We start from the raw sequence: 143,389 nt of genomic DNA, 5'->3' as shown, positions 1-143,389 counted from the left end.
TTCTCACAGAAGTTGCAGAGATGGTGAGAAGACAAAACTCCTTTCTGGGATTTTAGTAAAAGCCGATCTCACAAAGGAACTAGAAGGAAAAGAAAACAGACCTTACATTAACGTGAGCTCCCGGAATAGTTATTTACCACTTCAAAGGACCATTTCTTGTCATCATCACAAGGATTTACATTATTTCCACAAAAAGGGGAAATGGATGCTACAAGTTTCAAATAAATTTGAAATAAATTAGATGTTCTAGCTGCATTCAGAGAGAACAACATTAAGCACATCCCCCCTCAACGCCTGGCTCCCGGGTTTTGAATGCTGTAGGTATTCACGACTGCAGACACCCCTCAGTCTGCACTGAAAACACCACACATGCTGGCTCAATTTTTAAACAGAAATTAAAAGAACCAAATGCTTACAGCCCTTACAGTGAGGTAACGTCAGGTGGAACGCTGCGCGGAATAGCTCTGGCATTTTCACATAAAGCATTATCTTTGGTACAAATACACCAAGCTGGACATGTTGTCTTCCCTGTCTTGCTCCCTCCAGTCAGCAACAGTACAGAGAAAAAGCATAGGAAAGAAGCAGTTCTTCTAAAGGGTTTGCTGGCATTTCCCATTCTTTTGATCCACTCTGGTTCCAGCCAGTTGAAAGAATGATATCCCAAAACATGAACAGGGTTTTCCCCCCGCACCTTTTTATTCAGCCGTTGAATGTCTTTCTTGTTAAGACACAGCAATATATTTCTCTCTCTCTCTCTTTCTCCAGCTCTTTTCTGTCTCTTTCCCTCTGAATGTTTCCTCTCTCTCTCTCTTTCTCTTTTTGTAGCTGGAAAACCTGCAGCTGAGCTGTATGTTTCTTTCTATTCACTCAAGCAGCGTAGCGCTCTCAGAGAGGGAACCTGCGAGGTGCTGTGAAGGCAGGGAGGAGGAAAATCCAACCAGCTGTAGAAGCAGAAGAGGGCTTGCATCACCGCAAAGAAACACTGAGCACAACACAGCTTTAGGTTGCAAAGTGACGCAACTGAGAAAATACACGGCACTCTCCCTTTCTCTCTCGTCTGAGGGGAGGCCCTCTTCTTGTTACCAAAAATAGCACAACATTATGCTTTGCTGGTGGGTGGGTGCGTGGGCGTGAGGTGGATTGTGTGTGTGTGAGTGTGTGTGGTGGGGAGATCGGTCATCATCTTTGACTGGATCCCTCCACCTGTGTAAAAATGTCCTTTGGGAATTGGGGCTCCCTTCCCTCGTTTCTGCTTTGCATATGCCAAGTGACAGCAAAAAGAGGAAATTGAGTGACACGGTCCAAAGCCATCACAGCAAGAGGAACAGTTGTCTTATGGGTTTGCTTTTCTCGCACAAGCTCGGGTCACAGCTAGACAAACAGGCACACATGGAGCCTATTACCAAGAATGCCTACAACTGTCATTTGAGAAAGAAAATGCTCTTTTGCTCTCAGACAAAATCCTTTTTTAAACCTCCCTGGCATCTTTGTCTTGCTAATGTACAGCAGCCAGCCTTTGAAGCAAACCAATTTGCATATTATTTTGAAAACTTGTTTATTTGCTGCGGTAGGCTGTGTCATCCTTAGAAAGAGGCAAAGGAGTGGGGCTTAATCTACGTAAAGTCGCTGCCTCAGCATCTGTTTCTGAAGCCAAGGCTTCGCCCTAGCCTAGGACATCTGAATATATGCCAGTGCCCCTGAGCATGTTGGGTGTGCATTTGCCCAACCACTGAAGAAGGAGCCTTCAGCACTGGGGGTTGGAGAGGTTTCTCAAGGATGTTTTATCCAAGGCTTGAGCCCTTGTCTTACTTTTACTGGGAATTAAGCACTGTGACGTTGGCTGCTTAAAACTTACATTTGCTACATCACAGTTTAAGAAAAGGCAATGTCCACCCCCACCCCCCAATTAGGACTAAGTTCTTATCTTCACCATTATCCTATCATTGCTCTTATAAGTAGAAGATATTTAAAGCACTATTGGACTTTAGAACATTCTATGTGCAAGGAGCTGCAGATCAATAATAAATGTACTTAAACTTAACATCCCTTAATTTAAAATTCAAAACCAAAAAAGCAGAACATCAGTCCTTTGGAGATGGTTCTTTCCCTGGGCACTGCATCATTCATTAGAAGTATTTTTGATCTTTTGACACAGGGATCATTTTTACAGATTAGGCAAGTGGAGCATAGCTAACCTGCTGGCCAGGTGACAGAATCTGATGAACTGAGTACTGCATAAAATGAAGCTGTCACTGGGACTAGTAGAGTCTTCTCTGTCAGAGAAAGGGACAAATGATATGTGTTGTACAGTTCCATGATTCTTCCTACTGATAGTGGGTTTTAAAAATAATAATAAAAAAAAAATTACAAGCAGCCATGAAAGGCTAAAAATCAAAAGTGGAGCATCAGAGAGAGTAAGGTAGGGTGCTTAACCCTTTCCTTTCCCTGTATTCCCCCCCCCCCGCAAAGTGAAAAGATCATGATTTTGAGCAGACAATTGCTGCTGCTCCTCTGCTCCTGATTTCAGCCACCTACAGCTGCACTTCTTTAAGAAAAACAGGCTGGGAGAAACAATTACGAAATTGCCCACCATTTGCCATTTGGTCCAGTGGAACAGCTGCTGCTGTAACTAAGCCTGTAACCAAGCCAAAGCACATGCAACTCAAATAATTGCACAGTATTTGCCCCAGCCTATCCTTTTGCTCTGTTGTTTCACCTGTGCCAATTTTTAGACTGTAAGCTCTTTGGGGCAGGGACCTGTCCCCTTGCATACTCTAAAGCATTGTGCACACTTATGGGTGATGATGATGAGGATGATGAGGATGATATTGAAAGCACTTAAATAATCCTCTTGTCAGTCCGAACTTCAGGTGCATAATAACGACAAGAGAAAATGAATGGATCAATTTTGCCTTTAGTATAACTCCATTATTTCAGGTGCTAAGGGAAAATATTGGTTCATAGAATACCATAGCCGGTAAGCAGGCATCAATATAATTATTTTCCTTTTTAAGAATAAAGTATATGGTTATGATTAGAAGTGTTGTAGAGGCACAAAATTTGAGAGGAATGTACATCACCAACAGAGAATGGTACATGAAGTGCTATTATCAAGCTGAACATCTAGTATCTGTAGGCCTGTATTAAGTGGATCTCATGCTGATGAACCTCATTTCCCCTCTTGAGATTGAGGCTAGGGGGTAGTCCTATGTAGAAAAGGGCCAAAACACCTTTTGTAGCGTGTTGATCCAAAGGTGAACTGTTCTGGGAGCTTTGCTAACACCATCTTGGTAGTCAAGACAATCCCACAATTAATTGGTAGTTGTTGTAGCAATGAGCTCATATATGCTTATATTCACTTGCTTTGATATAAGCTGATTGGCTTGCTTTGATGTTATCCTTATCAGTGGGCTTTGGGTGCTGGGCTCTGAGCCCAGAAAGGGGAACTAGCTGGAAGAGTTGGGTATTTGCCACCCATGCCCTCATCTGGGCAGGTGGAGCGATGGGAAACCCTAGGCCATGTTACGTATGCTGTTTAGTGGATGACGAACATAGGCACTTCTGCTTGGGTATGGACAAGCCATCTCCTAGCTGTGGTGTCCATCCTGGGTTCAGTGAGGAGAGCTGTCAGGCTGTAAGTCTACACCTTTTTTAAATAAGGCACTAGAACGGATCACTCTGGTATTTTTGGCCTCCTCCTTTGGGATCTCTGCACCCAACTACTCCCATGAGCCCTCTGCTGGGGCTGTGGTTCAGAACACACAGACATCCCATGTATCACTACGGGGTTGTTAAGCAGTGGTTGCACAATCCATTGACTTGAGTACAACAACACATGATGGAAGCAAGTCCAACACTATGGCAGGTAGGTAGTCAGGCTCTTGCCATCTTTTTTGGAGGTTGGGACTTGTATAGAATTGAGGTGCTGAAAGTGAACCTGTCAGTCATTCATGGCCAAGGGCAGGCAAGTTCCTTTAGGAAGACAGTGAGGTAGCAAGCAACTAGTAGTTGAGCAGAGAGAAATGACCAGGATATAAATAATCTCCCACTGTAGAATGTTGCCCAGAGAAAGCGTGCAACCATTCTGGAAACTCAGTAACAGGAAGTGGCCCAGGAATGGCCTTCTGCTGTCACTGGATCTGCCAAACTACCTGAAGTCCACTAAACTGACCAACAGTCATTTCTGATGCAAGGAACAGAGTAATAAGTGCAGTGCTCAAATTATTGCTGAGGGGCTTTAACGAAACACCACCCCCTGACAATGCTGAGCTCCCCTTTACTGCAAACACTGATCCATGGGACTCCCTGCTTGATTACTTTAGTGCCTGACATGTAAATGCATCAGCCAATGTCTGTTTTCAAACTGAAAATGTGTCTCTAATGAAAATAAGAGCCAGGACAATAGATTTGTCGTGGTACTAATGGCCTATTTTTAAAAACTGCAAACTCTGCTCAGCTCCCAGTGGCTCTGGATTCCCTTTAAGTCTGTTGTCTGAGTCTTAGGACAATGAGATGCTGCAACTTTTCCTCATTTAACCCCTGCCCCACGTGTCCAGCTTCTGCACACATCTCCCTATACCCATGCATTATGCAGTAGAACGCAATGCCTTTGTTCATATTTTCCAGCCCAGCACCACAAAGCCCAAAAGATTACTTCTCACAATCTGGTTTAACCACAAGTCTAAACATTGCAATGGTTTATTTTTATTACAGGGCAATAAAAAATGAACTTATATTCCCATTCCTGCCAAGCCGGGTATCTGCTTTGTATTCTCATCAATCTGTTTATAAGATTATGTGGGTTGTATGGATATTTTTTTTTAATGGCTCACTCAAGCTTCAGCTGTGGAAATCTGGTTTCCCAATTGTCAGTTCAATCACTGTGACCTCTCCAAATCTTTGGGGGAAGACAACCTTTCTGTTGAGGCCCATGTCAAGATGCCTGGTTGATTTCCTCCTAGATTTCCTCTCCTTTCCTCTTTCTGCTGGAGAAACAGGTATGGATTGGATTGAATGGGCCTAGGCACAGGTCACACTGGCAGCAGTTTACACAGGAATCCCTTGTGAGTGCTAAGGATCTACTGCCAGGCTCACTGTCATAGAGGGTCGCCACCTGCTCAGCTGGACAGTTCAGGAATTACAGCTTTGTATCCATTTTGGTCTAATGTACATATTTTTTGCAAAGAACATTTCACCTAATATAACACAGTGGTGTGTGTTATTTTCACCAATATATGCTTTTTTATGCACCCTTTACCTGGTTTATGCAGGGGGTTTTGCACACATTGCTTGCCTGAAGAATCGCATTGCAAAATTTGGAGAATTGCGAATTTCAAAGGATGGCTGTTTTGCAGCTCCCACAATGTTTCAGAAATGTGTATTAGGTGCATTTGTCTTTGAATGTGAACTGAATCAAATTTCCCCTGAACATCCCCACCAGTGGTGAGTCAAGTGTGGTAGAGGAGGGAAGCTTCACCTGGATGGAAGGTGATGGACAAGAGGGGCCAGGTGAACATATGGAGCTCCAGGCAACTGTTGCCAGGGAGACTGGAATCTCGAGGACAGGAGAGTAGCAGATAAACAGTAGCGGAGGTACAAAGCTGAACAGGGAATGTTGCTTTATTCCTTTAGAGTGGATTTATTTGGGGATGGGCAGAATGTGGTCAGAGGCTCGCAGCAGGGCTTGGCCTAGAGACAGGGATGGGGAACCTGATGCCCTTTAGAGCAGCCCTAGAGCAACATGGCCAATAGTGAAGGCGTTGGCTTCTAAAGGCCACAACACTGGCTAGGCGTGGACTGAGAGGTACAGCTTCACCTACAAAGGACCAGAATGGCTATGAGGAGAAAAGGGAACCAGCAGCTGGGCATGCATCATTGCAGGACCGTTGCATCACTGTGGAACCCTGCCAGCACCAAGCATCACTCCATTAATACAGAAACCCAAAGTTCCAGCATACGGAAGAGTAAAATGCATCAAGGGTTCTGAAAATTGTCCTGTGTTTATGCTGAATGGAACTTCAGACCATACCTTGGCCGCAAAGGATGGAGGAACAGAAAGGAAAGCAGCACCCAGATCTATTCAGTCCCAGCCCCAGTGGTGCCTGTTTCTCCTCTAGGACTGGTTGAAGAAATATAACATGAGACCTGCTGGATCAGACAAAGGGGCTGTTTGACAGGCCAGCATTTGGCTTGCAACACTAGCTGTCAAGATGACTATGGGAAGCTCACAAGCAGGTAGGCATTCAGCTGCCTTTCTGGGTTGTTTGTCCTCTCCTGAATCTGGTAGCGAGGGGTCAGACTCACCCAGCTTCCCTTTGCTGTTGATTTCCATGCCTGATGACAGGTCAGGAAAAGAAGGATGCTTCCTGCGTGGACCATTCCTTGCACACATTTTCAGTAAACCAGTATGATCCCGTTCTAATTTCTACAGCTTGTGTAAGTACCTGTTCCCTTTAATACCTTTTCGTGGGGTGGGTGGGTGGGTGTGTCAGATATAACAGCAACAGCTCAAAAAAGGTGCTTGCACAGAGGTTCCTCATAGCCTGGACTTTATCTTGCTCCATCATCATTTCAAGCTGATAGCAATCCATGGAGCAGGGCCAGGTTCTGGCAAATTCTAGGGTTGATTAGGGACGATCTCTTCAGCACTTTGGAAAGCAGTGGCTTTTTCTTTTGTGGAACAGCATACCGACAGCCAGGATTTTCACCAAACTGAAATGAGCCCTGCTTATTCTCCAGGCCAGTCTGATATTTTCATCCTCCAGTCCATTCTGATATTGTAGGTGGAGTTCAGCCAATGCATTAAATCAAGACCCCTTAAACCCAGGCTAAGAATAATGGTAGTGCACCTGAGCTTCTGGAGTGCAATCCCCTTGAAAAAGCCACTCATCACTGTATTTCCTCAATTTGAATTTTACTGTATTCATTTTGCCTTCTGCTGCTCTTATTGTAATAGCTAGGTGGCTACTGTAGCCTGGCAACAAGAAGAATGCCGTCATGTACATTCTGCAAAACCTATTAAGACTTAAGATTCCACCTCTCATCATGAATTTGAGCGTTTGCCATACAGCCTCTTTGATGTACAAATCCTGACGAGGCATACCTTGGTTACTTCTTGCAGCAGGGTGGTCTGAAACAGCCATTAGAAACAAAAGAAGGTGGAGTGATGCCAGGCGACTCCTTGGAGACGTTAGCTCGCTCCTTTCAGTATTCCAATTCACCTCTTTGCCCGGAAGAAAGGAAAGATTTCCTCCCGCCCACCCAAAAGCAATCCTGTAAACTAGTAATTTCCGGGCCCAAGGCAAGTTCCCAAATAGGTAAGTTTCCAAATGTATAAAATAGCAATTATCCCAGAACAGTTCCACTTGCGAAATGATTGGTAAAATCTGGGCTAAGCCCAAAACGAATGTATTCCTTTATGGGCAGTAAGTACTGCTGCTGAAATTCTAAACTGACACAGCACAGATAGACTGCTCCTGATATGTGGTGCTCTACAGTGAGTCAGCTCAGAAGCTGTGTTGCTGCTACCTAATCAGCAGTAGCTAGACAGAATCACATGCCTTCAATTCATTCCTCCTGGCCAGCAGAACTCAAGGGACGAATATGCTTTTAGGCAGAAAGCAAAGATCCTGTTGCCTTCACTATGCTTCCCAGCAAGCTGGCATACGGCTTTTCATTTACCACCTTGAGTACATACAATTGCTCAAAACTGAAAAGATCCTATATAACGTGAGACCCATTTCATGTCCCAATATAGCTTGCTTCAAGTTATGTGCCCTCTTCACTATTCCCTCTTTATACTACGGTGTAAGAGATGGACTGTTACATTTGCATTATTTTAAATGGTTTTACTTTATTCGTACTTGTCTGGCATGTCTTAAATTAAAATAATGATGAATAGTATCCAGAAGACATTAGAAGATTCTGATTGGCCAAACCTGTCACACAGTATTATTGGCTATCCCAGTGCTGTTTGGAATTAGGTGTTACGTGCATCTGAGAGTTAATATAATTGCTTTTGGCAACTGCTCTGCCAGATGAACTATTTACAACACTAATGGAGGAATAAACACATCAAAGCAAGAAACCCAGCCAAACCTTCCTCTTTGTATATAAGAACGTTTCAATTCACTTTGTTAGGGGTATTTTCTAGGTGTTCGAACTTATTTTAAAAGTGCTGTTGTGGATTCATCTGTCTTTTAACCAATTAACTGATTGGCTAACACTATATACATAAATTTGCATAGTATCAAAAATTTGACAGAAGGGCATTGGGTCATTTTTGAGATAGGAAAAAAAGTGTGAGATAACTTAGAATTAGAAATAAAAGCTACCACCCATTAGTAGGAGGAAAGGTGATATTTAATATCTTGCTTTTTCCATGTTCCATCACGGTATAATAACAGAACAAAATAGCCTTGGAAAATAAATTGGCATGTCCTTAAATTGCACTCAAATTGTATCCTCAGAGATTAAAATTGCCCACCATTGATTAATCTGCCGATTAAACTGGTGCTAATGAAGCTAATGCCTATTTTCTCAGATGAAGTGAGTGCCATTCAGCAAAAGTGCCTGTGGCTGTAAATGTGACAGTCCAAGCGTAGGCAACATGGTGCTCTCTAGATATTGTGGACTAGGACTTCCATCAGGGCAGCCATCATGGCTGGTGGTGTGCAATTAAGGGAGTTGTGGTCCAAAACACCTGGAGGGTGCCATATTGGCTACCTCATGATAGTCTTTAAGGTGCCACAGAGTTGCTTTTGCGAAAATCAAGGCACATGCCTAGTGTTTCAATCTACCATCCTGAGTGCACAGAGAGCAGAATGGCTCCTAGAGTCCTTCAGTATCATGGCGAGCTCCCAACCTGAAACCTGTATCACAGCCCTTTGGTGGTCTACCTCCCCCAACAAGGCTCCTCTTTGTCATGGACTAGCCAGATGCCAAGGAGTGGGAGGAGGCACCAGCTGGGGAACCTCCAAGGGAACCCCCAGACGAAGAAGGCTCAGAGCCTGGCGATAGGTGGTGTGACGACAATGAATGCTCAGAAGGTAGAAGAGGAGGCACACTGGGAGGAGAAGGTGTCGGAAGCTGAAGAGGAAACAGGGTTTAGTGAGCAAGAAGAGACTATGGCAGAGAGCAGTCCAGACTCAGAGGCAGGAGAGGAGTGGGGACAGGAGACAGTGATAAGGAAGGTGGCTGAAGAATCTAGGGAGTCTCCCCCTGCTGCTGTGACAAGATCCTCTCCCCCCCCCCGGTTTCCCAAAACATGTAGAGAAATGAAGAGGGCAAGGCAACAAGAGGCAAGATGTGGAAGCCTTAGGCTACTGGGGAAGGAACCAGGGATGGAGCCTTAGAGAGTGGTGGAAAAATGGGGACCTTCAGTCCTCACAACTGCTTCACTGGGGCAAGACCTACTGGGAAGGGTTGCTGCGACCACTAGGACTGCACTGTTTTGTTTCTTTGAATAAAGAGTTAATGTCACTGACATTGGGTGCTTTAATGTTTTATCGCTGGCTCCAGCTCCTGACACCCTCCATCAGCAAGTCCCTATGAATTTTCCTGGAGGTGGCAGAACTCCAAAGTAGGGCCAGGCTGCAGAGCTAGGCTTCCTTTAAATGCCATGCAATGGCCCAGCTGTACTGTTGCCCCAGGGCACTGGGGGAAATTCATAGGATGGCTAGACTGCCTGGCATTCCAGGTCTGAAAACAAGAGCTAAAGAGTGGCCAAAGGTAAGCATCAGCAGTGGACTTTGTTGGGGCGCTCACAACTGTCTGAGGGTGCTATGCGCTGGTGCCAACCCTCACCAGTGCAACTTTCTCCCCAGCTTCTGCATGCCAAGGACCCAGGTAAAACCAGCTGCTGGAACATTTGAAGGAAAAGCATGGAGAGATTCTGCTGAACCTGATCGTTCTACCTGAGCCTCAGGGTTCACATGGAATAACAATGCTGCACCATGCGTCAAGGCTACTGGTGAGGGAAGGGGTGAGTTAAACTGGGCCCTGTGGGAACTGCTTCACAGTGTTCAGCACTGAGGCCTTAGATGTTTCAACTCAGAAGCTGATTGCCATTGCTAGGCTGTAAAAACCGTTACACAGCAAAGATTTTTGAGATCAGAAATTCTCCCTGTGAACCTCTGCTGGAATTCTGAGTTTACATTCCTAGTGATGCTCTTGTGAAGTGTTCTGTTGCAAATGCCAAATTCAGACCAACTGAGGCTCTGTTTTACCTCAGCCACAATAAACAAAATAAACCCTTTTGAAAGGGATTACCCTTCCTACTGGCGCAACCACTAAGATCCACTGCCAGAAGAACATTTCGACTTCTTGCCAGATTAATTGGGGAGGCGAGGGGAACATAGCCTGGAGCTCTCCTGAGGCTTAACATCCATTAGGGTGGTGCAGGTCACATCTAATGTTTAAATTAGACATTTGTACTATGGATGATCCTCACTGGCTATTTGATGTGAATTGTTCAAATTCCCGGGTATTAGAAATCTATCTTTGCTGTGACACATGTTGTTGTTTAGTCGTTTAGTCGTGTCCGACTCTTCGTGACCCCATGGACCAGAGCACGCCAGGCACTTCTGTCCTCCACTGCCTCCCGCAGTTTGATCAAACTCAAGCTAGTAGCTTCAAGAACACCATCCAACCATCTCATTCTCTGTCGTCCCCTTCTCCTTGTGCCCTCCATCTTTCCCAACATCAGGGTCTTTTCCAGGGAGTCCTCTCTTCTCATGAGGTGGCCAAAGTATTGGAGCCTCAGTTTCACGATCTGTCCTTCCAGTGAGCACTCAGGGCTGATTTCCTTCAGAATGGAGAGGTTTGATCTTCTTGCAGTCCATGGGACTCTCAAGAGTCTTCTCCAGCACCATAATTCAAAAGCATCAATTCTTCGGCGATCAGCCTTCTTTATGGTCCAGCTCTCACTTCCATACATCACTACTGGGAAAACCATGGCTTTTACTATACGGACCTTTGTTGGCAAGGTGATGTCTCTGCTTTTTAAGATGTTGTCTAGGTTTGCCATCGCCTTTCTCCCAAGGAGCAGGCGTCTTTTAATTTCGTGACTGCTGTCACCATCTGCACTGATCATGGAGCCCAAGAAAGTAAAATCTCTCACTGCCTCCATTTCTTCCCCATCTATTTGCCAGGAGGTGATGGGCCCAGTGGCCATGATCTTCGTTTTTTTGATGTTGAGCTTCAGACCATATTTTGCGCTCTCCTCTTTCACCCTCATTAAAAGGTTCTTTAATTCCTCTTCACTTTCTGCCATCAAGGTTGTGTCATCTGCATATCTGAGGTTGTTGATATTTCTTCCGGCAATCTTAATTCCGGCTTGGGATTCATCCAGCCCAGCCTTTCGCATGATGAATTCTGCATATAAGTTAAATAAGCAGGGAGACAATATACAGCCTTGCCGTACTCCTTTCCCAATTTGGAACCAGTCAGTTGTTCCATATCCAGTTCTAACTGTAGCTTCTTGTCCCACATAGAGATTTCGCAGGAGACAGATGAGGTGATCAGGCACTCCCATTTCTTTAAGAACTTGCCATAGTTTGCTGTGGTCAACACAGTCAAAGGCTTTTGCATAGTCAATGAAGCAGAAGTAGATGTCTTTCTGGAACTCTCTAGCTTTCTCCATAATCCAGCGCATGTTTGCAATTTGGTCTCTGGTTCCTCTGCCTCTTCTAAATCCAGCTTGCACTTCTGGGAGTTCTCGGTCCACATACTGCTTGAGCCTTCCTTGTAGAATTTTAAGCATAACCTTGCTAGCATGTGAAATGAGTGAAATTGTGCGGTAGTTGGAGCATTCTTTGGCACTGCCTTTCTTTGGGATTGGAATGTAGACTGATCTTCTCCAGTCCTCTGGCCACTGCTGAGTTTTCCAAACTTGCTGGCATATTGAGTGTAGCACCTTAACAGCATCATCTTTTAAAATTTTAAACAGTTCAGCTGGAATACCATCACTTCCACTGGCCTTGTTATTTGCAGTGCTTTCTAAGGCCCATTTGACTTCACTCTCCAGGATGTCTGGCTCAAGGTCAGCAACCACACTACCTGGGGTGTACGAGACATCCATATCTTTCTGGTATAATTCCTCTGTGTATTCTTGCCACCTCTTCTTGATGTCTTCTGCTTCAGTTAGATCTTTACCATTTTTGTCCTTTATTATGGTAATCTTTGTACGAAATGTTCCTTTCATATTTCCGATTTTCTTGAACAGATCTCTGGTTCTTCCCATTCTGTTGCTTTCCTCTATTTCTTTGCATTGCTCGTTTAAGAAGGCCTTCTTGTCTCTCCTTGCTGTTCTTTGGAAATCTGCATTCAATTTCCTGTATCTTTCACTATCTCCCTCGCATTTTGCTTGCCTTCTCTCCCCCGCTATTTGTAAGGCCTCGTTGGACAGCCACTTTGCTTTCTTGCATTTCTTTTTCATTGGGATGGTTTTAGTTGCTGCCTCCTGTATAATGTTGCGAGCCTCCATCCATAGTTCTTCAGGCACTCTGTCCAGCAAATCTAAATCCTTAAACCTGTTCCTCACTTCCACTGTGTATTCATAAGGGATTTGACTTAGATTGTATCTTACCTGTCCAGTGGTTTTTCCTACTTTCTTCAGTTTAAGCTTGAATTTTGCTATAAGGAGCTGATGATCTGAGCCACAGTCGGCTCCAGGTCTTGTTTTTGCTGACTGTATAGAGCTTCTCCATCTTTGGCTGCAGAGAATATAATCAATCTGATTTCGATGTTGCCCATCTGGGGATGTCCATGTGTAGAGTCGTCTCTTGTGTTGTTGGAAAAGCGTGTTTGTGATGACCAGCTTGTTCTCTTGACAGAACTCTATTAGCCTTTGCCCTGCTTCGTTTTGATCTCCAAGGCCAAATTTGCCAGTTGTTCCTTTTATCTCTTGATTCCCTACTTTAGCATTCCAATCCCCTATAATGAGCAGAACATCCTTCTTTGGTGTCACTTCGATAAGGTTTTGTAAGTCTTCATAGAACTGGTCAATTTCAGTTTCTTCAGCACCAGTAGTTGGTGCATAAACTTGGATTACTGTGATGTTAAAAGGTCTGCCTTGGATTCGTATCGAGATCATTCTATCATTTTTGAGACTGCATCCCAGTACAGCTTTCGCCACTCTTTTGTTGACTATGAGGGCCACTCCATTTCTCTTACGGGTTTCTTGCCCACAGTAGTAGATATGGTAGTCATCCGAACTGAATTCGCCCATTCCCGTCCATTTTAGCTCACTGATGCCCAGGATGTCAATATTTATTCTTGCCATCTCATTTTTGACCACATCCAACTTACCCAGGTTCATGGTTCTTACATTCCAGGTTCCTATGCAATATTTTTCTTTACAGCATTGGACTTTCCTTTCGCTTCCATGCATATCCACAACTGAGCGTCCTTTCGGCTTTGGCCCAGCCGCTTCATCAGCTCTGGATCTACTTGTACTTGTCCTCCGCTCTTCCCCAGTAGCATGTTGGACACCTCCCGACCTGAGGGGCTCATCTTCCAGTGTCATAACTTTTATATGCCTGTTGTCTTTGTCCATGGAGTTTTCTTGGCAGGGATACTGGAGTGGCTTGCCGATTCCTACTCCAGGTGGATCACGTTTGGTCAAAACTCTCCACTATGACCTGTTCATCTTGGGTGCCCTGCTCGGCGTAGTTCATAGCTTCTCTGAGTTCTTCAAGCCCCTTCGCCACGGCAAGGCAGTGATCCATGAAGGGGGCTGTGACACATACTTAATGCCAACTATGGAACAACTAAATCTTCTGTAATTTTTTTGTATCTTTCTCACTTGCAGGAAAAACAGGCTGTGGCAAGCTGACTTGACATGATCTTTGGATAAAAGATACGACATATTGGAGCAGGGAATATACAGTGGTGCCTCGCAAGACGAAATTAATTCGTTCCGCGAGTCTTTTCGTCTTGCGATGTTTTTTGTCTTGCGAAGCACGGTCCATCGCAACTGCGCCTCTTCAGGCGGCTTTAAGAAAAAAGCACAAGACGTTTTCGTCTTGCGAAGCAAGCCCATAGGGAAATTCGTCTAGCGAAGCAACGCAAAACCGAAAAACCCTTTCGTCTAGCGAGTTTTTCGTCTTGCGAGGCATTCGTCTTGCGGGGCACCACTGTATATCCAAACAGTGGCCTTTCCTTTGATATTCCCAAGCAGTGATTTTTTTCCTTAGAGAAAAGGGTGCTGGAATGCAAAAGACCCACCACAGAGCCCAACGAGGATCTCTTTGAGCTGAGGGGGGTAGTTCCCTTGCCAGCCAGAGGCTTTTTGAGGCTGCACTGCAGCTGATCAGCCTAGCAACCTCCCCCCATTCCTATGCCTTGTGTGAGCCAGAGCATGGGGCATGGAGAAGCTTCCGTGCCTCAGCACAGCAGCTTAAGGAGCCCCCACCCCAGGCCTCTCTGGCTCCGGAGCAGCTGGGGGCTTGCTCAGCTGAGGCACAGCTTTCTCATGTGTCAGCTATTAGCCGGGAGGCTGAAACGCCTCAGCAAAGGCTCACTGTGCCTCTGGCTCACAAAAAGCTCACAGAGGATGTCCCCTTCAGGCTCTGGGGAGGGTCTCCTCGTGAGCTGGAAGCACAGCGAGGCTTTGCTGAGGCTGGTCAATCTCTCCTCAAACTTCCAAGGTCAGCTCAGAGGTGCTGGAATGCCGTTCTGGAGAGTTCCAGCTGAAAAAAAGCCCTGGACCCAAGGAAGGATAAAACCCATGAAGACTTATTTTTGGAACAGATTGGTCTAGAGATGGGCAAACACAACACTGTCAATCTGGGGCCACAGACCATCTTTAATATAAAACAAAACAACAGAAAATTCTTTTGCACATTCTTAAGTCACAGATTCATGAATGACTTTTTTTTTAAGGAAACAGAAGACAATATTTCAGCATTTTGTTTATGCTGGTTGTTTTCAAATTAACTTCTTGAAAAATAACAAAATTGTAACATAGTCCCTCTATAACTGAATAACCTAAGAAATCTAGGATCTATTCAACCATTTGTCTCACCTATTATGAGTGTATTGTTTGCAGGACATGTGCATCACCTTACTGATGAAAGTGTAAAAAATGGAGCCACTGAAAACACAATACAAAGCTCAAATATGATTTCCCAATAAAATTCAATAAATTGAAGATGTCAGAACATTCCAGAGGAACAACACAAAAACAATGCCATAAGTAATCTAATATTGCAGTTAGTATAATTAAAGTGTCTGATATGATACTGTGCTTTTTGGGTGGTGGCCCCATGATTGTGGAGTATTAACCTATACAATATTAGGCAGGCCCCATTCCTGGATATTTCCAAACAGAACCTTTAAAAGATCCTTGCTAGTTAACTGAAATCTTTTCTTTCAAAGTGCCATGGGGTCTCTGGTATCTCCTTTAGGACTTTTATTTCACCTAGAAATGAGGTAGATCATCAGGTGCCATTTGAAGTGTCTGGGGTGTGTGATGTGATTTTTAAATCCTGGAGAACCAACAGTTGGAACTTACAGGGCCATGGTAACTGGCTGTTGATCACCTGTGCCATCACTATCTTATTTCACCAGAATCCAGCAGCTTTGTTTGCAGAATCTTTGCTCAAGGTCGTACCTGTACTGGAAAAAGTTCAAGAAAGAGACAACTTAGGAACAAAAATCAATAGCAGAATATAGTGTTCTCTATTTTGGTTCTATGGAAATATTTTGCTGAAGTCATTCTAAGACACATTTAGATTAGAATAAGAAGAACCATCCAGACCCATGACTTTTGGACACGGGATTTGGATGTAAGATTCATGGCCATTGAGGCTGTCCTACATGCAGATTTAAGACCAATCGATGGGGATGTTAGTTGTTAAAGCTCGCCTTAGTGAAAGATACAAGGAACAACTGTTGAGACAGAGATGAACATTCACTATCTCCACTCAGCTATTTCCAGAAGGGTAGCTATGTTAGTCTCTTGCAGCAGAAAACAGGGAGTCTTGCGGCACCTTAAAGACTAACAAGTTTATTAAATGTGTTATCTTTTAAGTTGCCACAAGACTCTTTGGGGTTTCCAACTACCTGTTTTATCAGCAGTATGTGGGAAATGCACTGCCTTTAAAGGGAATAGATATGAGACAGCACCCTGGGCATGCTTGCATTTTCCTGAAAAGTGACTCATCAACCTCTTCTTCATGGAAATCTTGGGACCAGTTTTAATTTATAGATATCTGAGATCACAGAGTATAAACAAGAAAATAAAAAGGAAACCCTAAATGGTTCTCCGTTACCAGTCCGATAGATAGCATACCTTATTATTTATCCAGCACTACTGGCTTTTTAAACATGGTTTTCACAAACACACACACAAAAATCTTATTTCTCAGCAGCTGAAATTGTCACTGTCTAGAATTTCACTATCTTGGAAGTTACCTCTTGCCTACATATGTCTTGTATAACAAGTATAATGAAGAATTATAAATCTTCTCTCCTTTTACGTGCACAAAATGTGATTATGTTGGCCCAGTTGCTAGACTTATATCAAGATTCATTCATACAAAAATAGACTTTTAGTTCCTTGGGAGTGGGATGACAAAAGAGGGGAGGGAGGGACTGGCTTTTATCGCCTGGTATGTATAAATTATTTATTTTGAGTTATTTGAATAATTCACGTGATGCCACTTTTGCAAGCACTAAGTTGAGTTCCTTTAAAGGAAAATCACATCCATTATATAGTGGAATATATATTAGGGGTGTGCATTAGCTGTGTGTATACCCAAATAACAAGGCACATCAGGGTGATTCAGGGTAGTCTTTCATGTTACTGAGTTGGGTTACACCAAAGCAAGAGATCTCAAGGTGGATTAGGGAATTCCCAACCTTCCAAGTAGCTTTTCAACAAACACACAGCCTTTTCCTCCTCCCCTTTGCTGAGAAATGAAATCAAGATGTCTGGGAAAACACCCAGAGCTTGAGAGGAGAAAGAAGTGGAATTGTGCCCCCTTCCCTGTCCCCATTTTGACAGAGAGGGGGAAGGATGTGGATTGTCATTCCCCTTTGAGTTTTGGCTATGACAGCAGGGCATGAGACAGAGGTAAGAGACTGAGGTAGCCTGCTTCTTTCTCACATAGCTGTTTCCATAAAAAACATAGCGCTCTCCTTTTTTCATGGAGGATGCTTCCAGGAAGGGCGGGGGAGCAGTGAGAAAAAATCATTCTCCCAGTTGTTGCTTTTTAAGATATAATGAAGGTAACATCATCCAGTCTGCACCTATTTGTCTGAAATTTGACAGGTTTTCTACCCAGGGGCACCTCCCTCATGTCTACAGTTTCCAAAGGGGAATGCACACCCGAAAATAGCAAAGCTTTTCATTTCAGAACAACCAATGCACCTTTATTTCTGAAATTCGACAGACTTCATCCCTTTAGTATGCTGGACCATGCCTAAAATGTGCATCCAATTCTGGCAGATAACATTTTTTTACAAAAAATTGTAAAAGTTCCCTGAATGGGTATGCATGGAACTTGGCAAGCTCCATCCAAGTCAAAGGGGCTCATTTGCCTGCAAATTCCACCCACTTAGGTAAAAAAAGGGGGGGAACATGACCACCATCTTTAGGTTCCCCATTATAGTCAAAGGGAGCAAAACAGAGATTTGGATGAACAGAAATGAACCTGAATTGAACTGGAATGACAGAGCAGATCCAAAACAGATCAGGCTGCTTCGAAAAACTACAGATACAGACACAAGGCAAATATTGTGGTTGCAGCACACCCTTAATATATATAAACATACAGAATTATTTCATTAAGAGACGTCTATGATCCATCCTTGAAAACATTCCATTTACTTGAGAATATACTTTAACAAGACTATAGCTGAATAAAATGTGGCTTCTGTGTGTCTGGCCTTTTTTGGATCACAAGTTTTTGAAACATTTAGAATTGTTTACTGCTGAATGGGAACAAACATCGATCGGGTTTTCTGCAGGATGTCTGTTCCAATTCAGCAGTAAACAGCCGGTTTTCCAGGGTAAGTGGAAAAACCTGTTCGCAACAGGAGTGGGAAACCTGTTTGTTGTTGTTTTTTAATTGTGTTGAATTAAAGTAATTTGGTTTGATTGGCAATAATTTGGAAAACTAATAAAAATAATTTGAAAGAAAAACCTCTCAGGCCTAGAAATCACGGGACAAACAGAAGTGGTGGGCGAGCCCTTAAAACTTGCATCGAATTCAGTGAAATTTCCCCTTACTCCTCAAGGTGTTCAGGGGTTCTTCACTACCTTAACTGCGAATATGAGGGAATCCATAATGAGCAGAAATTCATTATTATTTTTTCTGCCTAATCTTATTTTTTTTTGTAATATTTTTTATTGCTTTTTTCCAGGTACAAGTGTATAATCAAATATACGTCAAAAGCATTTTTACAGAAGGAAAGAAAGAAGATTAAAGAAAGAAATTTTCCATTTTTCTGTCCCAATTTTCAAAAACCATCGGACTTCCCCACATCCTCCGAACCCTGCATTCTTTACAATAAAAATAACAGCAAATTGTTACCTTGTTTCATGTGTTTTTTGTATCTTCCACTAACCATGTTTTCAGTTTAGAGTACCTATTATTAAATCGATTTAATACCATATACTGAGTCCAAAAATTACTCTAAACTTTAATACTTTCATAGTTTTACCTAGTTTCCTTCAAACATTTTTACTGAAGCTAATTTTCTCCAAAGCTTAGCAAATTCTCAACATTCATATAGCTTATAGTATTTTTGTAAATAGTCCTTAAATTTTCTCCAGTCCTCTTCTGTTGTCTCTTCTCCCCGGTCACGGATTCTGCCAATCATTTCCGCCAACATGTAGTCCATCAATTGCGTATGCCATTCTTCCAGCGTGGGTAAATCTTGTGTCTTCTTTTTCTGCCTAACCTCAGAAGGGGCGATGCTTATGATCATGAAGTGTCTGCCCTTCGCTAATGACCACCGCCACACCTGGGGGGGGGGGCGCCTGATGCCACGCATGGCGCCTTCTCGCAGGGCCGCAAGGGAGGCGCTGTGCTCGGCGAGAAGGCGGCCGCCCCCCCCCCCTCAGCTGGGGCGGGCGGAGATTTGCAGGCCTGTCCTTCTGCTCGGAGAGGGAGCGAAGACAGCCGCCCGCCGACGACTCCCAAGCCAGGGGGGGGGGGCAGCGAGCGAGCAAGGATCCGGCCCCGCAGAGTCGCCGCCCAGCGCGGCCCGAGCTTTCTCCGCCCGGCCCCCCTGGGGCTGCGGGCGCGGTTCCCGACGGGGCCTTTCTCTCCGAGGGACTCCTCCGCGGGGGGAGGAGGAGGAGGAGAGGCCTAAGCGCCGCGCTTCTCCCTCCCAGGCAAAGCGAGCGGGCTGGGAGCCGGGGCGGCCGCCGGAGATGGATCTCTCGAGTGCGGTGAGTCGGAGCCCCTGGCCCCCGGGGGGAGGGAGGAGGAAAGGGAGGGCCGGAGCCCGTCGCCTCAGTGCCCGGCTGGGAAGGGCAGCAAAAATGAAAATAAGGATAATGGTCCCGAAGACTCTCCTGGGGGTTCGGGGAGAGGAGGCAGGAGGGGATCGCATCTCTCAAGGCAGTTCCGACCCCGAAGCTTGCATGCAGACGCCCACGGACTCCCCGCATTTAAAGTTTGAAGGCAGGAGGCTTAGCACTTAAACGGTTTTTTTGTTGTTGTTTTTTAACGCGGTTTATATATAGGGGGTAAATTCTGCACTGGCTAGCAATGGATGTGGTGTGGGTTGATGGGCACAGGGTCGCACTTGGACCGAGGAGGCCTGAAGTTTGATTCCGTGGGAAAGCAACTTATTTCTCATCAGTCTTATCTCACGAAGTTTAATTTGGGAATAAAGTCGTGGGTGCCTCCCAGCCAGCTTCTTGAAAGAAGGGCAAAATGCAAATGCAAAAAAATAAATAAAAAAATCTGGCTTTATTTTAAAATGGCTCTAATCCTGTTTTCTGTACTGATTCAGCAACATTTGCGGTGCAATGTTTTGCTGCTGCTGACAGATGAGGTCACGCACAGGGAAATGGCACAGCGGAGAGGGAGAACCGAATGGACCCTCCAGATGTTGTAAAATGTGGCTCCCCCCATCCCTGGCTTTTGGGCATCCTGGCTCTGGCTGATGGGAGTCCAAGAACAGCCAGGGTGCCACCGGCTTTCCACCCCTAATGTCTAGGATTGCAACCTCAGCCTTGTGTTTATCAGCCTCACTAATTATCATAAGTGTTATGTAAACATGCTTGCTTTTGGGTTGTTTTTTTAAAGATTATTTACATACTGCTCTTTATCTAGTGATCCCAGGCCAGTCAAAAAACACACATGTATGATGAAACGTTTGTACTCCATTTTAATCCTAAATAACTATTTTCCTCTCAGTATTCACAACTGCTACTGCAGATTAGAAGAACTGTTTCATCCATATACATATTTTGAAAGGATGGGAAAACATTCTTTTTTTGCCACTTTGAAACACTATGCTAAACACATTGTCACTGAAAAATGTTAAAGGGTGCCTTATTGCATACCTACTCTAGTCTTTTTACAATTTGTATATATTTTGTATATATACAAATAGAATATTTGTGTATATATGTATTTATATATTTGCTTTCGTAGATTTTCACGGGTACAGGAATGCAGGTTTTGGTGTCTTCGGGTGTCTTCCCGTGTAAGAGTCGGGGTGTCTGTGCGACGTTTCGACGAGGTCTCACTCGTCATCTTGAAGATGACGAGTGAGACCTCGTCGAAACGTCGCACAGACACCCCGACTCTTACACGGGAAGACACCCGAAGACACCAAAACCTGTATTTATATATTGTATATACAGTCACACCTTGAGTTGAATGTGCTTCAGGTTGAGCGCTTTCGGAGTGCATTACTTCCGGGTTTCGCCACTCGCGTATGCGCAGACGCTCAAAATGATGTCACGCGCATGCGTGGAAACGGCCGTCGCGTCTTACGTTCCATTCAGGATGCGAACGGGGCTCCAGAACGGATCCCATTTGCATCCCGAGGTACCACTGTATACTGTAGAAACACATGCAGTTGTTTTTAAGAATAATCTGCACTAAACTGCAAGAACATGTTAATTCCTAGAGCTGCAGATAAAGAATGACAACAGAAATAAGCTGTCACTGCCAGAGGTTTTATTTATTTATTTATTACTGCATTTATAACCCACCTTTCCTCCAAGGAGTTCAAGGTGGAGTACATGCCTCTCTTGCTTTCAGTTTAACATCATAACAACCCTGTGGCCCAAGGTCACACAGTGGGCTTCATACCAGAGTAGGGATTTGAACTCTGGCCTCTCAGAGCAGAAAGGTATTTCCAGGTAGTTACTCTCATAACAATGAATGCTGTGGGGCTACTTCATAGTAAGTGTCTGTCCTAGTTACTCTGGTGATGCCACGTACATAAGATGGCACTCTTGCATGCCATACTTTTTCATGCAGAATAATTATCACACCTTGATTTTGCGCTGTCTCACTATTACAGATTAGAATCCCTCCTTTTTACTCATAAGCCAAAATGAAAGTTGGGGATCATTATATCCTTTTACTGCTCTTTGATCAGTGTATGACATTTTCTAAACCAGACATGCAATTTAGATATTAGAGAGTGACTTACTGAAAGGGGAAAAGTTCACTTTCTCCTAAATTGAGACCGAATGCTGGTGTGCATTGTGTGTAAGGAAGAAGTATTATGCAACCTTTAAAAGGACATTATGGATCCATCCTACTTAATAAATTCCAGATTTTCATGCTGACATATTTTTTCCCTGTAAATTTATAATCATGGACATATGCTTCACTGGAGAGCCACTATTGCTGATTGTGTGAAGAGAAAAACTGGAAATAGGACTCTGTGAACCAGTCCTAGATGCTTCAGTGCCTGGGTTATGGTGTTGCCTTGTTCCATCATCTCTGAATCATTTCCTAGATAAGACAGAAGTAGAATCTAGTTCATTGTAGAGTTTACGTGGAGGACTTGGTTGAAAAGGTGTTAGGACCTGTCAGTCAGGGCATGAGTAGCCAATTATGTACCTTCCAGAGACTTTTGGATTCCACTCTAAAACCATAGCATAGCCAGTAGTCAGGAATGATGGGAGTTGTAGTCCAGCAGCCTCTGGAAGTCACCATGTTAGCAACTCCTGGTTTTTCCATGGTGCTGGCAGGGTGTTGTGCAAAGACCTGAGAAAGTCAGAGATGGGCTAGCCACTGAAAGATGGGCAATAACCTGTAGATGATACTAGGATCTTATATGTGTGCAGAGAGCCTCTTTACATCTTCTGCTCCTAGGTGAGAGGTAAGTTGGAGCTTTCCCACATCACCTCTTATGTGCTCCTGCAGTGAAACTTCATTGGAAGAGACATGCAATGATGTGTGGCTGCTGCTGTTGTGACAGTCCTCTTCAGTAGTCTCTGGAGTCAGAGGCAATTGATGAAGTGCTGTTCTTATGGGGTGTGGTTTTCTAAGCAGAGGGGGCATGCAGAAATCTGTTTACTTCCTCTCATCTTCTCTCTGCTTATGAAGCCAATAAGTAGTTTGGATCATCTATCAAAACATGCTTCTTGTTCCTTTAAACTTAGTGGGAAATGATGGCAATTCTATTTTAAATCAGTGTCTTGTGATCCTTAAATTTACTAGATTCTTTGTCTTGAAATTCCTCTCCCAGATCCTTGGCCATGGAGGATATGACTCTGATTTTAGTGATGATGAAACAGGAGAGAAATCGGACCAGCAGAAAAATAGGTAATGCTTTTTACTAGTAGTATTATAAGGTCCTTCCTAGGAGTGTAAACAACAGACTCCTTCATCTTCTTTCTCTCAGGCTTGACAGAGAGTGCTGTCTCCAATGAGGAGCGGGGTAGGGGAGAACTGCTGTCCTCATCTAGTGTCTCTGTGCCATCTCATTTCTTGCAGTTCTGCGCTTCATCTCTACAAGAACAGCACTGAGGCCTAGTTGGTCCTTTAGTTTGATTTTCCCTCTGCCACATCTCAGCAGGATTAATCAAGCTACTGAATGAGAGATCAAAGCAGTCAAAGCCAGGTGGCAGCAGGCTATGAAAGAATAAGACACCTGCTGGAAGGGAATGGAGTGCTCTTGCTGCTTGATTATTATATCCTATTATTCGTTTTTGTGGCAACTAAGGGTGCAGTCCTATGCACACTTACCTGGGAGTAAATCCCTAAACATGCCTAAATAATTTATTTATGTGGATTATTTATTAACCTAATGGTTAGTTGCCTTTCCTGTGCTGAAGACAGCATTCAAGAGCAAAAACAACAACACCAAAACCAGCTGGGGCTGTCTGCTTAACTTCAGGAGAGTAGATCAAAGAATATAACTTCCTTGCCCCAGCCTTGGCTGAATGTCAGTTCTAGTGCAACATTTTCTACACACTGGGCTGGCCTAACTGTAGATGACACCAGTGCATTGCATAGAGTGCCAGACTTCCTGTCTCAGCTGTATAAATGTCTTGGAGAAAGAACTAGAGCTTCCCTGTTTAGAAGACATGCACAAAGGCAGCTAAGCAATTCATTGGGTTGCATTCCAGGGATAGATCTTTCATCTCTATCAGCTGCTCAAAGCATCAGAAGAGTTGTAAACATGTAGATGTAAAGAAGTGACAGACATTAAACTTGAAAATAAGAAAGTAGTTTCCTAGTTAACTCTTGTAATGTTGCTCAGATGTCAAGAGAGGGATGCAATTTGATTTGCAGAAAAGAAACCTTAGTGAGCTTTCTTTGCATGGTAGTCCTTTAGGAGCGATTCCTATGGAGAACTAACACTCAGTGCTAAATATCTAGAGATATGCTGGAGTTTAAACCCATATGAAAGCTGCATGTTCCAATCTGTAAGCCCCTGTTCCTGATCCCAGATGTCCGAGTACTACTTATTGTTATTTAGGAATGAGGACTTTGGGGTTTTTCTCATGGGCCAACACAGCTTCCTTTACCCAATAAGTTAGAGATCAGTGCCTGGAAAATCCAGGGTCAAGTCTGACTCCTGAGGATGATCCATTGGCCTTCCAATTGCTAATCCAGAAGCAAGAGAGGGGTGTAGAGGAAGCTCATGCTGTAGCAGTGGGAGTTGCTGGCCCTGCTCTATGCCGTGGGGGGTGGGGGGCGAATGAGTGGTGGTGGAGATCAACCTCCTACTTCCCATCCCTTCTCCAAGTGGTCCAACTAATTATTGACAGGGGGTAAGCTTTTCTTTTAACACTAAGTTGCTGCTCTGTTTATATGTATTTTCATCTAATAACCAATTCTGTGTGTTTCCCCTCCTGCATGATAAGGAATGAAGATGCATTACTCAAAAAGCCCTTCCAGAAAGAAAAACAGAGCAAGGTGGCCCACAGACAGGTGGTGACAGATGAATGGGACAGGTACATTGCCATACTTGTGGAATGTTTTCAGAACAGCATTAAGCACATGGCTTGTAGACAACTAGAATAACATTGTTGTTTTTACCAGGGAAGAAGCAAGAAATCAAAGATTTCATTTCCTAGCATTGGATGCTGTATCCTTTAAATTTGCGTTGATGAAGAAACAGTTCATCTATATTTTGAGAAGAGGAGGAAACTTCATGAAAGAGACCTTTGTTTGAGAGGTTGCTTCCTTAGGGATAGGGTATAGGATTTCATTTCTCATGATCTAAGAGAGGAATTTTTGCTGAGCATAATTAAGTACCAGCCATTAAATTTGCCACATATATAATCTTGGTTATATGTAAGTTTTTCTAGGGAGCGCTCTTGTGGCACAGTGTGGATCTCATTGCTACAGCCTGCCAATCAGGGCCCTTGCCTATACCACCTGCTAGAACAATTCCTTCCTTCTGAACTCCCAACAGAAACACCAACTTGACTTGTCACAACACAGTATGATCTGGAGCAGAACTGACAATATGATGACCTGAGAGGGAGTCATTGAGTGAGATTGAGCTCTTTAGTAATAGGTGTGCTGCTTTTCTTCCCCAGGAAGGTGCCTGAAGGCTGTCGGAAAGAACAAAAGAGGAGGCAAATGGATTGCAGCTCCTTCTAGTGAGCCTCAGTGCCCTTTTCTTGTTACAAGGAGAATTCAGCAGGTGTAGCTACTGCAGCAGGTTGAACAGTACCAGTTGCAGTCAGTAGGGCAGGTGGGGTAGCATCGCTCACCTGGCTTCTAAACAGTGAGCATCTCTGCCAGTTGCCAGGAGGAGAGCTCAGTGTGGGCACAGTGGTGGAGCCACTCTGATGCCATTATGCCCACAGCCACACTTTGCATTGGGGAACCAGGTGAGCAGTGCCACTACACCACCACCAAAAGTGCTATTGAGTATGACATAACGCCTTCCTCAATTGATTAGAAGAACTAACTTGGACACTCCTATTTCTGTTCTTGCTGTCTTTTAAGACAACAAACGTGTGGGTGGAAGAGAGGTATGACTCCAAAGGTGGATTCTAGTCAATAATATACAGGCAGTGACCACTTCACTCCTGATACCTCTTCAATGAAATGCAGTGTTAATAGTTGAATAGTTTGTGTCCTTTCTCGGAAGGATATTCCATTGTTTTGCTTTACCTCTTTTTTTTTTGGATAGCATTCCTTGTCTGTCATGAATCCAGCTGATGGGTGGATTGCTTTCTCTATTTACATGGTGTCCTTAGTTCAGCTTCATATATATTAGGCCTGTGTCAGCAATAGTGTACAAAGTTCAACTGTCTATGCCTTGTCTTGTAATATTTAGTGCTATATCCTAGGGGCAGAGCTCTCTGTCTATATTTGTATACGTGCTGTGTAAGTTAGAAGCTTGATAAACGATTTATGATACCATGATAGCATGGCTGAAAGCCTGTTGCTTTATTGACAAAGGAAGCAACACTTCTAGGCGGCTTTTATGTAACCAGTTCTGGGGCAATTCTAAAATAACTAAATATTCTGCCCCCACCCCTGCAGTTACTTGCCTGTATTTATTGTGTTGTCCTTGGTTAAAAATAACCAGCACAGAAGTAGCCTGTGTCAAAAAAAATTGTAAGACATTATATCGGGAATTACCATATTATGAGTATTTTCCTTGTTCAGTGTTTTCATCAGATAACTACATCATGTGGTCATAGTGCTAATTTTGCCAATTGCACTGTGGTTGGCACTTGTATGAAATGGCCCAAATTGGAACCTTCCAGTGTAGATTTTATTTTGGAATGGTAAAATTTTGTCACTAGATTTGCCAGTCTCCCCAACTTCTCTCTTGCAGAAATCTTTGTCTTGTTCCTTGAGTGGTCCTTCATATGCTGTGTGAGCCATTTCCAAATTTGCTAGGTGTAGGCAGAGTTCTTTCAGCAAAGGAACAATAGATTTCCAGTTATCTTATTTCTTTTTTGGAAAGCAGGAAAATGCTGTCAGCAAATTCCTTAATTTTTGTCAGTATGCAAGACATAAGAAAATGGTCAATGACTATATTTTGTACTACGGTGGCAAGAAAGAAGATTTCAAACGTTCAGGGTGAGTACAAAATAATTACAGAAGTCTGTCTGCTTTCAGCAGTTACTAAGTCTGTAATCTTATGCATAAATAATAGAGAGCAAGTTAAAGTGAAATCACTGAGGGCGTACTTTTGAGTAAATAGGAGTGGGCCGTGCGGAAGTAAACTCCGGATAATTCAGAAGTGCTTCACATGTTACAATTTACTTTCATCCAGACCATGTTGTTGTTTGTGTTGGGGAAAAGCAACACAGTGATACAGTGCAGAGTGGGGGGGGGGGTCCCATCCCACAGCCATGTAAGATGAAGGGCAGAACATCTCATTTGGTCTTGAAGAGACCAGTGAGCCCTGTACAGAAGAGTGGCAGGATGGATGGGTTCCATGTTTTCCCCAACTCAGTTGGGAGGCAGACTTAAGGCATTTTACAGCCAGCCAAACCTCCCTCCCCATTGGCTCAGGCGCAGAAGTTTCTTATGTCTTTCCTGCCTCCATCTCCTCCTTGCTGAATTGCAAAGTGTTCCACCCTTTCAAATGCTGCATAAGGGCAGGGACAAACATTGCTCATTGTGTATTTTGTATGCATTATGTGCCACTTTGGAAACCGATTTTTCCGGAAAAGTGAGCTGTAAAATGAAACTGAATGTGTTAGAGATTCTGAAAGGAAATGCAACAAATGAATAGAGGTAATCTTTTTTTAAAAAAAATAATCATTTGATATCTGATTGATTTTTATTGATTTTTTTAACAGAGAAAATGACAAGACTGACCTTGACATTATAAGAGAAAACCACAGATTCTTGTGGAGAGAGGAAGATGAAGCTGACATGAACTGGTAACTTGGGCTGGGATTGATCTCATTTATTTCTCTCTTGTATAAATACGTTAATTCATACATATTCTTTTTATGTAAAATGGCTTGATAAACTTAAGGAGTCTAATTGTACACCATTGTGGCTAATAGACTCATGATGCGAGTGAGTGGGAATTATTGTTGTGCATTGCCAGTTAAAAGCAATCTAGTGATTTGTTTTTAATGCTACAAAACAAGGCATTTTCAAAGCTGTTTCTCAGCTGTGTGTTAGGCTGCAATTCTATACACCAGATGTGCAAAACTTGTGGCTCTCTAGATGTTGTTGGGCTGTAGCTTCTCTCATTCTTTACCATTGGCTATCCCTTATCATGCTAGCCAGGACTGATGGGAGTTGTCCAACTGGCCCACCAATTCTCTTCACCTCTATATTCACTATCCCCATTTAAACACAGGGTGGTTTCTGCATAAATGCATAGGATGTATTTAAAGAAAAGGCCATTGAATTGTGCTTTTTCTTTAATTTTCTGTGACAGCTGTACATTTATAAAACTACCTTGCTAATATTCCTGCCTTTTTAATATAAGATAAAAAGATAGAAAAAAACTTCTGTCTTTTGCCCTTATTTGCGTTATCTAACCAACTAACCCATAATAATACCTCCATCTTTCAGGGAGAAGAGGCTCAGCAAGAAATACTACGATAAATTATTCAAGGAGTACTGCATAGCAGATCTGACTAAATACAAAGAGAACAAGGTACATGCTGGACAGATTTTGTAACTCGGGGGCTGTCTATGTTCATCCAAGTGAATGTAATCTCTCTTAAGGCAATGTATTCTATTGCAGAGACTATAGGTAGAAACATAGCCAGTATCTTAACACCTGTGGCCAATAATAGGTACTGTAGAGAGAATGTCTTGGTTTGCATGTAATCATAAGCCAAAGTATAGCCTAGTGTGAACACACAAGAATGCAGGTCTCATGGAGGTGACTGTGGCTGTTTTATAGTATTAGAACTCATGGACATCCTATGAAGCTGAATGTTGCAAGATTCAGAACAGACAGAAGAAATTACGTATAGTGATACCTCTGGTTAAGAACTCAATTCGTTCTGGAGGTCTGTTCTTAATCTGAAACTGTTCTTAACCTGAGGTACCAATTTAGCTAATGGGGCCTCCTGCTGCCGGAGCACGATTTCGGTTCTCATCCTGAAGCAAAGTTCTTAACCCGAGGTACTATTTCTGGGTTAGCGGAGTCTGTAACCTGAAGTGTCTGTAACCTGAAGCATCTGTAACCGGAAGTACCACTGTACTTCTTCACACAGTGCAGGGAGACACAATGGAATTCACTCTTAGAAGCTGTAGTGATAGCCAACAAATTGGATGGCTTTAAAACAGGAATAGATAAATTCATGTGGAATAATGCTATCAGTGGCTACTACCCACAATGGCTCTTGCTGTGGGTTACAATTTTTACCTGCTTGCACCTTGCTGAAAATGCAGAGGCTGAACAGGACTTTGGCACAGACATATGCATAACACTTTGGCACAGACTGTTATACATAACAGTGCTTTGTCTATTCCTTGTCATTTGATGATAAAAAGGGAGTATAGCTAAGTGGCCAGTATGTTGGATCTAGATCAGCCAATTGGAACTACCAACTTTTCTGTACAGTGTTATTTGCAGTCTTTTTTTTTCAAAGCAGGGTTTTTTGGAGAGGGAATGCCCTTGAATGAAAGTACACATCGTAGTCTTATTCATTACACAGCTTTTTAAATGGGGTATTGTGAGAGGGGATGGCAGGGCGAAGAGGTGGTTGACCCCAGGAATGTATATATCCTGTATTGCTTCCCCAGAGTGCTCTTTTCACCTCTCTGTCCCCTACCTGCACAGACAATTTATACCATCTATATTTGTTACTGTCTGTTTTGCTGGTTCTGGAGAGGCTTGCAGGTACAGATCTGACATGGCTACCCATACAAAGGAGCCTGGGGTTCCTGTAGGAGTTGGAGGCTCTCAGATAGGCCTTGATCCCAGCAGTCACCTTCACAGGTTTCCCCTGCTCCCAGTTAGTGTCATGCATCTAGCTGGGTATTTCACTGGCACCCCTGAAGCTCATGATCACCTCATTACCTGCTCTTCTCCTGGGACCATGAACAAGTTGTTGACCTCTGAGACAAGACATTCTGAAAAAGTTGGAATGGACAGTGTCTCCTGAACAAATAAAAGGTTATCCTGCAACTAGCAGCAAGATTTAAATGGTACAGAGGAAGTACGGAAAGTTGGATTAAAGTAAACACTTTGAACTTATAAAGTGGAGGAAGAGCAACCTATAGTGACACCAGAAGCAATTCCAGGCGAGGGTGGATCTTACCAATTCATATTTTAATCATTCCTATTTCTTGCCTACTAGCAGTTATCAGAGTCTATGAAATGCATTCTTTCCATTGTCTGTGGAACACGTAGCTCAATATAATAATTCAGTGATAGTGATCTAGAAAAATAAAATTGCAATACCTGAGGCATAAGAGAAATATCGCAGTTGCACTGGATGCACTGAATCTGTAAGTGCAAAATACTTACTGCATGTCTTTTATTCTTCTAACAGTTTGGATTTAGATGGAGACATGAGAAAGAGGTTGTGTCAGGAAAAGGCAAGTTGTTTTTTTTCTTTTTCTTATTGTGGTTTGAATTGTAACTTCTATGAGCAAAGTTCTGTTCAGAGAATAGGGCTTCCCGCTGCAGCCCCTGCCCCCAATTGTTGTTTGCCAGCTGATAAACCTTTTGTAACATTATGAGACTTAGTGTGGAAGGGTGCAGCTAGGAGGGGATTCTCCCTTGTTCTTTATGCTCACATAGGAAACTTTGAGATCTAAGCCTTTTTGATGAATGTTTTTACTTGCTCTCTCTTATTACATTGTCACATAATGACTATTTTTTTCAAGATACACACAATAACATGAAATTAGCTTATATCGTACTGTCAGTTACTATCTCTAGAGTGCTTTAATGATCTGGGTGGAGAATAGCTGAGAAACAAGCTTAATTTCATTTACAGTGGTACCTCAGGTTAAGAACTTAATTCGTTTCGGAGGTCTGAAATTGTTCTTAACCTGAAGCACCACTTTAGCTAATGGGCCCTCCTGCTGCTGGAGCACGATTTCTGTTCTCATCCTGAAGCAAAGTTCTTAACCTGAAGCAATATTTCTGGGTTAGCGGAGTCTGTAACCTGAAGCGTATGTAACCTGAGGTACCACTGTAGTATGTATTGTTTCCAGAAGCATTTGCTAATGCAACCATAGGTAGTAAAGTAGACAGGGCAAGAGGACTGTTGATACCAACATGACTTTTTTTGTATGTCTCACTCCTTGGCAGTCCATTCAATCTTTTCTCATGCCTGCCTATTGATGCAGGCTTTGGCTGGTAGAGTTTCCCTTTCCTGCTGCAGCTCCCTGTGCCCCCACCACTAAATTGGGCCATCCTCTGGAGCTGTGTAGGTGGTGGCATTGGAGCTGCAGGGGTGAGGAGAGATTGGTAGAAGCCGCGAATGCAATTTTCACCAGTGGGAGCTTCTGCTGGCTTGGAACCATAGATACTTCGTAATTTATAGAAAGTTTGAAGATATAAATATATCTGATCAAGTTCCAATAAACAATGTATAGGAAGCACAGCTGTGCTATGGCTAGCTTCTTGTGACAGTTTCTTGTTCTAGCAATGCAGTAGTCCGCTAATATATATTCTGCATTTATTTATTGTTTCTCAATTATTATTTCTGAAACCGCAGGCTGTCTTCACAAAGACAGCTGCAGTTACCGGCAGCTATTAGCATAGATCAATAATATAGTTCACCACTAAGGGGCGCAAGCATTCAGCAGTTTTGTAAACATTTCTAGATGCAGTTGTGTAATCTGTTTTGCAGAACCTACTCTTGCAAAACATGTTTTGTATATTATTTTATTAGCATTCTCAAATCAAACATTCTTCTGATTTTGCATACATCTCAGCATGGCAATAGAAGCTGCTTAAAGCTTCTCCCAGCCCAGTATGTAAGAAAAACAAGCAGCAGTGACATTAATTTTAAAATGACATTTTCTTCTGAATTCTGGTTTGGCTTCCTAGCTATCATTTAACGAAACAAGTTGTGTTTTCCTTCCATAACCAGGTTGAGGTTCATATCAAACATTTTCATTGTAGTTATTTTGATGCCAGACTTTCTTGGAGGAAACTGATTTTGCAGATCCATTTCAATCAGGGTCTAGGTCTGCTTTTGGCACAGAAAGAGCTTTGGTCACCCTGTATGATGAACTCTGTTGGGAGAAAGACCGTTTTCCTTGACCTCTCAGTGGCTTTCAATACCATTGACCATCCTTCTACCATGGCTGTCGAAGTTAGGGTGGTGGCACTCCTTTATGGTGATTCCCTTCCTACTTGGGTGGTCGTTTCCAGAGGGTGACGCTTGGGAAGTACCAAGACCCATCTTCAGACCCAGGGAGCCTTCAATATGGGGTTCCTTCAGGGTTCGTTTTTATCCTCCATGCTGTTTAATATTTACATAAAGCTGCTGAGTAGGGCTATCTGGAGGTTTGGAGTATGTTGTGAGCAAAGAGCTGACGACACACAGCACTCCTCCTCCTTTCTATCTGCAGGTGTGGCAGTGGATGTGCTGGACCACTGCCTTACATCAGTAATGGACTGGATTAGAGCCAACAAACTGAAGCTCAATCCAGATAAGACTGAGGCATTGTTATGGGAGGTTCCGAGATGGATGGGAGGTTGCCTGCTCTTGATGGGGTTATACTCCCTCTGAAGGAACAGGTACACAGCATGGGGCTACTTCTGGATCCTTTGAGGCTCAGGTGGCCTCGGTGGCGCAGAGTGCCTTCCATCAGCTACAGCTGGTGGTTCAGCTACGCCCCAGATAACTACTATTGCCTATGCTCTGGTATCCTCTAGGTTAGATTACTGCAGCACGTTATACGTAGGGCTGCCTCTGAAGATGGTTTGGAAACTTTGGCTGGTGCAGAATTCAGCACCCAGGTTGCTCACCAGGGCAAAGCAGTTTGAGCATATTACACTGATCCGGGCCCAACTGCACTGGCTGCCAATTCAAAGTGATGTTTTCTACCGATAATCCTTAAACAGCTCAGGACCACATTATTTCAAGGACCACCTCTCCCCAAATGAATACCCAGACCCTGCAATCGTCATCCAAGGCCCTTATTCCTGTGCCTCCTCCGTGAGAGGTCTGGAGGGCAGCAACACAAGGAAGAGCCTTTCCTGTAGTAGCTGCCTGTTTGTGCAATGCTCACCCCAGGGAGGCTCGCCTGGCGCCTTCATTACTTATCCTTAGGCACCAGATGAAAACACTTCTCTGTAACCAGGCCTTTGGCTGATTAAACATTATATGGCCTTTAAATGTGTTTGTGGGAGGGGGATTATTGGTTTGTTTTTGTTTTATTATGTAATTTGTTTTTGCATTTCACATTTTTATGTTGTGAAACACCCTGTGATCTTCAGATGAAGGGTGGCATACAGATTTAATAAATAAATAGTTATACCAACCACAAACAGGAAATATTGCGCCAAACCACTAGGACGTAGATAGAGCGCAATGACTCCAGCAAGTGAGTTAAGAGATACAGTACGGCTGAGGGTGAAGCATCCAGAGATACTTGCCAATCAGCTGTCAGAGAAGATTCCTCCATACCACTAAACAAAGTGATCAGCCTAACCCTTAAGTGACTTAAATCCCCTCTTCCAAGGTTCCCCAACGGCTGTTTTGTGCCACAGCAGCTCAAGCCTTTGAGGGTCCTTAAATATATTTTGATTCCTCCCCTCTTAGATTAAGAGCTCTGTTGTGTCTAAAAATCAGCCTATTAATCAGGCACATCCTTTGTCTCCTTTGTGCATATGTCTTGAAGCATGGGCTACAATCCCAACCCATCACCATCAGCCAGAGTTTTAATGCTGGCATCAGATTGCTGTAAGTGTAAATTAAAACAAAATACACCGTATTGATTAAACAAACAAACAAACAAACCCTGATGCTTCCCGTTTGTGTGTTTTGTATAAATATTCAAATGTTCTTTTAACCAGGGTTGACTGCGTGTCTCTTAATTCATTTGTAGAAGTAAATGAGCAGCAGCATTCTGTGCTCTTTGGTTCCTGCTTTAGCATTACGGTTGGTTTTGCACAGCAGAAGTGAAGTATCTGAGGACACTGTCAATCCATTGGTTAGCAGCTTAGGCAGAACATTCTGAGGTTAATCTTTCAAAAACAGTTCTGGAGGTGAGCCTATTAATACAGATAGTTACCACTCGCTAGGCAAGGGGATGTCTCATTTTCCGAGAGGCTGTATGTCGCTGGTACTACACACGGGGTTAGGAACACAACAGAGCCAGTGAAATCAAACGAGATGTTGGGCTTTCATTCGTGGGACATGCCGAAACAAGGCTGCCACATGCTGTGCCCGTTTTGTTACTGAAGTTCAGCATCCTAAGAAAGACGTGCACAGTACAGAGTCCAGCTATGCATCCCTATCAGGGGTTTTAAATGGTTTGTTCTGAATTGCAGCACAACCTTCACTCCAACACAACACTCCCCTTCATTGGAGGTTTTTAAGCAGAGGCTGTTTTAATGGCCAGCTGTCATGGGCGCCTTAGCTGAGATTCCGCTAGGTGACTCTCGGGTGTGCCTTGCAGTTCTATGATTCTGTGGCGACCTGCTTTTGGAAAACCTGGGGAAGTTTCAACAGGTTAAAACGTGGCATAAAGTGGGGTTGGAGAGGTGGGAAGAATTAACAAAGATAATTTAAAACACACAAAGGAGTCACCAGGATCAGGAACATCAGTGCCAGTACCCAGGGGAGGTCTGGGATGAGTTGGCACACTGCTGTTACCCCCGTGGTGCCGAGAAGGGCATGTGGGTCTGCAAGGGGCTTCCCCTCAAGGAAAAGCCCTTGCAAATCCTCCCCACCCTGCTGGGTGAGAGGTGAAGCATTCTGTTCAGCTGGGCCACCCACCCTTCTCCACTCCTAGGGGTGGGGGAGACCAGCGGCAAAGCTGGACAGCAGAACGTGGTTCCGCCATGGCCCCACCAAAGCCTCCCTTGCCTGGGGTGCTTCTCTGGTGGCAGTGGGGTGGACTGGGTGACTGTGGGAACACCCCCTGGGGTAGCTGCTTCACCCCGCCTCATCAGTGGGCTGGCTCTGCCAGTATCCATCCCAGTAATAAGCGGCATGGAGAAGCTAGAGTGGAAGCTCTCCCAGAAGTGGGTTTAGGGCAACACAACTGGTTCAGTTGCACTGGGCATGGAGCCTCGGGGCCGCTGCAACCATGGTTTAGAATGCAGGATGAAAAACAGGGTGTTGCACAGGACGCCACTGAAATTTGAGACCCCACAGTCCACTACTGCTCCAGCTACCACCACGTCTGAAGCTGCACTGGCTCACACTGGCCCGAGCAGAAGGTGGGAGGGCAGGTTCCCTTTCTTTTTGTTATTCTTCCCCTGGGGTTAGGCCCCCTGGGGATCCACCTCCCTATGCTTTATAATGTTCCAGTTTGGGGTTTGTCACTGGTGGGAACTTGACTCCTTCCTAGGCATAGCAAGGGCTTCTGTCATGGGGCAGCCCCCCCCCCCACACGGGGCAGAGTTCTTTTCTAACACCCCTCCAGCCATTGAAATAGGCATGCTGGTTTAGGATTGTGCACTAATGGAATGATTTCAATATATTACTCATATTTCTCAATGTCTTAGATTTTGGACCATAGAACTGTATGGGTATGGCATTCCAGGACCATCAAATAATTATGTAGAACCAAGGAAACAGTGTTATTGCACTTGCTTGCTCTTGCAATATATTATTTTTCTTCCCTTGCCTATGCAAAGTGCTGGAGAGTGTATCTGATTTACACTAACCTAATCTTTGTTGTAAATACCGCATGATGTTATAATAATAATAACATTTCCCCAGCCACTCTGGGCGGCTTACAGCATATATCGAAACATATTGAAACCTTAAACATTAAAAACTTCCTGATACAGGGCTGCCTTCAGATGTCTTCTAAAAGTCAGATAGTTGTTTATTTCCTTGACATCTGAAGGGAGAGTGTTCCACAGGGAGGGTGCCACTACTGAGAAGGCCCTCTTGTTAAATAAACCTAGTAGTAGTATCCTTAACAGTTAACTTAATTGTTAGCAACTTACCTGGGGAGAGATAAATTTAGTGCTGTTTTCTGTTTTGCCTGCTTTCTAGGTCAGTTTTCCTGTGGAAGTAAGCACTGTGATGAGAAAGAAGGCTTGAAGAGTTGGGAAGTGAATTTTGGTTACGTTGAGCATGGCGAAAAGAAAAACGCACTTGTTAAATTAAGTGAGTTCTAACAGTGAGCTTTGATTTTTATTTTTATTTAACAATACACTGCTTACTTTTAAGAAAACTTCAAAGTGGTTTAGTCGGCTAATTATAAATGGATCTGGCCAGCTGAATTATTACTGTTGATGCTCACTCGGGCTAGAAAATTACATTAAGACTTTTATAAACCCCATTACAGGATTTTTTAAAGTACAGAGTTCACAAAAGGGGAGTGCAGTCTGGATCCATTCCAAACCAGCTGATTTCTGTAGAATGTGGGTTGTTTGGCTTTGCTGAAAACCACCTTCTGCGGCAAAAGAGGTGAGCAGGGAGCAAATGAGCCCAACCCTTTGCTCAGGCTCATCCCTCTAGTGGTTAAATTATGTCTTAGTGTTGTGTTCCAAGGCCACCAAAGATTTCTTTGGTTGAACAACAGGGTAGTCCAACACATATCTACTCAAAAGTAAGTCCCATTGAGTTTGGTTATGCTTACCCCAGCGTAGCACTAAGTGGGGCATTCACACAAGGAACAAGGTCTGCTCTTTCTATGAGACTTTCCCACTCTCTCCTCCCCCTGTGCGACTCCCCCGTGTGCCCTAAACCTGTCCTGGGGGTCCCAGCAACGCTCCAGAGGACATTTGGGCAGTGCGGATGGCAGGAGAGTGAGAAAATTCCTTCTGTGCGGGCAGACCTCATTCCACACGCACACACAACAACTTAGTTGAAAACCACCATGAGTGTTTTTTAATAATGCTTTTCCGATTTATTTATTAAAAGGCAGAATTAGTGCTGACGGTTTTGATTAGTGTGCAGCATGTGTGACATGCTAGACATGGCAATCTTACAAAAACTGAGGATATGGGTATAATTGATGTTAGATGTAAAATTTATGGGGATAATTTAATTCCTCTACATTTAATTCTTCTTTTTCCCCTCTTTTTTAAGGGCTTTGTCCCGAATGCTCTTACAAATTAAACTTTCACCACAGGTAACGAAAGTACAGTCTTTGTATATATATATATATATGGGTATACTGAGTTGTATGCACAATGCTATGTCGGTGGGGTTATGTTTCGTCTCCTCCCCTTGGTGTATTTGCAACATTGCAGGGGATCGAACTTGATGACCTTTGGGGTCACGCCCAATTTTACAATTCTATGATTCCATGATCTGCTCCAGTGAGTTCCCCAACAGATGTTTGCCACAACCTGAAATTATCTTCCTCTCCCAAGCAACTGTTTCCAGCTTTTCCAAAACTGAAATCTCAGCTGTTGGATTGGGGAGCAGAGCCTTGAAGCACCTCTTTGCTAGTCCAGCTAGGAATATACACATATGGAAATCTGCTTGTGTATGCGTAAAGTCCCCTCATGCCCTATGCCGTCTAGGACCCACATACCTACGGGACTGCCTCTCCTGGTATGCCCTGCGGAGGACCTTAAGGTCCACAAATGACAACATTTTGGAGGTCCCGAGCCGCAAGGTGGTTAGATTGGTCTCAACTAGGGCCAGGGCCTTTTCAGTACTGGCCCCGACTTGGTGGAATGCTCTGTCACAACTAGGGCCCTGCGGGACTTGACATCTTTCCGCAAGGTCTGCAAAACAGAGCTGTTCCGCCTGGCCTTTGGTTTGGACTCAGTCTGACCATTATGTTTCCCTCCCCTTATGGTCTTGATTTATCGTCTACTTTTAAAATGAGGCTGCATTTTAAATTGCATTTTAACCTGCATTTTAAATTGCCCCCCCCCCCCCGATTATGTTTTTACTGTGATTTTATTGGTGTTATCCGCCCTGAGCCCAGATCTGGCCAGGGAGGGCGGGGCATAAATTATTATTATTATTATTATTATTATTATTATTATTATTATTATTATTAGGGCGGGGCATAAATTATTATTATTATTATTATTATTATTATTATTATTATTATTATTAGATTGGGGAAATGTGTATGCATGTTTATTGACACTTCTTCTACTTTCCTGATTCAAGAACTGATTGATAGCATTACACAGTTCTGGGGTTAAGCTTTGATTCAGGTTACACTCTGCACCTTTATGTTCAACTAAGATGTGGCCCTTTTTTGGAAGCAGCTGAGTTAGCTCAAACCTTTTCTCTTTTATTAGAGCATACAGGAAACATCTTTTCTTACACAAAAAACATCCATGCTATGTTCAAATTGATCAGTTTCAAAACATCAAATTTACTGATTTTTTCAGGGTTGGCTGTTCAGGAATTATAAAGAGCCCTTCCCCACCCACTATATATTTCTGTAATATTTTTGTTGCTGGATAAACACATTGACAGAACTTTTAACACCCACTCCCTTTTATAAAGGAGGAAGGAAGTCACACCAACGAAAAAGAGAGCAAGCACAGAACAAAGCTCCAAAGCTTCAAAGAAAACAAGATTATCTTCACCTCACAGACACAAGCCAAAGAAAAGAAAGAGCCATGAAGGTAAAAGAAACCTTTATGCTTAAAGCAAGGTTGTTTTAAAATGTTAACATTCATAGTTGAATGTTTGACTCTACATGTACATTTCGTGGTTTGGAAAACCGCTAGCCGATTCGACTCAGGAGGATTTGTGTGCCTGTGGGATTGCAGATCACATCCGGTTGTGAGAGGAAAGGACAAATGTGGGAGGAAGAGGGGAACTGGGAAAATGCCTGGTCTATTTCCTACAGGTGGGAAGGTTTCCCAAGTAGGTTTGAAAGCAAATCTCTCTGTCCTGGGGTGCTTCTAACCTGACATTTCAAGCCAAACCTTGGTTTCAGGTGCTAAATTAAGATTATCTGTGTTTCATGTGGTTTGCAAATTACGGCTGAGGGTAGAAGGAGAATTTGTGCACAGGAGGCCTGGTGGAAGAAGCAGCCTGTTGTCCGATGAACTAGCCTTTATGTCGTCCTGGGTCACTATGTTTATGTTGGACATTTAGCAACATTTCATGGTAAACTCATTTGCTGAAAACTGACATTTAGGTATTAACCAAAAGCATTTGTTATATATTTGAGACTTACTAGTTAAAAACCATAATTATTATTTTTTAGCATTTCTCTCTGGCCTTATCAAATGCCAGGAATTGCTAGGTAGATGTTGAGTTTCTAACATGATATTTGTACGTGAATTTTAATAACCAGACGTGTAACTAACATAAAATTCTAAAAATGTCTCTTTTCAGATCAGGCATTCTTAGAAGAATCAGACGATTCTGACAAAGGTAACTAAATTGCAGGTGAAATCTTGATTTTTGGTTTAAAGGAGTGGTGGGCCCATTACTGCAGCCATATTCCTGTTGAGCATGTCAGTCACAGTGGAGGAGAGGCAGGCAGGTCCCTGGGCCAGCCTGGAGTCTGGCCTCCTAAACGCTTGTGACCCAGATAGACACATGTTGCCCGTTCTGTAAAATGCCGGCAAGAAGCTCATGTTACCAGGAGATTTTCTACCCCAAGTAAGCATTAAGTGCCGTGCTCCAAATTCTTTTCTTTTTTTAAAAAAAGTACTTAGGTGCTGCCAGATGTACAAAGATGTGGATTGGGGGCTGCATTTTGAATACACATTCAAATGTCCATTCCACTGAACGCAATGCAGAGTTGATAGGTGGCAAGAAAGTACATTCTGATGCTAATGTAGAAGTGCAGAAAATTACAGTTTGTAATCCAGCAGCCGATAGGCTGTTGGGACCCAAACCACATTGGCTATTTAGTTGCATTGCATCTTTTGCCTTGTTTAAAAAAGATACTTTCTTTGGGATTAGGAAAAGAGGTGATAAACACAAGTCATTTAAACCTGCAACAATATTTGTTCCTCTCATGCCTTCATGCAGTTGGGCTGTAGCGCACAAAATCACATGCCAAAATTACCTGTTTAGGAAGAAAAGCACACCATGATTACAAAGGGATGGATTTTAAAGAGGAAAGGCTTGGTCAGTCTTTTTCACAATGTTGATATTGGAATATAAGCTAGCTAAATATAGTTGCAGCTTATCCATAAGCCTGTTGTTCCTAATTCTTCTCCTGTTTTAATATTTACAAAAAATAGATTGAGAATGTTACCTTCATTGGATTGTGAAAGACTTGTTATTAAAGAAAATGCTTTGAGATTATTTTTGTTGTTGTTGTTGTTGTTGTTGTTGTTGTTGTTGTTGTTGTTGTTGTTGTTATATTTACACCCCACCCATCTGGCTGGGTTTCCCCAGCCACTTTGGGCAGCTTACAAACATAGTTTAAAATGTGACATTCCTAAAATCATTTTAAATACTACTCTTTCATTCACAGATTCTGTCAATAATGACGAGCAAGATGGTCCCTCAGATGCTGATTTTTGGAAGGGTCCACCACAAGAAACTGAAGAGAAAACACGGTCAGTTTTTTGATGAGTAGCTGTTTGTTTTAAAACAATGGTGCTTATTTAAAATAAATATAATTACGTCATTTTTCCTCAAATTTGTAACAATTACAGTTAACCTTTATGGGCAGATGTCCTCCTTCAGTAAACGAAACAGAGAAGAGAACTCCTCTCTGTAAATTGCAGACTTATTTGGAGACTTTGTAAAATAAAATTTGCTCTGCCTCTAAAAGAGGGAAAGTGGCGGGCAAATCGCGTAGTCAATCTATCAGCCAGGGCCAATCATACAACAGAGTGAAGACAGACAGCACCAGCCTTAGAAGGAAGGTAACAATTGGTGTCTGGGAGGTTCAGGAAGACATTTTACATGTGGGCGAGGATGCAGTTTGGGCCTCACTGCAGGCAGCACCATCCTTTGGGAACATTCCCCTTCGATTTCAATCTTCCCATAGGTTTCTCAGTTTTGTTTCAGCCATTTCACACATTTGAATGATCTAACAACCCTGGCATTACTGTTTGCGCACGTGTTATCTATTTGCAAGATTGGTACAGCACCTCTGCCATGCCACCGTAAGTTGTAAGCATTTTTGTAAGCATATGTTTGCTTAACAATATGCCCCAATAGTGCAATGTTTTTGTCAGCACAGACCCTGCCAGCACACCTAAAATGTGTACCACACCTTAGACTGAAAAATGTCCTTGTGAGTAAATGAAAATGACTGCATGCATGTCGTCGTCGTCCCGTCCCCCCCCCCCCCGAGCTTCTTAATACCATTTGCTATTGTTTTACAGGGAAGAAGAATTTGATGAGTATTTTCAAGACTTATTTCTCTGAAATGTAATGTGGAAATCTGGAACTTCGTGGATCATCAAAATCCGTAAATAAACATCAAGCTTCCAATTTCATACCTGACTTTTCTTTAAATATGGTTTTAATTGCATAAGAATTATCCAGCACAACATTTCTCCACAGGCTCACTTAGATATCTGGCATAAGATTGTGGTTTTTTTGCAGTAGTTTAAGAGATTATTTCCATGTGATATACTACATTCAAAAACTATGATAAGAGTCAGCATTCTCTGATGAACAGAGCAGCTGATTAATGTTCACTTTTTAAAAACAAACAAACACCAAACGAATATGCAGAGGCAATTTTGGGGCCTTTTATTGCTTTGTAGTTCTGCATTCCTCAGAACTTACCCAGCGTCACTGATACCTTCCTCTTCTTCCTCAGCGCTTCTGTTTTGACTCCAATCTTATTAGCAGTCAGTTTGCTATTAAAGTTTGCTGTTAGAGGGAATGCTTAGGTTTGGTGATCAAAGGTGAGACTAGCATGAGTGCTTGTATGGCTAGCTATTTCTGAATGATAGATACGTAAGACTGGGAACTAAGTTAACTGTCACATTTTGTTTTAATGAACGAGGGAGATAGCTTGCCTTGGGCAAAGGTACATGCGGCTTAAGCATTATCCATGATTTCTGATCCCCTTAGCAGTGCACGAACAGTAATCTTCCTTTAGAATGTAATCCTGAGCATACAGCAAGACGAGAACACACAACCTTTCAGCCTGGTTCTTTCTCCCCTGTTCAAAGTACAACATATCTTAAATCCATTTTACCATATGCTTCTAATAAATAATATGCTCGAAAATAACTATCTTGTTTGGTCCCTGAGCAATGTGAAAAAAGGTTTAAAAAGAAATTAGCATATTTTTGCATGACATTTACATTTAATTTTTGAGGGGGTGCGTGGAACAATTATATTTAAAGTAGTGTGCTTATCATTTTGACAGTAGACAATTAAATATGCCAGGTAATAAAAGACCAGAGGTTTTTAAAAAAATAACGCTAATTGAACATATTCACAATATATTCATGAACATGTTTTTACCCTGGTGTACAGCTTGAGTGAATATTGGAACATCTCTACACACATTTAATGTTATTTCATTATATTTTTCAGCATTCATGCACACAGAAGGAAGATAAATCATTAAGGGTGTCCTTGAATAGCAAAGAAAGGTAGCTGTCTGTGTGTGAAGGCTTCTTTAGGTAAGAAGGTGGATTTAAAGGTTAAATCTTTGCCTTCTTGTAAGTTTGGTTGGGAGCCAAATCCAATAAGCAACAATCAGCTTGCATCTGTGTAACATGTCTCTCAGGGCTTTGGAAGAGTCCACTACGATATCTGCTGCTTCAAACACTATAAAGTGTCCATTGTCGAGGTCCAGTTTTTCTTGTAGGTCTTTCCAGTGCAGTTATAAAAAATGGTCAGTACATATTTAATATGCTGTTTTTTGTTTTAATACAAAGTATATGATCAACAGCAACCTTAGTATCTCTTTCTTGTATCTATATTTAATACAGAAAAATAATATAGTTATATATTTTTATGGCATTGTAAAAGTCCGCATAAAATATTTGGCCCAGTAATCAATAATCAAACAAATGATAAATTTTAATGAAGCACTGTATCATTGGGTTACTCTTGTATTTTGTATATCTTTGACCCTTTTCGGAAACATTTTTGTAGCATGTTTAGAAGTTTATAGAAGCAGGTGCTGCACAGCTGTATTTGCATTTCTGCCCCTAAGGTATTTGCCACTATTTGGACGTATAAAAACAAAATGGCTGGCTTAGCGAAACATCTGATACTAAAATGATTTGAGGATCATAGTCATAGCACATTTGAAAAAATTGTTGCAGTTGTGTTTTAATTTCAGTAACCTAGTGCACAGCAGATAAAGATTTATCAATGAAAGATACTTCCTTTGTCCATAGTGATCAAGCATACTCTGAAAAGATAAATAGATGTGGCCTGGATGCTCAATGCTATGTAATGGCCAGAGTTTTCCATATACAACATCTGTATATGCACATGGAGTTAAAACTGTTAGCTTAACTTGCATGGTGGTTGAAGCTTTTCAGAAAGAAATGCTGGCGACAGGGAAAACTCCAAAACAAATGCCTGTGAGCTGCATTCAGGCTTTTTGGCCAAAGTATTTACAACTGGGTTGAGAAGGGTTTTGCATTGCTTACTGAGTGAGAATTAGTGCCTATTCAAGGACTGAACTTGGGTTTTGGTGGGGGGTTGCTTTCAAGACAGATGTCCATTTATAAACTACCCTTGCTGATTTGAACAAAAGAGGCTTGGCAAATCAGGCAAAGGCCCATCTAGTCTAACAGCCTGGTCTCACAGTAGCCAACCAGATGCCTGTAAGAAGCCCACAAGCAGGTCCAGCCACTGGTATACAGAGGCATAATGGCTCCAACAGGGGAGGCAGAACATAGACATCTCGGCTAATAGCCATTGATAGCCTTATCCTCCAGCTAAGTGGATGGTCATCATACATTGTGGGGAAATGAATTCCATATGCACTAAGTGAAAAAGTACTTTCTCTTGTCTATCTTGAATCTCTCAACATTCAGCATCACTGAATGGCCCCAAGTTCTAGTGTCATGACCAGTAAAATTGCTGTGTTTGTGTGATTTGTTAACAGATAGCCTGGCTTCTCACATACTTTTTACCGCACGATTCATTTTGTACCACAAAGCTATCATGGGAAGTGCCAAGTTATGTGGGAAGGGTATGGAAATGAGAATACGAGAATACAGCACGGGTTCCACCAACGTGGTCTCAGGTTTCAGACTGTATCTTTTCAGTGTGGGAAAGAGCCACACTACAGTAGCTCCCACACTGCAGAGGTGATTAGCAGAACACAAGAGTTTGTGTGTACATGAACCTTCCATTCATTTCAGTGGATCCAACAGATCCACATATGCAAAATAATGGGCAAAGATTTACTACCTTCTTTTAAGAATAGGGCAGCTTTTGTGGATGGGATTTCTCCCTGTCTGCTCTGGAGTGGGCTGAAGGCTGGTTGTGATCTCTGGGAAATTGGCAAGGTTGTCTGATTCTCAGATAACTGATAGCAGTAACTAACAGGCTCCCCCCCTCTGCAACACCTAAGTTAAGCTTCTGAAGCAAAGCCTGGGTGGGAGACCAAGAGTGAACAGAGGTGCCTTGTCATTATTTCTGAGCACTCGTCCTCCCTCTTGAACCACTATTTTGCATCTGGCTCTGGTTGGTGAACCTTGGCATGCTAGTAAAAAAAGCAAAGTCGATCCTGCGGGCCTTAAGACTGCTCACCTCTGCACTACAGCTCCTGCACCCATTGAAACTCTCTGGATCAAGGTGTATATATGCATGTGCAATAGGTCTGTTTATAGGCACAAATCTGATGCTGGAATTACAGCTACTAACATGACATCTGCTGCAACTTTATTTGTAACAGTACAGGGAAAAGAAGATAAATAATTCCAGATGAAAGGGCTAAACATAATATAAAACCTATTGTTCTCCATTACTAATTATGGGATTACAAGGTGTGCAATGTAGAGATGCTTATATGAAATTGACAGAAAATAGTGTAAAAATCCTGACAGTTCGCAGCTTTAATTCATTTAATAAAAAACATTCTGTATAAATTGAGGATGACAGCAACCCAAGAAATGAACCCATAATCCACTTGTACAAATTAATCTCTGATTATATTTCATCCATTCGTCATGATTTTTTTTCAGTTTCCTCCCAATGCTGTCACTGTTGATTCCACTGGAAATGGCAGACAAGTAAGGACTGGACTGTATGCTACTTTATGTTTCAGAGAAATCCCCAGGCTCACTGAAGATCTTCCTAGATTTCTTCCACTGTAGCAGAAATATTGTCCTTGATGTTTTTTTAGTGCCATTGAAGTCAGTTATAAAATTGTACATGTTTTTGATTTGCCCTCTTCTCCTCCACCTCCTCCTCCACCACCGCCGCCGCCGCCGCCGCCTCCTGCTGCTGCTGCTTCAGCTAATAAAAAGCAGAAAGCAAAGGGTTATTGAGGTGATGTGTGTGTGTTTTAATAGTGTTCATTAGATATTTTACAGGTGTTTACTTTGTGGCATGAAAAGCACGTGTGTTTGGCCATTTTAAAGCTCAACACATTATCAGCAATTGTGCCATTTGATGAATAACCATTTAGCAACTTGATGACTAATAACCAAATATTATTCACCTAAGGTATGGCACAAAATATGAAAACTTTTCAAAGGACAAACACACACTGAACCACTCTTCCTGGAAAGTTTCAGCAACTAGGTATACTTAACTGCATTGACAAAACTGTAGCGGATGAAAGGTCTTCGGACAGAAAATTAAATCATAGGTCGATATAATCCTCCAAACTCTTTGGGAGGAAAAAATGTGGACTTTTTTATCCTAAATACAGATGACATGGGGGGGGGGACCCAAGAACTTTTATTGAATCTCAAAATCAAACCCTAAAACTACTTTTTCTATTGCTTCCAACGTCTTTCAAATGATTCCACAGGTTTTAATTTTTCATAGTTTTTCTCTTTGTAGTAAAGCAAATTGTTGCTTTCTGGTTCATGTAAATTAACATAGCAACATTAGAATGAAAACTTACATTTGAAAGCTGTGGATCACCATGCTACTAGGTTATTTTCGACCCTTTCCACCTGCATTGAAACACGTCACATGATCAGTGGCCTAGCCTCTAGAATGTTTACCTATAATTAACAGCATGATATTCAAAATATTGATCTTAATTTTTGTAATATCTCATATCATCCTGTTTATTTTCTGTTCTGAACTTTCCACTGTAGTGGTTCAGCAAATAAAATTTGTTTTTATTTTGAAAGGCAAGCATTCAATGCAGCATCACAACCAGGTGGTCCAAAGATATGAGTGTAATCCAAATCATATACAGTGGTACCTCGGGTTACATATGCTTCAGGTTACATATGCTTCAGGTTACACACTCCGCTAACCCAGAAATAGTGCTTCAGGTTAAGAACTTTGCTTCAGGATAAGAACAGAAATCGGGCTCCGGAGGCGCGGCGGCAGCAGGAGGCCCCATTAGCTAAAGTGGTGCTTCAGGTTAAGAACATTTTCAGGTTAAGAACGGACCTCCAGAACGAATTAAGTACTTAACCTGAGGTACCACTGTATTGAACTCCGATAGTAAGCCTACCTAATGTTTCAGGATTGCACTGTTGTATCAGTGAAGTATCTGAATGGTCCTTACATGCCTATATACAAAACTGAAGGGTTTCTACTACTCTATAATTTTTAGACCATTGATCTCTTTCTATAAACACCCTGATTTTGTGAGCTTACTGTTTCACTGTAACACTGTAATGACTAATAATAATCCTTGAATATTGTACAGAGTATTTTAAATACATCCTGCCAAAAATAATATTTTCATAGCTTTTAGAGGAGCAATCTTTCCATGTTATCTTGTCTTCACCTACTTTTAAAAGATGCTTTTTAAAGGCAGTTTTTCTTTTTGAAATTAAAATTAGCAGACCAGAGGACCAAAGCCCCAAAGCACTTTCCCAAACACACCCACATTTTTCACAGGAAGAGAAAAGGCAAAAGCATCTCATCATTTAAAAGAAAAAATGAATTGTGTAGGGTGCCAATTTCTATGTTCTTACAAACCAGCTTAGCTGTTGGCCCTGATGTAGCCCTAGCTGTGTATCCACAAGGTATTACCACATACCTTGTTGCATGAGAATATGGACATGCACAATGGAATGCACTTTGGAATATGCATCTTATTCAAGGCAGTCAAGTACAGATGAATAGACTTTTTTACTTGCACCTCATCCTATACTCTTAGTTCCAAATCTAGTAAGTGGTAAGCCTGTTTATTTATGCAGATCTCCTTAGCAGGATTGGGCTGACTGCGTTTTTCTGAGTCTTGCTAATAACTTGGGAAATATCAAGTCCAGAAGGCAAACATGAACGTGAACTTGTCGTTGCAGCTGGAGTAACAGATACAACAGCATTTTCTATTGTTTTTGGCAAGGATACTATTTGTTTTGGACTCAGGTTTGTGCAAGGAACAGCATGAAAATAAAGTATTGTATCCTCATAGGGAACAAGGCATTTGGAAAAAAGTTATGAAAGCATCACAAGATGAAGTCGATTCAGTTGCTCATGCCATTTTCCTTTTCCTTCTGCCAAGACTCACTTCTTAAACTTAGGCTAGAAATAGATGTCTAGTTCAACAGATAACAACACCAGTTGATTTCTCTAGTGTGTAAAGGGAGATTTTGCTAAGGATTTTCAAACTGGCAATTAATGCTACTGTGACTCTTCCACTTTCCCCACTGACAGCTCAGTCATGTACATATCCGCTCGGAGAGGTAAGTTCCACTGAGTTCAGTGGGGCTTCCTCTGAGGTAAGTGGATATCAGATTGCAGCCTATACAGCAGCTGATGACCTGGTAGGGCAGAGGCACTTAGGCAACCTCTGAGCAGGTAAAATAGATTGACCACACACACACACACACACACACACACACACACACCGTACCTTGGACAATTCTCTTCCTTCTCCACGCAGGTGCTTTTTTCTCTGCTGAAAGGCTTGGGGGAACTCATGGTGGGAGGGAGAGTGTACTACCTTTGCCCCTGCACTGCGGGCTTTCTCTGCTGGCTTCCTCCTGCACACTACATTTGACAGGACTGGTCCGGTATACTCTCTCTACAACAGAGTGCTCATCTAGCATTTGCAGTGGCACCACAGTTTCCAGTGACCTCCATTCTCAGGAAATCAAACCTGAGGTTTGCCTGGCACTCCTGAAATCTCTTACCACTCAGAGACTGGGGCACATGTAACACAGGTGTTTGACTTGCGATTGTGCTTCCTGGAAGACGAACTCTGAGCAAAAGGTGTACTGAGCTAAGATGGTAAGAGTAAGCACCAGACAACTTGGTGTTCCAGCAGCAAAACCAGAGGTTTCTTCTATTCACAGAAGGGTTAGGGTCCCACTAATGGCTGCTGCTCATGAAAGCTGCAGAGGAGATGACTTTCAACCAAGTCTACCTTCCTTCTGCCACCTTCCATGGTGTTCCAGAGCCCCCAACGCACTCTGGAACACATTTTGTAGGGTGGAAGGAGGGGTAGCAAGCAGAAAGGGGAACCATTGAAAATTGCCTCTCTCCCCTTCTGTGAGTCAAAGGTTTCATTTGCAGAGCTCAGCTCATGGAATCTCTTAATCCAGCCCATTCCATCCCTACTTACCACTAAGTGCTGATCAGCAGACTTTAGCCTTGAATGCCAAATCCAGGCAAAGTTACCCAAATTGCACAAGCATGTGCATGCATGTAGGAACACATTTTTATATGCCTAACCTTTCTTGGCAGCTTCTTCCTCCTGCCTTTTCTTTTCTTCCTCAATCTTCTTCATCTTTTCTTCATACACGTCAGCTCGCGACTTCCATTCCACCCGGTTGTTTTGAAGACCATCAAACATAGGCGTAATTTCCTTGTGGAACCTCGAGAATTCCTAAGTAAATAGTGCAGAACTGTAAACTGACCTTTCATGGTGAAATGGTGCATCTACAGTGGTAACAGACATTTCTGTCATGTGCATACTAAAGATGGCCATTAGCTGGCAAGCTGCGGTGACAAACATATTTATCAAAGGGCAGAAGTAAGTTGGCTAGCAGGGAGGTTTCTGATGCGCAATGCCAGGATAAGGTAACATTTGTCAAAAATAAGTGGGTGATGGGCAGAAGGGGTTTAATTCCCCCAGCCTGGCTTAGAAACTTGATTTCCCAGTCAAATGAGGGAAAGTGTTGGGTTCTCCCCTGTAAATGCCCCAAGAGGCAAATTTGTGATTAGAAATCATGCACTTGCTGATGAAAATCTAATTCTGTCCTTAGTGTATGTATACGATAAAAATGGTGCTATTTACATTGAAAGGAAACTTTTAAAAGTAGGGAGGATCAGACATCCTGATATGAAAAGCTCTGAGTAATACCAGTAGGAGATGTTTTAGGAGACTCAACAGTTCAAAACATGCACAGTTGTAACCATTTAACATACATATTTGACTCTTATAATTCCTTATGTCTCAAAATTTAGGTATACATTGTAAAAACGGAATAATCTGACACTCAAATTATTCGTCTTACCTTGTATACAAAAGTACACACAAAATCAATGAAACCAACTTGAAGCTTGGGCAGTTCTTCACCTTTGTTCCTGTCCATCATAGGCTAAAAAAATGAATGAAGCAGATATAGTCAGTTGAAATACTTGGAAGTCTTTGTTTTTAAAACAAAACAATATAATAGATAATATAATTACAATGAAACACTTACAATTGGCTGTTGCTGTAGGACAGTTCGTTCAAGATCACCTTGCTCCCAGAATTCATTTGCAACCATGATGGCAACCTAGGAATGAATAATGGCTTCTATTGAAAGATCCAAGATTAAACAGCAATTGTAACCTAAAACAGTATTCAACCTGTTCCACAGAAAAAGTAGCAGAAGAATGTGTTTTTGCCATCATAGTCATAACTCTTTAAAAATGACCAATAAGATATATTTGCCACACATTCTGATCGTTTTGGAATACCACAAACATGTCCTGAATCCAACTCTGAATTGAAATGTATCACAGCGAAGAAGGTGGGAATGCATTCTACAAGTATTTAATATGTTACTCCAGTATCTATAGCTGGAAATGAATGGTATGTTGTCTACTCACTGCCCTCTGGAACTCACTAACAGATGGCATTCACGGCTGCAAGAGATGGTTATGGCCAATGGTTTAGATGGCTTTAAAATATGATCAAACCTGAATGATTGGCCTTAGCTCTTAGCTCAGAGCCAGAGCCTACATCTGTCTGAACACCAGTTGCTTGGGATCGCAAAGACCATCTGCTTGAGGGCTTTGCAGAGTGCTTGGGCCAGACGGACCCTTGGTCTGATCAGCAGGATCTGCTCTTCAAAACTTCTTAAAGCTGTTGAATTCCTGTTTTATTATTGTTATGGTAAGCTCGTTTTGGAAAAAGAATAGGGAACAAATCTGGAAATCAATAAACATCTTCACATGCTTCAGCATCAAACGTATATCTAGATATTACTGAAATAAAAGCCTTGTGTATTTTCTCTCAATAAGAATTACGTCAAACTTGATTCTGAAGATGCTCACCTTACTTTGCACCTCCCAAGGTTTAGTGATAGCAGACAAGTCACAGCCAGTCATCATCATCGCCCTTTAAATAAAGATAATAGATTTATAGCAGGAGGAAAAACAGTACTAGCTTTAGTGGAGGAAGGGTAAAATGAAATTGACCTACATTATTACTTCCTTTTTGGTCGGGTCCATAGATATATATTTAATTGCTTCCTCTTCTTTTTCCATCTTTTCAATTGCATCCACAATCTTTTGAAACATAGTCCTTTTCCTGTGGAAATATGGTGACTTTTACAATGCATGCATGGTCCCTTTTACAGCCTACTTGGGAATTTTACTGTCCTGGAGCCCAACATGGGCCTCTGAAATGGAATTATGAGGCCCAACAGCAAGAAACCCTGATGGATATTAGGCACTAAAGTTAATTACGTTGGGTTTGTAATTGCAGTAATGACCTAATGGACTAACCCTGTCAAGTAAACCTTTGCTAAGATTAACAATGGAATCACATTATCATCACTTTTCAGGTATCCTTTAGTTTAAATATGCACCAACATGTACACAGTGTACTGTACAGGGTATCTGACTAGTTTTTTTTTCACATGATGAGACACAGACAAAAAATCATTCCATACATAAATGCATGTAATTTGGACATTGTTTATGTTTTTCCTTTTATGTTAAAGTAATACTTAAATACTTAACAGGGACCGCGGGTGGCGCTGTGGGTAAAACCACGGAGCCTAGGACTTGCTGATAGGAAGGTCAGCGGTTCGAATCCCTGCAACGGGGTGTGCTCCCGTTGTTCGGTCCCAGCTCCTGTCAACCTAGCAGTTCAAAAGCACCTCGAGTGCGAGTAGATAAATAGGGACCGCTCTCCGGCGGGAAGGTAAACGGCGTTTCCGTGTGCTGCTCTGGTCTGCCAGAAGCGGCTTAGTCACGCTGGCCACATGACCTGGAAGCTGTACGCCAATAAAGCGAGATGAGCGCCGCAACCCCAGAGTCAGTCACGACTGCACCTGATGGTCAGGGTACCTTTACCTTTAATACTTAAAAACATTTTTAGTCTAGTAGGCTCAAAACATAAAAAACTACCCAGAAAAAAAGTTTTTAAAAATTATAAAATGGCCACAGTAGCTGCATTTTAAATTATTTCCCTAAGAAGGAAGCATTATAGTAGAAAAGAATTTAGCACTTACTTGAAATATAAAGCCAAGTCAGTTGCTATGATTGCAACTTCAAATAAATGTAGAACAGTTTCATACTGGCGCTTATTTAGGTTCTGGAAGATGTTTAAACTCTGCAAGATTGAGATTTTGGCAAATCAATACAGCTTACAAAATTATTCCATGTGTATATGCTACTATATAATAATGCATCTACTTAAAGTAAACTGTCTTAGTATTTCCTAGTCATCCAAAATAAAAACAAAAACTAGGGATAGCAGTAGTGTTGTGTATAAAAGTTCTGGGCAAAATAAGTACAAATAAATAACCTGAACACAGACACAGACCTCATCTTGTAGCAAGGTTTTACTGTACTCTAGATGGTGTCTTTCTAAAATGGAAGAGCCATGAAGTCTTGCCAGTGGAGATGCTGACCTGATGAAACACAATTATATAGTTTAAAATAATCCACAGGGTGTATTTCTGAACCATGAACTTACATACTGTAGAGCTTATCCACACTAATTTGCTTTTAATTAATAGGAAACTCTTCTCATTCATAGAGTACCAACATCATGTCTTCCTGCTGGTCCATCCTGTTGTAATATAGTTATTGACCTCAACTTCCGTGCATGAAAGAGATAAGCTGAGCCCAGAGTTCAGCTGTCCCTCCTTGACTGATCTAGCTGACCACCATGAAGTGGCAGACAACTAACTGTGTAGATCAGGGGTCAGCAAACCTTTTCAGCAGGGGGCTGGTCCACTGTCCCTCAGACCTTGTGGGGGGCCGGACTACATTTTGAAAAATAAAAATAAAAAAATGAACGAATTCCTATGCCCCACAAATAACCCAGAGATGCATTTTAAATAAATGGACACGTTCTACTCATGTAAAAACACGCTGATTCCCGGGCCGGATTTAGAAGGCGATTGGGCCACATCCAGTCCACAGGCCTTAGGTTGCCTACCCATGTTGTAGATATAAAGGAGGAATAGAAGTGTGGGTGGCGGGTTCTTTGGGTTGTGTTTTGTTTTTGCAATAAGTGGCTATCTGAACAAGAGGACCAATAAATGATGCATGTTGCTCCCACTACAGCAAATTTATCCACTACATAAGAACGTGCCTGGTTGGCCACTGCAGAAAAGAGGATTCTAGCCTAGATGCATATATGGTCTGATCCATTAGGCACTAAGTTGAACTGGCTGCTTTAGATAATTGCAATTTCTTTTCACCACCATCCAATCACGTTCCCTACTTTTAAGACAGTTGTTCCAGATGTATATGTCAACAGACACCACTTACTTCATTTGATACAAGTTGTTGGTCCCTCTGTGATCAATGTCATGGCAAAAAGCTGCAGATACCATAGCAAAGGCTTCTAGGTCCGTATAATATTTCTTTATTCTACCTGTCTATAGAAAGAGAAGGGTTTTTTAAAAATAAATAAATAAATAACGCATCTCTGCAGGTGTGTTACAAATGAAAAACAAATTTAGGCATAGATCCAGAGAAGCAAAAGATACCATCAAAAGGGTGAACATGGTCTGCCCAACGTTGAATCCATGCCGCCAGTTGTGGTAAGTGATATCGCGATAGCCTTTTCTCACAGTGTACATCCACCTTGTAAGCACCTGTGGCAAATTAAACACACTTGATTCTCTGTACTTTTAAGTCTTGTAAACAAAATACGAAGCTATTTTGCCACAGCTATAAAATTGGTTGTACTATAATAAAGTTGAGATTAATCCTGATTTTGTGTCAGCGTAGCGTTAACAGAATACTAGACTACATACCCTCCAACATTTCTCCAATGAAAATAGGGACGTCCCATGCCATAGTGATAATTTATACCCCACGCATGGTTGCCCCAGCCATTCTGGGCAGCTTCCAACATATATAATAACATAATAAAACATTACACATTTTTTAAAAAGCTTCCCTATACAGGATTGCCTTCAGATGGCTCAGGGGTCAGATAATTCCATACCCTCCAACATTTCTCCAATGAAAACAGGGACATCCTAAGGAAAAGTGGGACATTCCAGGATCAAATCAGAAACTGGTACGGCATCTCTAAATCAGGGACACCCCTGGAAAATAGGGGCACTTGGAGGGTCTGGGACTGTGACCTGGGAGACCAAGGGTCAAATCCCCTCTCAGCTCATCTTGGCCTGCAAGACCATTTTGGGTAATCCGCCTCAACCCACCCTACGCCTGACATGATATAGGTAAAGGTTGGGCCTAAACAGCCTCAGCCCAGTATACCTGAAGGAGTGTCTCCACCCCCATCATTCAGCCAGGACACCGAGGTCCTCCTCTGAGGGCCGTCTGGTGGTTCCCTCACTGTGAGAAATGAAGTTACAGGGAACCAGGCAGAGGGCCTTCTTGGTAGTGGCACCCTCCTTGTGGAACGCCCTCCCATCAGATGTCAAGGAAATAAAGAATTACACAACTTTTAGAAGACAGGGCTTTATAGGGAAGTTTTAAATGTTTGGTGTTTTATTGTGCTTTATATTTGCTAATATACAAATCATCATCATCATCATCAGAAAGAGTAGGGATTTGTCAAAGCCAACTTAAGTACCATATTTTTCGCTCTATAACACGCACCTGACCATAACACACACATAGTTTATAGAGGAGGAAAACAAGAAAAAAAATTCTGAATGAAACAGTGGATGTATCATTTTGGTGCTTCATGCTGTGGCCACAGACATGTGATTGGACGGTGAGTTTGGGGTAGGCCAATGCAAAAATTCTGAGAATCCATGTGGATCTGTGCTTTGTAACCACAGCAACCGAAAACAGCTTTTACAACTTTGTCAACAAAGCAACCGAAAACAGAAGAGGGTGGGCAATAAGACCCTGAGGCAGAATGCAGGAAAGCAGCAGCCTCCTCTCTGCAGCGCGCGATCTGATTTTTGCCTCTGCACTCGGGCCAGTCGGCTCCAGGGACCACACATTCGCTCAATAACACGCACGGACATTTCCCCTTACTTTTTAGGAGAAAAAATGTGAGTGTTATAGAGAGAAAAATACGGTAGTTTCCAAAGCACCAGACACCCAGCTGATGCAAAGGGAGGGCAATCCTGTTTGGTGACTGACTGATGCCAGTTAGGAGGAGGAGCTGCATAAGATGGAGGGTGCCTGTGGGCTTGCTTATGACATAGAGTCAGGCCTACACTCCATATTGACTCTTCTGTGTTGTGTCACCGCCTATTCCCTGGCTTAGTTTGCATGATGAAATGGTGCATCCTGGCACACCACAGCTGAATATATATACAAGAGCAGTTCTGCCTCATATTTAGGACTATTAATGGCACGCTAGGTCTGCAAAGGTAATGCTATGTACTTTGTTTCATATGGCACAGGCTTAGGGAAACAAGGCAAAATATATCTGACCTCTGCTGGTACTTTGAACTTTTCCACAACATTTATCTCAAAGAACATCCGTATCCCACACTTGATCAACTCATGTTCTGTAACGGGGAAGTCACTGAAGCGAAATTCATAAAGTTCTACATCCTTTGGTTCAGGCAATTCCTCTTTCTGTTGGGAAAACCAAACAAAACCCCATCAGTTTGACATGTCACAAGGGATTAGGCGGAGATAGTTTTTCTGTCTTCAGCTTCCGTGGGAGGGTTGCCATGCCAACACTTTGGAATCAAAACCACCTTGAATATACAGATCTCTCATGTTTCAAGCAACAGTTCTAGAAAAATTAGCATTGCATACTAAGTTGCTTAATATCTCCAAATTATTTTTAAGGTGGGGAGGCGTATGTTTATGCATTGGTTAGATCCAGTTAGATTTGCCACCCAGTTAGATGCACTTACGGTAGATCACAAGGTATATATTGTTTAGATCAGACTGACCCAAATTGTGACCCATCAGACTGAACATAGCTCACCAAAAAAAATGCATTGTGGCTGCCAGGTGCTTGACTTCTACCCACCCCAGCCACCCTGCTTTTCTCTTGAATGGGCTGCTAATGGCCACTGGTGGGCTATGTTCAGCTTGGTGGGTCACAGGTTGGGCAGGCCTTGTTCTGGAGAATATTATTTTTTCCCCCTAAAGAGTTGAAGGTGACATGATTCCGGTGTGTATAATGATCCCACTTCCCCCTCTGGCTCAACAGGTTTTGCAGGTTTTCAAAACAGAATTGTTTAAAAAACCTGTCTGATGATGAAAGTCAACAGTAGGCCAAAATACATGTGCATGAGTGTATGTTGTAGAATTTTTTTTTAACTTTTGCACCACTTTGAATGTTCTTTCAAACTATTGTATGTCTCTAGCCTTAGACCAGGCATCCCCAAGCTGTGGCCCTCCAGATGTTTTGGCCTACAATCCCTAGCTAACAGGACCAGTGGTCAGGGATGATAGGAATTGTAATCCAAAACATCTGGAGGGCTGAAGGTTGGGGATGCCTGCCTTAGACTGTCAGGTATTATTTGGAGAGCGGTGCATAGCCTAAAAGATATAGAGGACAATGCTTTGTAAAAGCATTTGTACATTAAAATAATCCAAAAGCGGCAACTCTATAAAAACAATATTCAAATAAAACAATTTAACAAAAAATATAAAGGAAAAAAAGTAAATTAGAAATCTTCATGTGCTGCGAGAAAACTGTCAGAGCATTTTTCTGGGGAGAACATTCTAAGCTGAGTCACCACCTCTGAAAATGCTTTGTCCCCCAAGAGTTACACACCACATGTCAGATGCTGGAAGAACCTAAACAAGGGGCCTCAGATGAGGACAATCTCAAAGTGTGGGCAGGAAATAAACAATATTTCAGGCAGTCTGGGCTCAATCCATTAATGGTTTTAAAGATCAAGACTCTGCACTTTGAACTGCACCCCAAAACAGACTAGGAGCCAGCACAGTTATCAAAACACCAGCACAACATGATCATAATGTCCAGTCTCACTTAGCAGTCTAACAGCCGTATTATCAACTACAGTCAACTATTGTTTTGCGTGGGGGTTATGTACCTGGCCGCCATGCATGTTGGTGGAGTGGGCACTTCCCGAGTTGCGGTGATGTGTGTGGTTGCAGCTGCACACATACAGTAATCTAAGTGAAAGGTTACCAGAGCAAGAGCTGGAAAATCAGCCTAAGCTGGTAAAAGGGGATTCATGCCACAGTGGAAACTTGCACCTCTAGTGACAGAGACTGTGGAAGGAGCATCCTCATACTGCAAACCTGTACCTTCAGAGGGACTACAACCCCATCCAGAACGGGGGGGACATTTGAATAGACAAACATGCTACAGAAAGCCCCTCTGTCTTATATGAATGGAGACTTGGTTTGTTGGCCCTCATATAGTCCGTTACTGTACTCAAGCACCAACGTAGCACTTATACTGATGGCATCTCAGCCCAATCTCTGGGTGATCTAACTCAGTGGTTTCATGGTAGGTAATAAAAAAGCAAAGAACAAGACTTAGTCCCATGTAACACCACAGTATAAATGTTGTTGAGCTGACCAGTGGTCCCCCAGCGTCATCATCTGAAATTGCCTGTTCAGGTAGGAACAGAACTGTAAAATTATAGTTCTCAATCCAGATAGCCTAGCCAGAAGGATATCATGGTCCACTCCATAGTACTGGCGGAGGAAGAGGAGTGCGGGGGGAGCGCACTGCCCTCAGCAGCGCAATCCCGGTGGGGTGCCATCACGGCTGCCCCCCCGCCTGCACTGGGTGCCACGCCTCCAGGATGCACGCCAGCGCCGCCCCCGCTTGCTCTCCACCCCCCTGGTGCCAAAGCATGAAGCTCTGCCACTGCTCCATAGTATGAAAAGTCATTGAGAAGTCCAGGGGAATCCCTCTCCTGGCACTGGTCATGGGTCAGGGTGACCAAAGTTGTTTCTGTACCAAATGCAGAATCTACTTATATTCTACTGTGGCCAATGGAACTGCTATTTACCACTCAGGATATTGAGTGCAAAACTCAATGACGAAAAGTATCTCAACATGCCTCCCTTTTTATTATCATTCTTTTCAAAGTAAGCAGGTTCCCTCTTCTATTTATTCTGATCCCAGGTCAAGGGCAAGAGCCAGTCACTTCTGGAGCAATGACAGTTTTAAGATGCAACACCTGCTTTATCCCATTAGCCAGCTGGGATTCCAAGCTTTCTAATAGGATAAAGCCGTTGTATTTGGCAGTGCACGGGAGATCAGACCTTACATTTAGGTTCCCTTCTCTATCAGGAATTTGGCTGCATTATTTTCAAGAGTTTTTCAGCCCAATGTTTCACTCACATACAAGCTCAGTGGGGGGAAACATGGGACCTTGATTTTTAGTTTTCAACACGCACACCTCACTATCCAGGCAAACAAGAGGTATTACCACAATTCAAGGGCTCAGGCAAAATAACACAAGGAGAACACAGATCAATGCCAGGGAGGGGTGTGAACTGGGGAGAATCCTGAAGGCCAGATAAAAAGGTCTGTAATTCAACTGGCCCCTGAGGATTCCCTCCAATGGCTTAATGAATCTCAGGGCACAACTCTTTGTTATAGAAGACTCCTAGTGAAAATGGCATTCTGTGTCAAGTCTATTCCGTTAATTTTTCTTCTCCCTATGCCATGATAGGATGCTGTGCATTTCATCACCTCTACTGTACATATGTAGTTGGCAGTGGTGCAGAAGCACATGATGCCATGGAAATCTGACATATATACATAACAAATACTCAACATGTGGATTCCATTTTCAATAACCCTGTGTCTCCCTGCAATACAGTCCTACCAAAGCATATACTATATGAAGTCACAGAGAGGCACACAGCTGTAGTAGCAAGCAGATGAGGACAAGAGAGGGCTGATTCTGCCATGCTGTGCAGTACATCAGTTGCAAAAGCTGTAGACTTCTACCGGGGATGGAGAATTGCAGAGACGTAACTAGTTCCCTGGTAGGTAAAGGTAAAGGTAAAGGTACCCCTGCCCGAACGGGCCAGTCTTGACAGACTGTGGGGTTTGTGCGCCCATCTCACATCTATTGGCCGGGGGCCAGCGCTGTCCGGGGACACTTCCGGGTCACGTGGCCAGCGTGACATCGCTGCTCTGGCGAGCCAGAGCCGCACACGGAACGCCGTTTACCTTCCCGCTGGTAAGCGGTACCTATTTATCTACTTGCCCCCGGGGGTGCTTTCGAACTGCTAGGTGGGCAGGCGCTGGGACCGAGCAGCGGGAGCGCACCCCGCCGCGGGGATTCGAACCGCCGACCTTTCGATCGGCAAGCCCTAGGCGTTGAGGCTTTAGCCCACAGCGCCACCCGCGTCCCTGGTAGGTAACATCACCAAATAGTAGCAGTAGAAGTAATTAAAGCTATTTTTTCCAATCACAAGCCAAAGGGTGGGGATCACCCACATTCTCTCATCCTTTCCAACCCCAGCCTCTGCTAATCCAGACTAAATAGTGATACAAGCAGAGAGCAGGAATACCAAAGAATGTTCCCTGCTAAAAAAGCCATTCCATGTGACTCTATCAAAGGAGTCTAGTTATACAAAAGAAAAACAGAAGGAAAAAACCCACCCCAGAATTTCTTGCTAATTCACCGAGAATTTGCCATGTAAATATCTGACCAAGTACATTTTAGAAAAATCATTCCAAATGCTTTTTTTTTTTTTTTTTTTGCCTTGTAGATTCTCTAACTTTATTAGGTATATTGCATAGGGTACTGCTTTAAGGTCATGTACCCTAGCATGTAGATCCATGCAGATATGGTAGTTCCAATGAATTCATCAAACTCCCCTGCAAATGCTTTCTTGGGCATGGTTCCTTCCCTCTACACCAGAGTTCACAAAACTGCAGCAAAGCCCAGTGTGAGCAAGAGCTATTATCTGCTTGTTTATTCGTTAGACTTCATATCCCATGCTTCACCCTAAGGTTACAGTCTTGTTGCAACATCAAATCACATAACTCTAAACAAATAACATAAACAAAATTAAATCACTAAAACCTCTAGAACCAGTACCCAACGCTCATAATATTTATCATCTCTGAATAGCAATATAAATTAACACGTACAACTAATGCATAAAGACTCAGCGAAATAATGGTGTTTTCTGCTGTTGCTGGAACTCAGTGCAGTAGCCTGCCTGATCTCAGCAGAAAGCTCATTAGAAAGCTGTAGCCCAGTTCCACTTAATTGGATCTCCCTTGATGATAGTACAGCTAATAGCACTTCCACAGCCGAGCTAGGATCATGGACAGGATAGTATTGGGAGAGGCGTTCTTTCATATAATCAGGTGTCTGTCCCCCCGCACCAAGCCATTTAGGGTTTTATATATCAGAGTCAACACCTTGAATGGGACTCGGTGACAGTGTTCCATGCTCCCATTTGTTGGTACCCATGCTGCATCATCTTTGAACCATCTTCAGGATGCACATAGAGTGCAATACAGTAGTCAATACAGTAGTAAATGTGGGCGCGGGTTACTGTGGCCAGGCTATTCCTGTACATGGTGAAGCAGGTGGAACTGCAACAGGCATTTCATGCCTCCAACTACCTCAGCCTTCAGAGGAAAGACAGAATAGGAGTATCCTCAGACTCTGTACCTGATCCTTTGGGGACAGTCTAACACCATCCCAAACAAACAACGAACACCGTGTCCCATATCAAATATAAGTATGCCTTTAGTTACTTACCAAAATTTTGATAAGTTGTTTCTCATCACAGTTCTCATCTATAACATCTAAATTCAGTTTTTCTTTGTATTTCTAACATGGGGAAAAAAGCAAATAAAACCATTGAGTTCAGCTGATCTCACAAAAATGTCCAAACTTCATTTTTGTACAAGTGAACTCACACTCACCAATATGGTCTGAATTTCAGCCGCTGTTGCTTTTGTCTGATACATCAGCATTTCCTGAGCAATGTCTTTTCTGTTTTCAAGCTTATTCATTTTGTCATAGGTGTCGGTATTTAGAACAGACCATCCCAGGAACTGTGTAAGCATCTGAAACAGAGTAAATAAATATAAACATTTAGGTATTTCCATCTGCTCTGCACAGCTGGGAAGGCACACACACTGTGATAATGCAAAACACCTGTCTTTTACAGACACGTCTTCCACTAGCACTTGAGCACCACTAATTAGTGAACAAGTTATTTATCCACTACTTTGGTGGATCAAACCCATTGGCATTATCTTTTATAGAAAATTATTACTTTTTATAGGAAATTTCTGTTGATAAAAGCAACAGTGACATCCAAGTCCTCACACTTACTATGACAATATATTAGATGCTCAGGATAGGTTGTATACATACCAACTACTTTCCCAAGATACTGAAGTGTCGTGTAAGATGTTAGTATTTTGCTTTTAAATTTCCAATTATGGTAAAACACCCTCCCTCCAGTGTCTGATTGTAGCCTGACAATGTCAAGCAACTTGGAGCATACTTCAGTAAGCTGTTCATCATGCTCGTCAAAGGGTTTGCCATCTTTCCTGTTGTAAAATGTAGCTACACCGACAATTTCTTCCTTCTTGTTGACAATAGGTAAAGATAAGACATTTTTAATAATCCACCCTGTCTCATCGAAAGCTTCTTTCTGCAGAAGAGAAAAAGAAAAGAAATTACATTACCACACACGTATTAAAGCACTATAATGCCTGTGTGAACACGATGGATGGATAGATCAGTCAACTTTCATCCCCTGTCAGTTTTGCATGTCGGGTGCCCTGTTTTTTGCAAATTAAACACACACACAGAGAGAGAAGATTGACATTGAGATGTTTTTATTACTTGCTACTCTGGACTCCTTTGGGCAGAAGATATAAATTTAATCAATCAATAAATGTAAATGCCACACTTTTTACTGTGCTATTCAATGCATTTTACCTTAAAATACTATTTCTTCTGGGCAATTATAAACACATAAGATACATGTTTTAGATCTGATTGGTTGCTACATTCCAACCCACATATAATCTAAGACTGGCAAATTAGGTCAATTCACTTGAAAAAGCAGACCAAGAATTGTCTCATCCATCTCTAGTGCTGATGTATTATCTTAGCATTATTTACTTGTTAATGCAATAAACGAAAAGACACTACCTGAAAAGTGAAGTATTCATCTGCTGGTGCATTCATCATATTACAAATCTAGAGAGAGAGGGAGAGAAATACAATGAAAAGAAGCCGTGTCATTTAAATGTCAGATGTCAGCTGTTACAGGAGACAGGCCAAGTAGAGTATTTTTGCTTGTATCTTCTTGGGGGCACTTCTAGATGATGCTTCTACAGAGTGGGGGCTCCTGCTGTTATGGCTACAGACTTCTTCACATACACTGATCCTGGGTAAAGTAAACCTAAAATAAATACCAGATATAATCTAAACTTTGGGTGAAATTTGTGCAAGGAAATCCGGATGAATGCCAAATAAGGAGGTCACTGGGAGGAGCCCTTACACATATATTTAGATTATTTGTTCTCATAGCAACAAATGGTCCAAGGCCATGGAGACTATTACTGCTCGCTACTCCCTCCCAGATCTAGACACGCTGTCATCTTGGGACCAACATAAAATCCGGGCCTGGATTCTTACAAGAGACGAGGCCATGGACCGGGCACAGTCCACCACAGCCCGCCTCTCCATGTGGCTCCCTAAAGTGAAAGTGGTAAGATCACTTGCCAACTACTTGATAGAACTGACGGAGCCCAATTTGAGAAGAGCGTTTACTATGGCCCGTTTCCATTCTATACCCACGGCCTTCCTGCAGGGGGTTTACTCTAAGACCCCTATTACTCAGCGTCTATGTCCATGCACAATGAATGAAGTAGAGGACTTCATACATTTCTTTTTCTACTGCCCTATTTATGAGCCAATAAGATCTAAGCTCCTCCTCTTGATCCCGTCCACCATTACATCTAAGGAAGACTGTTTGAAATCGCTTCTTGTGGAAGCAAATCCCCAAATATTTCACGTGGGGTGGCAATCTTCATAGTGCAGGCTCTGAAACTCAGGGCTACTCTGACAGGGCAGTGTGTCCTAGACCTGCACCTGTTTTAATTCTTTTTATTACATTCTTTTTTTCTTTTCTTTTTTTTAACTCAATGTGCCGAGCTTATTCTGGGGCCATTTTATGCTTTATATATATCCGCATATTAGTTTTCTGGCGCTGGCAACTAAATCTTTGGATTATTGTCTTAGGGTAATTTAAATGTCATTACGCCAGCAATATCGCCTTGAATTTTGCTTGGTTGCTTGTCTCTAGCATTTTTGTATTGTCTTATTTTGCTATGGCTGTATGCTAATGCAATAAAGGTTTGATTATTGTGAAACATACTGATATAAAGATTAAAACAAAATACACCTATACATATGGAGCTGTATAAAAAAAAACCCTGAAACTTACAAATCCATTTTCAGCAACGTAAGTTGGCAATCCGCTAGCAAGACACCAGTGATCTGGAGGAGGTGATCTTTAAAGAAGAGAATGAGATAAAATTGAGCACTTCCAAACCCAGTACCAGATCTACAAACTGAAAGGTGACCAGTGAGACCCATTAAGCTCTTAAGACTGTGGTGTTGGTGTGGGTGGGTGGGCTTTAGAGGGTTTTTTTAAAAAAAAATGTTGTGGGTAATGAATCCGAGCGTTTGGGAGCAAGATTGGCATTAATAAAAATATGTGGAAAGCGCCCCCTCACATATTCTTGTTCTCAGGTTTGTCTCAAATAATTACATCCTCTGTGTATTCTGGTCTGTCTGTCCCACCCCTCTACCCTTATCACCAAGAGAGAAGCTGCTCTTGTGGTCAGTGTCAAAGAGAGAGAAAAGGTGCCTTGTTTCATTTAAACAGAAACACCAGAAAGGTATTGCATGGTGCCCACAGCTGCCCTCACCTCAATCCCCCTCCCCAGATCTTAGGGCAAAAGCAGGCACTGAAAGGAAGAAACATCTTGGACTCTGGCTGGACCCCTAGCCTCTGCCCACTTCCCTCCCTTCCTCAAGTGGATGTTGCATAAGGGCTTAGTGAAGCGTAAGTCACCAGAGGAAGCCATTTGCTAAATTCTGGAGCCTGGGGGAGAAGGAAGGAAGAGCAAAAGGTAACAGAGCAGAGCAAAGCAAAGCAGTGTCCATGTTTTTATATGTACTGTAAGCCGCCCAGAGTGGCTGGGGAAACCCAGCCAGAAGGGCAGGGTATAAATATAATTATTATTATCATCACCATCATCAACATCCTTACTATTTCCCCAGAGCAGTAGCAGCAGTAGATACCTCTCCTTTTGCCTCGTCTCTCTCCACTTCCATCCACCATGCAAAGCCTCACTGACAGTCTTCTTTGCTACAGAGACTACTCTGACTTGCAAATGAAGGATGGAACACCATGGTGGGCCATAGACAGCCACACCACATTGGCAACAGGACAACACAGCATGGCAGGCTATGGCCCACCAGCCTCTTCTAAATAGGAAAACCAAGCTATGGTGGGATGCTGTTTTGCCACCCCACTAGCCTGCCACCCAGAGCAATTCCCCCCTCGTGCTCCCCCCCACCCACGCAATCTGGGCCTGTTCCAAACACACTCTACTAATCACTATCTAACAAACTGGCAGGAAACACTCACGGAATGACTTTGATTTCTTCTTTTCCATGTAAGATGTAATCAATAATCTTATAAAAGTTGACTTCCTAAATGCAAGGGGAGGAAGAAATGTTAGAATCTGTCAATAGTATCCAGAAGGCTGTGATTTGGAGAGATGAAAGAACTGTACTCACTCGGCCATCGGGTGTTTTCGGTCCTTTGTAAGGCTCTGCTTCTCCCAGTTTAATTGGCCATTCATCATAGAATTCCTGGGAATAGTAACATATGAATGAGCAAAATGTCCCTGAAAAATGGCACCAATGATTGGGGGAGGGGGGACAAGAGTTCATCTCTGATCTTGTGGCCAGTTAGGCTGCTTGAATCCTGCTGAAGTGGATTCGATTTAAGTAGACTCACCATACACAAGATCATGTAGCCTTCCTGTAGCGGCAGCAGCAACAATTGGGAAGTGGGGAGAGGGAAACAAAAGGCATTTCGAGGAGGGGCATGCTTGTTCCACATTTATGAAAGAGAAATAATGCACCCATCCAAAACATATTTTAGCTGAAGTAGTAACTCCTATTGATTTCTGACAGAGTTAACTTTCAAGTAAGCATGCTTAAGACCACAGCTATATTTTAATGATGATTCAGTTACAATTTGTATGTGCCTTTCCTTCAAGTAAAGACGAGTGTGACAAGTGGGGGGTAAGATGCCTCTTCTCTGGCACCACCTCATTAGTCTTTTGTAAAAGTTTAGTTAGGTTAATTAGCTAGTTATAAGAAATAGTAGTGACCTTCTCTTTGGTCATGTCCAGCAGACCAACAGAATATCTTTCACAGTTTAAGTATATTCGAATGGTGTACAGTGCTTTGTGAAACTGTCGCTCAATATCTGTAAGTTCTTCAAATACTTTGTTGGCAGACCACAAAAGCATCTATTTAAGAGAGAGAGAGAGAAAATGAGGAAACATTTAAAACTCTGACTGATGCAGGCTGAAGCGTAAACGACAACACTGGCAAATCATGAGGAAATGTGTCATAATCAGTACATACTTTTGCATTTTGGGGCACATTATGAAAGCATAAGCAGCAGCGAGAAATATAAGTAACGGGACTTTCACTGACTTCACATTTAATTAAGTAAGATGTAATACTTTACCTGACTTTTTCTGGATTCAATATTGTACAAGTATGCCATGTGATACTGCTTTACAGCAAGTGCAAGGAAATTAATGTATTTGTTAAATAGCTGCAAAGGAAAGAGAGAGAGAGAGAGAGAGAGAGAGAGAGAGTAGCAATTATCATGGGCATGATCCAAACAAAGTCAAGTGCTTCAAGTTCCATTTATTTCAATGACATACTTAAGCACAAATATGTCTTACTGCTACTGAAGTCAATGGGCCTTCACAGCGCTTTGGTGGGATTGTGGCTCATAATGGTGTGGGGTTTTTTACTTGCACCGCACTCTTCCTTGGAAAGGCAAACAGCTTACACAAGGCTCCTAACTTTCTCCTGTCCATATCTTTACCCACTAAGGCTGAAATCCTATATCCCCTTAGCTGGAAATAAACCCCACTGAACTCAGTGGGACTTACTTCTGAGTCGACATGCATAAGTTCCAACAATGCTATAATTTCCAGTGAGTTAGTTGTAGCAAAAACTGGAGAGGTTCTTGTGGCACTTTAAAAACAATCAAATTTACTGTGGCATAAGTGTTGATCACAAGATTATCCGATGCATCAGGTTTTAATCTGCGTTGACTGTATATATATATGTGTGTATATTTGCTTTCGTAGATTTTCACGGGTACAGGAATGCAGGTTTTGGTGTCTTCGGGTGTCTTCCCGTGTAAGAGTCGGGGTGTCTGTGCGACGTTTCGACGAGGTCTCACTCGTCATCTTCAGGCTGGTGCTTTCGGCTTCTTGTTACTGGAACAGAGCAGAATCTGGTGTTTGAGTTCCTATAAATACTGTTGAGGGGTGTGGTGTATAGCCTCCAACGTTCTGGGCAGAGAGGAAGTTCCTAGATTAGTGTGCCTCTTCTTCTTTTGTTCCTTAATTACTTGAGGGATATCTTGAGTGATTTCATGAGTGATATTCTGAATACCACTGGGTGGGTCATTAAGTGTAGATTAGTTGCTAAAGCTTTTGTGTCTTGACCTCTTGAGCTTGTGAAGAGTTTTTCTGAGAAGATGGCTGTGCTGCATTTAGTTGTGCTCTGGCTTGGCTTCGTGTATAGGGGCGAGCTGTGGTTTTGTGCCTTGTGCCAGCCAGATCTGTGTAGGGATTGCAGGGGGGTGCAGCATCCGGAGGTGCCACTATAGTTTGGCTACTGGATGGAGTCTGTAATATGTCTGTGGAGAGGGTCTGGGTTTGGGTCTGGTGTGGTTGATTGGTGACGGCGTTCTGTGTGCCTCTGGTTCTGGTGTCGGTTTTTGTGGGGAGGGCTAATTTCCAGATGTCTGGCAGGCGGGACGTGTCGTCACGCTTGTTCATGTTGTGAGGGTGTTTCTCTATCTCGATGGCTTCCATGATTATTCTCTTGTGGTGATGTTCCATGTTAAAGAGCAATTTGGAATCTGCAAAATTAATTTCGTGTCCTGTTTCTTTCATGTGTTGGAAAAGAGAGGAAGTTTTTTCTTCTTTTTTGACGGCATTCTTGTGTTCTGCGATACGTGCATTTATTCGTCTGTTTGTTTGTCCAATGTATAACAGACGAATAAATGCACGTATCGCAAGACACAAGAATGCCGTCAAAAAAGAAGAAAAAACTTCCTCTCTTTTCCAACACATGAAAGAAACAGGACACGAAATTAATTTTGCAGATTCCAAATTGCTCTTTAACATGGAACATCACCACAAGAGAATAATCATGGAAGCCATCGAGATAGAGAAACACCCTCACAACATGAACAAGCGTGACGACACGTCCCGCCTGCCAGACATCTGGAAATTAGCCCTCCCCACAAAAACCGACACCAGAACCAGAGGCACACAGAACGCCGTCACCAATCAACCACACCAGACCCAAACCCAGACCCTCTCCACAGACATATTACAGACTCCATCCAGTAGCCAAACTATAGTGGCACCTCCGGATGCTGCACCCCCCTGCAATCCCTACACAGATCTGGCTGGCACAAGGCACAAAACCACAGCTCGCCCCTATACACGAAGCCAAGCCAGAGCACAACTAAATGCAGCACAGCCATCTTCTCAGAAAAACTCTTCACAAGCTCAAGAGGTCAAGACACAAAAGCTTTAGCAACTAATCTACACTTAATGACCCACCCAGTGGTATTCAGAATATCACTCATGAAATCACTCAAGATATCCCTCAAGTAATTAAGGAACAAAAGAAGAAGAGGCACACTAATCTAGGAACTTCCTCTCTGCCCAGAACGTTGGAGGCTATACACCACACCCCTCAACAGTATTTATAGGAACTCAAACACCAGATTCTGCTCTGTTCCAGTAACAAGAAGCCGAAAGCACCAGCCTGAAGATGACGAGTGAGACCTCGTCGAAACGTCGCACAGACACCCCGACTCTTACACGGGAAGACACCCGAAGACACCAAAACCTGCATATGTGTGTGTGTGTATATATATATATATATATATATATATATATATATATATATTTGCTTTCGTAGATTTTCACGGGTACAGGAATGCAGGTTTTGGTGTCTTCGGGTGTCTTCCCGTGTAAGAGTCGGGGTGTCTGTGCGACGTTTCGACGAGGTCTCACTCGTCATCTTCAGGCTGGTGCTGAAGATGCTACACCAGCCTGAAGATGCTAGCACCAGCCTGAAGATGCTAGCACCAGCCTGAAGATGACGAGTGAGACCTCGTCGAAACGTCGCACAGACACCCCGACTCTTACACGGGAAGACACCCGAAGACACCAAAACCTGCATATATATATATATATATATATATATATATATATATATATATATAATATTCATAATTGTAGAGGCGAATTACAACCAGTGAGATCAGAGAGAAATTAAACGCAACCAAGTACAAAAAGTTATAATGACATTAAGTCATTATAGTGACTATTCACAGAACAGTATTGCTGGTAATGCAAATACCTGGCACTGGAAAGTTAATTAACACCTGTAGTGGGATAAAAACCCATTATCCCAGTTCTGTCCACAAGGGATAGAATTGAATTTCTGGATTTGTTTTCTCTTTATTTATTTTATTACATTTCTATGCCACCTTTATCTGCCAAGGTTCTCCTCCCCATTTCATCCTCACAACAACCCTGTGAGGTAAGTTAGGCTAAGAGATGATGACTGGCCCAAGGTCACCCAGTGAGCTTCATGACTGAGTTGGGATTCAAATGCTGGTCTCTCAGGTCATGTTCCAAGACTCCAGGCACAGGCAAACTCGGCCCTCCAGAGGTTTTGGGACTACAATGCCCATCATCCCTAGCTAACAGGACCAGTGGTCAGGGATGATGGGAACTGTAGTCTCAAAACATCTGGAGGGCCGAGTTTGCCTATGCCTGCTCTAACCATTACTTCACACTGGCTCACAAACTGTAATTCAGCTGTTTCCTACTGAAGCTGTCTGTAGAAATTCCTTTGTTAAATAATTGCTACTTTAAAGTCAGCAGCAGAGTGTCCTGGGAGGTTGACATGTTTTGCTACTGATTTCTGGATATTGCCCTTTCTCATGTCAGATGTAGCATCCATTTAGAAAATACAGTAGAATGCTACATTTGTCAGGTGACCTCAGGCCCATAGCTGTCAACGTTTCCCTTTTTTTAAAGGGAAATTCCCTTACTCCGAATAGGATTCCTCGCAAGAAAAGGGAAAAGTTGACAGCTATGCTCAGGCCACTCAGTGAACCCAACTTGTTACTTCTTGTTGCTCTACGGACCACAGCATTCTTCATGTCAGTACTTACATCTTCGTCTTCTTTAGAGAATTCAGAGGCATTTTGCTTGTTAAGAACCATGAACACAGCGAGAACCTCTTTCCCAGACACTATTGGAGCTGCAAGCATGTTGACGGTTGTATAGCCGGTTTGTTTATCCACAAAGTCGGAGAAATGATTATTCTGAAACAAATGGGACCAGTTCATTAGCCCGTTCAAATATTATCAGCAATTCATTTGTCACTTTTGATTTGCAAAGGACTATACAATCTTTGGGACGTGGGTGGCAATGTGGCTTAAACCACAGAGCCTAGGACTTGCTGATCAGAAGGTTGGCAGTTCAAATCCCCGCGACGGGGTGAGCTCCTGTTGCTCAGTCCCTGCTCCTGCCAACCTAGCAGTTCGAAAGCACATCAAAGTGCAAGTAGATAAATTGGTACCGCTCAGGCGGGAAGGTAAACAGCGTTTCTGTGTGCTGCTCTGGTTCGCCAGAAGCGGCTTAGTCATGCTGGCCACATGACCCAGAAGCTGTCTGCAGACAAACGCCGGCTCCCTCAGCCAATAAAGCGAGATGAGCGCCACAACCCCAGAGTCAATCACGACTGCATCTAATGTTCAGGGGTCCCTTTACCTTTACCTTATACAATCTTCATTGTGCTTGGTTTCACATTTATTCTTTCGGAATGGAGAACTCAGCCAGAGTAACTATCATATTGAACAGTGACACCTTTAGAAAAGTTCTAGAACTCAATTGGCTCAAGAGGAAGGTCTTCAATATGTTGTTGGACCACTTTCCCATAATTTCTGATCGTTGGCCATGCTGATAGGAGCTGTAGTCCCAACAACATTTGGAAATTACCACGTTGGCTATTCCTGCCATAAAATCATACTGACAAAGTACCCTCGGCATGGATGCTGAAATCGCCCAGAACAATGAGTATCTGGGAAATAACCGAAACAGCAACAGACATCAGTTACACTAAAACTTGTTGAATTAATGGCTCTGAAATAAACGATCCCAGGAAGAGTCAATTAAATGAACCAGACAATCCATACAAACACAGATAGCTTCTCATTCAACATAATGGAGATATTGCAGAAATGTTCTCTTGCTGCAGAAAAATATGCATGTTCTCATGAGAAGCAGAATGATGTGAAATGATCTACATTCCATCTCTATAGGTTTTGCAACACAAATATTATAGAATCATAGAATTGTAGAGCACCCTGAGGGTCATCGGCTCCATACCCTTGCAATGCACAAATCTCAAAGTATCCATGATATGGCACATTTTAAATAGGATAGGATGCTGAAAATGATAGTATTTACCCAGAAATTATGTGCATTAGAACACGAATGAATCCATTTCTTTTTCATACAGAGGGCATGTTCTGAGTATGACTTAGTTGGATATTACTAACTAAAATTAATTTTGATCACAATAAAGTTACTGGAAGGTTTGCCATGTAGGGTCAAGATTTTGGTCAGTAACTGCTACCTGACCTAGAGGAGACCGAGTGTTCATTAAAGTGGGTAAAGAAACTTATTTAAATAAAATTCAAGATACAATCAATAAGCTCTTAACAGCAGAGGAAAAGGTAATGGCTACAATCTTCTAGATGGGGCTCATGGACAGCAATAGCAGGCAGGCATACAGAGAGCATGAGCCAAAAACAGCCATGCATTTTTTCCCTGACATCCTTTAAAGCAGAGCTTTCCAAACTTTGTGTTGCAACACGATAGTATGTCGGCTGCAGTCTGTAGGCATGTTGCACAAACTTTCCCCGCGTTCGGTTTGCTAATAAAACTGAATTACTGTGTTGTGAAATGATGCATGTCTAAAAAGTGTGTCACCGACATGAAAAGTTGGGAAAGCTCTGCTTTAAAGCCTTGCCATGTTGGAACTGTGCCCTGAATTTTCACAATGCCTTCGGTCCATTGACATTATTGCCATACCCTTCCATGTGCTGTTTGTGAAGCAGAAATAGTGGCAGGCTTGAAATACCTCCTTTAAAGCCATCTGTTTAAGCAGGCTTTCCCTGGCTCATAAGATTCATCTCACTGTTCTGTTATTCATATATATTTAATTGAATGTTTTATTGATAGATTTTCTGTTTTTACAGATCTATTGCTATGTAATTTTGGTTATAGTGTTGTGTTTATATTTTTTCTTTTCTTTTAAAAATGATCTTATGGTGTTTTATGTAAATCACTTACTTATATAAAACAGTATAAATGTTAAAATAATAATAGTAATAATACACTTCTCGCTCCACAGGAGAGAGGGTGTGTCAGCAGAGGGTGTTCATTTAGATTTCTGGTACAGTATAGCATCTTTGTGTCAGCAAGCTCCTTAGTACAAACAATTTGTACTTACATTTCAGAGTGAAAATCCTTTCATCAGTTGTTGATCAGTTTTCTCAACAATTTGGACAGTTTAATGAAATTCTGTGAATGTTGCTTTCTAAAATAGCCAACTAAGAGTTGTTGTTTTTTAATTTCAGTTGCCCCGTTATGGAGCTCTAGAGGATCCTGCATTCAAAATAGCAATCAATGTTTTGCCCTCTAACAGGCTGTATATTACTTTAATTCCTACCCTGCAATGATTAGCCTGGATAAGATCTCTTCCATGGCATGGTCTGAAGGCACAGGAGGCCACTATCTTACTGAAGCTAAGCAGGTCTGGATCTTGTCCATGTCTGGATGGAAACCACATGAATGCTAACTTGGTTTCCATGATGGAAGAACAGCAGGATATAAATGTAAGAAAGTCTGGCTGCCTTCTCCTTCTAAACTGGTGTCTAGGTGGAGGAGAGAGTAGGGGCAGAGGAGAAATCAAATTCCATAAGTGTTTTAAGCCAAATCTGACAAATTTGCACTCTCCAAAACATAGCTATCCTTCCATATTTGCATTCATTCAACTGTTGTGATGTAGTCCCCCAACCAAACGTTTACAGAAATGCATATATTTTGGAAATGTGTGCATAAAAATGGACATTTATGAAAATAACATACAAAGATGCATTATATTAGGGGTAATTGCCTGCAAAAATGTGCATACTAGTCCAAACTGCTAATAAAAATGTGTTTATCAAGAGAAATTTGCACTGAAATGCTGGTGAATTTTCACAAGGCCTTAAAAAAATAATAACCACAAATTGCTGCAAAATGTGGAGAACTGAATTTAAGACAGGGAAAATATGAAACAGAGAGTACTGAAATGAACAGATCCTTCCATCCCAAGGAGAGAAACTTTGCAAAGATGACTTGGTAGGAAGGTGCAGAGAGATTAGCCTATTATCTAGGAGAGAACACCAAATGCCTAGGAACTGTATACAGCATCATTACTGCTCTCCCATGCATTTGGGAGCCATCAGAGTTTCTGTGACTTCGGCACCCATTAAACCAATCATCTCCTACCTCACACAGGTCACATGTAGAAACTACCAGATTTAAGCAGCCCTGGAACTTGCAATAAGTCAAGAATGACTGTGGGCGTAAAAAGGTAAAGGTAAAGGGACCCCTGACCATTAGGTCCAGTCGTGACCGACTCTGGGGTTGCGACGCTCATCTCATTTTATTGGCCAAGGGAGCTGGCATACAGCGTCATGTGACCAGCATGACTAAGCTGCTTCTGGCGAACCAGAGCAGCGCACGGAAACGCTGTTTACCTTCCCGCCGGAGCGGTACCTATTTATCTACTTGCACTTCATGCTTTCGAAATGCTAGGTTGGCAGGAGCAGGGACCGAGCAACGGGAGCTCACCCCATCGCAGGGATTCAAACCGCTGACCTTCTGATCGGCAAGTCCTAGGCTCTGTGGTTTAACCCACAGCGCCACCTGCATCCCTTAGTAGGAGTTATGTGTACCTTATTTTCAGTTTGCCATTGTTTGCATAATAAATTGCTTCATCAGCAAACAAAGGAAGTTAATAATTAATTCTGTGATATAACACATAAAATAACCATGACACAGAAGAGTGAATCAGTTCTGTTTGAACTCATGAGGCCAGATTCAACTAACAAGTCCCACTAGGTACAATGAGGCTTTCCCTTCTCTCTCTCTCTCTCCCCCCCCCCCCCCCGTCACCCAATAGACCAGGCATAGGCAAAACCGGCCCTCCAGATGTTTTCGGACTACAACTCCCATCATCCCTGACAAGTGGTCCTGTTAGCTAGGGATGATGGGAGTTGCAGTCCCAAAACATCTGGAGGGCTGAGTTTGCCTATGCCTGCAATAGACTCTAGGAGAATCAGGAGAACCCCGGAACAGCTTACAGGGAGAGGAGAGGGACAAGTCGAAATGCTTGTGCTGATGGAACAATTGCCATAAGAAAACACTTTATTCTAGTGATCAAATACATTTTAAGCCAACATGTTTGAATAATAATAATAATGATGATAATGCTAAAAGCCCCATTAAACTAAGTTGGACTTGCATCTAAGTAGACATGTATAGGATTACACTGTATGCTTGATACACTTAATGCTGGTAGCCTCATCTGCAATTCCAAGTATATCTTATGTGAAACCTGACAGTAAGAGCAAAATGGCTTCTTCTGATGGCTTTTGGCAGAAATCTGTAGAGACCTAATTACTGCTTGTGTGACATATGTAACCAGAGGGGATCTGGGAAGTTTTGTACAGCTTCAAAAGTGTAGAAAACCCTTATGAGACTAAAGATCCCTCTAATCTAGCATTCTTCCAGTGAAAAGTTAGCATAAGATATGCATTTGTTTCTGAAGTGGTTGTTTATTTCCTGACACCAAGGACGAGAGGATGAAAAGTAAATAAGGACACAGCATGTGCTGCTTGGTTCAAACTAGCATGAGTTCTCAAGAGTAAAATGGCAAAACCTCGGGAGATTTCCCCAAAACTGTTTCTGTCTTTTAGCTCTAGAAAACCATGCTATTTTCCTGTTCTCTGACCAAACTCAACCTGAACAAACTAGTCTTTTCAGCTCCCATTCTGCAATTAAGTGTTACATTACACATCATTTATATTGTGTTTTGGATAAAGACAAGTCTACTGCTCCATTAAGAAAACCTTTTTTTCTTCATCATTAACTTAATCATTAACTAACATCATTAACTAACAGACTATACAGGAACATAGAAGGAGAGGGATATCTCTTTGCTTCCTACAATACTATAAACAATATATTTGGAAGAGCACCGCCAACACAAACAGTTTGACAAGGCTTCAGCACTAAATGCCTTGCTAATGCTCTGCATATTTTACATAGTTTATTTCTTGGCTGAAGCATGAACAGCTAGCAGGCTTCCAGAATTGCTGTTCTTGGGTGGGATTCAATCACCTACAGAAAAAATTAGGATCCACAATTAAAATTGATTTGGGGCTTTTGCACCAAACACACACATCCCCCTTTTTGCTATAAGGAAAGAAATGGGGAAAGTGTGGGATAAGATTGCTTTGATGCAACGTCATCTAGCCTCTCAGAGTGAATGCTCATGAATTAACCAGTGTCATCTAATATCCCTGAAACAAATCAGGATAAATGCTCAACAAGCAGATTGTCTGGAAAAATTCCTAAAGCAAAACATTCCATGGAATCCTGCAGCTGTGCATATTATGGACTAGTCTTTGTAACCTGACTTTTGCCCATAGTGGGCACAAGTTCTTGCATTACCTTTATGCAACATTAATGAAACATGTAAACAATGTCCCTGTCACATGACATGCAATTCCAACGTATTTTCTTTAGCAATTCTGACCAACAACTGTAGCCTTGCCTGCTTTAGTAAAGCCACCATCCTCTGCTTGGCAAAATGACTTTGAAGATGGTATGTACTCTGATTCTATGTGCAACATGATCTAGCTATTCTAGCTGAACCCCCTGCAATGCAGGAATATGCAGCTGTGCTTTACAGGGATCAAACTTGCACCCTTGGCATTATCAGCGCCTCACTCTAACCAACTGAGCTATGAGGAAGCAGGTAATCCCCACACAGACTAGCAAAACCAGCATAAGCATCACAAACAGCCTTAGCACAAAGTCAGAAGTAAAAGCTACCACCCCCAAGATAAAAACATCCATATCCTTTTTGACATACTTTTGGTTTCACTTATGGGCTTGGTATTGCACAACTGTTGCTTGGAAACTTGTGTCAGGAAGCACCCTCATTCCATGTATATAGTGTCAACATTTGGAGTAAAAAATAAACAGGGGAAAAACACTGCGCTGACTGCCCGAACCCAAAGGGTGCTCATCAATGGTTCCTCTTCATCCTGGAGAAGAGAATGGTTCCTCTTCATCCTGGAGAAGAGTGACTAGTGGGGTGCCACAGGGTTCTGTCTTGGGCCCGGTCTTATTCAACATCTTTATCAACGACTTGGATGATGGACTCAAGGGCATCCTGATCAAATTTGCAGATGACACGAAACTGGGAGGGGTGGCTAACACCCCAGAGGACAGGATCACACTTCAAAACGACCTTGACAGATTAGAGAACTGGGCAAAAACAAACAAGATGAATTTTAACAGGGAGAAATGTAAAGTATTGCACTTGGGCAAAAAAAAATGAGAGGCACAAATACAAGATGGGTGACACCTGGCTTGAGAGCAGTACATGTGAAAAGGATCTAGGAGTCTTGGTTGACCACAAACTTGACATGAGCCAACAGTGTGACGCGGCAGCTAAAAAAGCCAATGCAATTCTGGGCTGCATCAATAGGAGTATAGCATCTAGATCAAGGGAAGTAATAGTGCCACTGTATTCTGCTCTGGTCAGACCACACCTGGAGTACTGTGTCCAGTTCTGGGCACCACAATTCAAGAAGGACACTGACAAACTGGAACGTGTCCAGAGGAGGGCAACCAAAATGGTCAAAGGCCTGGAAACGATGCCTTATGAGGAACGGCTAAGGGAGCTGGGCATGTTTAGCCTGGAGAAGAGGAGGTTAAGGGGTGATATGATAGCCATGTTCAAATATATAAAAGGATGTCACATAGAGGAGGGAGAAAGGTTGTTTTCTGCTGCTCCAGAGAAGCGGACACGGAGCAATGGATCCAAACTACAAGAAAGAAGATTCCACCTAAACATGAGGAAGAACTTCCTGACAGTAAGAGCTGTTCGACAGTGGAATTTGCTGCCAAGGAGTGTGGTGGAGTCTCCTACTTTGGAGGTCTTTAAGCAGAGGCTTGACAACCATATGTCAGGAGTGCTCTGATGGTGTTTCCTGCTTGGCAGGGGGTTGGACTCGATGGCCCTTGTGGTCTCTTCCAACTCTATGATTCTATGATTCTATGATTCTATGATTCTATGATTTTTAATTAATTGCAACAGCCTGCAACACAACTCCTGAACTGATATTTAGCACGGTATAAGCAACAAGCATTTCAGTGAGTGGCATCTGTGGGGATGCAAAACCCATGCCAACCTCACAATGCTCCAGCTATTGGGTTGTCATTGCAAGCCACCCTAAATGATTCTGTTGCTTTTTACACTGAAGCATATTAAAGCAACTTACAAGATACAAAATCACAAGAAATATTAAAATGAAACAGAAGTAAACCAAATACTAAAAAGCAATAAAAAACCCACCTAAAGCGCTCATCCAAAAATATATTCAAAAGAACATACAATCAAAACAATCCCTACCGGCAGGCAGGCAATCTAAACAAAAACAAAACATAACACACAAGGGGAAAGGAATAGGGAGGGAAGAGGATAGGAGAGTAAATAAAAATAAAAATCAGGCTTTATATGTAAAAAACCCAACACTTTGAATTGAGCAAGTAAATTAACTGGTAGCCAGTGTAGTCATGCCAAGGTTTGTGTTACATGTTCAAGCCATCCTGTCCCACTAAGCAATCTGATTTCTAACTTCTGTACCAGCTGCTGTTTCTGAACAGTCTTCAAAGGCAGCTCCATGTATAACATACCCTCCAACATTTCTCCAATGAAAATAGGGACGTTCCATTCCATAATGATAATTTTACTATTTAAACCCCACATGTTGCCCCAGCCACTTTGGGCAGCTTCCAACATACATAAAAACATAATAAAACATTAAACATTAAAAAAACCCTTTCCTATACAAGGAACTGCAGTGATCTAATTTAGAAGCTATGTGATTTGACACTAAGAAGCTGCTGAATAGTGTTGAAGTAAATGCAATACTTGTGATAAAGCAGGGACATGTTTATAATGAAACAATCACATGACCCAAATAGTGACGATGGAGGTCACATGGCTGACAGCTATGTAATCATGACTGATCTAGAGAGTTCCAGTCTCACTTCTGCCATTTACTCACTAGGTGGCCTTACACAAACTACTGTACTCATTTATTGCATTCTGAGGCATTTGTTTTTAGGGCAGAAACTGCTCAAACTACCGTATTTTTCGCTCTATAACACGCACCCGACCATAACACGCACGTAGTTTTTAGAGGAGGAAAATCCGTAGGCATGCCACCCGTAGGCATTCCCTCCATAACACGCACAGACATTTCCCCTTACTTTTTAGGAGGAAAAAAGTGAGTGTTATGGTGCAAAAAATACGGTACATACTTCCACCACACTTAGAATGTCTCTTTTCATCCTGATACTGAATGCAAAGTTCTTTGAATGCTCTAAATTTTTATAGACATGATATTTCTTGGTGATGTTGTTGACGGTAGCAGCCTAGCTCCCTTTAGATCAGACTCTACCAGGGAATTCTGATTGCCTTCACAACTTCTGTGACCACAGCAGACTGAACAAAATTACCTTGCCCTGAGACTTTGCTTTGCATCTCTGCATATTACTGTTCCGTGCTTGTCTGCTTTCAACCAGGAATCAGTGACTGATGCAGAAACATAGGGACAAGGATTGTCAGAGATAGTGGGTATTTTTTACTCTAAAAGTAATTCGTTTTGGCCGAATGCAAGTGGTGTGATTTAGTTTAAACCTAGAGAACATATGCATACAGAACCACTCCTCATCTCAGCTATCAGGAATTTGAGGAATACTGTACAAATAAATCAGTTTTATTATTATTGGTCCAACATCAGAGATTTGGATCATCTCCTTGATCTCACAGCAGGTTTGCAGATCATGGGATCCTACCACTACATTATTTTCATTCATTCATTCATTCATTCATTCATTCATTCACTTGATTTGTATGTCACTTTTCCACAAAAACAAATCATGCTCAAAGCAGCTTACAATGAAGAAAACAGGAATACATTTCAAACAAACACTGCAAAAACATTTTCATAATAACATAGCAAAACCAGGGGTGGACCTTGGTCTTCCATATTTTCAGGGGCACCCTGTGCAAGGACCCACCATGCCTTCTCTTCTGCTCAATTCACTACTTCATAGTTGCAGTGCTCTGCAGCACCCCTTAGCCTCGGCCCAGTGTGGCAAAACTGGTTGCGCTGCCCTAAATCAGTCACTGGCAAAACAATAGCAAATATAAAAACATAGTCCCTCCCCCCCACCAAAAAAAATCACATTTCAGTACTATAAATGCAAGAAGATTACAAAGCATGCAACATCCAATTGTTGTTGTCTAGTCATTTAGTCGTGTCCGACTTTTCGTGACCCATGGACCAGAGCACGCCAGGCACTCCTGTCTTCCACTGCCTCCTGCAGTTTGGTCAGACTCATGTTCGTAGCTTCGAGAACACTGTCCAACCATCTCGTCCTCTGTTGTCCCTTTCTCCTTGTGCCCTCAATCTTTCCCAACATCAGGCTCTTTTCCAGGGAGTCTTCTCTTCTCATGAGGTGGCCAAAGTATTGGAGCCTCAGCTTCAGGATCTGTCCTTCCAGTGAGCACTCAGGGCTGATTTCCTTCAGAATGGATCGGTTTGATCTTCATGGGACTCTCAAGAGTCTCCTCCAGCACCATAATTCAAAAGCATCAATTCTTCTGCAATCAGCCTTCTTTATGGTCCAGCTCTCACTTCCATACATCACTACTGGGAAAACCATAGCTTTAACTATACGGAGTGACATCCAGTAGCAAAGCAACAAGGAAGCTTCACAGTTTCACCTAAGTCCTAGAAACACTCCTCCATTATGTTGATCACAGGCAAGGCCAGCACCAGGTTTGAGCAGGCCTGCAGCATAGTTATGGCTACCAATGGCATAGTGGCATAGTGCCACTCTTAAGCACTCCGCTGAGGCCTCATGACAGCAGCACGACAGCAGACCTTGGCAGTCAAGCTGGCACACTTCCAATGGGAGCCAATCAGTTGCTTGGCACTAGTCGTCGTTGAGTGGCTACCATTTAAAATTTCCCAAAATGCAATGTCCCATAGTGTCTTATGTAGTAAAATCCAGCCAATGGAGGATTAGTGGTAGCATCATCAGGGGAGACCTGACAGGTGGTGCTCACCATGAGGGAAGGAGGCAGGGTGGGATCCAACAGCTGTCATATGCCAAGGGCTGACACCACATCTGCTCTTTGGTTTTCGAGATGATGCAGTTGCTCTAATATTGGAGCAGGCATAAATCCCTCCTCCTTCACTAAGCTTACCAATCCTGACCTTGTTCACTGGAAACTCCCTTCCCAACACGGTTCTCTTAATCTTAGCCTTCTAGGTGCCGAAGATCAGCTTATGTTTCACCCTTCTGCATCAGATAGACCTCCACTGTATTACTGTGATAAATAGGGAAGCAACAAGCCTTTCTCTCCCCAGCGGCCAAAAGCTGGAATGGAAGTGCCGATCTCTAAGCCACATCATTGACTTAGGTATCTAAAAGAATTTATAAATCACTTAATATTTTTTAAAAATCTCCAAGTGGTTTGCAATATTTTAAATATATGCATCATTAAAAGAAAAATACAATCTAAAATCAGTTAAACAGCAGTATAAAAAGGCAAATAAAACATAGGGCTTTACAAGATGTCTGAGACAAATATAAGTCTTTACAAGATGTCTGAGACAATGGTTGCTGCTTCCAAGGTATGACAGGGGCAGCAGCATAAAATCTGTATTTAGGTCATCACCGTGCGATACTCTGAAGTGTATGGTGCCATGAGTAGAATTTCCTCAGATAATCTGAATTATCTTACAGGTTTGTTCTGAGGCAGGTGGTCTTTCAGGTACTACTATACTAATTTCACTGGATTTACCATATTTCACTGCGTAATGGTAGCGTTTTTTGTGCCAATTTTACCTTTCCGAAAAGGTGAGTGTGACCATTATGCAGTGAATTACCAGATGGAGGAAGGGGCCACAGGCAGGCAGTGGAGGTGGTTGCTCACCTGCTGCTTCCCCTTCTTGGCTGGGGTATCCTGCAGCATGAGCTGCAGCTTACCCCTGCAACTATTATGCGGGGAATGCTCTGGGACATTTTTCGGGGTCTGAAAATGGGGGGAGGGACTATTACGCAGTGGCAACCAGTATGTGGTGAAATACGGTATATACATTGTTACACGCCACCCCCAATCTCTGCCAAGCGATGACAAAATTCCAGGGAGTTCCCAGGGCTTACAAAGGGCTGTATTTCCTTTTGGACAATTAGGCACAGCAGAGGCTGTGGTGTTTTTATGAAATATGGTTTATATACTCATATTTACAAACTGAGTCTAGACTCTAGATGGAGAGAGTTCCCAGCTTTCACTTCACAAGAAAGTCCTTTATTGCTCTCCTAAGCGCAACAAGCTTGAACCTACAAGCAGAGGTATCAGCTATGCTGCCTGGGCCTCGTTGTTATAGCTTGTTCTCCTCAGCATGGCGCTCTGCCCACTTTTACCCTCCCAGAACCACTTGCAAAAACAACTGCTAGCCTTTCCGCTTACAGCATCACCCACTATTACCCTGGCAACTTCTCTTTCCAAGCCAGCCAGGGAGACTTATGTTTTGCAGCTGGCTTATCATTATCAAACAAACCAGACCATTATCAAGCAACAGATTCTAACAAAATTCAGAATAAACTAATTTTAAAAGGTCTTGATTAAAAGTCTAAAGATGAAAAATACTAACCCACATATTGTTAACTGCATAACAGAATATGCATTAATACAGAGAAGCATTCCTGGTATGTATATATACAACTTCCTTACTTCATTTCTCCTTGACTGAAGTATAGGTCAGGATTGGCATCTCCAGAAGGAGACAGAGAGAAAAGGCTCTTTAACACTTATTATATTAATTTGTTTAAATATATGCAGATATAATAACTTCTCATGACTTCCTATTGAGGCTGAAACCTGAAAGGAAGACAGGATATATTGGGGCAGATTTAAAAAACAACAACAACAACTAGGCATTAGGGATGGGGGAGGAATTTGATTCAGTTTGCAGTTAAAGGCGAATCTGTCAATTTTGCACTTTCTGAAACAATATGAGAACCAAAGCACAGGCATCTTTCAAAATTCACACTTATCTAGAATTTGCTGTGCAGTTCTCCAACCAAAGAATATACACATATATTAGGGGAAAGTGTGCATAAAAATGAATACATTAGTGAAAATAAGACTAAAAAATGCATTATATTAGGAAGAATTGCTTGCAAAAATGTGTATATTAGTCAAAACTGAAAAAGGAAAAGTGTTTATGAGGAGAAATTTGCACTAAAATGTTGATGAATTTTCAAGAGGACTGCTGCAGAAATGTGGAGATCTGAATTTAAGATTGGAAAAATGAAAAACAGTGAGAACTGAAATTGACAGATCCTTCCATCCCTACTAGGCATTGAAGGTATCCACATTCATGGACAAATTCATGCTTCTTTTCCTTTCTTTTTTTCTTTATTTCTAACTAGATATTACAAAAACTGTACATATTTTGAGAAAGCATACCACAATCTTCCATTGAGGTCCCATTACTTGAGTAGCTGCTTGCAGATTAATATAATGTCTGTATATTTGCATGCTATCACCAGCTAGAAGATACTTGTACAGTGGTACCTTGGGTTACATACGCTTCAGGTTACATATGCTTCAGGTTACAGACTCTGCTAACCCAGAAATATTACCTCGGGTTAAGAACTTTGCTTCAGAAGGAGAACAGAAATCGTGCTCCAGCAGCAGCGGGAGGCCACATTAGCTAAAGTGGTGCTTCAGGTTAAGAACAGACCTCCGGAACGAATTAAGTACTTAACCTGAGGTACTACTGTATTTAAATGGTACTAAACAACCTGTATTCTTTCAATAGTCCTGGTGTGAAGGTACTAGGATAACATTAACTGCAGCCAAGGACTATTCCAGTAGAAATGAAATACAACTAATTGAACAACTCATTTGTCCCATTTGACTAACCATTTGTTAGGTCAGTGGGCATGGTTGCTTTCTTCTTGCCTGATACTATTAAATCCAGGATTAAACACTATTAGCTCCTGTGATCAACAGCGCTCTCTCTCTCTTACTAATCCCTGTTGGGGGAAGGGAACAGATGCTGTTTCTAAGCTAACTGATGAAGGTCTAGATCTTCCCCTCTCCTTTAACCCTCTGAACCATTAGTCAGGGCAAGGTGCTTCCTCACATTTACTGGTAACTGTCCAAGTTTTAGGGAGATAATCTCAGGATAAATGAACACCAAGAAAGGAGTACCGTATCTCCAGTTTTTAAAAATGGATATTTCAACCCACTTGGCAAATTCTATTGATATTTTGTTTTCCGTTAGAGTTCCTGCCTTCATCTTGACATGGGTCTATCAAAGCTTCCATTCTAGATGTTTGGTATAGAATCTCCACACCTTGTTCACTTGCATTTTCCTGGAGGTCCACACTCTGCTATCAGCTCTTTGTAAACCTATGTTTCCCCAGTGTTTCTTCCATATTTTTTTCTTACCAGAGGAAGTCCAATGTTTTTGAGCAGATTAGCACAATCTTCACAGATATACATGCCTTTAGTGCTACCCTTCTGTCTTTTTGAAGAGGTCATTAGTCATTAGTTTAAGGTAGAAAGTGGTCTTGACATATCGGGCAAGTAAACCTATTCACCTTAATCTTTGCAGTGGTCACAATTCTATAGCCCGGCTCTTTTTTTATTTTAAACCCATCTTTTAATTCGTGCTAAAATGCTTTTCTTTCTATATATATTTGAATATTTTATTTAAATATTATTTACTAATATTAAAATATTAGCAAAATACTGCTTAAATGAAAGCTATTGTTGCATAGCAGTCTCCAAGCAGTGTGAGATTTCCTTCAGAATGAGCTACAACAGAGACTGTGTTGTCTTTATGATATATGGTTTATTTACACATATACAGTGCTTTTTTTCTTTAAAAAATGTTTAGGGGTACTCTCATTTTGACTCAAGAAAATCACCATTTTATAGTTCAAATTGGGGAAAATAAATACAGCAAATGGACAAAAGTACAAAGATTCACAAAATGTTTAGGGGCATGCATACCCCTGCATCGCCCCCAGAAAAAAAGCACTGCACTTATATACAACCTGTGCCTACAATAGAGGATGTCACAGCATTAACACCCTAAGAGGGTCTCGCTTCCCCCTGTAACTGCAGTCTTGTATTCAAACAGAAATCAATCATGGCTCTCTCTGCCTGCTTCCCAACCCACAGTTTATGTTACAGCTTCTAGCTCACCTCAATCCAAACTTTCAACTCTCTATCTTTTTAGTTTGCCGTATCCCACCTGTTTGCCGTATCACACAGAACCCCTTCCTTTGTTTCCTTAATGGCCCATTGCCCAGGCTATCACCTCACCAGGAAACCAGTGTGGCTATTCCAAGAATTAGAAGGAGGCCCAGGCATTCAGCCCCATAAAGCTCACTAAAAAAACCTTTCCAGTCACCAGCATTACAGCAGTGCCCCACATTAAACATTTCCAATCAACCTTTATGATCCACCAGAAACATTAAACTGTTTGAAGAAGAAACATATGAGTAGTAATGGGAGACCACTCTTAAATGAATAACCACTTAGAGCTAATGAAAGAATTGTGTGTGTGTTTTAAGGATCACTCAGAATGTTCCAAGTGGTCACTCAGGTAAATAGGACCTTTGCCTAACCTATCCAGAGTTAGCTATTCAAGCTAACTTGTGTGGATGGAACATAGCAGGGTGAAGATGCAGGGGAAAGTGCAATATCCCCTATAATATAATCACTTGCAGCTTGCAAAGTAAGGGCAATGATTTATTAGCCCAAGGAGCCACCTGTCTGGAAGCAGCCCATGCCTCTTAAAAGCTGCATGGTGGGTGCAAACACGGGATGTGCAGTTTTCGGTGCCAGGAAACGCTGCCTAATAGTCACTAGTTTCAGGTAGAAAGTAGAAAAGGTTAGAAATTCTGTGCTTATTAAACAAAGCCAGAATGGTTTGAGACTCCTATCAAAAGTATATTACAGTATTGGATTTACATGAAGTGAAAGGATAAAACTGGCAACAGCAAGTCTTAAAAACAAATTCATTCTCTTGATTGTTTATCCCTAGGAAGTCAAAACAGCACTATCCGTGCACAATATAGAGGAACCAGGAGGCTCTGGAGAATCCCAAGGTTTTCAGAAATAGGAAAATAATTATATAACCACCTAAAAGTGGGGGGCAGGGTGGATCCCCCAAAGCAGCCCAATGAAGACTAGGCATGCTCAGTGGCCACAGACTATTTTGAAAACGGGAGAGTGGGAATGGAATGTAATATCCGGGGAAAGGGTATGGCTAACTGATTGGCTATGACACTGAACAAGAGCTCTCCACACCTGTAAATACCATAAAACACAATGTTTTACGTAACCATTTTTCTATTTTATGGGTCTCCTTGCATTTTAATGACACTGTAAGCCGCTCTAAGCACAACATGATGAATATGTTTCTTTTTTAAAAAACAACAACTAAATGGCTGAATAATTATTTAACCCTAAAGGTGTCATTTCAAGTAGATATTTCCTTTTTATACATTTCTTTAAAAACCATCTAAGCAGTGCTATTTTTCTAGAAAAAGAGGTACTGGAACTCACCATGAATACCTCTCTTGTTCTCTCTTGTTCTCTCTGCCAAGGCACCCACCTGAGAAGTGACAAAAGTTCTGGCTGGAAAAAAAACCCTGTATCTAATTAATTCTGTGTCTCACTTGAAATTCCTGTGGCTCAATCCTGACATAATGTCAGCTTCTTCCAGTGGCCTGCCTTCTAAGGTAACATGGGTAGCCATTGGGCAAAGGACCTTTTCAATCATGCTGCTGTCCCTTCACATTTACCTCAGGGGGGTTTGCCTGCTTTTGTGTCTTTATCTACCTTTATATTTTCTCGGGTCCTTTAAAATGTTCTCAGAATGGATTTTATCTTGCTGCAGCTATGTTTCTTATTTGTTCAGCTCTTTAAAGATGCTTGAATCGGGTTCCTTAATATATTAGTTTTAACGTTTGAAATGTTTATTAGTATTCTATAACCGCCCTGCAGAAATACGGAAGTGAGGCTTGTGAAATTAGTTAAATAGCTGTGCTTTTCATTTGCTTGTTTTCAAGGCCGGAAAAATGACATGGAGGAAGGCAACCATACTGAAACGGACTGTGGCCTTTAAAATGTTTACGCTATAATAAATGGTGTATCTTTGCTGTTTCACATTTCATGTAACAGTTGCAATAGGAATGCATGCACTCTGTGTGTCTTTCTCTGTGTGTATAGTGAGAAATGGCAACACATTGTTTGTTTCCTTGCTTATTTATTTTTTTCTGAGCAGCGCATATTCCGGAAGGCTCCATTAGGCTATCTTCCATGCACAAACACCCTGAAACTCTTGCCCCAAATATTAACTTAAAATTCATTAAAGTAATTTCTTAAAGTAATTTCTTAAAACAGGGAAATTATGAAGTGGTAGCCATGCTAGTCTGTTGCTACAAAAGCAACAAAAGAATGCTGTGGTACCTGCCATATATGATAATCTTCATGCCTCTGACGAGATTATCTTTCCCTCACAAAAGTTTAGGCCTCGATATCTATGTTAGTCTTTATCAGTCTTCCTCAGCCCCATGCTCTCATTATGTTTTGGACTACAACTCCCAGCCCACTCCTGGTTGGGGATGATGGGAAATGTAGTCCAAAGCATGGCATGCACCAAATTAGAGAAGGCTAGTCTTAAAGGAGCCACAAGTCTCTTTGTAAAAATAGGGGCTTACTTAAACAACAACCGAATTCAAACTGATAAAATAGTTGTAAGTTCTAAAATGCCTATCTTGAAAAGGACAGAACATTTCAGGAATATTTTCCCACTGCATTTTTTTTCTCCTTTTCCACAGGAGAAATAATTCTAGAAAAAAATAGCATAGTCTCTTGTTAACTCTGACAGAGAAGAAAATGATTGCAAGTGTGGCAACCAATATTTAGAAACATAGGCCTAGGAATGCCTCATAAATGAACTTTTACTCTTATCCTGGTGCCAATTCACACCTCTGGTTTGCTCCTAGTTTTGCTAGATTAATGAGAAGAGGAAGAGGTTGTGGGCAACAGATCCAGACCTTTCAGCTGGCCTTCTGACAAGGCCAGTTGCCCTGGCAACCTCTCACCTCTGTGGGAGCAGATGAGTGGCAAACAAAAGTGGCCCCTCAGGGAATTGCGCCTGGCTCAGTTGCAAGCTTCTCATTTGAAAGAAGAAAGAAATAAGTTGGGCAAAAGTACTGAAACTGATTGGTTGAAATATAGAATTTACTGCAGTGACAGTACTGTTCCCTCCAAGGATTTCATCAGTGACATTAATTAGGGTTGCCATATTCCCAAATATGGGTTTTCCTCGACATTTTGCCAATTCAGCAAAAATCCGCCCAGACGCCATTTTGCAGCCTGATATGTCCAGGAAAACCCAGACGTATGTTGCTGCATGTAATCAAGACCATTTGCAGTACAGTCTTCAACATATCTGCTCAGAAGTATGATTCAGTTCCTTGTGACTTGGCAGCTAGCATAGGAGCCAACTCCTAGGGGCTGTGGGGGCCTTGGCCCCCAAAATAAAATATTTGAGGGGGCTGGGCTCCCCCACAGTTGATGGGTATTCCCATTCAAATGGTGTGTGTGCACTGTAGCATGTGGTCAATTATTCAGGGCAGGGCTTACATGGGCCCCCGCAATATTTTATTCAAGTTTGCACCCCTGGCAGCTAGTCAGGAAACTTTTAAAGACAGCCATTTTAGAATTTGCATCCATTTTATCTGTTTGGAATTGGTTGCAGTTCATAATCCCCTACCTGGAACCTCAAAGATTTCCAAAGACGGTAATGCTATAGGGTTTTAATAATGTTTAAAGGATTTCAAGTAGAAGCACTGAGGACTCCTAATATAATTAACCACAGCAATGGATATGTTACTGATTAAAGCCCCATATTTGAAGACCTCCCTTAGGTATCTTCCCAGAGACATCAATGGGATTTCTGAGTGAGGTGTTTGAGAAGAATCTCCCCGCCCCACTCCAGAGCAGGTTCACCATATCGGTTTCCATTTGAGTGTTTAGCCCCACGTTCCGTCAAGGCTGCCCTTTGACTCTTTCATTTAACCAGTCCCCTGAATCTCAGGGCTTTTTTCAGCCGGAACTTGCCAGAACTCAGTTCCGGCACCTCTCAGGTGGGCACCATTGCTATTCTAAGAGAAGGAGGGAAGTATTCGTGGTGAGTTCTGGCACCTCTTTTTCTAGAAAAATAGCACTGAGGAAAAAACAGCTAGCAAAATTGTAAGGCTAAAGTACTAGTGAATGCAAGACTACATGCAGAGTTCCCAGACATGGAAGTCAAATAGAAAACCTCAAGTAATGGATGGTGGGGTTAATATTTGGCTTTCCATGTTTGAGAACCACTGTGAATATGAATACGGATAATTAATACATGAAAATCTCTATTTTCATGTTTTAATTATATTGTATCATAAATGATACATCATAAAATGATACAGCTACCATTTTATTTTAAAATGTCAGTGACAAGCAAAACTTTATTTTTTGCTCTTTTATGAACTTACAGTTACTGTAAGAATATTCTAAAGAAAAAGGAAAAACTGAATGTTGCCTTAGCAAATGTAAATGACACAGAAAACACACCTCATCCCTCTCCTGCTTTATAAAGAAACTTGAGCACAATCTAGTCAAAGATAAAAATACAAAAAAACTGTTTAGCTCCATTAAATTCAATAGGAGATATCTAACTGGGCCATGCCCCTAGGTTGATTTGTTTCTTAATTATATCCAAATATCATTGGTACCAAAATGTAGAGCATACTATATTTCAAGCGGCAACAGTCACTCAATAATATTAGAATAACAGTGCTTAGTCTAATGAGATGCACATATTCTCTGGTCCTGTCGATCTTTTCTCCTGTAATCTGCTTTATGAATTTAAAAAGATTATCCACACAGGCCTCTGCTGATGGTAACAGGCAGTAAGTACAATATTGCTTGCCATAGAAAATGGGTCCAGCAATCAGAACCAAAATACCGAGACAGGTGCTGTATGGCATGATTTCAAATTTCACAAGTATATTAGCTTTCCTACCTCAAATCTGGGTATATTTTTGGTTGTGGAAAGTAGTTTCAAAACAGGTCATAATGAGCCTGTAGCCAAAGCAGTCTGATTCTATAATCGAACACAGGCCTATCTGGTATATCCTCTCCTTACTATTATTTAATCCAGGTTACAAGGCATCAAGACAGTTCTCTTGTGCAAGGTCCATTGAAACAAATGGCAGCTGCATAAGGGCACAGCAGTGAATGGTTCCTTGGAGTTGCAATCAGCCTGTTTCCAACTGCATACCCACCAACATTTTTCCAATGAAAATAGGGACACCCTATTCTTCTGTGGGATGGCTTCTGTAATTCCAGGACTGACCCTGGAAAATTGGGACACTGCTCTCAGTGGCGCCCAATACCTGAAACTGGATGCAGAGCCTCGTGTTAGCCCCGCCTCTGGCAGGTCTGCATCCCATTTATTTCAGTCTCTACTGAAGTTTTTGGGACTGCTCCAGATTAAAGCAGTTGAGTGGAGGTGGCTACTTTAAGCTTACACAACTTGTGACCCACTAAACAGACCAATCCAAAACAGAGTTAGGCACACCTAAGTCTAACTCTGCAGAGGATCAGGCAGACAGCCCTGCGTTTCTCCCTTTTAAGGTATTTTAAGGTGGTTATTCCTGAGAGACTGAAAACTCTCTATAGTTTTCACACATGTGGCTGAAATCAGCTCTGAATCTCTCCCTCGCTATCTATGCGAATGCCACTGTTTGGATGTTCAACTCCCAAGTTTGCATTTACTTTTCTTAACACACAGGGTAAATACGGGAAATTTGTTAATTGACTGAAAGCTTCCCCCCTCCACATTTCCAACAATATGTCTAGATATGGGCTTGGCTCTTGAAGGAACGGTCTTGTAATTCCTTCATTTCATTTGCCCCGTAAACTATAAACTGGGGTGGCCAATGTGGTATCATCCATATGTTTTGGACCACAACCTCAGCCAAAGTGTCAGGGAAGATAGGAGTTGTAGTCTGACAGTGTCTGGAGGGCACAATGTTGACTAGCCTTTCACATAAAGGGGAGCGGGGAGAGGTTGCCCTACACCAAACCCAGAAAAGCTTTCTCACTTACCTTTTTTACATCTGGTATGTTAAATACCTTCTTGGTATGAGCAACCCACCCAACTATCCCAATGTCCAGAGGAAAAACGACTTCTTTCTCAGGAGGCACCAGATTGCTCTCATATTTGGAAGTAGGGGTGACATCCATGAGCCTGCTAGCCACTTCTGGAATACCATTGCGGGAACGTTGAATAAACATACTACACCGGTCAGCTGCCAGCAACTGTGCCAACCTTTGCAGGATTTTGTGCACTATCTTTTCCACAGAGCTGGCTTCTTCCTGGATTTCCATCATCAGCTCAAAAAGCACCTGACATTCCTCCAGCTTTGTCATTTCCTTGAAGGAGATTCCATCCTTTACATCCCCAGGGTTGACTTTGAAGACGCTTCCCACTACTTCCGCACGCAGTTTTTTGTCATAATACTCCTTGGCAAACTGTGGGTTGTTCTCCAGGTATTTCTCGACATCATCTTTACTTATCTCACCCATTTTTGCTCGGTAGCTTTTTCGCCGCTTCACACCTCCATCACCATCAAAGCAGCAGCAATCACAGCCAAAAGTCGAACTTTGCTTCTAAGGGGAAAATGGTAGATTGCACATTCTGTATAGAATATAGGCATAGGCTATACACCTGTAGGCTTGCTCTGTGGCTTTCCAACCTTCTGAAATCCTTAAGATTTGACAGCACTCCGCTGGCTTAGTGTCTTCTTAGCGAAGGATCCAGGAGACTGCTAATTAAAGAGATGTCAGGACACTAAACCCTTGAGCACTCTTAGCTCATAAATCCAAAGGGAGACATTTTAGAGTGATGAACTAAACCAACTGTTCCTAGATTGTGCAATGGTGTAAAAAAAAGTGCATGTAAGTGGGTGCCCATATATTCACGCTTGTATTTTATGCTCTTTATTTCTTTAATGGATTAGAAATTTCCTTTGGTGTACAACGTGGGAAATACTTAAGCCTCTCTCCCTCCCCACAGGTATGCAAATAAGTACTTCACATGCCCACACGTGCACTCCCGTGCACATGCACAGACACTCTTCAGTATAAATGATACTTGTACCTTGGATACACGAAACACACCAGGAAGCCACTCATTGTATGGGAAAGCTTTCTCTTGCTAGGAAACTGGGTAGTTCTGGAAACAATAACTGCAGTAGTACAAATGTATAGAATGGAACAAACGTTAAAAGTATTTACACAAAGGTGGGATGATTTAACTCAGTGAACCTGAATATCCAAGACAGCTAGGCAAAATGCTTTAGGCTGCAATCCTAAAATTAATGGCCATGACTAATTTAGACCCATTGATTTCAGTGGCTGTACTCTGAGTGTAACTTAGGAATACAAGCCATTGAACTTAATAAATTTCCCTTCAGACAAGGCATGCAAAGGAGTGGGCTGTACAGTTTGTTTTAGTATAGGAAGAAGTGAGCCAAAAGAGTTTTGAATCACAATATAGATTTTAATTGATAATTCTGTAAAAGAAATAACAAACTCTAATTCTCTTTTCTTTTTTAACGGCCAACATCTTTTAAGGAAAAAACTTCCCATTGGTTCAAACAATCATGAGGTAATTTCCAACCTTAATCCTTGCCTAAGTATTATTAGTAAATATTTATGATGCTTTAAAAAGAATCTTCTTTTTATTAAAATGCATTGTATTATTAGGCAAGAACTGAATAAAGAAATCATAAAATGAACTCTTAATAAACTACTTCACATACAATATAGTCATAATCATAACAATAACTTTTGTGTGTTAACGCTGATGATAATTTTATCACATGATTATGTATAGTGGGTGGAATTCATTGCTGCACTATGTTGAACATTCAAACTGCACAAGCACATCGACTTGCCAGCCAGAACAATCCCCCTTTCCTCTCACCCCATGTGCTCTTCTGGGGTTTCCCCTACTCACCCCCCAGCCAATTTCAGGAGGGGGAGAGAAGATTGGGGAGCCCTGTTGTGCAAGCAGACAGCTTGCACGGAGCATCAGTTGAGAGGGTTTGTCAGGTGAATCCCACCTCATGGAAGTAATATAGAAATCAAAATTTATTTCAGTACATTTTTTTTAGTCTGGCAGTTTATGATATATTTCTAAAAAATCCCCCCAAATTATTTTCCACAGAGAAATGCAATGGTCTTTGTACATTTGATCCTTTCTCACATTAATAAAAGCTTATTAGATAAACTCTATTTATTTATCAAACTTAAGCAGGTGGGAGAGGCAAATTCCTAAGCCCTGGTGGCTTCCTCTGGCATCAAGGGTACACAGTACAAGCACCTTAAAAAAAAAAAAAGGTCTGGTTTTGGCCCAGTTCTGTTAAGGTCATCTTGAATCCCAATTCTGTCTTTTGGAGCATTGGCTACCCCTCCCAGTTTGGTGTTATCTGCAAATGTGATGAGCATCTCCCCAATGCCTTAATCCAAGTCATTTATAAAGATGTTGAACATCAATGGGCCCAGGACAGAACCCTGCGTCATCCCACTTGTCATTTTTTTTTTACAAGGTGAAGAGGAGCCATTAGTGAGCACTCTGTATTTGATCGATTAACAAGCTACAAATCCACCCAACAGTTACATTGCTCAAACTTGTTATATAAATAAAATAAGCATGAGTGGTGATCAAATATTTCGGTAACACATGTTTTTAAGTGTACAATTTAATCTCACTTTGAGTATACAGGTATTTGTTTTCAGGTCAGCACAAAAGAAGAAGCTAGTTTTAAATGCTTGATTCTGTTTTACATATAAATGCTTTTGGAGTTTATGATTGTGGTGAACTAAGAGTATTTTTCTTTATTGTGTTGCTGTTTCAAAATAATCTTGATATACACATGTCTTGTTATTTTAACATGCATGACATACTGTTGACGCTTGCAGTTACAACAGCAAACGCAACTATTTATGGAATGCTTCTTAGCCATACACCATCTTTGAGCTCCTACAGTACATGGAAACTCCTAAGAAGGATAACTGACAGACATGTGGCTATTCAAAATAGATTCAAGTAGCATGTAAATGCCAAAGGTATTTATAAGGTTCCACTTGTTCAGCCTAGTGTTTACATCTGAGTGTAGTCATGGCAACAGGAGTTCATTCCTCAAGATGTGGCTCATCCTTCGAGATTTTCAAAAGAAATTGAGAGTTTGTGGACTGTACCAAAAAGGGATGAAGTGGTCTATCTTCTTCTTCTTTTTTGTTTGTTTGTTTCAGTTTCTCATTTTACCGATATTAAATTTAGTTCCCCACATTTCCGCAGCAATTTTTTTAATCCTTCAAATAAATTCCATATGAAAAATCTGTGTTTCGCTTTCAGTTGTGTTTCGGCTGTGTTTCAGTTTGGTTTGAAAAATGTGAATTACTATTATTACTGTATTTATTATTTATTAAATTTATATATTATAGGTCTATTAGGTGAGTTTGTCTTAAGTGGGAATTGAATCAAATTTCTCTTCCATCCCTCATTCTAGCCTACCACCAAATCATAAAAGTATAAACAGAAAAGTCATGGGCTCCAATCCTTCATACAGGTAGGCTGTTTTGATTCCAATTCACTTCTCTCTAATGGGCCATGATCTCTCTCTGTCACACACAGAACATTCTTAACATCCTGCAAGTTATGACAAAGAAATCAGAAATTCATAGCTAGTTGTTAACATTCATTTCAAAAGAGATAACCCAAGGAAGGGAGGAAGCATCCTTTCTCTCAGCCGATGTATGATAACATGAAAAACATCGTTCTTGGCTCTTGAACAAATGGTTGGGTTAAACCTGAGGTAACCCTGTAACCAAAGGAGGGTGGGTCAGTCAGCTTGTGCCCTCCTTTTTGGCCCAGCTGAGGCTAGAGCACATGTACAAAGCCTTTTATATCTGGAGGATTTCCCAGTACATGGCTTAAACTACTGAAGCAGGGAGTCTAGCAATTATTTTATCCCGTCATTCCTCAGAGGAGCTCAGGGCAGCATATATCTACAGCCTCTTTTTTAATCGCATATCACACCTGTGAAGTGGCTTAGGCTGAGAAATAGTGGCTGAGTTCAGGGGTCAGCAAACTTTTTCAGCAGGGAGCCGGTCCACTGTCCCTCAGACCTTGTGGGGGGCTGGACTATATTGGGGGTGTGTGTGTGAACGAATTCCTATGCCCCACAAATAATCCAGAGATGCATTTTAAATAAAAGGACACATTCTACTCATGTAAAAAAACGCTGATTCCTGGACTGTCCATGGGCCGGATTTAGAAGGCAAATGGGCTGGATTTGGCCCCCTGGCCTTAGTTTTCCTACCCATGGCTTACACACACAACAGGAGAAGCGTCCAATGAAAAAGACAAAAAAACAAAACAAAACCAATCTTGAAATGCTGGAGAAGAGGTATGTTTCATGCAGTGCTTTTCTGCATGCACTTCACAGCTATCTATCGGCCCATCCCAACCTCGTTTCACATCAACACAGCTTAATTAGTGTCAGATTTGTTTGTCTTTGTGCAGACTCCAAGGAGCAATATCAGAGCAGGGTGTTTTTACTCTGTGCAAAGGTGTTCACACCTTGACTACAGTATACCCTCCAACATGTTGAGTTCCCCAAACCAGGATGTGTGTCTTCCCAGTCATGCTCCCACATATGTCACGTGACCCACATGAGATTGCTGCCCCCCCCAAAAGGGCAAGATCTCGGCACGAAATCGGGTAAGATCGCAGTGCCCAAAATGGCTGCAGTGCTTTTGCAGGGGGAAATTGGATGTTTCCAGGATACATGGGGCTTATGCTAGAGAAGAATTAGGAATAGCTTAAGGCAGAGGTTTTCAACCTTTTTGGGTCCATGGCTCCCTTGTCCAACTACATTCCTTCTGTGGCACCCCTGTGGGGCTCAGGAACCCAGTTATGTCACCCTTTGCTTGCAGAGCCAGCAGCCCCTCACCCTTTGGGGAGTGTTCCCTCATCCACATCTCTTCTCCCCTCTCCTTAAGAGTCCTTTGGACAGCTGCAGCTGCTGGTCCTGGTCTCTGAGCCGCCCCAAAGAAAGGTGCCTCCTCACACTGCCCCACAGGGGCCTGGGAAGCACCCCCTGGCCAGCCCCAGATGCACCATTCACCTGAGCAGCTTGAAGCCAGGCCTGCTGCAACAAACTGCTGCGCAAGCCTTTGGGAGGCAGAAACAAAAGAGGCCATCAGAGGAAGGTAGGGAAGTAAAGAAGGACAGAGGCCAGTGTTGCCCACGGCACCCCTGACTATCATTCAAGGCACCCCAGGGTACCACCGCACACTAGTTGAAAACCAGTAGCATCAGGACTCCAATCGGTGCAAAGCTGGTTTGAGAAACACAGCACCAGACAGGAGTGTTTTATAGAAAGTACAGGATCCATATGCATTTTGGATAATGTTATGTGAACATGGATTAAAAACCCAGCGTTGGAAACACAATGAGTGCACAGTAAGCAGGAGTGTGAACACTAGCCAAGGCGTATCGAATTTGTTTCAACCAATCGCCGTTAAAGCAGTTCATCCAGGTCCAGTCAAGATGGCATGCTGCCATTATTTTTTAAAAATAAGCAAAACCTTCTGGACTCTTCTGTGTGGCTGCCCTGGAGGAGGAGACTGGGCCAAGGTCACAGTGCGTTTTGTAACCAAATGGAGTTTGAACTCATTCAAACTCCACCATCCGCCATTCCACACTTGCAGCACTCCCCTCTTTTTTGTATTTGGATCCCATCACAATATTTGAAACTGAGTCCTTATGAAAACAGGATAAACAGGCCAAACTGGATGTGACACTTCCATGTCTACTTCCTCACTTTAACCAAGATCTCGGCAGCATATGAGTTAAGTGGAGTATTGGGGACGGAACAGCTTCGCCTTTTTTACCTCTTGGCCATTTGCTCTCCTAACAGAGATTCAGCAAACGCCTTCTGTTTTAACCTTTAAACAGCTGCTGAACACTTTTCTTTGCCACTTGGCTTATGCAGGCCATTAAGAAAATATTTTCCTGTAATAACAGATGATCTCTGCTTGTAAATTTTTGCAGGGTTCTCATTGTGTATAGATATGGTTGTGGCAAACCATCTTGTTTTTTTAAAATTACCTATATAGTGGTATATAAATATTTTTATAATAAAATAAAATCACCCCTGGCTGCTTTTTTTACCTGTACAGTAGTACCTCAGGTTAAGTACTTAATTTGTTCTGGAGGTCCATTCTTAACCTGAAACTGTTCTTAACCTGAAGCACCACTTTAGCTAATGGGGCCTCCTGCTGCCGCCGTGCCTCTGGAGCACGATTTCTGTTCTCATCCTGAAGCAAAGTTCTTAACCCGAGGTACTATTTCTGGGTTAGCAGAGTCTGTAACCTGAAGCATATGTAACCTGAAGCGTATGTAACCTGAGGTACCACTGTATGTGTTAGATATGAGGACTCATCTAGTTTGGGCCTGATTGGTTCTGTCATCCTGTCCTACTCCAGATAACATAGCTGGAAAATGTTTAACAGGATTCTTCTAATGCTTCTTGAGATGTTGAAACTACAGAACAAATATTGACCAGCGACGCAACACCATGTGCTCAAAGAGGAGGAAAATAAACATTTTATATAACAATAAAAGAAGCTCAACAACAAGGGGGGGGGACACATGAATTCTAAGGATTCTGATACCTACATTGCAGGGAGTTGGACTAGATGACCCTCGTGGTCCCTTCCAAATTTACAATTCTATGTTTCTATGAAATGTGATTCACACAGAAAAGAACCGCAACATTGTACCCCATGGCCATAATCACTGTGTATATTTGTACCACACTTTATTATGTTTTTCATGTGTCTGGAAGTCAAAAGCAAAGCCAACTTGTTAATCTCTATATTAGTGGTTCTACACATTAAAGCCTGACATTACTTTCTTCACACATCTAACAAATCAAAATAAAACCCTCCTCTTCTATGGTGCCCTCACCCTGTATGAGATGTTGCCGTCATTTTACCACATCAGGACTCTCCTATCACATTGCCACCTCATTCTTCTTCATGGGAATTCTGACCGCAGTACTGGGGTTGAATCCGAAAGACTCCATTGAAAAACATTTTCAGGGTTGTCACACATTAATACTCCACAGTTCATCTCAACCTCAGTGAAGGAGGGGAAACATTCATATCATTACGGACAAAGATTATAGAGCTGTTCACACAAAGGACCTCATCAACATGTTAGTGGCAGGAAGGCTGTACCTCCTAGCCATGCCCCTTGAATGTTGAAGCACCTGCTAGCCTGCAAAAATATACAGATATCCCCTTGTAGCAACTTCTCTGCCTGAATAGGAACCTACGTAATCACTTAAGTGGAGGAATCTCCCTTTGTTCCAGACTCAGAGAAAAACTTTACAAAAGATTGTCAATATCACTCTTGGCTAATGGGGAGACCAATGTGGACTAGCAAACTAGTGGGCTCTAATGATGAAGCTAATGAATTACAAACCATGAAACCCTGTTGTACTAAACCATTGTTTAAGGTGATGCTCTCCAACATTACATATGAAAATAGGGGCATTCTAAATGGTTTAGAATGAAATGTCCCTGTTTTCATGAGGTATAGCGGCAAGTAATTTTCTTAACAATATGGGCGCTATGTATTGTATAATGAAAAGAAGAACACACTTCTTTCCCCTCATATAGTCTTCCTTGTTAGCATTTCTTGTCTTGTTGGCATCTCCTCCTCCAGGAGCCTCAAGTTGATCTTGCTGTGTCCCTCCTGCCTCCTTGGTCCCCCCCCCCGCCCTTTTCTTCTTCTAGGTTCTGTTTCTACAAACTAGAGAAGCGTTGTCTGGTCTGAAACCCAGGGTGGATCATGCGTTTGCAACACCCCCTGCGTAGCCAGGGACCGGGATCAAAGATCACTGCAGCTCCATCGGCCTCCCGTTGCAGAGTTAAGCAAGAGTGTTGTGAAAACAGCTTGGCCAGCAGCGGGAATCGATCAAGCTCTCGTGTGGCTCATCACCTCCCCCTAACAATATTGATCTTTTGCCTGCTGGGTTTACTAAAGAACTGCTCCCCGCTCCTCCTCCCTACCCAGAGCTATAAAACATGCATCCAGCCTTGCCTCTCATACATTGTAGGCTTGGCTCTTTGGATCTGCGCTGCTCCTTGACAGACGGACATATCCTCTTCAGTGGCTTTTCAACCCCACTGTCTGGTGATTATGGCTCTGTTATTACTGAAAGAAGGAAGGCCCCGTCTTTCCCTGCACACAGAGGACTTTTTTAAAAAGGGGTGGGGGCTTCTTAGGATCTTGGAGGTGGTATTTATGAAGCTGTCTCCAGCTTCCCTCAAAGCATCTGGCATCCATTCTACTGATGTAGAATAGAATGTCCCTATTTCCTGAGGAATGTTGGGTTGTGTGTGTGTTGGGCGCTTTCCTTTCTTCTCTGTGATGAATTGCGTGTTCTGTTTGTTGCGTAGGAGCAAGATGGTTCACCTGAGAGCTGTCCTTGCCTGGATGGTGCTTGCAGCCCTGGCGCTGTTGGACACCAGATGCCAAGCACAGCGCGACTGTCGAGTGAGCAGCTTCAAAGTCCAGGAAAACTTCGACAAGTACCGAGTAGGTCTTTTCAGCCTGTTTTTCTTCTTTTATGCTCCTTGACATGTAAGATACTGCCTGTGTTGGCTTGTAAATTACCTGCACTTGAGTTCCAGTCCCTTAAATATAATCAAAACAGATCACTTAGAATTATCATTTTAATTATTTTGTAATGATTACAGAGAAAGGAATGCCAGCTCTTCAGCAAGGGAGCAAGCTGCGTATACATACATTTAAAGCATATTTCTAACACATTCTATGCCCTGCCCCTGACAATCCAGGGCAGTGTTTTACCTCACAGAGCAACAGTTCATAGCACCCTTAACAAACTATAGTTCCCAGGATTCTTTGGGGCATATGGTTTCAATGTATGGGGTGTACACAGCCAAGGACAGGATGAAATGCACCAGAGTAGGATTCTTGTATAAGCAAAGACTTGGGATTATGCTTAGATTCTTTAGTATTGGATTCCAATCCCCACCCAAAAAAACAAAAAGGTAATTGAGCAGATCAGTGTAGTGGATTTTCTAAAAACAGCAAAGTTCATTCTATAAAGCTAGGTGACTATATTTGTTATCTCATGTATTAGAGAAAACAGAAATACTATTTTGATTCCTGTTTCCCACATCTCCTGATGGGCTGCCTGACTTGCATTTATTTTTAAACCACAGTTGCACTATAAAGCTGGATGTTGCTGGTGTTAATTTTTAGTCTGAAATATAACTAAGCCCAAGCACATATAACAACCAGAGATACTGTTTGCCTGCTTACTTTTAGTGAATTTCAAAAAGGATAGTTTTGTGAATGTCTTGCAGAAGTCTCTCTGCTGATTTGACTGTAGCATGTTTTAATTTCTAGCACCCAATAACCTGATTTTAGCTAATTTCAATGGTGGTAGTAATAGTAGTAGTAGTAGTAGTAGTAGTAATAATAGTAATGCTTTAAAATACATTATAAAATAGGGGTGGGGAATCTCAGGGATGGGGCCCAAATGACCCTCAGGAAGAAAGAAAGGCTTTTCTTATGGGAGAGTACAGAATTCAGCTCTTGAAGGGCTCTAAATGTGTGGGTCAAATTATGCTATGGATTTCTACATAGAGATTGCATCATAGTAAATACAAATCACTTCTACTCCCTTAGAAATTTCCTTAAGTTTTTTATCAAAACTGTGGGCTTTCCTCAGAATTCCTTGAATGTTTCTTCCATCAAGTTGAAGCTGAGAAAAATTTGCTGAGAATTCAGACAATTTTTCTAGCTAGCCTTACTGAAATTCTTCAGGTGTTTCAGCTGAAATGTCTCAAGCTGCTCCCCTTTGCTGCTAATTTTATTTTGGCAAAAATTTTGGGCGGCAACCTTCATCTGGGAGAAGTCAGCAGCTGTGGCTACAATCGGTCAGAACCGCACAAGCCATTTTGGCTTCCTAAGGTGGACAAAATGGTGGCCCACCATTTTATGTACAGAAGCTGTGGGCTGGCAGTTGCATTTTGCTTCCTTTAAACCTGATGGCAGCCGGATAGTTTTGTGAGTGCATGGGAAGCTATGTGGTGCATCCAGTTCCAATCTCCATCAGAGGAGAATGTCTAGGGGACTCGGGAGGAATGGTTAATGGTGCTGCCAGAATATCTGTGGCTTAGGCAATTTCCTCCCTCTGTCTAATGATATGGCCAGTCCTGAAGCCCATTCAAGATGCATCTCCTTTCCTTGTACTGCATCCCCTAAGCTCATCCTCTAAGCACCTTTGACAAGATCTTTTCCGCTCCTACTGCAGTATGCTGGTTTCTGGTATGCCGTGGCCAAGAAAGACCCCGAGGGACTGTTCCTTCAGGACAATATTGTAGCCCAGTTCTTTGTCGATGAGGCTGGGCATATGACTGCTAAAGCCCAGGGCAGAGTTGTGCTCTTCAAGTAAGTCTGTTTCTTTTTCCACTGCTTCCCCACAAGCTCCAAATCCCTTTCTCCGTTTTGTAAGCCCAAGCACGCCCCTAAGCTCAGATTCCCAAGGCTTTTAACTCTATATCCATTGCTCCCTCTTTTCAGTCAGTTGGAGATATGCCCTGTCATGACGGGTATCTTCACGGAGACTGAGGATCCTGCCAAGTTCAGGATGAAATATTTTGGGATGGCAAGCTATCTCCAGAAGGGAAGTGAGTATCGGTTCTTTTTAGCATGCTGTATATTATTTGCGTTGCTTGTTTTCTGCTGATTGGTGTAACAAGTCCAAAGCTGACTAGTAAGGCTACTATTTGCAGAATTGTGTCAATCTACAGTATAAATGATGCTGAAGGGGAAAAATTGGAAAGGAACCAGAACACACAATGTTTGATGTTGTGGGGCAGTGGATGCATAGAGTGGCCATGTCTCCTACTTTACAGATGACAGTCCTCTGTGTTGAAGGGCTATCAGAGGCTGCTGCTCTGCTTGAAGGCGTCTCCAATGGGAGGACTACTAAGCCCAAGTCTAGCCTAAAGATAAGGAACTATAAAAAGTGACAGCAGGAGCCTTGAAGTTGCCCATCAACAGTTAGAAACACGGGGTGAGCAGCCACACAAGTTACCTGGTTTCTTCCCCACTACAGTGAGATATATTGCATTCCTGTTTAAATTATAGTAATTATGCCTAAAATTCCAAGTTACCATATGCAAAATTGGCGTCCTTTTTTGTAGTTATGCAAATCCTCTCTTTTTTTGGCAGTGCATAACTTGCTACCCTAAGCATGCACCAGTAACAAAAAGTACAGATAACTAAACATTATTTGCTGATAGTACATGCAGATGTAGAGCCATCTGAAGACATATTGCAGATTTTTCTGGTCTGTTGAGAAAGAATGAAATCGACCTGTTCTTGACAGCAGTGGCGATTGTGGCCTGGCATAGCCATGGGAGAGCCAATCGGGGGGGGGGGGAGGATTCTTGCCTGCGCAGCCAGCTGACATCACCATTGGTCTCAGCCAGTCACAGGGGGCCGACAGGATTCCCCCCTTCTTTACTTCAACCTTCAACAAGTATTCTACCTTTGCCCTGCCACGAAATCAAAGCATGCAGCTTCCTGAGGACTCAGAGTCCAAAAGGCCATTGTCCTTATCTATGTCCTTATGTGAAATACCAACTCTCAGCATTCCCTTTATTGAATGTTTTCAAATGTTGGCTCTGCAAGATGACCCTGTGAGGGCTTCTCCAGTTGACCTGTTTATTAAGCATTTGCCATGACTTGCTTGCACAATGGTTATTGACTGGATATAAATTATTCTGATTTGCGAGAGATTTATACAACAGTGAGCATTCGTCCTGTTTGCTTGTGTGGGGTTTATAGGTCTTCTCATTAAATCATTCCACACTTTTTGATGCATTTTCCTGTCACTTTCCAAACTGCAAAAAGCCACTTTCAATTTTTAAAGTGGATTGGCTGTGCTAGGGCAGCAGAACGCTTTGATCCGCTTTAATTACACAAACATAATTTTCCCAGCGTGCACTTGAAACCTTTCCACAAAATTCTGATAGTCTGGATGCACCTTGACAGAAGAATCTGCTAAAATGCAGCTACCTTTTCTGACATTTTGACAGCTTTGAAGATCAAGTAAAATACATTTGTTTTCAGACCCAGATTTATCCCCATTCATTTTCCCCTTTCACTTTTCCAGTCTGTTTATTATTCTATCCTGTCCTTCTTCCCAAATTTGCTGAACCCAAGGGTCTGATCCAACCCCCTGCAATGCAGGAATCTCAGCAAGATCCTACACAACAGATGGCCACCCAGCCTCTGCTTAAGAACCTCCATGGAAGGAGAGTCCACCACCTCTCGTGGGAGTCTATTCCACTGACAAGCAGCAATACATACTTAACATATGTGCTTTATATTTGCATGTGCATTTTACATTTCTACCTTCCTTCTTGATTTTTCCTGAAAAGATTAATCTTCATATTGGAAAATGGTCACACATGTACTATACATTTAAAACACTTTTGTTCTACTTCAACAGTCATGGCTTTCCCTCAAAGAATGACACATGTATTTTGTTGAGGAGCTCTCAACAAAGCTTAGCACCCTTAACAAACTACAGTTCCCAGGATTTTTGAGAGGAAGCTATGACTCTTAATGTAGTAAAAGGTAAAGGGACCCCTGACCATTAGGTCCAGTCGTGGCCGAATCTGGGGTTGCGGCACTCATCTCACTTTATTGGCCGATGGAACCGGCGTACAGCTTCCGGGTCATGTGGTCAGCATGACTAAGCCGCTTCTGGCGAACCAGAGCAGTGCATGGAAACACTGTTTACCTTCCTGCCAGAGCGGTACCTATTTATCTACTTGCACTTTGACGTGCTTTCGAACTGGTAGGTGGGCAAGAGCAGGGACTGAGCAACGGGAGCTCACCCCATCGCAGGGATTCGAACCGCCGACCTTCTGATCGGCAAGCCCTAGGCTCTGTGTTTTAACGCACAGCGCCACCCGCGTCTCTTAACGTAGTCCAAGAGTGCTTTAAATGTAGGGAGCAGATGTGACTACATGTATTAGACTTGTTTCATATATTTTTATTTAGGTATGCACTTTAGATGTTTAAGTGCTATTTTGAAAACATAAGGCATATTTTTATTTATTTGTGTATTGTTCATATTTATTGTCTAAACGGCAGTCAGACATCTTTTCTGCCACACATGGAATTCTGCATTCCATGTAAAACAAATCCTGGTTTAATGCAAAATGTTTGAAGTGTGCAGTGGTGGCACAATGGTACTGAGCTTTCCTAATTGTTTTTATGGCTTCTTCCAGATGACGATCACTGGGTAGTGGCCACAGATTATGACACCTATGCTCTACACTACTCTTGCCGTCAGCTGAATGAGGATGGCACTTGCGCCGACAGCTACTCCTTTGTGTTTTCCCGTGACGCCAATGGACTACGTCCAGAAGCACAAAGAATCGTCAGGCAAAAGCAGACAGAGCTCTGCTTAGACAGACAATACAGGGTTATTGTTCATAACGGTAAGAAATATTTCAGTAGAATTTTACCAAAGGGCAGGTGGGCAAAAGTACTGTTGGCAATTCCTGTGCTGCTATGAAACTGTTTGCATGCCCAGACACAGCAAGCCTGAGGTCACTGGGGAGCTGGAGGGGTGTGACAAGCAGAAATGAAGACATGGCCACTACCCTTATTGTCAGCGTAGGCACTGGGTACCCATCTTGAACCAACCCGTCTGTTTGTTGGTTGATTATTCCATTGGGGTCCTCCGATTAGTTTTTGAGGGGGCCAGACTCCTTCAATGTTCAGAGGGCTGCACATGTGATCCCAGGAGGTCATGTTGGGCCCCCACAATTGTCTGGAGAAGCTGGTGCCTCTGCCTGGTGATAAAGATCTCACACACACACCCATGACATGGATTTATTCTAGGCAATCCCTCCAGGATGCTATTTTGGAAGTACTACGGCCTGTCACATCTATTTCCAGTTTGTACAAAAGCCTGTACACCAGAAAACAGGCTTTTTATTCATTATTACGTTTACATTCCAACCTTTCATCAGAAACAGTTCCCATCACCCCTGACCTTTGGCTATGCTTGCTGTGGCTGATGGGAGTTTTAGTTTAGCATCATTTGGTGGGCAAATAATAATAATAATAATAATAATAATAATAATAATAATAATAATTATTATTATTATTATTATTTATACCCCGCCCATCTGGCTGGGCCTCCCCAGCCACTCTGGGCAGCTTCCATAAAAACCAAAAATACAGTAAAATATCACACGTTAAGAACTTCCCTGAACAGGGCTGCCTTAAGATGTCTTCTGAATGTCAGGTAGTTGTTTATCGCTTTGACATCTGCTGGAAGGTTCCCTGCACCTGATCTAGAACTTGTATTCTCTGACCCACGAGCCAGTCTTGACACATCAGGGGGTCCAATTTGGCCTGTGAGCTCCTTTCCCCCCAAACCATGCCATGGCATGACATGGGCTGACAGGGGGGAGGACAAGGTTTAATCTTCCATTGGCTGTAGAATACTGTCAAATTGAGACTTGCTAATTCTGATTTGAGACCAAGGAATAAGGGTCATAGGTAATATACTTTATTGTGGCAAGAGTTGAATTGATACACATTATTTTGTAATGTCGGCTTAGACATTTTAACAGCTTTTCTTTTTCTTTTCCGTTTTAGGATACTGCTCTGAGGAAAACGCTCAGTAGTTGCACAGTTTGAAAAGCTAATTGTTTTGTAGGAAAGTCCTTCAAGCAGATTCTTTTCGATTTTGAGTATATTTATCTGAACTGTACCATTTACCCTGCCAGTATGTGGAATTTAATAAATCTGAGATTAGTGAATTACATTTTATTTGTGTTGCAAACACATGTTCATGAATTTAACACCTGTAATTAGCATGTTGCGCCAGCTAAACATTCTTTTATGCAAGTGCTTACAATTATAAATCCATATTGTAGTAACTAATTTCATATCATTTTGATGATGATGATGATTTTTGGTCACCACAGGCTCCCCCCCCCCCCCAAGTTGGCAATCCTAGTACAGTATTTCAATTTTTTAAAAAATACAAAGTATCTATTTTGTTTACTTTCTGAACAAGAATACTTTATTCGTTATTTAAAACTTTTATTCCCAGAAACAATGGCTTGACATTTTGCACCTGATCCACAAATGCTGTTGTGTTGATACATTCCGATCCATCACCATTCCAGAGACAGCATACCTGGGGAGTTCATGTAATATTCCCATGCCAATGGCTGAAGGAACAATGTTCTGTGCTGACACAGCACCAAACTAGCACAGACCAAGGTTGCAAGATGTGACATCCATGATTGCTGCAACTGCCAATTGGCTTGGAGCCCTTGTGATAGCACCAGGTCAGGAGCTATGAGTCCATTTCTTCCATGACCAGGTTGGTGACCATAGCGACCAAAGGGCCAGGATGCAAAGGCCTCATTAAATATGGTGGAACTTTCAAATAAACTGTGTTGGGGTCATCACAGATTATCGCAGTCGTGCTTTCAGTAGGACCACACCAGTTTAAGCAGTCTGAATTTGCCCCAAAGGAAGGTGTAGCTAAGCTGAGAAACACCTCTACTCTGAAAGAGGTTTATGTCACACAAACTGACATCCTCACTATGGATTCCACACTGAGGTTGGCGCCATTTAAAATTAAATACCTTACTATTTCAGTAATTGCATTGACATCCCTCTTTTCCTCTGAAGTGTTCAAGGCAGCATACAAGATGAATCCCTCCCGAATTTTCTCCTCACAACAGCCCTGTGAGGAAGGTTAAGTTGAAAGAATGACCACTCAATATCACCCAGTGAGTTTCATAGCTGAGTGGGGGATTTGAACTTTGTCTCCTTTGTTCTAGTCCAACACTCTAGCCCTGACCTCCCCAACTTGGTGCCCTTCTGATGTTCTGGACTACATATCCCATCAACCCCAGCCTGCACAGTCAATGAATGAAACCACAGACAAGCTTTTTTAACCACAACTTGATTAAAACCCCATAGGTTTGCCAGAAGCTGTGTAAAATAACTTTTGGCACAGGTTGCCACCTTCAGCCATCAACTCTCCCTCCTGCCTCATGAGCTCATAGAATTGTAGAGTTGGAAGGGACTCCGGGGATCATCTAGTCTATCCCCTACAATGCAGGAATATGCACTTGTCCTCTACAGGGATCGACCTTGGCATTATCAGCACCACGCTCCAACTAACTGAGCTACAGAAGGGTTGGGGAGGATAAGCTCACATTACCATGAAAAGTATATTTTTTTATTTTACTGTATTTCTTATCAGACTAACGACCAAGTTGTTTGTTTTTTCAAAGAGCATGCTGTAATGCTCAAAATCCTATCTAAAGCCTCCAAGGAAGCAAACTGGTTTTTTATTATGGGTGGGGTTTTGTTTTCGGTGACATACATTTTGATTCTGTGCAAAACTACTCAGCAGCAGCCAAGTAACAGGGCTCAGTGTGGCTTACATCCCAAAGAAGTGCATTGCCTCCTGATCCTGGAAACCAGGAACGCAGAAGGAGATTCCATACCCACCTCTAGTTTTAAGGAACTCCTTTCATTCTACTTGCCCAACAAATGTTTGTTTAGTTATTCTCCAACACATTTGTGTCTGGCTTTTCTTTCATGAAGCATAGGGTGAAGGGGTTCTGAGGTGATCTCCCATCTAGGCACTGATTTCGCTCTAGGCAAGCTCCAACAAGGTTGCTGCATCACTGTCAAGTACGAGAGTTCCCCTCTCCCTTCTGGTAGCTCACCAATAAGAATTAATAAGCATTTGGTAGATTTATAGTCCTTTATTTACAGCATTATGTTACAAGCACAACAGGCAACCATCCGCAAGGATATCAGTTGCCTACTCTGATTCCTCCCCACTTCCGCAGCAAGAAGCACACAGTGAGAAGTGCCTAACACCCCCCCTTGTATCTCCTTTGTTCTATGACACGCTTGGACCTCCGAGTTTGGGGGGAGGGAGGGGTTCCAGCTGCTCCCTCCCTCCTGGTTGCTCAGCTACTATCTCATAGCAGGGTAGTTCCTCTCTCAACCGAGCAGCTTCTGTGTCTGCCTCTCTCTCTGCTTCTGGAAACGCTGGAATTGGGGGGGACGGAGATAGCAAATATTTCTCCTCCTCTTCTGTTAGGAGCTGATCTCCCTGTGATTGCATTCCCCAATCTTCCGATCCAAACCAGCCCCTGACAATCATGTGCTTTCATCTGTTCAGTGGATGGAAGGTGAGCTGCCTGTGCTAAGTCCCACCTGCACTTATGCCTCACTTTCTTGACTGAACAGGTGATGCCAGAGGTGACCATGTGCTAAGCACCTACATGCACCATCCTGTGCATTTCTCATACCCCAGCAACCTTTTTACACCAGCTAGGCACGAATCCAGTACAAGAAGAAAACCCATAGACACATGTTCAAAACACACAGTATTGTTTGAATGACTGAGTCTCCCTGTGGCTGGCAGCTACTTGTACATTTATAAACCTAGCAGTCACATGCGAACGTTTGGTTGTGTCCCTGCCACTTACACTTTTTAAAACTTGTTATTTGTTAACGCCGATCCTTTGGCTTTCACGCAAGGAAGTGTCGTCGTCCCTGCCCCATGCCAAAGATCCCACAAAATACAATCACTTTCTGGAAGATAGTAAACTGCAAAGTTCAGTTATGCTCTGCAGTCAACATTTTAACTTCTGTTTTAATGCCATCAGCACCTGTATCCATTGCTATGGGAGAGTTATAAGGTCATTTTCTGCAGCACCAATATTTCCCAAGACCAGAATATGCTGTGCAAATCTTGATATTTTAATTCCACCTGCCTCCCTCTTTCCCAGACACTTTCTTTAGCACACTGTTCTAAATAGCTGATGAGATTACTGCTGTCAGAAACATCACATGGTTATGTGGAAATAGCAGACACAGTAAAATGTCTGTTGTTATTCTGTCTTAGCGTAGTGTCTGTTGCAAGTGCTTTTCTTCCAAGAGGACCTGGGCAGCAGAAAAAGATTTTCCTCCATTCATGCCTGAAGTGGGAAACATTATATAAAACTGGGTTGACAATTGAATTGGAAAATGTGAAAGCCACTATCCAAAAGAATAAAGAAGGCATCAGGTTCACGTTTGGATTGAATTTCTGCACTAAAATGAGGAGAATGGTGATGATTATCGGACTCCACATAAGAAAGAAAGAGATCATCAATACAAACAAAGTCCGCAACAGTCTGAAGTCTTTCTGGGAAATTCGAATGTGATGACCCTCTGAGTAGGCCATGCCAGCATGAAGACGTCTCCTTGATTCTTTTGCAATCTGCATTAGAACATAAAAAAACACCTTTCAGTAAATATATTTTAATTCTTTAAAAATTGTTAGGCAAACTCTGTGATTAGATATCAATAAATTAAAAAATTAGTTTTTTCTGATTAAGAACAGCTCAACAATGAAAAAAATAACATGGGGTGTTGTGGAATCTCCTTTGGAAGTTTGAAAGGGTAGAGTGGATGGCATGGAAATACACATTTTTAAACATGTTTTGGTACCCCCCTTTTTTTTCAGTGAGCCAGATAGCTGTGCTAAATGTACTCACACCTCCACCCAACTTCCTCAGGGAATAGGAATATACAGGTAATCAAAATGTACTTTTTTAAAATGAGAGGCTGTTTTCATATGTGGGATTTTTTTAATTATTTTTTTTAAGAGTACAGTATCAGCTCCAGGAAAGGCTCTCGTCGCAACCGGCAGCTTGCAGATGATGTGGACATCACTTTGTCATGCCTGCCTTCCAAATGCTGCTGCATCCAAGGAAAATATGCCGATTGTTTAGAAATGTGCAAGGTACCAAAATAATATGGGACACTCCAGTCAGACTTACAATCAAGGAATATCAAAATTAGCATGTTGCTCTCAGTGAACACTGAAAGAGGGCAAAATATTATGATGAAGGGGAAATGCTCTCCTGTTCCACCATAACAAAATTAGTAGTTTTGTTTCCTCTTGGGAAAGCAGCATTTAATCCTTACACAAATATGATTTGTATAGTGTTTGAATATTATGGAAAAAAATATTTCTCTTACTGCTTCTCATTTTGCTTTCCCTAATCCAATTACTGTGTTTTTTGAAATGCCTGGAAACTAATTTTGCATGCACACTCATCCACTGTTCTTCCACCTGCACACTGCTTTTTCTCAGATGGGGAAACAATATCAGTTTACAGCAGCTTTTCCCCGACCTGGTGCTCTCCAAATGTGTCAGACTACAACTCCTCTCACCTGCAGCTAATGTGGAATGGACCAATAGTCTGACTCATACCACATCTATATACTGTTTGCTACAGAAAGTTAATGGATTGCAAATGTTATCTAGTGCAAAGAACAATGGAGAGGTTCTTCGAAATACAGTTTTATTGTCTTTTAACTTCCAAACATATTCCTTGATGGCAAAATGGAATTCTACAAGGAAGACATAATCTTCTGACGAAGGGAGGATTAAGTCATATGTAACTCTCTAGCACCACCTTCCTGGGAAATGTGTAATATTGACAGCATCTTTCAACAGCGCTGTTTGGCCACCCACAAACAGGAGCAGAGAGAAGAAGTTTTCCGGTGAAAATTCCAGAGTGCTACTTATTTAAAACATATCTTACTCATTTTTCATTGCACAGCAATTGCAGTGCAGGCTTCAACTGAAACAGTATCAAAGTCATAATGCAATGAATAAAAACAAGAAGGTCGGTCGGTCGCAGCCAGCCAACAAAAAATGTCAGTAGCAGCATCAGATTCTGCTAAAACCCTGGGGGAATAACCAAGCCCTTTGCTGGTATCTAAAATGTAAAAAAGCAGGCAGCACATGTATCACAGAGGGAAGGGAATTCTTAAAGTGGGGTACCACTGCCAAGAAGGCTCTCTCGTGCACTGCCATATAGCAGGCTCAGCTAAAGATGGTAAGGCCTCCATGATAGATCTTAACAAAATGGGTAAGTCTATATGGGACAATCCATTTTTTAAGGGCAGGTAGCAACTTTGGGGTGATTTTCTGGCAGGAAAATGGCATGGAGGAGAAGAGCTGTCAACACACACACACACACCATGGTGCCAGTCTAGATCAGGGTGCTAAGATTACTTTCAGTTAAGAGTGAGAAGTGGCTGTCCGAATCACATTGTTTAAATAACATACAGTGCTACCTCGGATTAAGAACATAATTCGTTCTGGAGGTCCGTTCTTAAGCTGAAACTGTTCTTAACCTGAAGCACCACTTTAGCTATTGGGGCCTCCTGCTGCTGCTGCGCCACCGTCATGCAATTTCTGTTCTCATCCTGAAGCAAAGTTCTTAACCTGAGGTACTATTTCTGGGTTAGCGGAGTCTGTAACCTGAAGCATCTGTAACCTGAAGTGTCTGTAACCCGAGGTACCACTGTACTTAATATAACATGTAGTTTAGCCCTAGATTAATTAAATGTTGAGGATATGAAGTGATAAACAACTCAGGTTTTGCGACTATTGCAAATGAACTAGAATAAAACTGTTAAGAACTAGGAAGTGTGCTACTTTTTTGGCTACTTGCGGTCTGTTATTACCATCTCTAAAACTAAAACTCCATTTATTATGAGAACTCTGATTTAATTTTAATTGTGGATAACTCTATTAGCATCTTTTTTAAAATGATGATGATGATGATGATGAAAAATACCTGTAAAATCTTTGAATAACTAATTACGATGACTAATCCTGGTATTAAGAAGATCACAGTTGCAAAAGACACATCCCAAGCGATCTCTCCTGAAACGCTGGGCCAGTCCAAGGTGCAAATTAACACTTCCTGCAAGAAAAAGAACAAAATCCCTATAAGTTTTTAGTCTGGGTGTTTGCTTTCACCATAATGTTTGAGAAACACACAGAGGCGCACCTAGAGTCCCTTGTGCCCTTGGCAAGGAGCTGTGTCAGTGCCTCCCCACAGGGGGGGAAACACTTTAGTGCAATAGACACATCAGAAATCACTACATTTTACATGACCCCAGCACTTGAAGCATCCAGAGTAAAGGTGGGGCAAGGAATAAGTGCGAAAAAAATGCATGCCTTTGTGCTGCGGTGCAAGAAGGACGGGAAGATTCTCCTGTTTTTGCTCTTGCTGCAACAACAGTGGCACATCTCCACACACACATATATGTCATACACTTCGTAGTTTGATAGGTGATTTTTGAGCTTCCCCCCTAGGTACGCCTCTGTCAGCATGCTCTGGCTTGGTGCCTGTTTTTAGAACAGATAACCACCACCCAAACAGGGTCTAGGGAAATAGTTAATGATCAAAATATCTTTATGATTTTAACCTGGAACATATTCAGATAAAAGTGTAGCCACAAGATCTGGCAAACAAAACAAACAAGCAAACAAAAAAATCCTCCACCACCTACAATTTGAACCATTATGACATTGTGATGAAATAGTTTAACAAATACTAGAAGCTAATGCCGTATCTGACCTCATTCTACTAGCATTAAATGTGATTTCCTTGCAAAGACAGCTGCAAGGCGGACAAAAAATGGGAACGTAATCTAATTATTTGCTGATGATGACTCTCTCCTGTTATCTCCTGTGGTCTATGCAGTCATCTTACATGTCCACATAAACGTCTGCTTGTGTGTTCTTGTGTGAAAGATACAATATGTACTGTAGGACACAGGACAAATGAAGAGTTTTGCAAAGGCTAGTCACCAATTCAATTCTAAACTTAACTTTGCGCATGTTGTGCTCCTCCCATAGTCACTGAAAGTTGAAAGGTTAACAGGCAAACTGAGGAGAAACTTTCATCGCTTTTTTGGCAATAAATCCGATACTTAAATAGCACCAAGTCAGTTGATAAAAAATAGTATTTATTATGAATTCTTAAGAAATTCCTAAATTTTAATGTTTCTTTATCTGACAGTCAAGGTGCATCATGCCTGTGATTAATTAAAGAAAAGTCAGACATAGGTGCATGCTACCCGTTTTTCTCTGGGTCATACTTTTAGAATTTGCTCACGCCACACACAACATATTTCTTTATTGATAAGAAATACATTGTAAAACAAAAAGAAGTAACTCCTAGCAGTGCTTGATTTGTAACACAGAACACAACTACTTTATAATATGAAAGTATAAAACAATGCAGCTACGTAAGAACATGAATCATTCCCAAAATATAACACTGATTGTCCTTGAATCTTCCTGCCACACTGGCCATCCTCTGCTGCCACACCCTTTGAGAACCACTGGCGTAATGCAGTGTTTTTCAACCTTTTTTGGGCAAAGGCACACTTGTTTCATGAAAAAAATCACGAGGCACACCACCACTGTGTGCGGAGAGGGAGATGTCAGAGCCCCGCTGCTCTCTATGGGGAATCGGATGAGAGCGGACCGCCTGTCCGCTCTCATCCAATCCCATCCGATCTGATCCCCACCCAGGATGGATGGAAAATAGGGTGGACACAGTCCGGCGCCCGCCTAGTGGGCGAAAATTTGATTTTTTTAAAAAAATCTTTCGAATTTTTTAATTTTCCCCACGGCACACCAGGCAACATCTCGCGGCACACTAGTGTGCCGCGGAACAGTGGTTGAAAAACACTGGCGTAATGTATAGTCTGGAACTTAAGGGAGCTGTATATGTCAGGTCAGAGTGTTCATCTAGCTCTGCATTGTCCACACTGAAGGGTCGCAAGTGGCGCTGTGGTCTAAACCTCTTGGGTTTGCTGATCAGAAGGTTGGCCATTCAAATCTGTGCGACGGGGTGAGCTCCTGTTGCTCTGTCCCAGCTCCTGCTGACCTAGCAGTTTGTAAGCACGCCAGTGCAAGTAGATAAATAGGTACTGCTGTGGCAGGAAGGTAAATGGTGCTTCCATGCGCTCTGGCACTCATCACAGTGTCCTGTTGCACCAGAAGTGGTTTAGTCATGGTGGCCACATGACCCAGAAAGCTGTCTGTGAACAAACGCTGGCTCTCTCAGACTGAAAGCGAGATGAGCGCCACAGCCTCATAGTCGCCTTTGACTGGACTTAACCATTTGGGGTCCTTTACTTTCATCTGTCTACACTGACTGGCATTGACTCTCCAGGGTTTCAAACAGGGATCTTTCACAGTCCTGCCTGGAAGTGTCAGGGATTTAATATGGGACCTTTTGCATGAGCTTCACAACTGAGGGCTTACCCACACTTCCACTTGTGTAGAAAACACGGGTTTGTGTGGTTTCCCCCTTGCTCCACTCCTTTCCCAGGTAAAATCTGCTCTTTAGCTCTAAATCAGAGCAAAGTCCACCCTGAGAAAACCTGAATTGCTGTTTGCTCCGATTAAGTGCTAGAGAGCAGCAGGACAAGAGGAAGTGCAAATAGGTTCTCAGCCAACATGGTACACCCCAGATGCTGATGGACTCCCACTGTGATCCTCCTCCACCATTGGCTGGTGCTGAAGGGAGCTGGGGTCTAGCAACATCTGGAAGATCCCCCCTGCTTTAATATAATGATGCCAAACCAGTGTCCTCTCAGATGGTGTAGGACTCCAACTCCCATCAGCCTCAGCAAGCATGGGTAATGGTCACGGGCTCAGGGGTGATGGGAGCTGTAGTTCAACACCATCTGGAAGACCACAGGTGTCTTACCCCTGCTTGAATAGTTGTTCAGAAGAGGGAATTTCATCAGGATTACTTTGACATCACAAACTCCCAGCTGCTGAAAGCTACGCAGCTACTGAAGGTGCAAGAACCTGCCTTCTTTTGTATTGGCCAGCCTCGAGTCAGCTCAAGCTGCTGGCCTAGAAGCACCTAGAGGCACCCTTTTGTGTCAGGCCCTTCTCGGGTTGCCATAAACTGATCTGGGAATGCGATCCAACTACCTTGATCCTGCTTTGCATCAGGAGACTAGATGACAGCATGTTTTGGGTCTCTTCCAGTTCTAACCCCAGGAATCTTGCTTCAGATTGCCATGCATCAATTACTAATCCCGAAAGGGACTCTTTCATTTCTCCGCATTTAATTACCCATTGATGTGGCGTCCCTCGAAGTGTTCAAGTCAGCTTGCATGATTCAAAATCTCGAAAACCCATTTATTTGAGCCTACGCCAACTCCTTTGATACACCTACTCACTATGTACTCTCAGTGAAGGACTCAAAGGATTTAATAATAACCAGCCTTGCCTTAGGAGAGCACTACTGAAATCTCAGCAATACCTGTGCTTTTCCTGAAGCCCTGCATGCCAGAGACAGTTATCAGGCCATTTACCATTGGTCTCTAGAATATAGGGTTTTCTCCCACTTTCTGTTTTCATGTCTTAAATGTTTTTTGGGCTTGACAAAGCCAACCAAGCAGTGGACGCATGTTGCCATGTTCTCCTGCATGGCCCTTAAAGTTTATGGAGAAGAGATACCATGGTGGAGAATAACAGCCTCTTGATAAAAGCAAACAACAGCAGTCAGCCAGCCCTACAAAACCATCATCTTCAAATGAGTACACTCCTCTTTGTTCAGACTGGCACAGCCCCAAAAGAATACAAGAGGTGTTGCTTGTTTGAAGGGAAAAAATAGCTCCATAGAGTATTGAAGATTTTTCTGAGATTTCTGCTGTGTCTCTCATCCTTCCACACAATTCACAACACTAGGGGTAGCCAACAGTGTACCCTTCAGATGTTATTGGACTCCAGTTCCCAGCAACATGGACAATGGCAGTGGATGATGGAAGCTGGAGTCCACACCATCTGAAGGAACCACGTTGGCTATCCCTGCAAAATCAGCCTCTGACATGTCCCATGTTATATCTCCCTACTCTGCTTGGCAGGGGGTTGGACTCGATGGCCCTTGTGGTCTCTTCCAACTCTATGATTCTATGATTCTACTCTGACCAATAGAGATGTAAAATATCTAATATGAAACTCTGCAAAAGCACAGGAAGCATGAATTAACTTCAAAACCATTCTAAAGTTGAAGGCTACAATCCTATGCACACTTACCTGAGGCACTTCTTGGATGCATTTTCGAAGTATGCATAGCTGACTCTATAACCATTTATATGTGGAGGGGCTGCACTGGATTGTTAGCAAACCCAAACAGCAGACTATATTGAGGGTTCACAGCTCAAACAATAAACAAAGGGAGATTTTTTTTTTGGCTGCCCCTTACAATAGGAGCAATCTGAAATTATATCTCCTTTCCATCTGTTCTGGAGATTCACCATAGTCCAAGCTTGCAGAACTTTCGGAATATCTACATGGATTGGCTTTACAGTGACAGTTAATCTATCTGCAATGGTATTCTGACTTAACTGAATTGTATTTTTAAGCTTTTCAATTGTTATTCACACCAAACCTTTAGGCGGGGGTGGAATAGATCATTACTTTGAAACCAGTAAATATCTCTCTTTGTGGAACTAACTTCACATGGACCAATTATCCCCTAACACCTACTTCAACACTTCATTGTGCAATCAAGTTAGATTCCCCACTTGCACTTCCAGTGCATAATTGAGGGGTGAATTTGGGAGACCACCAATGAGCATTCCTCGAAGGCAGGACACCTGGGTTGTTAGTTTCCCCCCCAAATCAACATGTATCATGGGATTTTGCAGGTGTGCCCTAAGAAATATATAATAGCAGGCTGCTTCTGTAAATGTTTCGCGTGACATAAGCCCCATTGAGTTCAATGGTGCTGTCCCCAAGTGCATAATCCTATAGCCAGACTTTCCGAGTCAGCTTCTTACTGGCGTGGGTGGGAGGAACTGTGCCTAACAGGAAAGGCTACTATCATACGCAGACTTAATCGAAAGCAAGTTGTACAAAAATCAGTGGCATGCGAGTAAATGTGTGTTGGGATCTGGGCAGTAAAAGGGTTGCCTTTTGTAACAAAAGACCGCCTTGTCTGTTTTATAGGGTCATCTCACCTGGTGCTTTCCGGACAGCGGCTGGACTGTGAAGAAAAGGCAGAGGGGCAGGGTGGCCAGCGCCGAGACGACCCAGATGAGCAGCAGGAGTCCGGCCACCAGCCTGCCTCTGTAGGCCCTCGAGGGCCGGAGCCGGACGATGCTGACCACGCGCTCCAGGCTGACGGCGGCCAGCGAGAGGATGGTGACGCTGCCGCTGAGGCCCATCATGTAGAAGAGCAGGTGGCAGACGGCGTGGCCCATGGTCCAGCTCTCGGTCCAGCGCACCACGGCGATGATGGGGATGGCGCTGATGAAGAACAGGTCGGCGCAGAAGAGGTTGAGCACCAGGCAGCTGGCCACGCTCAGCCTCCGCTTGCGGCGCGCCAGGAGCCGGATGGCGCACGCGTTGGCCGCCAGGGCCAGCGCGAAGATGCACGCCAGCACCGCCGTCTCCAGGGCGCTGAGCGCCACGCGGCTGGCGCCCCTGAACTCCGAGAAGAAGGGGAAGAAATCCGTGCGGTTCCGTGCGGGGGTCACCCCAGCCCCGGGCATCGGGGGCAGGGTGCCCAGGGCATGAGGCAGCCTCGCCGAGCCGAGGAGGAGCCCTATCTCTCTTGCGCGCCCCGACGGCGCGCCACAGGGCAGCTGGCCAAACACGCCGCCTCCTGCTTCCCTCCGGGCAAGTTGGGATAGGACCGTGCACCTTGCTGACTCCTCTGCGACGAGGAAGTGATAGGAGGAGGCTAGGAGGTAAATAGTGGCGCTGGCCGGCGACAAAAGGAGGGATTTATGAGCAAGGGACTATATATGACAGGAAGGCACCAAGGCCTCCTTGGCTGCGAGCCACCAGTTGCTGCGCAAGCCGCTGCCCCCTCTCCAGTTGGCAATAATGGGCATGCGAGGAATGAATGGCCATTGGAACCTAATGACAACAAACTGAACCGGGTACATTAGGTGAACCATAAAAGGCCGGGGGAAGGAGAGGAAGGTGGAATTGTTGGGGTTGAGAGACCATTGTGGGCATCCTTGGAATGATATGGGCCTAGGAAGATGGGAACTAAGGCATCAGAGCAAAGGGTGTTAAACAGAACCAGTTTGGTGTAAAGTTGAGTGCCAGATCAGAACAATGGTGGCTTGAGGGAGACAAATAAGATCAGTAGAATGAGGGATCCTGGGTGAAAATACTGCAGTGCAGTAGGAGAGATTTACAGCTCATTCCCTAGCCATGTCTACTCAGAAGTAATCTCCATTAGTTCAATGGAAACTACTTCCAGAAATGTGTGTATCGGATTGCAGCCTTAAAATGCCACTGGGCTCTGTTTTTACGCTTCAGATATTTCACCTGTTACTTTTCTGGAAGTGGAATGAAGTGGGGTGGAATATTCCGTTAGAAGTTATTATTGCTAGTATTCATATTAATTTTATTGCCCACCTTTCCACTTGTCTTCCCTCCCTCCATCAGCAGGTCCCAGCGCAGATTGCATACAATTTAAAATCCAGAGGTAAAAATGGTGCCATTACAGGAATAGGGATTCCTATATCAGTGGGGGGCTGTCATCCTCTCAGGATTCCCTATTTAGAGTCATATAACAGTTTTTTAGTCAAAAACCATATTTAGTCTGTAGATTTCCCATATCTTCCCAATCATGCTTATATTATCATTCGTGCTCACCCTGTTTGCTTACAATGGCCATTGATTTTATCAGGCCTCCTGTAGTCTGTAAGGAAGATGCTTATTAATTTGAAATTTTCAGCAAGCTAGATTTTATTTGTCTGCTAAATAAAATGTAGTAGTAGAAGAATAAATCATAAAATCATAGAATTATAGATGTGGATTATAGATTCCTGATGGTCATCTATTCCAATCCCCCAATGCAGGCCATCTGACCTCTGCTCAGCAGCCTCCAAGGAAGAAAGGTTGGCCATGTCTTCTGGGAGCCTATCCCACTGCTGAACAGCTATTACTCCTAACAGAAAGTTCTTCCTGATATTTAGTCCGGATCTCTTTTCTTGTAACTTGGTTTGGGCCTTAGAACTTTCTAAGACATTTGAGAACATTTGAAAACATTCCCACCCCCCCAAAAAATGTTAGTGACTTTCTCTATTCAGGCTGAAGTGCAAATATATCTTAAGAGCATGAGGAGTGCAAATGGACTCATGTTTCGTTTGTGGGCTTCCTATAGTCATCTAGCTGGCCACTGTGGGAACAAATGCCCAACTATATGCGCCTTTAGTCTGATTCAACAGGGCCCTTCTTATATTTACATTGCAAATTATTATGAATATTGCATTACTATCACCAATTGCCTCTACACAGTTTATTTTACGTTGCTTGTGGTAATGGACTGAATGGAAGTTCATGCTTTGTTGCAGAGTGCTCATGTGATTACTTGGCAGGACACTTCAATCCAGGCTAGTAGCTCACACACGAGTGACCTGATGCACACTTTGAAGTTGCGTATCTTGCCCTCAGTTGACCCCAAATCTCCCTCTAATAAAATTTCCACACCATCATTTAACTGTCAAGGTGGTGCAATTCAGCAATGCAGTTATCCAGTCCACAGCAGTCAGGCTAGTTAGGGGTCTGCAACCTTTAAGACAAAAAGAGCCACTTGGACCCGTTTCTGAAGGGGGAAAAAACTGGGAGCCGCAAAACTTGTCATTATAAAAATAACTTTTTTGTTACTTTTTATTATTTCTTTGTTTGACCCCTCAGAATTATTCCTCCTCATAGAAATAAACGTTAAATTAGCAAGTTACCTTTTTGTGTGTGTGTGTTCTTCACTCCCCTTCAAAACAGTGACCAGCGTACATGCCCCCTTTCAATGCAGTGACCAGCGTACATGCCCCTTACAATGTAGCGGGCGGGCGGGAAGGTGACGTTGGGACGGTGCGTGACTAACGCACGCACAGCCCCCATGCGACATCACAGCCAGTACAGCGCCTGCCACAGTGGGGAGTGTCGGGGCGCACAATGTGTCTCCTCCCCTCGCTAGTATCCACCCCGGAGCCACGGCAAAGGTGTAAAAGAGCCACATGCGGCTCCAGAGCCGCAGGTTGCAGACCCCTGGGCTAGATTGATCCCTGCTTCACCCATACCCTGTTCCTTAACTGCATTGAACCTCTTTTATTGATGATCTCACAAGCTCAAGAATACAGTTGGTTCCACCACCCCATATTGACACAGGCTTTGTGGTCAGGCTGCAAACTGTTCTTTGCTGGGTGTGTGATTTGCGTGAAACGCAATCAATACAAAAAAACAGTGACAGTTATCAGACTGTTTACCATCATCGGTCTCTACAGCCACAGCAGGCGCTGTAACTCTCCATCGGTTTGACTTCACTCCTGAAAGTGCTCCGTTCCATTGTCTCCTGAGGCAGACGGATGCCAGCCCATCTAAGAAAAGCTACAACAACCCACAGTTGCTCTGTTTAGGCATTTGGGGCCTGGAAGTGCATTTTTATGGAGCCCAACCCTGGGTGATCAAGCTCTCATTCTGTGTATCTCTCTTATAATGAGTTGACATAGCACTGCCACCTTAACAGGTGTATTATGCTGTCCGATGTTTACAAAGTGCTTTTACATCATTGTATTTGTGGTGTTGATTTTTAGTCATAGCAAGAGTTCATTCAAAAGGCAGTTGAGATTAGCAGTTGAGTTTCAAGAAACACAGAGGAAGTAAGGCAATATCCTTACAGCACCAACGTTGGAACATCTGAAGCTGTCTTGTAGAGTCCATCCACTGGGCCATCTAGACCACCCTCCCCCAAACTGGCATTCTCCAGCTGTGTTGGCTGGGGCTGATGGGAATTGTAGTCCAAAATATCTGGATGGCATCAGGTTGCAGAAGGTCTATCGGCAGCCGGTTGTAGCTCAGTAGTAGAGCAACTGCTTTGCATGCAGAAGGTCCTTTGCCTTTCCAGGTAGGGCTGAGAATATGCCCAGTCTAGAGTCCTGGAGAGCTGTTGCCAGCAAGTGTTGACAGTACTGAGCTACATGGACCAATGGTTTGATTCAGCGTAAAGGAGCTTCCTAGACCAGTCTATCTGATTGACAGCAGCTTGCCAAGGTATCTGCTGAGATTCTTTAACTGGATTCAGTCTGGGCCCTCATTAATTGAAAGCATGTGCCCTACCACTAAGGCACAAATCCTTCAATAACAGAAAGCTTAGGAGTTACACAGAACTCTTTTGCCAACCTGCTTTACAGAGCTTTCAGAATGAACATCACATTTTATTTTATTTTATCTGTTGCTGCTCAGCCAAATCAGGGCATCTTGTTAGGGTGTTTTGTTTTGTTTTTAAAAACCCTTTTGATAAATGATTAATAATGTCCCCCCCATGTGAATATAGTTTCCCTTGTTCCCCATGTTTGAATTGCCGTATAATATACCATAACAATGCTGAAGCGCTTAGATTGTAAAACTGTTCCGATCCATTCCATTCTACAGCTTGTCTTGAAAACCTGGATTTATGGTAAGCGGTATTTCTTTTTCCTTTTACACAAGCATGTGAGACAAACTGTTTTAAAGTGTGTGGAAATGAGTGAAAGGCTTGCATATAGCAGTGTTATTCACATACTTTTACAGGGAAGTACATCTTGTTGGGCTCAATGAGAATTATTCCCAGGTAAGCGTGTATAGATTGCAGTCTCGGTCTTTGGGAAATGTATGTTTGCCTAGAGGCGTAAGTCTGTGTAGGCTTTGAAGACGTTGTGTTCTTGGTGCTTTCATACTCCTTTACATGTGAGGGGTGACACATAGCATCTTTAAATATTTGTGGTGTTTGGCGTGACATATTAAACTCTACCCATAAAGAAGGCAGAGTCCTTTTCAGCTGGCCTTCAAGGGCTGTGAAAAAGAAATTGTTTATTGCATTCCATGCATGAAGGCATTCAGTCCTTTATTTGCATGCAGCAAATAAGAGCAGGCCAGCTCAGTTCTTTTTCACCGTCTTAAGGCAAACAGATGGCAGAGATATACTGAATATGAAGAAGCAGATGGCGAGCAGTTGACATGGTGACGAGGGTAGGCTGGCTGAGTTTGAAAATAGTTGTGCAGGAATAGGTAGGTCACTGGCCTAGGAGAGGGGGGCGGAATAATTCTTCCAGCTCCTAAAGTTTCTCAGTAGAATCTTTCCCACAGGTTAAAGTGCTGTATTTCTCATTAAAGTTCTAGAGAGGGCCTGGTGTGGAGGATTGCATCATACTATTAACTATCTGAAACAGAGGAACATACCTATGTTATTCGGGGTCTGAAGCAGCATTACCTGCATTTCCATTTATAAACAAAGCATGTTTCAAATGAGCAGGGAAGGCTTTATGGAAGATGGATGATGTGCATCAGTGGATTTCTGTTGTGCAGGCAAGATGGACATGGATGTTGCCCACAGTTTGCATCTTAGAGGCCTAAAAATAACATTTGATGACGACAGGTTAACACACCTGGGCAAAGACTATGAGCAATCCTAGTGCTGTTTGGTTGGTTGAAGGGAAAAGAACAACAAACATGTTCAACCTGACCTAAGCTGAGGTCAGTGACGGGTAGCACCAAAGCACCACTTCCCTGTTCCATGAGTTGCCTTTAAAACTACACTAAGACTAAGTTCTTCAGGCAAGCTGTATCAATAATTACTAGCTGTGTGACTTTAGCAATAATAATAATAATAATAATAATAATAATAATAATAATAATAATAATTTATCTATACCCCGCCCATCTGGCTGGGTTTCCCCAGCCACTCTGGGCGGCTTCCAACTGAATATTAAAAACAATACAGCATTAGACATTAAAAACTTCCCTAAAGAGGGCTTTAAGACAAATGTATTTTGTTTTAGGGAATGTTGCCTCTTGTGTGATTCTCCCAGCTCAGTCAATGGGGACTTAGGTCTTTTTTGTTTGCTTTAGTTTTACAGATTTATATGCCACGTTTCAGTGGAAGTATTTCCAGGGCAACGACACAGTCTGCAGATAAAATAAAACATGCAAGAATAAGAAAGCAGGTGGAACCAGCATTAAAACAATCAAAAGCAGATAAAAGGCTGAGAAAAGAAAGAGATCCTCACGCTGCACTGGAAATATTATCAAAACAGGTTGACAGGCAAGCCTGGGGGCAGTGGTGCGGAGCAGTGGTGTTGTGGCATCTGATGCAGTCTCTCAAATTACCAACCAGCTCTTCTCAGATAGCAGAGAAACCTGGAGGGATTCCAAAGATGGCCCAAGTTCATAGGCAGGTTGATATGGCAATAGATGCCCCTTCCGCTTTTCAAGTCTGAAGCAGCATAAGGGCTCTTGAAGGTAAGCACCAGCACTTGGGACTGATCTTGGAAATGGACCAAGAAGCCAGCTGAGCTGTTTAAGCACAACAAAAATGTTCCCAACATCTCCTGTCAGCTGTGGCAGCTGTATTCTGAACTGCCATTTCTGAACAGTCTTTGCCACGTTCAAGGGCACCCCTGTATTCAATGTGTCGCAGTGGTTTAATCTGGAGATTGCCAAACCATAGACACCTAATGGCCAAGCTCTTCCTATCTATGAATGGCTTCAGCTGGCAAAAGGTGTTCCATATCACTGAACTTCCAGGGACAACACTAGATCTGTGTCTCTCTCCAGAAGACAAATCCTTTGGGGAGGTGAAGGTTGTACATGTTGGAAACCACCTCCCTGAACAGCAATGGTACCTCCATCTTGTCAGCTTTGAACATCAGTTTATTGACTCTTATCCAGTTCATTATTGATTTGACACTTTTGATGATTCTCAGCTCTGAATGCTCAAGACAGCCTCACTATAAACAGTTTCATGCAGAGGTTGTAAATGCTACAGGGCTGAGCCCCAGCATCACCTTCTAGAATTGACAATCCAGTCGAATATAAAGCCACTGAGAGGTACAAGAGAAACAACATGTTCTCAGTCCCCATCATCCTAACATCGGTTTGATGACTATCAGAATACAAGGAATTTTGTCAGCTCTTGACAACACACGTTCTGACAAGTATTCCCCTGATATACTGGCTTGAACTTCCTGCTCGATTGCTGTTTTAACTGTTATGTTGTTGGGCGTGTATATTATACATCTGAACTATGGATGTTTGAGAGTTTTGGTGAAATTGTTTTACTACGGATTTTAATTATGGGTCGCATTATTTCTATTGAGTCTGAAGCTAGATTTAAATGGACCCAGGTAATAAGTCTCCTCTGGGCAATAAGTTAGCATAAGGAATGAAAGTAATGAAAAGGTATCCAATGGCAACAGGTATAACATATTCTTGCCCTGCCTCCAAATCCTTGTCATAAAGGTTTAAGATGTATACATACATGCTTACTAATGGGACTCCCTGATCAACACAAGCCTACACACTTATTGCTACATTTGCTAGCACTGGAAATGCTACAAAACCGTTTTGGCCACAGCGTTACACCTCTGCAAAGCTAAACTAATGAAATGTTCTATAAAGTAACTTGAGAATTTGGACCTGGGATGGTACCTTGCATCTCTTTATCCTTGTTTAATACTTCAATACAGTTGTAGAACTCCAAGGCTTTAATAAAAAGCTGAATTATTTAGTGTCAGTATAGTTTCTGTGAGTAGGGTGTGTGGGCAATTCAAGGATATTAAGTTATATTAGTATTACTTATCGTTTACCTTTGGGAATCATAAATCTATATTCGAACAGATTGAGTTTATCATGAGAATCTGAAACCAAAACTTAGTTGCATAATCCACTGCATTCTGTGTAACGAAAGCTAGACAGAAGTTAACGTGCGCCAACTGGGTCAGTTTGTTCCAGTCATGTAAAAATTAGCTTTTGCTCAAGCTTGGTAGATTTTTACCATGGAAAGCTACCTGGGTAAATACTATACCAAACTTGCGCCTGCCCTCTTTTCAGAACAGTACAAAGCACTGACAACCCCTAATGCCTCAATGTTCCGGAAGGCAACATTGAGGGGAGAAATGTCAAAGTCAGCTGGTTTACTAAATAAATTTCCTAATTATGTGGCAATAGAAACACACAAAACTGTACCACTGCCTTAGCCAACCCTTCAGCTGTTTTGGACTATTATTTCCATCAGCTCCATGCTAGCTGAAGCTAATGGGAATAATCCAAAACCTCGGGAAAGTTAAAAGCTGTCCTACATCAAGAAAGTGAATTTCTGTTGGGGGAGAATCAATACCACACACTTTTCTTTCTTTTTTGCAGAATCCAGCTCCACTCAGAAGTCTTGAGTGTACTATCTTTCTCCAGAGAAGCAGCACATTTTGGAACTAACCCACAACAGTCCTTTAACAATACAATGTCTTCCAACTGGCTGATAAATAAGCCTACTAACAATGCTTTTCCAATGAATATGGTGTTCCAAGTAGGCCAACACCACATATAACAAAGAATATACATAATTTTTTGTGAGAGTACCATTTACTGTTAATGGAGTAGCATACAGTACACTTTCTGTTCCTCTGTATCCTATGGGCTTAGTTTCTGTAAAATTAGTCCTTCTGTCCCAATGGGGCTCATAATCTAAGAGAAAATGGGCAATCTACAGGCTGCATACAGCCCTCCCGCCTCCTTTGTTCTCTTACACCAAAGAAGCCACTGTATTTTGCTGCTGCTCTAAAGCAGCAACAAAAAATGTCCATCTAGGAGACAGGCATTTCTGGGCACATTCGCCTATGCACAAAGCCCTGTCAGAGTGGCCCTTCCAGACATTGTTGGTTTTTCAAGATAGGATTTTTATCTGCAGCGGTTCTTCTTATGGTTCAACTTGACAGTTTTGTGTAGGAATCACTGCTTGGTTCTGGTGAAGGAAGGCAGGTTTGCAATGTTTTGGATGGATGAGTGTGTGCGTGAGAGAGAGAGAGAGAGAGAGAGAGAGAGATATGGAGTGTCTTGATTGGTCTTGTTTGCCACTTGTGATATGTCGTCCTCCCGCAAACACAACCCCCCACCCAAAAACGTGGCACTTGATCCTGAAATGTTTGTTCACTCCTGATTTAAGGCAATCGTATGTTTCAGGGATATAAGAGGTTAAATGAAATAAGAACATTTTACTGTATTTTTGGTTTCTGTGGAAGCCGCCCAGAGTGTCTGGGGAAACCCAGCCAGATGGGCGGGGTACAAATAATAAATTATTATTATTATTATTATTAACATTGTAAAGAAAACATTATTTTTAAAATAATGACAATTTTTTAAAAAAGCTAAAACCCGTACAACACAACCAGTCTGAAAAACCTTTGTTACTTGAAGGCAGCCTTCTGTTCAATGCTTTGTTGCTAAAAGGTTTCTGGAGAGTGGGCTGGGCTGGGCAGGAGTCGAGTGCAGTGCTAAGTGTGGTGGCCCTGGGGGCTGGAGCTCACGCTTGCTCTACCACAAACCAGTCAAGATCAAAGCACGTCTGAACATGAGCCTGGCCAAATCCAAACTTTAGAACTGTACTAGCCAGTTTTGTCTGGCGAGATTGCAAGATAGGACGTTTTTCTTGTAGCATGGTCTCTAGTTTGGCATCTGTTCACCTAGCGCCATACAACCAACAATATCTGTTTCCAGATTGGGGTGCAATACCTGCAAGGTGATTCATTGCAAACAGTTTGCATGCCAAATTGGGTAGCGATTTTACAAACACAAGGCACGGGAATTTCCAAAATATAAGGCATTACACCCCAATGGGATTTCTGAGAACGAGCAGTGACTGTTTACAGTCAAGTTAACTTAGGCTGGGGAGGTGGCATAATGAGAAGAGTTAAGGAAGTGGCAAAGCAGGGGTGAGGAACTGAAGGCAAATGAAGGTGATCTCGTGTATTTTAGGGCATAGGAGAGGATGATTTCATGAAGTCTGAGAAACACACCACTGCATACATAGATACAATTTGCCTAGCTGTTTGATTTGCCTTAACGTTCACCAGCTATTAAAAAAAGACACAGAGAGCGTTGGTGGCATAGCCAATTCTGTTTTATTCATTTAAAAACCATTTCCTCATACAGGTTCCCTGATAAATTATATCCCCAGCTTTTAGCTGTGGGATAGCAGAGTGCAAACAGGAGTGTATTTCAAGCAAACAAAATGGCTGCAACAGTCTTAAGAGGCACCCTGATGCTCTGAATTTTGGGTTCACTCTTTTTTTTCTGCACACACACACACAAAATGTTTGATGGAAGGTAGAAGAGGTACTATGTAAATTTTTCTGCTACACGCAATTGTCGTCACACATTCCCTCGGGTGGGCTAAATCCTCACAGAGACTCATATATTAGAAACATTTTCCTTTCTGCCCCAAGATTCTGAAAATGCATTTCTGGAAACAGACGATATATAAAGCAGAAAATATTAATCCAGTAAAACAAACTACATATATCTTTAAGATCGAAACAGGAATGTTTGGCAGTAATTTTGTTGACTATTTGTATGGGGGTATCTGGTCATGGAAAATAAAATCAAACCATTTCTACTGGCTCCGGCTGTGCAAATATGGCACAATCAGTAGTTTAGAATTTACATTACCACTCTAAAACAAAACTGTTTCCTGTTTTCGTAGATACTGTCAAGGACTAACCCTTTGTAAAATAATAATAATGAGAACAGAAGTGCACATCATGGGAATAGTAACTGTGGTCCTTTAGAATCTTGCTGCTTTTTTTTTTAACAAGCCATTATTTTCTGTTAAAAATACATGGGAGCGACAAGACATACCTACAAGTTTGTCCTTGTATTTAATCTGCACAGAAGTCAATATGGGCTAACAGCTCCCTATGCTGGCTTGTAGGGTATTGTGCTTTACATTTGGGGCACTCCAGGAAACTTTCATCAAGAAGATTTGAACGTTTGGGTGAAGGACATTTGTTCTGTATTGTCAGCTTGTCTTCAAAGGCAGCCTGGAAGTTGTGCAAGACTTCTGTACATCCTCCACACTCTGGAAGCTTCTGAAAAAAATGAAGTGGTGCATCTAAATATTTCCCACTACAAATTAGTAATATCCCTTTATAGGTCCAGCCAATCTTCTTAGCACTACACTGAATTCCACCCAATGACTCTAGAAACACAGTACTACTCACTGAGGGCTCAAGGCGAGTTATTTGGTCCCTTGCCTTGCGCAGCTCCTTAAGGACTTTGCTCAACTGATGCTGCAAGTTCTGACGGTCGAGCTTCTCATTCTCAAAATCGGATGTGCATGCCTGGATCTGGCAAGAAACATTGGGAGAAAAACCAGAGAGTCTATTACACACGCCGGATTTCATGCTATAATTACATGAGCTCCTTAGGAAAACAAAAGGTTGGATCTAAAGCAAATAAATAAATTAAAGCCTATTTTGAAGGGTTCGTGCAATGTATTTTTAATGTTCTGCTACTGCATGTACGGGGACATGGGTGGCACTGTGGGTTAAACCACAGAGCCTAGGACTTGCCAATCAGGTCGGCGGGTGAGCTCCCATTGCTCTGTCCCAGCTCCTGCCAACCTAGCAGTTCGAAAGCACGTCAAAGTGCAAGTAGATAAAAAGGTACCGCTCTGGCGGGAAGGTAAACGGCGTTTCCATGCGCTGCTCTGGTTCGCCAGAAGCGGCTTAGTCATGCTGGCCACATGACCCGGAAGCTGTACGCCAGCTCCCTCCCCCTTTACCTTACTGCATGTACACACAAAGTTGTTAAGTCCTTTAATATTTCAAAAAACCTCACTACCATAACCATAGAATTAAATGAGTAGAGATTCTACAGAGGGATGCCAATTAAATGATGAATGGATTTTAAATTCTCACTTAGTTCAAAACTTTCCTATCAGCAGTAAGTACCAAGACAAATCGCTATCATGAAAAATGCACAATATATCTCAATACGAGGAAGAACAGCTTACTTGCTTGTATTGTAATAAAACTGCCTAAAATATTAACATGAATATTATACCTATGGGCTTTAGTTCTGACTGAAAAGTGCCATTAAAATAATAGTGTGTAACCTGGTACCTGCTGTTCCAAAGCTGTTATCCTTGTGTGTTCTTCCTGCTGTTTTAGCAAAGATCTCTGAAGCATCTCAACCTATATCACGTGTAAAAGACTATATTAACAAGACAATTCTATAAGGTGGTTTCAAATAATCAACCTATGTAAATCCATGGGTTTTCATTGGTTTTATACATCCTTACCGGTAAGATGGTAGAGCTGCTACTCCAGGTTCCTTGCTTTTAAAAGTTTTTAAGCATGCTGAACAAGTATTTTTAGGAACAACCCTTTTGTTGAAATTGTGTTTTATATTGTTTTTATTGTTGCATTTTAAAGTGTTGTGACCCACCCTGGGACTTCAGAGTGAAGGGCGGGTAATAAATTAAATTAACCATATTTTGCTTCTACTTGGTTATGCATCTCACCTAAGAAAAAGGAACAGGGTAGAGAACAGTGGTTTCCTCCTTTTCCTGCTGCCTCCCCCCCCCCCCAATGTTTCTTTGCTCAACTCACACCCAAGGAGACCAATGCATGGAAGCACGTATTGCAATATAGGACAGGTATCCAAGTATAGATGCTGCCTGTCCACACTTGGTTGATTTCAGTGGTAAGGGCCCTTGAAATGCACATTCCTTTGAAAGCAATGCGGTGTGGCTAATCAGCACTGGCACTTACCACATTTATATGTGCATCTGATATAATTCGCAGCCCCTTGAATTATGGAGGGGGAAAGGGGTAGGGATCATATTGGGCTAGGAGGTCACCTTCCACCCCAACTCCATAAATGTGTAAGTTGTGAAAGTGAAGTCAGCAACTCCCCTATATACCAACCTGAGATGAGAGTGCTTGCGTTCGTTTCCTTTCTTCCTCAAGCTGGTCTCTGGTCACTTCATTTTCTTGAGTAAGCCTCTGCAGCATCTGCCCTTTGAGGTTGTTTTCGTCCTGAAGAGTCTGAATGTCAGCCTGCTTGTGCGACTTTAGTAGACTATTTAAATTCATCACCTCCTGCTTGGCTTCGTCATACTTCCTTTTGAATTCAATCAGGTCAGAATGCAGCTGGGCTACGGAACGCCTTTCTGTCTCTAGATCATTTCTGGCGGCTAGCAACAACTGCTCGTAATATCTCTGCTTATCTTCTGGTAGGAACCCACAACAGAACATGGAAGAGAAAAATGTGGGGGGGGGGATGCTTCAACAAAGATCCTTAGCAAACTCGCACCCACAGAACGTATTTGTAAACAAAAATGAACAGCCTTATTCTAGACTCTGCCTTGCCCCTCGCAGTAAGCTGTATTTCCTTATTCAAACTTACTCAGAAGGAAATTTAAGACACTAATACGTTGTTAAAAAAGAACATATTCTATACCAGGATAGGGGCAGATCCAATCCACGCCACTATGTGGCAATCTTGCAATTCCTCGGGAGGGGAAAGAAGGGTCCCTTCTATGTTCAGCAGACTCTACACAGCCAAGCTGCCGGGGCTAAGCAGCAATGGCACCATGAAGGGCCCCCAACTCTAGCCCTCAAGCAACTTGGCAAAAGTTTTGAATAGGACCAAGGCAGATGCCTTTTTCTGACATTATCAGAGGACAAGGCTAGCCCCATCACTTCCTGATGATTCCATGAAGTCCATCCCTTTGATGACTGAGGACTCACAGAACCACCATGAAGCTAATCGTGGGACAGACTTCCTCACAGCGCTACAGCCAGATTATAGATCTAAATCAGCTAAAAACCACCAGATGCTTAATGAGCATGTTTTACAGTAACAAGAGAAAACTGATCGGTTTCCAGGAAGAAACCAGACACTATGTATTTGATGGATATGAAATCAGCACAGGCAAGCAAACTGTAAGGTAACATGTGCCAATGACCTGTTATCAAGAAGTTTCTCCACAAGTTTCTGCTCTACAGAAGTAGCTAGTTCTTAAGAGATGCACACACTCCATAAGAGTCGTATATTTTTCTAATTATCCATGCTTTAAAATCCACACCTACAAAACAACTTCATATATCTGCTACAAAAACGAATGTCACATGCTGGTGACTTGAGCAATGCCAAGACAACTCAATATTTATTTATCCCAACACCCATGATTCGCAGCTAAGCAACGATCAGTATATATTTGTACACCATTTTTTATTTTATTTTTACAGGACGTGTATAAGTATCCAAAAAGAGTGATAATTTAATTTAGTTTTATGCTTGTAAGTGTTCATAGCTAAAACCAGAAAAGTGATCTGGGATATCTTTCTCCATATAAACTACTTTGTCGTGCAATCTGTTGAGCCTGAAGAAAAGCCAGCTGATACCTTCTGCCCTGGTTTCATTTGGTTGGTGCTGGTTAACAGTTTCCAGCTGCTGTTCCAGTTCAAAGAGCCTTGCCACAAGGCTCTGAACGTAGGCTTCTCGCTGTTGGTCATATATTAGCCACTGCTGGTTTTTCTCCAGAGCCTTGAGAGGGAAGATAATAAGTAAGTTGGTTAAGAGTTGCTTCAAGGAAAGTATTGATAAGTTACCTTTCTGTAAGCATCCTACTTGGCACAGGCGCCTCAGCCTAAAGAAGACTGTGTTTTTCAACTTTATGCTTTCTACCAATTTTGAAATATTTAACTGTTAAAGATCATGCGAACACAAGTTTTAATAAATAAAATTCAACTTTACTTTGACTGCAAGGTGTACCTTGGAATTTCCGTCAATCACTCACACATGCCTGTTTTTGCTTTTATTCATGCAAGAGGTGTTTAGCTGTTATCAACCTAATAAAACATGCCTAATACCACCAAGGAGCACTCCCCTAAATCTGAGAAGCACCCTTTGGGTATTAAGAGGTGCTGCCATCACATGTTTTACTCAAAGTGATTCGCAGTGTCAGAAACTAAATACACATAAATGAACTTACTTTTAATCAAACAACCAGATCAGCTTTTATTTAAGATCAGGAAAACCTTGTAAAGATAGGGCGAGTATAGGCATACCATCTGCTGATGTCATTGGTTATCTCTTGCAAACAATACAGATTGTGAAATACTCCAGGAAACAGAAGCTACTTGAGAGATTTTCCAAAGCACTTTTAAGCAAGTATTATTCTTAAGATTCACTTCTAACGATGACAGTGCTACTGAAACCACACTTATTCACATTATGAAGCTTCAAGATTTTTGCTTCAACATACGATTCCAAGAGTTAATTATGCTGTTTTAATAAGATCAGCAAATTATTATTTTACAATATAATTGCATATTTTGAGTGTTAAAGAAAAATAGGCACCCCAAACAAGCTGTGAAGTTGGCTATGTACAGGCAAAGCAGTTACAAAAGCGTGGTAGGAGGTTGCGTTTCCTATTCCAAGACCTATAAAAATTTATGGCTCCGTGCAGCCCAAACAGTCTGTACCTGTGCTACCTGGTAAATCTCCTTTCTACGTTAACTTTGGCCAGGATCCAAAGAACTACTTGGGCCCGCAAAACAGGCTTGTGCTAGCGCAGTGAAATTTGACTTTTTCTTGAACCACCACCTCCCAAGTCATATTGAACAGTCTTCAAAATGGTTTTTAATTTCTGGAGTAGTTTGTATGCATCCCAGTGGCTGCAGTTAGGGGGCATTATATACTTTCTTCCAAGGCTCACAATACTATTTTTGTGTTTGTGTGTGTGTGTGTATTTGACATATGGAAAAGTTAGCTACAGCAAAATAAAGGGCAGCATCCAACAAAGTAGTCTGTTAGCACAAGGGCTTCCACCCAAACAATGTGACTTTCCCTGCCTCTCTTCTGCGCACTGCCTAGACTGCTCTGGGTGTTCCCCCAATCCTCCAGAGCAAATTTAGTTAGGGTGTGTAGGGAGGGAAAGTTCTGTTGTGCAGCCATAAATCCTTGTGATAACAGAACTACTTCATTGGACACTGCCCAAAATCATAGGCATTCAGTCCTGAGGCTTGCCTACAACTGTATGCAACAGTTCAAGCTTCGAGATATGCATTTCTATACAATTAACCACTCTAATTGCTAGTTTACTGAGAGTGTAGTAGCAGAGGCTTATACAAGGTCAAAAGGTAAATGTCAGTCTTGAAACATTATTTTGTATTATTTCACACCCATGGAGGGAAATGCAGAGTTTGTTCGCCTGTCACTGTCCCTTTTGCTTTAAAAAATAATAATTCTAAAAGATGCACAGTATTAAGCATACTTAGATGCAGGTGTGTAGCAAGGAATGAAGCCATGACACAGGTAGGGCAGTGGCTCCATCGGAGCAAGTGAGCAATGGCAGATGCCCAAGAGATCAGAAAAATTTGGTCTGCATGTAAACGCCCTGGTGACTAAATACAAGGAGTCATCTGTAGATCGTAGGGAAGTTACAATATTAAAAACTAAAAATGCATAATAAGTACAAAAATAAACCAACAATTCTTCTTTCCACAACACATTCATCACATAAAGCTTGATTGGGGAAATTTGCCCTTCTTTGAAGGAATCGTAAAACACCTGAACATAAACTTGGCACAACCTATCCATAGGGCGTCATCTGTGGTGCAGTGCTGAGACAATCCCACAAGCCAGTCACAGTTACTAGTTTGTGCAACATTTTTTGAAGAAATGCTGGGCTGTATAATTCTCATTTATGGTCAAGTAAAGGAGACTCATGGAAGCAGGTATAGCTCACTGAATCCTGCCCCCACCCCAAGTGAGGAGACCAAGTAGAGATCTGAACATGGTCCAAACACAGCACTCTAAACATTGCCAATTCACATTTCTGCGGCACAAGTATAATTAGAAGTGTCACTTACAATGCCAGCTAGAACACTGCTAACGTCTGAAAGGTTACTTGCATTTTAATGCAAAGCAGCCCGTAAAGTACCATTTCATATCTGCGTCACCTGTCTGGGAACTAATTCTTATGTGAAGTTGCGGGTGAATAATGGGCTGGAGCTGTTGCTTTCAAGTTCTGAGCAGTCTCCCAAACGCAGCCAGATGCTTGTGAATGTAAATCTGGACTAGACAATAGTCTAATCTAGCATGGTGGTTCCACTTCTTGCACGCTTAGGTTTACATAGGAAGCTGCCTTATTCACAGGGATAACATGGGTCCATCTAGCTCATTATTGTCTACAATGGCTAGCAGAGCTTCAAATGTGGGTCCCTCCCAGCCCCACCTGGAAATGCCAAGGTTTGAATCTGCAACATTCTGCCTGCAATCAGATGTTCTGTCACTGACCTCTACCATACACATCTATTTGGGAGAAAGCCCCGTTTTGAGGACGTAGAACTTGCTTCCAAGTAAACATGCAAGGGATTGGCCTGAACTATTAGGTATTTCTCTTCAGTAGTACACACACACACACACACACACACACACACACACACACACAGTGTCATTTTAAAAAGAATCTTACATCTTTCAGTTGGATTTCAACTTCATTTGCTGGTGTTCCAGTGCAGTTTATAGCAGTTTCCTGCAAAACACAAACCAGTTCAACAGTTTAATTTTGCTAGGCTGGGTGTACATGTCTCTTATTTTTAGACAAGAATATATACAACCACATCACAGCATGCATTCTTCTAAGACCAACTTGTTCTATGTAATAGGGAAAGCATCGTTTTAAAAAGCCAATTGACTTCTTATGCGCACTACATCAAATATCTTCTGAAGAATTATTTTCTTCTGTATTGTGGGTCGAAAAGGAACTACCTGCAATAGAAAAACTTCATTAAATTCACTATGGGATATGCCCCCAAACTCTCAGATTCCTTTGATTAAGCTCCAGTGATATGGCTTTGATTGCTCTGACCAACTACATCCCCAAAGAATATAAAATATTACACATCATCATTACATAAAAACCAATTAAAATGCAACATGATTCAGCCAATACACTTGAAGCAAGCACCATGGCAGCAATACAGGATATTCTTCATAGAAAACTAGTTTTACAAATGCTTTTGCAGCATGGCACACCTTCAGCAACTAGAACAAAGGTATTAATGCAGTGCTAGATGCACCTCTGGGACAGATTGTTCCAGAGGTGGGGGAAGATGACAACATAAAAACCCCTACACCCAATCCCTCTACTTCACCCAGGATGGGACAACCATGAGGGAAGAGACATTCTGTTGTATATTTTGGCTCCAAACAGTTTAGGAATGAATGTGTTACTAGCACCTTGAGTTGGACTCAGAAGCATACCAACAAGTGCAACTCCTTCAAAGTTGGTGTGGCCTGTGTTCATACGAGGGTGCATTTTGCACTAGTTGCAACTTTTACGTAACAGGTGCTCCTGCTAAAATGGACTTCAAAAGATTTCGTATTCCAGGTATTCAGAACTATTTTCAGCAGACACTATTAAGTTACACACCGAGTTATTTGCCAATCTGCAGCACTTTCCAAACCCAAATGGGGATTCAGAGGGCTTTTGCAATACTAGGGGAACACCCACCCACCCTGAGTTTATTAAACTCAGTCCTACAGGAGTAAGTATATTGCCCATTAGCAGAAATTAATTCCCTTCTAGCACAAGGCTGATCCGACTTGAACGTAACCAGCGTTCAAGATACATTTTCAACAGTTGCACATCCTAGTCACAATCCCAAATAAACATAAGTATGCTTAAGCTATTGAAATCAATGGGCTTAAGTGCATTCAATTCTGTATTGGACTGCGGCCAAGGTGTTTTAAATACTAGGATTCCGAATGGCATAGTAAAAATTAAACAAGGCGCTAACTTGTCGCTGGCCCTAAAATATCAGGACTTACTTATTTTCCTGTAAATGTTTGATCACCAGTTGAGAACATACACAGCCAGCCTGTAACTTATACAGTGGTACCTCGGTTTACAAACAGTCCTGTTTACGAACTATTCAGTTTACGAACTCCGCAAAACTGGAAGTAGTGTTCCAGTTTGCGAACTTTACCTCAGTCTACAAACAGAATCTGAACGGTGGAAGGGCACCAGCGGCGGGAGGACTCATTAGGGAAAGTGTGGTTTAAGAACGGACTTCAGGAACAGATTAAGTTCGTAAATCGAGGTACCACGGTATATGCCGTTTCACACAATGTAGCTGATGTTCTATTGCCACCTACCTTCTCTTCATGGTATTGCCATAATTGTTTTCCACAATATTCTACGTCGAATCAAAAGCCTTTTGCAAGGAATCAGACTCAACAACATTCCATTTACCAAACTGGAGATTACTAATGTTATCTGATGTTAGCAATGCTAACGGGCTAGCAAAGCTGTTAAATTGTGGGACTTGCTCCAGCAGGAGACAGCAATGGCTTTACAAGGAGATTGGACAATTTGGTGGAGGATAAGCCTATCAAAGGCCGTTAGCCACAATGGCTGTGTTTTACCTTCACTGTCGGAGGCAGTATGTCTCCGAATGCCAGTTGCTGGGATTAGCAGGTAGGCAGAGTGCTTGCGTGTTTCCCACAGGCCACTGCGAGAACAGGATGAAGGACTAGATGGGCCATTGGCCTGATCCATCAGGCTCTTTTTATGCTTCTTATGTTAAAAGAATTTGGTCTAAGCTGGTGCTATGCATCAATTAGAACAGGGATGCCCATACGGTCGACCGCGACTATGGCCCCGTAAGCCACCTAACCCAACCCCCTGCTCAGTGCAGGAATTCCAGAGTTAGAGCATCCCTAATAGATGGCTGCCCAGCCTCTATTTGAAGGCCTAATGCAAAAACAACAACAACAACTCACCACCACTGTAGGCAGTTGGTTCCATTGTCACACTGCTCTTACCATCAAGAACATCAAGCTAATGCTGTTTTAATTGTAAATGGTATGGCTTTCATATATTTTATATGTGTATATAGCTTTAATTCTATCAATGTTTAATTATTTTTAAATTGTTTTCTATGCTTTAAGCACGTCTCATTTGTATCTGTAAGCTGTCGTTTGTCCTGTCGTGGAAAATGGCGGGGTAATAAATATAGAGCAACAGCCATAATAACTTACCTGGGAAATCTGCACATTATTAGCTCTATTTTCAAGGTCTGAACAATCTGTAGTAACTGCAGATAACTGGTTTTTCAACCGATCCACCTCTTCTGAGAGGGAATGAAGTAGCTGTTCTCTCTTTGCCACTTCCCGTGTTTTCTCTTCTAGTTGACTAAGCAGAGAAGTAACATCACCATTTTTACTTTTGATCTTCAGCTTGTCTTTCAGGAGCTGAATTTCTTGATTTTTCTCTCCAAGGATATTATTACATTTTGCATTTTCTGTTTCAAGGGCAAGTATTCTCTACATGAAAATGTAAGCAAGCATATTATCACAGTTAACAAGCCAATTTTGAAATAAAATATTCTTAATTGTACAGGGCAAGCAATCATACTGGTACTGTTAGCAACTATGATGGTATAATTGGTGTTTTGTAGCAAAGTAACTGTTATCTCCCTAGTTCTGACTTTGAGAGAGAAGACACTTTAAAGGTTCAAAATTAACATTCAGATTTTAAGTAATATGCAATACAAAATCACTTCATTTGTTAAATCTTCAACGATTCCTTTACAGTTAACAGCACAAGACAGGAAGTTTTGCATGCAGAAATGTTTATATCACCTCCAGGAATCTGTTCCTTTCTTCTGGCATCATTTTTCTTTTGCCCTTAGTGAGGTCTTCCAAAGATTTTTTAAGGGCTGCATTCTCTTTCTTATATACCTGCAACTCAGATTCAGATTTGGAATCACCAGACTTCAATCCCCACTTGCCGATATTCATCTCTTTGATGTCCTTTGATGTCCTTCAGATTTTCTAAAAATAAATAACCAGGTACCATTGAAGGAACAGCCTCTTCTGTCCTTGCATTATGTATGTTTCATTGCAGTGTCCAAAGTGGCTTGTAATAAAGCCTCAATTCAAGTCTCATTAAATAAGCTGAATAACTCGTCTTTCAGCCTGATCTTAAGCAAGCTTATTCAGAAGTCTAACCAAATTCACTGGGACTTCCTCTATAGAAATTATTTTAAAAATTTGAAGCCATAGAGTTGTAGTCAGTGTAGCACTATGGAGAACTTTCCTTCAATGCTAGGATTTCGCACTGGGCAAAGGAACATTCTCTCCTTCTCCCCTCCCTAAATCTGTTCTGGAGTTCCCCTAATCCTCTAAAGCAGATTTGGAGGCAATGAAGGGTGCACAAGGGAGGAAAGTGGGGGGGGGGAGGAAGTACCACTGTGTGACAACTAATCCTTTTGCTCAAATGTTTAATTGAATATACCACACTTGGTCCCAAACATGCATAAAACAGGATTATAGCAGTAAGTTTGACTCACAAACATTTTGAATAGAACAAAAATCCCCATTCAAAGAACATAATATTTCCACTGAAATAGGCAGTGCTCCATCCCAAGTTAAGAGTAGCAAAATTAAAAATGTGTAGAATTTGTGGGCTGATAGTTATAATCAACAACATAACTGCAAAAAAATAAAATCTGAAATATTTATGATCCCTGTTACAATTATAATACTTAGCTAGTCTGTAACAAAACATCACAACGGAATATATAAAAAATGCAGCTGTGTCTCCCACATCATGTGATGCTTGGAAAATGTGGCACAAAGGAAATAGGAAGTACTGAAAGGTCATAAGGACTAATACATTTTATTATATACTGTAAAATTATTATTATATGAAACTACTAGCAGACTTCTGAGAGAATGGCTGCCACAATACACTTTGCCACCAGCAAAATCCCCCTATCAAGCTGTATAGTATGCAAGGTAAGTCAAGTTATTCTGATACCTGGGGCACAAAATCCCACAAGTACTTCCCCTTCATCCCTGGCAATAACAACACAGTAGTAATTCAATTAAATAACAATTTGCTGCCTTCTGTAACACCTCAAAGCATTTGCCTCATTATTATGATTTATTATCATTAGAATGTCTTGCCTACCAGAAGCTCCAGGGTGCGTTACGTTACAAAGTACGATAGGTACTAAAATCAGGCATCAGATATTTTATGCAGCTTGCTACTCCCAGCATCAGATCCCTCTCCCATCTGAAGCTCAAGCACAATATAGTCTATTTCCCCCTTCCCTTCACTACTTGCAGGCATACTTCCTTAACACTTCGCTTCGATATTTTTTAAAAAACAACAACCGGAAATGTAGTGCAGGTGCAAGAGGCTGCAAATTTCTTCAGAGCCATCATGTTAAACCCCCACGGTGTCACCACTTCTCCAATGAAAACTGGTCCCTGACTATTGTTTGTCCCACAGAGGAAAGAGTACAGTCATTTCATCTCCAGGAGAGAAATCACACCCACCCACCTCGGATTTAGCAGATCTCCCACACAGCACAGTAGGGTCGTTTATTGTATTTGGTAGGAAACTTGGGGTGGCTAGAAAATGTTTAGTGGACAAGTAAAAAAAGAGATGGATAGGGAGGAGGTTTTGCTATGTGGGCAGGCAAAAGCTGGATAAGGCAGATCGCACACATCCTGGACCATCACTGAGAATATCAGTGCTGAAGAGGTGTTTGGTCTGTGGATGTATACAGGGCCGGATTTAGGTTTGATGAGGCCCTAAGCTACTGAAGGTAATGGGGCCCTTTATATGTCCAGCTGTCCTTTGTCAACAACAAATTGTCGCTGTTTTTTGGGTTGAATATATGCTATATGGTAATTTCTGGACCTAATAGGTATCTAAAGCCATTTGCACATAACAAAATAGAGTATGTATTTTAACAAAGTAATTGTTGAACTGAAATATAAGTATATTAATAGCATATTAATAGAAGTATATTAACAGGAGTATATTAATAGTGAAATAGAACTGAGAAGAAGTATATTAATAGTGAAATAGAACTGAGAAGAAGTATATTAATAGTGAAACAATGATTAAGCTCCAACTTAAAATGATTTTTTTATTCATAACAAACTTAATAATGCAAACACATTGGCATTTGGCAATAACAGAAGTTATATGTTTTTCCTTTAAAAATTTTTGGGGCCAAGGGAGTGGACCCTAAGCTATAACTTGTTTAGTTTATACGTAAATCCGGCACTGCATGCATGCATGTACAGTATTTGCTTTGTCCCTGCTGCAATAACAAAAGCATAACGCCCTCTCCCCTGGAGCGCCTTATGGAAAAGCCGAGCAGGTGCAAGGCAGCGAAGCCAACCCAATATTCTGGGGACCCGCGTTTCTCTCCCTGACCCTAAGCCACCCCTTCCTTCGCCCAACCCGAGCCGAGCTCTCTCTCCCCCACTCCGCTCCCTTTACCCGCTTTCTTTCAGCCTCGGATGGTCGCGAAGCTGTGGGGAGACCCGGCGAGCGAGCGAGCGACGGGAGGACAGGGCAGCGTCAAGGCTGCTGCAACAACGGCGCCGCCGCCGCCCCTCCCTTCCTTCCACCTCTCCGGGAGGGACGCGGAGGGGGGGAGCCGCTTTACCGCTCCTCTTCGAACCCGGCCCCGCCCGAGCGCTTGCTTCCGGGAGTTTGAATGCCGCGGCTCCGCTCGACGCCATTTCCGTTTCAGTTGGAAAGCGACGGGGCGCGGGAAGGGTCAAAACGAGACGAGACGCCGGCGGAGCTTGCGCGGAGAAGGCGGCGCGAATGGTGGTGATTCCGAGAGGGGCGGGGTTGAAGGAAGTAGGCGGAGAAAGAGAAGTGGGGAGGAGGACGTTGGAAGCTTGCAATTTTTTTTGCGCGCTCGCCTCCTTTTTTGGTGTATTTTAATAGAATGCGTTGCCCTGCTGTGGATTTTGCAGTTTCAGCATCCTTCGCCGCTGCAGAAGCGTTCTCAAAATTTCCATCAGCAATTCTGGAATGGGTGGTTTTCAATGTAGGAACGTCTGAGCGGATTGACGCTGATTAGCTCGTGTGCAACCTCGTGCGAAAGAACACAGCAAAGCAAATAATAATAATAATTGGTGCTTTTTTCTAAAACAAACAAACAAACAAAAGCAATGTTTAGGGGTACTTTCATTTTGACTCAAGAAAATCACCATTTTATAGTTGAAGTTGGGGAAATAAATACAGTAAATGGACAAAAGTACAAAGATTCACAAAATGTTTAGGGGTATGCGTCCCCCCAGAAAAAAGCACTGATCAATAATAATAATAGACGGAGCTTCTCTCGAGCAATCTTGACCAGAGACCAGGTTTGCCTTATGGTGCAGATTTTGCTCACTTGATTACACCGGCATGCACGAGAGCAAGGGCTGCACGAGGTGTGGGAACGGCTGTGGATCAATGGCAGAGCCTCCGTTTGACATGGAGAAGATTCTGACTCCGAGCATCTCCACTTAGAGCTGGTGGAGAGCCCTGTGTGAAATCCCAGACAGCTGCTGCCGGCCTGTGTAGACATTACTGAGATGAATAGACATGCTTCCTATGTGTTTTGGTACCTGAGATTGGAAAATACGAATAAGCACCACAAGGCACTGACAAGGTGCATGGTGACACATGTCTCCTCCCAAGGAAGTAACATGGAGTCCAGACTTTTTATGATGGTACAGGATTATAGCCTAAATCCTGTACTGTCATAAAAAGTCTGGACCCCATGTTACTTCCTTGGGAGGAACTCGTGACTCTTGATAGATCCTGTCAGCGAGTAACTCTAATCTGCTGAGAACTACATGGGCAAAAGCTTTCCCCAAGTACCCAGCAGGGGGATTCCACAGTTGTTACAGTCATGGTGGTCACCTTTGTTCTTATAGGGTCACAATGATGGGGTTGCACATGTCTTATGGCACAGATCCTTTCCCCCAACACTGCAGGAGAAGGCTGTAGAGGTGCATCACGAGGGAGGACTTAAGGCTTTCAGCACTTCTGTTGGGATTCCATCACACTTCAAAACGACCTTGACAGATTAGAGAACTGGACAAAAACAAACAAGATGAATTTTAACAGGGAGAAATGTAAAGTATTGCACTTGGGCAAAAAAAATGAGAGGCACAAATACAAGATGGGTGACACCTGGCTTGAGAGCAGTACATGTGAAAAGGATCTAGGAGTCTTGGTTGACCACAAACTTGACATGAGCCAACAGTGTGACGTGGCAGCTAAAAAAGCCAATGCAATTCTGGGCCTCATCAATAGGAGTATAGCATCTAGATCAAGGGAAGTAATAGTGCCACTGTATTCTGCTCTGGTCAGACCTCACCTGGAATACTGTGTCCAGTTCTGGGCACCACAATTCAAGAAGGACACTGACAAACTGGAACGTGTCCAGAGGAGGGCAACCAAAATGGTCAAAGGCCTGGAAACGATGCCTTATGAGGAACGGCTAAGGGAGCTGGGCATGTTTAGCCTGGAGAAGAGGAGGTTAAGGGGTGATATGATAGCCATGTTCAAATATATAAAAGGATGTCACATAGAGGAGGGAGAAAGGTTGTTTTCTGCTGCTCCAGAGAAGCGGACACGGAGCAATGGATCCAAACTACAAGAAAGAAGATTCCACCTAAACATTAGGAAGAACTTCCTGACAGTAAGAGCTGTTCGACAGTGGAATTTGCTGCCAAGGAGTGTGGTGGAGTCTCCTACTTTGGAGGTCTTTAAGCAGAGGCTTGACAACCATATGTCAGGAGTGCTCTGATGGTGTTTCCTGCTTGGCAGGGGGTTGGACTCGATGGCCCTTGTGGTCTCTTCCAATTCTATGATTCTATGATTCTGTCCTGGGTCTTTACCACATGCCTGAGAGTTGATGACAAGCTTCAGCTTGTCAAGGGAGGGAGGGAAATCCAGCTCTTCCAAGACAGGCAGAATCCGGATGCTATCAGTTGCTGTGTTGGAACTCAGATAGATTGGTAAAGAAAAGGTGTTTTATATGCATTGTATATGAATAACATGGGACGCGGGTGGCGCTGTGGGCTAAAGCCTCAGCGCCTAGGGCTTGCCGATCGAAAGGTCGGCGGTTCGAATCCCCGCGGCGGGGTGCGCTCCCGCTGCTCGGTCCCAGCGCCTGCCCACCTAGCAGTTCGAAAGCACCCCCGGGGGCAAGTAGATAAATAGGTACCGCTTACCAGCGGGAAGGTAAACGGCGTTCCGTGTGCGGCTCTGGCTCGCCAGAGCAGCGTTGTCACGCTGGCCACGTGACCCGGAAGTGTCTGCGGACAGCGCTGGCCCCCGGCCAATAGATGTGAGATGGGCGCACAAACCCCAGAGTCTGTCAAGACTGGCCCGTTCGGGCAGGGGTACCTTTACCTTTATATGAATAACACTCTGACACTAGATGGTGCTATGGAGTCCCATCTTTCTCTATATGTATAAGGTTAGGTAAAGGTGAAGGACCCCTGACAGTTAAGTCCAGTCGTGAATGACTCTGGGGTTGCGGCGCTCATCTTGCTCTATAGGCTGAGGAAGTCGGCTTTTGTCCACTCCGCAGACAGTTTTCCCGGGTCATGTGGCCAGCATGCTAAGCCGCTTCTGGAGAACCAGAGCAGCACACAGAAACACTGTTTACCTTCCCGCCTATTTATCTACTTGCACTTTTTGGGGTCCTTTCGAACTGCTAGGTTGGCAGGAGCTGGGACCGAGCAATGGGAACTCACCCCGCAGCGGGGATTCAAACTGTCGACCTCCTGATCAGTAAACCCAAGAGGCTCAGTGGTTAGACCACAGCGCCACCCACTGTATAAGTTTACAATGCGTTTAACTGAATCGCTTCTTTGACGTGTCTAGATCCAGCCTTGGAGACCATTTTTTCCAATGAGTTCAGTTCTTGATAGTGCTCTGCCCATCTATTAACAGTAGAATAATAGAATTGTAGAGCTGGAAGGTCATCTGGTCTAACCCCTTGGGATGCAGGAATCTCAGTTAAATCCAACCTCTGCTTAAAGAGTTCACCACCTTCCAAGGGAGTCCGTTCCACTGCCAAACAGCTCTTACTGTCAGAAAGTTTTTTATTGATGTTTAGTCAGAGTCTCCTTTCTTATAACTTGGATGCATTGGTCCTAGCCTTTGGAGCAAGAGAAAACAAACTTGTTGTGTCTTCTATGTATCAGCATCAAAAAAGGCTATTTGTTGCCTTGCAAAACAACAACAACAGTTGTTGGGGATTACATAGACATCCTGGCACTGGTAAGTTAAGTAAGAAAAGCCTTTATCCTGATGATGATTATTATATAACTATAATTTAATCTCTGTTTCTGTTGTTAGTGTGCGTGGAATTCTGACATCATGGCATTCAAGAACATGGAGGGATAAATTGGCTGTACTTACCTTTCACAGGTCAATGGACTTTAAAATGCCATTTATTCCAGTGGCCTGACCTGCCATGGCTCTTTTGATTCTCAAGTGATGACTAATTAAATTGAAGGTTACATCCCTTACCTAGAGAGAGACCTGCTAGATTGTAATGTTAAAGTGATGTCTAGAATGTGTAAGATGTTATTGGAATGGGAGACAAAAGATGAACAAGTGAAATCTTCAATGATACATTGGGCAATAGATATGGGTCATAACAAAGAAATGCCGGCATGGGAACAATTATGGAAAATGGATATAAAATTTACAGCATGTTATGGTTTAAGAAAAAAATTATATGAACATGTTATATAGATGGTACCTAACACCTAGGAGACTGGCAAAAATGTGGTGGTCTTGTATTAAGGTTAAAGCTTTCTAGGAAATGATTTATAATGAATTGAAAAAGATGTTTAAGATAACATTTGTTAAAAAATCAGAAGCTTTTTTCTTAGGGATTTTGAGATCAGAATTACCTAAACAATAAAGAAATTTATTTATGTATACAACTACCACTGCAAGAATGATATTTGCCTAAAAATGAAGGAGTAAGAAGTCCCAACGAGAGAAGAATGGTTACAGAAACTAATGGAATATGCAGAAATGGCAAAACTTACCAGAAGAATAAGAAATCAAGATAACAAACTTTGAATAAGGAATGGAAATCGTTTGTTGAATTACAAATTGCAAACAAACTAAGACATTAGCAAGATTATTGTAAAAACTTGCAGTTTCTAAAACATATAGGAAATGGATGAGAAAAGGAATAAATAGAGTTAATTTGGATATGCAGGAAAAAAGAAAGAACAGATTTATGGAACCACAGAAAGAGGGGGGTTGAAGTTGAAGATTTATATATAAGAATTGTTTCCTTTTTTGCTGAAATGTTTATTTGTTATAAATTAAAATAATATATATTTATTTAAAAAAGAATGTTCTTTTTGTTTTCTTTCCTAATATACTGATATGGTGAAAATACATCTACTGTACATAACCATCTTACAAATTTATTTCACAGGTTATTTTTGATCCCTCCAGAAGGGGGAAATCTAAGGCTGTTTTGATTGATTGAAGTCCTGGATGAAATAGAAACAAAAAATGGACAGGAGTATACCGGCTGATGGCATGTGGAAAGAAGTTCGTTTCAAAAGGGAGAACATTGCTATGTTTTATTGCAAAAGTTATATTCTTTTCACATCAATAGCAAAACGGGGGGGGGGAGTTCTGTGCGTTACATTCATATTTCTTTCCCGACTTTAATTCATATGCAAAATGATTCCCACCTCTTTATCAACCACCG

General features: G+C 42.4%; 6 protein-coding genes across 15 annotated transcripts in view; 2 read left to right on the top strand and 4 right to left on the bottom strand.

The window, feature by feature from the left end:
• Window positions 1-19,067, bottom strand: part of LGI1 (leucine rich glioma inactivated 1) — a 34,700-nt gene extending 15,633 nt beyond the window's left edge. Inside the window, exons 1-3 of one of the 4 annotated variants that reach the window (XM_082222089.1) lie at window positions 18,971-19,067; window positions 15,515-15,613; window positions 8-79 (exon numbers count right to left, since the gene is read on the bottom strand). In XM_082222089.1, coding sequence (XP_082078215.1) covers window positions 8-79; window positions 15,515-15,522 — 80 coding nt within the window. In that variant the 5' untranslated portion in view covers window positions 15,523-15,613; window positions 18,971-19,067. Of the gene's footprint in view, window positions 1-7; window positions 80-416; window positions 1,247-15,514; window positions 15,614-18,970 lie in introns of those variants that run through there. The other 3 variants (XM_082222088.1, XM_082222091.1, XM_082222090.1) reach the window with 3 other exon arrangements.
• Window positions 19,068-19,227: 160 nt separating this feature from the next.
• LOC309532130 (protein FRA10AC1 homolog) lies at window positions 19,228-40,875 on the top strand. The gene is made up of 14 exons (XM_082222115.1): window positions 19,228-19,402; window positions 22,678-22,754; window positions 24,302-24,391; window positions 24,480-24,525; window positions 26,410-26,486; window positions 27,215-27,298; window positions 27,948-28,032; window positions 29,885-29,930; window positions 35,531-35,644; window positions 36,572-36,614; window positions 37,961-38,082; window positions 38,804-38,842; window positions 39,900-39,984; window positions 40,762-40,875. The coding sequence occupies exons 1-14, from the start codon at window positions 19,385-19,387 to the stop codon at window positions 40,802-40,804; spliced, it is 969 nt and encodes a 322-aa protein (XP_082078241.1). The 5' UTR covers window positions 19,228-19,384; the 3' UTR covers window positions 40,805-40,875.
• A 3,675-nt stretch (window positions 40,876-44,550) lies between these two features.
• On the bottom strand, window positions 44,551-89,697 carry PDE6C (phosphodiesterase 6C). Of its 3 annotated transcripts, none has more exons than XM_082222032.1 (22): window positions 89,056-89,697; window positions 68,603-68,755; window positions 64,841-64,930; window positions 64,476-64,616; window positions 63,874-63,948; window positions 63,722-63,786; window positions 62,510-62,576; window positions 61,210-61,257; window positions 60,554-60,703; window positions 59,964-60,107; window positions 59,797-59,868; window positions 54,548-54,694; window positions 52,669-52,776; window positions 52,448-52,557; window positions 51,492-51,579; window positions 51,178-51,278; window positions 50,142-50,249; window positions 49,994-50,057; window positions 49,156-49,230; window positions 48,967-49,050; window positions 48,182-48,335; window positions 44,551-44,824 (listed from the first exon to the last, which is right to left on the bottom strand). In XM_082222032.1, the coding sequence occupies exons 1-22, from the start codon at window positions 89,533-89,535 to the stop codon at window positions 44,727-44,729; spliced, it is 2,622 nt and encodes an 873-aa protein (XP_082078158.1). In that variant the 5' UTR covers window positions 89,536-89,697; the 3' UTR covers window positions 44,551-44,726. The 3 variants fall into 3 exon arrangements, with proteins under 3 accessions (XP_082078158.1, XP_082078160.1, XP_082078159.1); XM_082222033.1 differs by lacking the exon at window positions 44,551-44,824 and adding an exon at window positions 44,835-45,492; XM_082222034.1 differs by lacking the exons at window positions 64,476-64,616; window positions 64,841-64,930; window positions 68,603-68,755; window positions 89,056-89,697 and adding an exon at window positions 64,097-64,117.
• Window positions 89,698-97,087: 7,390 nt separating this feature from the next.
• Window positions 97,088-103,925, top strand: RBP4 (retinol binding protein 4). The gene is made up of 6 exons (XM_082225346.1): window positions 97,088-97,225; window positions 97,492-97,630; window positions 99,378-99,514; window positions 99,647-99,753; window positions 102,373-102,585; window positions 103,757-103,925. Exons 2-6 carry the CDS (start codon window positions 97,499-97,501, stop codon window positions 103,783-103,785), a joined length of 618 nt encoding a protein of 205 aa, XP_082081472.1. The 5' UTR covers window positions 97,088-97,225; window positions 97,492-97,498; the 3' UTR covers window positions 103,786-103,925.
• A 2,960-nt stretch (window positions 103,926-106,885) lies between these two features.
• On the bottom strand, window positions 106,886-115,682 carry FFAR4 (free fatty acid receptor 4). Its single transcript, XM_082225345.1, has 3 exons — window positions 114,992-115,682; window positions 109,786-109,914; window positions 106,886-107,408 (listed from the first exon to the last, which is right to left on the bottom strand). Exons 1-3 carry the CDS (start codon window positions 115,523-115,525, stop codon window positions 107,001-107,003), a joined length of 1,071 nt encoding a protein of 356 aa, XP_082081471.1. The 5' UTR covers window positions 115,526-115,682; the 3' UTR covers window positions 106,886-107,000.
• Window positions 115,683-124,902: 9,220 nt separating this feature from the next.
• CEP55 (centrosomal protein 55) lies at window positions 124,903-138,344 on the bottom strand. Of its 5 annotated transcripts, XM_082223809.1 has the most exons (10): window positions 138,124-138,341; window positions 135,462-135,653; window positions 134,859-135,143; window positions 132,289-132,348; window positions 129,212-129,353; window positions 127,730-128,034; window positions 126,923-126,994; window positions 126,020-126,145; window positions 125,658-125,887; window positions 124,903-125,262 (listed from the first exon to the last, which is right to left on the bottom strand). In XM_082223809.1, the coding sequence occupies exons 2-9, from the start codon at window positions 135,618-135,620 to the stop codon at window positions 125,678-125,680; spliced, it is 1,359 nt and encodes a 452-aa protein (XP_082079935.1). In that variant the 5' UTR covers window positions 135,621-135,653; window positions 138,124-138,341; the 3' UTR covers window positions 124,903-125,262; window positions 125,658-125,677. The 5 variants fall into 5 exon arrangements, with proteins under 5 accessions (XP_082079935.1, XP_082079937.1, XP_082079936.1 ...); XM_082223811.1 differs by having other exon boundaries at window positions 124,903-125,884; window positions 138,124-138,344; XM_082223810.1 differs by having other exon boundaries at window positions 124,903-125,887; window positions 127,730-128,031; window positions 138,124-138,343.
• Between the last annotated feature and the right edge of the window lie 5,045 nt (window positions 138,345-143,389).

This window comes from Podarcis vaucheri, assembly GCF_965113315.1.
Source record: "Podarcis vaucheri genome assembly, chromosome: 5".
Lineage (NCBI taxonomy): Eukaryota > Metazoa > Chordata > Lepidosauria > Squamata > Lacertidae > Podarcis > Podarcis vaucheri.
This window is presented reverse-complemented; position numbering and strand designations above follow the sequence as displayed.

Bases quoted from the DNA above. Each gene is read 5' to 3' on its own strand.
- RBP4 (XM_082225346.1), top strand. From the start codon at position 97,499: ATGGTTCACCTGAGAGCTGTCCTTGCCTGGATGGTGCTTGCAGCCCTG. The intron at 99,515-99,646 runs GTAAGTCTGTTT...CCCTCTTTTCAG, and splicing joins GGCAGAGTTGTGCTCTTCAA to TCAGTTGGAGATATGCCCTG. The intron at 102,586-103,756 runs GTAAGAAATATT...TTTCCGTTTTAG, and splicing joins CAGGGTTATTGTTCATAACG to GATACTGCTCTGAGGAAAAC.
- CEP55 (XM_082223808.1), bottom strand. From the start codon at position 135,620: ATGAATATCGGCAAGTGGGGATTGAAGTCTGGTGATTCCAAATCTGAA. The intron at 128,035-129,211 runs GTATCAGCTGGC...GGTTCCTACCAG, and splicing joins AAATGAAACCAGGGCAGAAG to AAGATAAGCAGAGATATTAC. The intron at 125,888-126,019 runs GTGAGTAGTACT...CATTTTTTTCAG, and splicing joins TAACTCGCCTTGAGCCCTCA to AAGCTTCCAGAGTGTGGAGG.
- FFAR4 (XM_082225345.1), bottom strand. From the start codon at position 115,525: ATGCCCGGGGCTGGGGTGACCCCCGCACGGAACCGCACGGATTTCTTC. The intron at 109,915-114,991 runs GTGAGATGACCC...TTTTTCTTGCAG, and splicing joins CGCTGTCCGGAAAGCACCAG to GAAGTGTTAATTTGCACCTT. The intron at 107,409-109,785 runs GTATTTTTCATC...GTTCTAATGCAG, and splicing joins GTTATTCAAAGATTTTACAG to ATTGCAAAAGAATCAAGGAG.
- PDE6C (XM_082222032.1), bottom strand. From the start codon at position 89,535: ATGGGTGAGATAAGTAAAGATGATGTCGAGAAATACCTGGAGAACAAC. The intron at 54,695-59,796 runs GTAAGTAACTAA...TTTTCCCAACAG, and splicing joins AACAACTTATCAAAATTTTG to AAAGAGGAATTGCCTGAACC. The intron at 51,279-51,491 runs GTCTGTGTCTGT...TCAATCTTGCAG, and splicing joins AAACCTTGCTACAAGATGAG to AGTTTAAACATCTTCCAGAA.
- LOC309532130 (XM_082222115.1), top strand. The intron at 27,299-27,947 runs GTAACTTGGGCT...TCCATCTTTCAG, and splicing joins GATGAAGCTGACATGAACTG to GGAGAAGAGGCTCAGCAAGA. The intron at 38,843-39,899 runs GTAACTAAATTG...TTTCATTCACAG, and splicing joins ATCAGACGATTCTGACAAAG to ATTCTGTCAATAATGACGAG.